Source organism: Phoenix dactylifera, chromosome 5 (genome assembly GCF_051530095.1).
Source record: "Phoenix dactylifera cultivar Ajwa chromosome 5, Ajwa_hap1_PhDact_Kaust_v1.1, whole genome shotgun sequence".
NCBI classification, from domain to species: Eukaryota; Viridiplantae; Streptophyta; class Magnoliopsida; order Arecales; family Arecaceae; genus Phoenix; species Phoenix dactylifera.
This window is the reverse complement of record NC_143194.1, coordinates 30,940,964-31,062,859: the sequence shown is the minus strand read 5'-3', so window position 1 is coordinate 31,062,859 and position 121,896 is coordinate 30,940,964. Positions and strand designations below refer to the sequence as shown.

The following is a 121,896-nucleotide window of genomic DNA, read 5'->3' as shown; positions in this document are numbered from 1 at the left end:
GCCAATTGACCAAAAGCTAATCCACCAAGACCTAGAAAGGCCAATCTACCACTAAAAGCTAATCTACCAAGATCTATAAAGGCCAATCAACCAATAAAAGCTATAGATCAAGGTCTAGAAAAGTAATTCAACCAATAATGACTGATTAACCAGGGTCCATAAAAGCTGATCAACTAAGAGTGATTAATCATACAACGGCAAAGAAGGCCAACCAATCAAAATAATCAACTGATATAGGAATACTAATCGGCCAAAACAATTTTTTCATGATGACCCAAAAACGTAATAGCACGCATTGCGGCGATCAACCATATACAATCAATATTCATGCCATTTTTCATCTTCCTTGGTTATTAGGTGTTTATTCATTAAGAATTAAAGTATATGGTCAGTAACCATCATGTAAGCATTTGTTCACTAAATAAAAATATTGTTCTCTAATCTACCAGCACTATTGTCGATAAACATGGTTGATAGATATAAATGTAATCGATTGATCCTAGATATAGCTTATTGCTATGCTTGGCTTATTATACGTGATAGTTGATTGATCATATATAGATTTAGGTATATCCAACTCAATAAAAATATTATCTTCAGTCATCTTTACTGAGCCATGGGGCAATGTTTACATCCAAAAAGTAATTGATCATTGATCAACTATAGAAAATGGTTAAATATATTAGACCGATCAAGGTTTATTTAATTAATTTATGCATGACACTTGAGAAGACCATGTTTAACCACTTATATATCACTCATATAAAAGGTTATTTGCATAAAGAAAAAGTTAATTATACAAGGAGCCAACAACAATCACAATGGGAGTTACTAGCATAAGAAGCATCCACCCAATATAAGTTATTGTTATAAATAACTTTCTCTTCACGATAAAAGTTACCAAGAAAATATTATAGATTTCGTCTCTCACATCCTTATACAAGACTACAATGAATTTACCTTGATGTCTACACCTAATAGGCTATATCAATCTTATACCTTAGAAATATGATTCTTTTTTACAATACAGGGTTAATCTTTACTGGACTGCCTTTAGTTTTGGTGGATCAAGGATGCTGAAAATCAGAGTAAATGATGGTCAAGTGTTCTCCATCTTTCTAATCTCATTTCCCTCATTGGTATCCACTTTATTTTATCTTGTCTTTCTCCATTATACATATATATTAGATATATTAGTATTACATGAATTTAGATAATTAAAGGTTGATTCAATTCCTTTTGTTTTATCTTGTTCATGTTTTGGTGTAATTTTTTACTTTTAATTAATCCATAACGCCAAGTTCTCTTACTTGAGGCATGAAAAGAACTTGGGTATTGCCTTGATCAACCCAAATCAAGACCAATAAAGAGAGGAATATCAAAAATATGAAAATAATGTTTAAGTTATGCTCTCTTCACCTCCCCTCTTCCCCAACACAAATGGAACAGACATATGTACTCATTTGTAGATGCCTTATATTTTTCAAGTATGTTAGAGTCTCAAACTACATTGCATTTCATGGTTTGATAGTGCAATATACGACCATGCATCTTCTCCTGCTATGTGTTATTGGGCATTGATCCATATTAGTATTTATTCTAAGTAGTTTTGTGAGGATCCGTGCGAGCGTGTATTTATTTCCATACCGATTATTCGCTGAGAAGATTTTGTGTACTTATACAGAACTAAGAAACTCAAAAAATACCTTTGGCTAGAATTTTTTAGGTAAAGTTCCGGATTGTTACAAATGGTATCAGAACGAACTCGGCCCATAGCTTATGTGAACTAGGAGACACTGTAACACGAGTTCATAGAAGACGACCACAGGCTGATCGTGGTACTTGTGATTAGATTTGAACTCTTAATCTGACGAGGATGTCAAGGGTTGAAAGAAGAGAGTATTTAAGGATCCATATGGGCGTGTATTTAGTCTCATATCGGTTATTTGCCGAGAAGATTTTGAGTACTTATACATGACTAAGAAACCTAAAAAATATCTTCTTGCTAGCATTTTTTGGATAAAGTTCTGGATTGTTACAGTATTATCATGATAAAACACTATAACAATCTTCACCTTACATTGAGTGTGAGAATTGTTTATCGATTCATTCTTGATGCACAGTACATGCCTAGCTTGACCTGCAAGCTATTACTAAAAGATCATCTTCACTCTCGACTTAGATTGGAGAGGGTTTGTCTTCCGATCACAATGTTTATGATTTGGGCACAACAATCATGATTGAATAGAACCCACCGACCTACTTCTCTCATGCATTGCCATGGATCCTATGCCCCCAAATCAAAAATGGCTGCGATTGGGAGCCAAACTCTCTCTAACCCAAGTCAAGTTTGGAGACGTCCCCAATTCAAGAAAATGCATGTCTATCAACTTACACATTAAAAGCACATGACATCTCTTAGCAATGCCACTGTACCTTTTTTTGGCACTAATGCACATCAAAAGTAGATATTGTACCATACAAATGTGACATGCCAACTACCCTTTTAAGCCTTGCACCGATCCCAGTTAAGCGTTCATTGTCCTAAACACAAGCCAGGTGATGCCAAGATAATGACATCCATAGGCTAAAGTAGAAGTGTTTTTCTCCAATTCATTTCCATTCTCTGTCATTAATTCATAGAGGGTGTTATAAGAAACCGACAAGTAACCGGTTCACATTCATTCACATCCAAGGCCTCTCTTCGGCACCCCCATTGCAAAGAGCTACGTCTCCAAGCCTCTGACCGTGATGTGGACAAGGAATTGCTCTTGGTACCGGTGGCAATATCAAGGGAGATTGGGTGGAGGGGAAACATAGCGATTGCTGTGAAATAGATTGAAGGATTATGGCACTTTGATGTATAATTTATCTACCGAAAGACTCCATTCATAAATCCCAGGCTCCATCCGTGTCATAACTCCAGCGTTACATAATTATACATGCATCCGCAATGAAAACGTTCCTAAGTAATTTGGAAAGCACAAGCTTCACCAACGCTCGTACCCAAAATTGTTTTCAACGTGAAATGAGTAAGTACGTAAGAAAATTCGCATATAGTTAGTCAGCAGTTTAGGCCTGCCACAAACCATAAATTGGATTTTGTTTCTTTAATTTCAAAACTATCTATAATTTTTTTGATTTGTTATGCGCCTAGTTATAATCATGAAGGATCCCATGAAATTATATCTATCAAAGCAGAAATTTGCATGCCTAGATGAGCATCACCCCTTAATCCGGAATATTTAAGTTATGGTGAGAAGTGATGTTGAGTTTCAGGCTAGGCATGTTTATAGAGAGGCTAATGGAGCTGTAGACTAACTACTCTGAAGATATTTTGTGGGTAAAAAAAAGTTATCTAGCATACTTCATGGTATACTATTTTTTAATATTTTTGGAGGTATCTATCTGGTGCAGAAAAGAGAAAAAAAAGAGAGAGAAAAGAAGAAAAAGAAAAAAAGAGGGCCACCTGCAGAGATTTACACGGTTTCTTAAACAGTTCTCCGAATTTGGTGAAAAAGCATGTCGCCGATTTTTTATTTTTAATATAAAAGTTTGTCCTTTTTTTAAGTCGTCATTCTCACTAAACACGACGGTGCTCCTTAAACGGTGCAACCCCATGTGAATTACACCAACCATGTCGAATCTGACCAATCATCTCCTGCCACGTCCGATGGGTGGGTCGCGAAGGCGGTCTGTTTTCTTTTTAGAAAGAAAACCATCGACACTGTTCCTAGTCCTTTTGGAAACGGCTCCGCGGTCGCATCTGGAAAAGCTGAAAGCTTCGCTGGCGGCTAGGCGGCCGTGGACGCCGGTCACACGTTGAGATGTGAGGACACGTGCACCCATCTAAGATCAGCCAATCTACCAACCGCTCAGATTTGTCACCGTCGATTAATTGCTCCATAATAAATCCCACTTTGGTTTTTTTTTTGGTCTAACGAATGGGCTTAGACTTAATTGATACAAAATTAACTCCATGAGTTCGCTCCCAAGGAGTAAACAAGGATAATTAAGGACATATTTATCATGGGTGCATGAAAACCCCCCGCCAGACGGTGATCGAGGAGTACCAATCAGACGGTCCTGATTGAAGGGCGTGTGCTGGACTCATCTTTTTAAATGCCACGCGGCTGGCGGAGAGTCTCCGCTTCCGGGCTCGCTCTCGTCTCCACCTCGACGTCAGGTCCCAGGATCGCTTCTAGATCTCCCGCCGCTCACCGGTCGGGCGCGCGTTATATCGCTCTTCGCGGCTTAAACGCTGCGTGTGAACCCGGTGTGCATGTAAGAGGAGAGAGCCTCAGGCTCCCAGGACTCCTCTCGGACGCTCCGTGCGCTAGCGCCGGCCATCGATCCCGGGCGCACGTTTGCACTGGGCGGTAGAAGTGGAAAGAAGAGTCCAGATTCGAGACTGCGAGATCTCTCATGTTCATCTTGAGGTACCTGAAATCTTCTTTTATTTTAATTTTTCAATTATTTTTTGAAGTTCATTTATGAGAAGAGATCCAAGTAGAGAGATCTCTGATTTTTCTGCTTTTTTTTTTGGATCTTTTTGGGGGTGGGGTCGGGTGGGGTGGGGGTGGTTTGGACTGATTTCTCTGGAAGTGATTAGATCTCTGAAAGGAGTGGTGGCAGCGAATCGGGATGAGGTGGAAGTTTAACTCTTCGGTCCACAAGCGGATGCAATCTAGGGAGCTTGCTGGCGCCATGGATCGAGATGACGAGAGTCCAGGTGGCTCCTTTTCTTGTGTTTCTGGCTGTTTGCAGGCATATTTCGTGTGTATTTGGTTAAGATTAGGTTTCCGTTACATTGGTTTTGGAATGGTATATGGATCGATTGCTTCGATTTGTATATTAGTGATTTTAGATTCTGAAGTGCGTTTCTGGTGCCAGTTCGATTGTCGAATTCTACTGGGCAAGAGATTGGCGGTCCCTCGTGGAAACACTCTTTGCCGCATGTGTGCGTGGCGACCATCTCGTCTTTCTTGTTTGGCTACCACCTCGGGTGTGTTTAGTTTACATTCTTCACTGCAATCTCTTTTATAATGTTTGGAAGTGGGATGACAAGTATAAAGTTGCGAACTTTGTTTGGAATTCATGGCAGTGTTGTTAATGAACCTCTTGAAAGCATTTCTATGGATCTTGGTTTTGCTGGGAATGCTTTGGCAGAAGGTATTGACTGTTGGAATAGAGCTTTTGATTTTAAGTTACTTTGATTTGCTTGTGATTTCTGAGTACAATGCGTATCTGATTTGGTGTTCGATGCAGGGCTCGTGGTGAGCATGTGTTTGGGTGGTGCACTTATTGGGAGTTTATTTAGTGGGTCGATTGCAGATGGGATTGGGCGGTGCAGGGCTTTCCAGTTGGCTGCGTTGCCTATGATCGCTGGAGCTTGTATAAGGTAATGTATCCAGATTGCGAAATTTACTGGGCTTTCATCTTTGTTTAACTCATTTGGTTTTTGCAGCATGTCAAATGTCAGAATTGTTTAGTTCTTAGAGTTTTCCTTTTTAAAAAAATCATTCTTCCTTTCAGATAGCCTTCTTTGTTGGAGGTGATGTATTTTCATTTTTGTTTAAGTGAACCTTATTCTATAAATTTGCATTTGCAGTGCTTCGGCGACCAGTTTGGAGGGTATGCTTCTTGGTAGGTTCTTGGTTGGAACAGGGATGGGTGTAGGTCCGCCTGTAGCTTCTCTCTATGTAACAGAGGTACATCAGAATTCTGCATCAAATATTTTGATTGCTCGACAGTATCCTTTAGTTCATATTATTATGTAGTCCTGACCTTTATTTGTTTCCTCATCTGCTATCCTGTTCAGGTTTCTCCTTCTTCTGTGAGGGGTACCTATGGTAGTTTCTTTCAGATCGCAACATGTCTTGGACTATTAGCAACTCTCTTTATTGGCATCCCAGTGAAAGAAATCGTGGGATGGTAAGAGACGTAATGAGATTTAAACAATTCCTTCAGTAGCTATTCTTTGCGCCTTTTGTCATCAAAATTCTCTGCTTTATGCTGAATATCTGCTTTGTGCTGGTAGGTGGCGAGTGTGCTTTTGGGTATCTGCTGCTCCTGCTGCTTTACTTGCTCTCTGCATGGAATTCTGTGCTGAAAGTCCACACTGGCTCTATAAGGTCTTCTCTTTCACAAATGATAGTTAATTTTATTGAGATTACTGTAGAGTTGGCATATGCACAACATTCACTAGTTATGTGTTAATATATGATGGTCGAATTAATGTACGGTGGATTTTCTTTGAGTTAAGATGAGGTAACTAAAGTAATCTGCTGTAGTTGTTTTGGAAAAAGATGGTGCTGGAAATTTCACATATATATTCATGTTTAAACTTAGCAATTCAAGCTGAAACATTATCGACTCAATTTGCAACATTTATTGGAAGTTCGGGTTTTCAATCAATTATTTTATTTTCTTATGGAGACTTATTTCCCTTATTTTGGAAATAAACTAAACTAGTTTTATTTACTTGTCAAATGAAAATTGTTGTGAGTGGTTATTCATGTATCACAGCGTGGAAGAATTGGTGAAGCAGAAGTTGAATTCGAGAGACTTTTAGGAGGACCTCATGTCAAATCAGCAATGGCAGAATTAGCACGTTCAGACAAAGGGGATGATGCAGAAGGTGTTAAGTATTCAGAATTGTTCTATGGTCGCCATTTTCGAGGCAAGCATCCCAATTAGCATTCCTTTTCTTGCATCATGGTTTTCTTGCATGCTGCCCTGTTGTCATAATTTTAAAAGTTCTACATGGAAGTTTTGTTCATTGCAAGTCCCTTTTCTTTTCCTACAGTTGTTTTTATTGGAACTACGCTGTTTGCTTTACAACAGTTATCAGGCATAAATTCTGTATTCTATTTCTCTTCGACCGTTTTTAAAAGCGCGGGGGTGCCCTCAGACATTGCCAATATATGTGTGGGGTTTGCTAATTTATCAGGTGAGAGGGACTATCTCAAATGTTAGTACCATAATCTGGAATTAATAATAATTGTTTGTCATTTCATTGTTTTCAGGTTCAATTGTTGCAACACTTTTGATGGACAAACTAGGAAGGAAGGTTCTACTGTTAGGGAGCTTTCTAGGCATGGTAAACTGTTTGGCGAAAATTCTACTGTTGGCAAACTCTGTACATTTACACTGATAACATCTAATATCTCTGCTGATGCAGGCTGCAGCAATGGGTCTGCAGGCCGGTGCAGCAAATTTTCATCACCTAGGTTCTGGGACGTTGTATCTCTCTGTTGGTGGAATGTTGTTGTAAGTTCTAGGCACCTATCTTATTTGGATTCTTGTGTGCTACTTAGAAAATCGACATCTCAAATTTGGTGTCAGCATCTTGTTGCTCGATCTGAAGCCTATTTAGTTGGATTATTTGCATGACCAATTTAAGTATTGTAGAACTACACTTTTTTCTCTTCATCGGTAGAACCTTGTACGTTGTATTAGATTCACATTGTCATGAAAAATTATCGTAAGCGTACATCTTGGATATTTGTTGATGATTTAGTCAAATGATCTAAATATTCCATTGTATTGACTATGACTAAAAGCTTCAGCTTTATTGCATTGTGTCCTTTGGATATATCTTGCATTTAGTTGGATTATTTCTCTTTTGCAAGTTGAATTTGCTCCAACCCTTGGTAGGGTTTAGCGATCTTATTTGGCTCCTGTTGCATCTTCTTGCTATTCTTAAAATCCTATTTGTCATCCCACCATACATGGTGTCTAGTCATTTTGCCTCTTCAGGCTGGTCCACTACCTATTAGCGTGCCTCTTCCATCCTTTGTTGGTCAAAGGGTACATTTCTTCTGCTTATCTCTCTGTAAAGCTCCCAAATCCCGATCCCCACCCCAAGTCACTCTATAGCCCCTTAACTTCTGACTTCTATTTTGAGTTTGGGATTTTCTTGTCTTCCATGCTGAGGACTAGTCTTTCCATGATCCATCTGTGGGACATCTTGATTTTGTCATTCCATGTGGCTCTCTAGTTTGACTCTAAGGTTTGATTTCCTTCTTGGCTTGTCGCTTCTTCGTGTTTCTTTGCTGCTATGCCATTTCTTAGAGTTGCTAATTATTCAAGGGCAAACTTCACCCTCGTGGTTGCACTGAGTGTATAGATATATGCATAGCAGCCTTCCTCACTTTTGGCTTGGGATCTTTGTAGCTTTGACCCTAGTTGCTCCATGCATGCTAGCATCTCATGCATCCGATTTCTTTAAGCATGCCTTGAGACCTACCGATCTTCCTTACCATGCCTGACGTACACTGGTTCACATAGACTATTTGCAAATTTCCAGCATAGTCCACATGCAACTTGGTGCTATTGTGTGATATAGATCTCCTAGTTTTCTATTTTGCTGGTTGACTTTGGTATCTAGCTTGTATTATTGACAGTCAGCTTCTTCAACTAGTTCATCATCAGCTTGGTGGGTCAGTCAGCCATGATAGTGTGTGATCATCACTTAAAAGATTCACTGAATCATTCACAATACTACCAGAGGCTTTCTTGCTCAGCTTGATCTTCTCTTATGTCTTCTATCTAGCCTTTATCATGGTGAGCCTCTTCTATGGCTATTAATCTGGTTTTTTTGTAGCTTCTAGTAGCATCTTAAATCTAGTACAAGGTTCTCACCACGATTATACTGTTTGAATTTCAACTTATCATCAAGATAAGTATTTCCCATGTTGTGATGTTACATTAATGGTTGGGTACGCGCAAGCATCTTGTCAAGAATGTGCCCTTAGTGCTTGTTTAGCCGCATTAATAATACCTCTAATAATGTTTATTGGAACTTCGGTACACCTATCATAAACTTTATGGTCATTTCTTTAGTGGCAAATTCACATTTGATCTGTGAACCAGCTTGATTAGAAAAGTAGAGGAATTTTATTTTTATTTTTTGTGTACATGTGTGTGTTTTTTCTTTTCTTTTTTTTTTTTGGGGGGGGGGGGGGTCATAGATGGTAACATAGTAATCTATTAAATTAGTAATACATCAAATATGATTGGTATGTTGTTGTGATTTCTATTCTTCAGTCCTCCTGTTAATTGTATGTTGCTAGTATCTATGGATTCTGTACATGCACCCGGTTATGCAGTATTGTTACTCAGAGCATGAATCCTTTGTAGATGTCTATATTCTGGCTTAGTGTCATATGGGTGCATTGTTCCTGGCACTTGCTTTGCAAGTTTTAACTCCACAATGGGTTCTCTGGTATTGCCAATAAACCCTTGCATCAATGATGTTGTGTCTGTCATTGATCCGAAAAGAAAACAGGAGTTGAATTATCATTAATTAGATATATGAAGCAACCCTGGGATTCCGGATTTCAGTTAGATTTTGCATGATTTTACTTGAAGAGTAGTTTCATAGAAATGAACAGAGGGATACTTATAGAAGCTTTGCATCAAGCTAACTACGTATTTTCTTGCAGATTTGTCTTGGCATTTTCGTTAGGAGCTGGCCCTGTTCCTGGTCTTCTTTTGCCTGAAATCTTTCCCAACAGGATTCGGGCAAAGGCTATGGCTTTATGCATGTCTGTGCATTGGGTAAGTACTCATTGTCGTATCTTACCTTTTCAAATGGTGTCACGAAGGGATAAGCAGAGAAACTTGTGCAAAATCTGTATATCTGCTCAATCAAGTCATTGAGAAATGTGGTAAAACATAAACTGCATAGAGTTGTCCCCAGTTAGTTTTATCGACTTTGCCCAGTTTCAGTGTGTTGAAGAATGTACTGCTATTGATAAGAAGTTGATGACGATGTTGTTAATGTAGAAGTTGCTTGTGCTGGGGATTGTTACCATTGTTATTTGTCATGTTTGCTTGTTGAACGCTATAGTCAAATTAAGGGATGTCATCACTCGATTTATTTTCATTCTTGCTGGGTTGATAGTACTGTGAAACTGAAGAATGTCTTCCTGACTTTGAATTTTCCAGGTGGTGAATTTTTTTGTTGGTCTTCTATTCTTGCAATTGTTGGAGCAACTGGGACCACAGGTTTTGTACTCAATATTTGCAACCTTTTGCTTGATAGCAGCAATATTTGTGCGGAGGAATGTTGTGGAAACAAAAGGCAAGTCACTTCAGGAAATCGAAATATCACTCCTACAACCTGAGGAAAGGTACCATCTTGAAGATCTACATATTTTCAGTGTTTTACCTATTTTCACAGTATTGGTGGTGCTGAAGTAATTTAAAAATGAAAAGAAAAGAAAAAAGAGGAACATTGAGAAAACTTGAAAAGAAACAGGGTAAAATGGTTGGACTTGCTTTTCTAATATATCATACCCATGCATGACATATTTAGAATCCAGTATTAAGAAATTCAGATGCATAATTATTTACTTCATTGCGTGGTTTTCGATTGCAACTTACTCTGCAGCTTTTGACTCAACTGGAGAGAGGAGTTACCATTACTTGTTTGCCACGGAAGCAGAAATTTTATTGTAGGCAGAGATCCTCTATGAACATCTTGTAGAAGGAGGCCAGACCTGTCCGTTATATCTAAAAACAATACCTAAAGGGATTGACACTATCCCTTGGATCGAATGTTGTTATGCACAATTTTGATGGTCATACAAGTGAATTTGGGGTCATACTACCAATAAATCATTCTGTCGGGTTAAAACACTGAAATGGAATTTGTCGAATTGCTTGAATGGTCTGATTGGTATTATGTACCAGAAGCAAACCATCTGGTTCTTGAAAATTGTGTAGTTTAAAAAATAATCTTTGCTACATTCTCGAAAGGATTGCATGCGCCTGTGAATTTTATTTCTTCCATATTTTGTATTTTGACAGCCTGATAACCTTTTTTTTCCCCCTCCTTTTTCCCAGGTGAAGACATGCAAAATGTTAAAATCCCATCCGTCCACTTGCATACTATTGCAGCTGTCATCTGGGAGCTTATTCAATTTGCTGGTGTTATAGAAAGTATGATAAATGCATAAGATACATGTAGCAAGAGTAATTAGTGTGAAGGAAACTAGTAGCTGTTAACATAAAAGAGATGAGTTCCGTTCAGGAAGCTTTATGTCGTTCTGGTGTAGTTCCTCCCAGTTTTTTCTTCTATATTATTGTTGGGTCGAGGTGCCATGATATTTGTATTAATTTCCGTGGAACGGTTCCTTTGTGTTCTGAATTAAGTGCTGCGGTTGGTGGTTGTGTTACTATAGCTTTATCTGTTTTCGGTTGCTCTTCGACTCTTGATCGAACTCTGTTATCAATTCACTTTCTGGTCAGTAGAATAAATAATGGAGCAGGGACAGAAATAGGAAATCTTGAGACTGCTCTGATGCTTTGTGACAAGTTGCCCTTTGTGGGTGAGGCTGTGTCTGTGATCTAGTGGTTTATATCCTTTAAAATCTGCATGCAATGACTTCATCGTAAATAATTTGACTTCATCGATTGATTGAGTTGGCTCAAAATAATTTGGTGGCTACATGGTTAATAACCTCTTATTATATTTGCATGATTTGGGCGGTCAATTCTGATTATGATACTCCAGTTTCAAAAAGTTGGTGATAGTGATTAATTAGCGGCGAGTCTAAGCTAATGCTTGCATTTGATCTTTGTAGGAAAGAAAATTGTTGAGTCGAGGATTATGGTGATCAAACAATGCTGCCCATCAAGTAGAAGATGGTTTTCTTTACTTTTAAGAAGAAAAAGAGGGCTGGTTACAGGGTAGGGGATATACCAGATATTGTATTGTTGTGGGTGACTCACAGAAAGTGTTCCTTCTTTCTTGTGGTGGTTGCCTATCCCAGTGTCTTGGCATTTGGGTGAGGCGCCCTAGACTCTGACCAACCATATAGCGTATCTAACTGAACCCAACGCTTTGTGCATCAATACAGTAAGCAGACTGCTTGCTAGTTTGGCATGTTATAAAAAAAATGGATGCAGCACACAAAGGTTAGGTAAAGCTTGTGGGATTTGGGCCATCAATGAGATGCTGCATTACGTGCCAGTCTCTGATTGCCAGGATTAGGAATCGTTTGGCAATTGCTTTGGACTATTTAGCAATAATCTTATGTACGGAGGTTAAGGCACTAAACTAAAGTCTTTGATAGTTAAAGAGTGCTAGCTTATAAAATTTTGAAAGTTGTATGAAGCATGGTTTGCTGTACCAGTCTGAATCGGACGATACGAGATGTATTGTACCATACCAATTCGGTACCGGCGCCCAGTATAGATGGCATACCAATACTCGGTATGCCAAAAAGATCCATGCCTTATCGTACCGATATAGAGCTAGTATGGAATTCGGTACCGAGACAGCAAATCTTGACATCAAGTGATGTGGAGTCGAATCCTCACTTGATTCAGAGAGTTTAGTGATATTGGAGAAAGGGCTGGTTCTATTAACCAAGCCCATGCCTTACCGTCTCTTTCTATCTCGCCTTCCATTGTATTCTATTGTCTAAGAGCTTCTAAAACTATCGGCGCAGTTTCTTCTGTGATGTTATTTATCATGTATGGTAGTGATATTACCGGATCCTACATATAAAATGGATTCTCAAAACCATGTCATGGTTGCAGAGAAAGCCTGGCAGGCCGTTGAATACTGAACCACTGAACCCCACTTCAGGAGACCGAGATGGAACCATTTTCACCTTTGGAAAACATACTGTATCCTAGATTCAAGTGGCAATAAATTGGCAATTGTAGATCAACGTATTCAAGTCAGCTTCTCATGGAGGCTTTCGTAACTTCAAACGATTCCAACTTCTCCCGGAATAAGATACATTCAGCTCAAGTTTTTCGATGACTGATACTTCATTGATAAATTTACAGCTTGGTCCATTTTCTCTCTCTTTTTTTTCTTCCAAAAAACCATTACTTAGGCAAATAAAGTACCTCCTAAGGCTTGTACTTACGGGTATTCATCATCAAAGTCTTCAAAAATCGAATATTAATAATTACAAGTTCATGTTCTGAAGAGAGTTTAGTTTTGGTGTTACATCAGCACCTCAATTCACGTACCATTTTGAATGGATATATAATACCTAAAATTCACTCTCAGGCAAAGTTATAATTGCTATTACGGAAGGACAACTTTATGAATGACCATCAGCATCATTATACAAGCAAGTTTTCTTGGAAATGGAGTTGCTGTGGAGCACAAACCTAAAAGCATCTAAAGATGGATTGGATTGAGTCGATTTATATATATAAAGAGTTATTTTGACCACTTTTTTTCCATGAACCCTCTACGAACTGGTGCCAGTGCCACACGCAAGCTACTTTCGGCATAAAAAAAAAAACAAAAGCAATGCCATTGGAGCCACGAGGCATTAAAATAAAAAGTGAATGATGACGCATTGACTTGAATAGACCCTTTATTTCCGTTCTTATCACCTTTTGGGGTTGATTGCACCTGCCTCAACAGCTAACCTGGGCTGTCTTTTGCGCCCAGATTTCTGGGGCACCTGAATTCCAAGTGCTCCTTGTCATCAGATTTGAGTCACAACCTATCACTCGGCATCAACAATTATCTGTCCATCTGATTTCTAGAAACTCAACCTCTAGTATTCCCAAATCATAGTACGCTCATCTTAGCCTTTTGCTTGGGTGTGGTATCATAAGCTGCTTTCTTACACTTATCAAAAATTGTGGAGCCACTCCCTTTTTCTCTACATTATCTCAAGTTTCTGTGTATTCGATGCGAGTCATAACTTGTGTTTGCTTCTTTTGTGCTCTCTCTTTAAATTATTTGGATACTTGATCGGACCCATTGTAGGAATTCCTAATGCATCAACAACAACTCCACCCTTTGCTTGATTTCCATCGTCCACGTGATATGATGATAAATATATAGCAAGGGACCTCCATGTTCATAGTAACTTTAAATATGGTACATGCTTGCGAAACAGTGAAACTAAACTCACTTTATTTAGTGGCTTGCTAATTATTAACTGCATAATATTGGTTGCAGAAATATTGATCGTATGTTCACAGCTAATCTATCTTGTATATTTTTTGAATATATATAAACACGGCGAATTATAATTGATTTCGACTTGTCTAGCTCTACTACTATCAAAGAATCATATTACATCAAATATCACCACAAAAATTTATACTTAATTTTCACCTGGGATGTCTCCTCATATCACTCTTTCCCCTACGTGCATGGAAGCCTCAATGTCAACCGGCCAGCCGATACGTACGTCATTCCATCAACGGTAACAGCTTATAATTTGCTGAGATTTTACAGCAAGTGTATTACAACACAAACACACACCAGAGAAAAAAAAAAAACAAGAAGAAAACCATGAACCCAGCTTACGTATATATTAATTCCAGAAGTCCTGTTCCAAGTCCGTTAGTGAGCTCATTCCACAAAGGGAGAATAGTTAGTCCACATGACGTTGGTCATAAACTTCTTTTGGTACGTAGGACGTATTACGTACGTTCCCGGTTCGAAGGTTTCAGCAATGGGAACAGTGAAACCTAGGAGCAGCTTCTCAAACAATTTGGCCACGAAAATCTTCACTCGGTCGTCTTTCATGTCCATCTTTTTAAATGTACCAGCTCTTCTCGGAACGTATCAGTTTTTTTGCAAACTTGTAAGCTGATGGAGTGGAGCAAACCTTCCATTAGATGGAGCCTGGAGGGCATTGTCATCACAAAGGTGATACAACGTGGACGTTGAATTAGCTAGTGAGCTTGCCGAACCTTTTAATCTGTTTCACGTACGTACATGCATGTATACATAAATATTTATGATATTCCTGTCAGAGGTGTTTCTTTCAATTCAGTCTTTTGAAAGGAAAATATCATTATCTCAGTAAAATTAGAAGATTTTCAGAAACATAATAATTTTCGGATTTCAGTATGGCATAACAGTGGTTATTTGCAGCTGCTGGTAACATTTGATAGGTACCAAAACAATATCAAAAATGCCTTTTTTTCTATTGTTTGCTCTTTGGTTGAAGCTTGTCACAGAACAACAAAAGTCAGTTAGCTTCTGAGTTGTGCCATAAAAAAACCCAGCTTTTCACAAGATGCCGATACTATTAAATCAACAATACAATTCATGTTACATGCATGATACAAAACCAAATAAATATTAAAGGTTTTTTTCCTCCTTTTTCTGCACTTTGAGATGTATCTTATTACTATGGGCGTAAGTAATTACAAGCCTTTGATTTTTATCAAATCCGCCTTCTAAATTAATATCAATTAACTGCATCACAAATCACCTTTTGTTCCATGCTGTGTTTTAATTGGAAGTATTCGATACAATTCCAACTTATGCATGTATAAAATTCTATCGGCGCTTTGCTTAAAGAATGATTCAGATTGTAGAACAAGCAAAAAATTTTCTTTTGCATCTTCCACATAAATATCATCAATAGTATTCTTTCACAAGATGTGGACACATGCAAACGAGCTGTGTATATCTAGGTGCTATATATCTTTAGGGCTAGGGCTAGGGTTAGGGTTAGGGTTAGGGTTAGGGTTTTGTGGGTGGTGGTGGGGTGGACCGAGACATGGGGTATTGGTGGAGGCATCCGATTCGGCCATGTCCCCTTCGCTTTCAATAAATTTATTTAACACTGAGGCCGTGTGGGGGGGTGACATGTCACCCCGGCGGGGGCTTTCCAGAGCCACACATCCATGTCACCTATGTATGTATATATATATATACACAAACAGAGGCCATAAATCTCGTTTCCATTCATCCCCCCTTCACTTTCTTTCTTTCTTTCTTTCTCCTCTAAACCCTAGATTGAAACCCATGGTCTCTCTCGCGTTCAGCTCTGCAATTCTGACTAATCCGCCGCAGGATTCCTCGCGGAGCTCGGCTCGCGGGATCCATCGATGAGGAATCTCGCTCCCCGCGGATTTATCGCGATAGGCCGGGCCGGAGATGGCGATGAGCAGTCGGAGAGAAAAGTGACTCCTTTTTTATCTGCATCTGGCTCGATTAGAGGTATTAATTCTTGGATTTCTCGATGATCTTTGCTCGGAGCTACTTTGGTACCGTTTGATTCTATTGGGTGTGTTTTCTGCCGTTTCTGTTGTCCAGCTCGAGATTTGACGTGGTTTCCCCCCATTTTCCGACTGGTTTTCGCATCGAGTTTCCTCCGGAGTCGGCTTTCGCTGCTGTTCTTGGTTGTTTTGTGGTCCGGTTTTAGAATCGGAGAGTTGGACGCTCGAAAGAATGGTTTTTTTCGGTTTTTTTTGTGGGCGAATCTCTATTTGTTTGTTGAGGGGTTTGGGATGCATGATTTTATGGGGTGAAACTTTGCTTCACACATCGCGGTTGCAGCAGAAGTTGGCTTGGATCGGTTATAGCGAGGGGACGAAATGTTTTTCCTCTCGTCTTCCGGATTTCATAAAGCAAGAAGATCGCTCGATAAGCATCGATCGCTGACATGAATTTTTGGGTTTCGGCTTCGCAAGCGTGATCTCACGATTTATAATAATCCTCGAGTGGTGGTTGATGGTTGGCATGATCTTCTTTTACAAAGTGTAATCATCTCTACATAAACCCTAGATTGACGTGATTTTATGCTTCAGTTTGAACGCATAGAGATTGGTTTGGAACACAAGTTATTAAATGTTTCGTATTTCCTTATATTTCATGTCGTAAATGTGATCATTCGCCAGCAAAATCTTCTATTATTCCTTTCTTTATTTGTTTCTCATCACAGTGCTGTGTGAGTTCGTTATTCTAGCAGTTTCTTGGGTTCTTCTACTACTTCACCATGATGTGTGGGCTTGTCGTCGTTTTGTATATCTATAGGCTGTATGTAAGCTAGATCTTTTGTTTTCCGCTGCCAATAGGCTAAGAAAGCGAACTTTTTATCCCTCTTGGTATCTTGTTAGATCTTTGTTCTTCCGCGAGACATGCACGGAATTTGTTTTGTTCTCGACTTTGATGCATCCAATTAGAAGATTACAAGTACTAACTTTAGTTTGGTTGCATCATCGAATCATCATCGCATAGAACATCTTTTCTGTTTTCTTCCTCGTGTGAATATGATATCACGATGCTTTAGCTGGCTATAACTTTTTCGCGTTTTCAGAAGACAAATACTTGCTGATGATAACCTTTAATTTCTTTTCCATGTAGGACATGCTTCATAGTGTTAGTATTTTGCTGCTTTTGTGGGATGGAAGCAAGTTCCGTGAAGGAGAGCAATTATAGAGGGGAAAATATTCTTATTCCCCAGTCTAGCCTTTCACAAATAGAACCAAGACTCATTGAGGCAGCTGCAGCTGATGGTGTTCAAGGAACAGAAACTTGTGACCATTTTTCCATTCGGTAAGTCTGTCAATCTCCTATTAATTTCTGTTAGCCCGTGAAGTAATGTGAGCTTTAATTGAGCATCCCTATAGGGTTCATCGAATCTAGGTTGGTCGTACAATGCTTTACAAATACAATATAAATTTTTCGTTGTTAGGATCTGCAGCTGTGATTTGTCCATCCCTATCTTTATGTGCACATATCCACGGGTGTGCATGCATGCACTTGTCTTCCAAATTATGTATCCTACCTATACGCAATATGCATATTTATAGATACATATATCTGTTATGTACCAAAAATATATACACATCTATCCCTATCCTTATATATTCACATTATGTATTTTTTTTATCTTTATGTATCTATTCCTATGTTTATCTTTATCTATGCTTATTTATTCCTATCTTTATCCATACATATCCATGCAGGTATGCGTTGATGCACTAGTTTACCACGTTATATATTTCTATGTGTCTACGCACCATAATATATAAACGTGTGTCTATGTTTATGCACGTTCGCTTTTCTGTGTTTAGGCATATATGTTCTTGAGTTCGTGTGCTTAATATTACACATTCACATATACATGTAGATATACGCAGATGCTCATTCATATGTACAGACATATCTATGTGCTTGTGTGTATATATGTATGTGCTTTTTTTTTGTGGGGTTGGGGAGGTGGGGGGCGGGGTGGGGTTGGGGGTGGGGGTGGGAGTATGAGTATTGGTGGATGGATGCATTTTTTTTTTTTTGTGCGGTGTGTGCTTGCCAGCATGAGTGGTGGACTGGGAGCATGAGGATTGGTGGATGGATGCATTTTTCTTTTTTCTTTTTGTGCGGCGTGTGCTTGCCATGCATGAGTGGTGGACTAATCAGCCATGTTATATATAGAGGTATGTATGTACGAATATATGTTGGGTGCATTTAATTACATACCTACATATGAATGTAGGTCTTTGATCAAAGGACATGCAAGTCCTATGAAAGAGATTTTTGCAAACCACATAATTTACCTAAATGCCCTTCCTTTTACTCCTATGCACTTTACAGAGACGAGGGCATGTTTGTTGTAAATTTTCCCAGCACATGTATTATGTGTGTATGCGCGCACATGCGGTGCGTACATGTATATGTGGCTCATAAGTTATCAGTTAGCGCTCCATAACTTTGTATCTCTTAAGTCTTTTATCAAGGAAAATATCCTGAAATATCATATGAGAGGATCTTGTTGATTATTTACACAACATTTTACAGTTTTTTGAGTAGTTACTGTTTGAAGGATAGTTGATCGGAGTACTTCAAGAGGCTTTAATATGTTTAAACATTTAATTTTCAAAGTAGCAGCTAAGAAGTCAAATTGTATTTCATTATTTTTCTAATATGCTCTGTCCTGACCACAGAGGATATGTTGCTGAGATTCGTAAGAAAGACCCAAAGATATGTTGTCCATTCCCTATGTTTCATGGTCAAACATCTGATAAACATATCGGCCTCCTTCCTCCTCTTCCTATGACTAAATTTAGACGGTGGAATTGCCAAAACTGTCGGCACAAAGCTATTAATTGTGCCGTAACAAGAGCAAATGAAGCTCCTTCTGATATTCAGAATGCTGAAGTAAAAAGTGGCACTATTTTTCTTGGAAACACCTTCATTACTCATGCCAATGATAAAGAGATGCTTCCAGGCTTTCATCAACTACCTGAAGAGAAAATTGTAGATGGAGGGCTAACTGAAGCTGGTAGTTCTGTTAATGCGCCTAATCGTGAATGTTGCCCAGCAGCAAATTGTGACAAGAGTACAAAGAACTATCTAACAGGCGCAGCCACAGAAGGTTGTCTGCTAGCAACTTGAATTTACATTTCCCCATTTAACTTAATGATTTCATTTTCATGACTTACCTGTTGCTTTTCACAGGTTTGCAGGTAGCCAAAGCTAGCCAAGGTAGCTATGAAGGGATTCAAAATCCATCAAGTGACAAGCTTGCTTATGTTGAGACAAAAGATGAAGCATGCCACATGGGAGGAAGAGGAGAAAGAAATGCCACATCAACAGCAAACACTTTGGAAGCTTTGTATTTTGAGGACATGGTAAATGCTAAATCAAAGGAAACTGAAATACTCAATAAAAGAACCGATTTCAGGATGGTTGCTAGTCCTGCTTGTATTGATAGTATGGTACATGGGGAGAAAGATGAACAATTGGTTAGGGAAATGGGCAAGATGAAACAACAATTTAATAAAGCAACCAGAGAAACTGAAGCACCACTAGAAAAAAATATTGCTATGCCACAAGTTGATTCTCAAACTGCTGTTGCAGCTCATCTTTCTGAACTGGACTCCAAGGGATTGGATGAAAATGATGATGAAACATCTGACATTAATGTAACTTTGCCTCAAGATACTGTCCAAAGTCGAAATGGTGCCATGGAAGTGGGCTTCTCTGATGGAAATCTGCAACATAAAAAGGCTAGGAAGATTCGTCTGTTAGATGAGATCATGAGAACTAAGGTGTTGGACTCATCTGGTGAGGTTCATATTTCTGATGGTAGTGAAGATGGCAATCAAATTGAGGACAGAATTGTCAGAAGGCCACCTACATCGAGAAGGAAAGATCCAGAACTTGGTCCTGAAATTCATCATGCTTCCCACAAAAAAACCAAAGTAAAGTCATTCAAGGGTAAGAGGAGATTTATAGATTTTGAAAATTTAGATGATGGGTCATCTCTAATGTACTGGATAAAGAAAGCACGTAATGAAGCCAAGACAAAGAGGAGATATAAGCACATTGATGCTGCAGCAGATGCCTCAGCTGAAAATAGGTTAGTCAATAGCCTCAAAGTCTGTGGGGCCAAAGAACACAAGCAAAATGCTATTGGGATGCAAAGGGCAATGCATCAGAGCTGCCTCATGCCCGAACAAGAAAATTTGACTAACAAGGACATTTTTATTGCTGATGGTAAAGCAACCAAACAAGTGCATGCCAAGACAATCCATTCTAAATCGAAAAGAACCATAAAAACTGGGAGGAGCTTGCTTCATTGTCCAAGTACTCGTAGCAACACCAGTGAAAAGGTTACCTTGAGAAAGAAGAGAAAGGAGTATCATATTGACAATGAAGAATCAGGAAAGATGCACTTGCCGAAGGTAAGGATTCCTTTTTCATGTTGTTAATACTCATAGAGTTTACGTTCCTTTATGATGTTTAGTTTTGGACTGATGTTCGTATGCTGTCATCTTTTCTTTTTTCACTTCTATAGTACTCTGTGAGTTTGAACATGGTGATAAGTTCTAGTTTGATGAGGTGTTAAATGTACTGGCTCAAAGACATAGAAGAGTTAACTAGTGGTTAAAAGAGTGAAAAAGGATAACGAGTAGCAACTACTTCATGTTGCTCTGTGTTTTTGTGCTTTGTATGCCTGTGCATCTGTGTTTATCTTGCGTGTGTCATGTGGTTGCTTGTCTCTTTTACTTGTGTTGTTTTTAATGTCTTTCTAAAACAATGATGAGTCCTGAACTTCATTAGGATTTTAAATTACTAAATGTTCTACTAGATCCATTTCTCAAAGAAGATCCATAAGAGAACAATGAACACCATGTCTGAGGTGGTGAACTTTGATGGTCAAATAAACTTTAGGTCACAGCTATATGAGAAAAAGATTAACTGGTTGAATTAAGGTATAGTCCTTGTTGGTTAAGGGAAAAGCGATCATATCAAAGTACTTTTCAGGTGGGTCTGTAAAAGGAAAGGATCTTCACAAGGAGCCTTCTGATGAAGGTTTTGACGGATGTAGAAATATTAAAATCAAAAAGCACCATCTAGAGTCCTGAAAATCCCTATATTTACTTTGTCCATATTCACAGCATTAGACGTACGAATTTAAGTTCTTTCTTATGATATAACATAATTCTAGTTCAATGGCTTAAATATTAATAGTAAGTTCTGCACCAACTGAAACTGCAACTGGAGTTGAGATTTTTTTTTTTTTTTTTTTTGAATTTTGAGGTAGCTCCTTCTGAGCTTGGTTGGTTCTTGACTGATGATTACCATAATTGTCATGAAACTCAGCGGTATATGGTTTGCAATTATAATATGCATGCACGATGATGTTCATATCTTGACAATTCTATAATCTATAAAGCATGTTCTGTCTTTCTTATGATTAGACAAAATTTGCACATATATATGGCATATTATCTATGGCAGTAGTTGCTGATGTATTTGATCTAGATTTCATTAGACACATGAGATTTAGAATGCCATTGGATTTCAGGGGCAGAAAAAAGTTACAGAAGAGCAAGAAACCGCACGGACATGTGAGCAGGAAGCTTTAGATGACATCCCAATGGACATAGTTGAACTCTTGGCCAAAAATAAACATGACAGACGGCTGATGAATGCTAAGGCTGCTATGGCTGACACACATGATGTATTGGAAAGGACTGAAATCATGGAGGATAATCATGTTCTGGATGTCAATGAAGGCCATGGAGACAAGGTACTTGGTGCACTACATGAGAACCTTTCCCAGCGAAAAACTGTGTGGAATAATACAGGAAATAGTGTTTGGACTGCTGTCAGAAGTGACAAGAATGCTGATGAAAGCATGAAATTATCGGACTATGCTACCAGCCATGGCAGAAAAAATGATTACATAAATCTAAATCAAGAAGAACTTGTTAGTGCCAGTACGGGATCCCTAACACCTTTGCAATGCAGAGGTCATCCTAGTCTTCCTATGACTGATTCAAAGAAAAATTGCCATTTGCAACATCACAGCTGGAACAAAGTGGGGATGCAGACATCAGCATCATGCCATAAAGGTCAGGACATGTTAGGTCAGGATACATTCAGAAATGCCCTGGGTGAGCCATCAATGCTACTAAGCAGAACACCCTTTGGAATAAATACTGAAAAGGTTAGTGCTGATTACAGTCATATGAATATGTTTGGCTATAACACCTTACTTCAAGAAAAACCAATGACAGTTGCACTCAATATTGATCATTCGAAAACAACGGACCAAGCTAAAATTCACATCCAGAATAGGAAAGAGGGTGCTGAATTCTCAGTTCACAACAGAAGCTTCGCAGCAGTGACATCTTTTGCAGAGCTAGGAAATACATCTAATTCAGAAACGGTGAGACCACAAGATCTATATACAAATGAAAGCATACCAGCAATGCATTTGCTCAGGCTGATGGATTCAGCAAAATGGTCAGGCATGTCTCTTCAAGATTTGCCAAATAGAAACCATAAAGGAACCCTTTGGGAGCCTGATCTTTCTTCTACTGGTCAATATGAAAAGGAAATGATTGGCTTAGGACCTATAGGTAAAAGTAATCAGGCCGCACACCCTCCATTGGTAGTTCAACATCCTAATCAAGTTCAGCATCAAGAAATTTCTTGCAAACCTTACCGTCCGCTTCCAAGAGTTGGTGTATATGGGTCTTTGTTGCAGAAGGAAATAACAAGTCCTCCGGACAATTCGGGAACTTTCAGAATCGGATGTTCCAGCAAAATGACATCTCTTGAAGCTAGTAGAAAGGGTAATTCTGATCTTTCATACTCTGCAAATAAGGCTGGAGTACTGAATGCCCTGATTTCTATTTCTAGAAATGAGAATTCCGAAAGCCCTTTTTCTGTGGTAAATTCTAATGTGCATCGTGGATGGTATTCTGCAAGGAATGATATAACTGGTGTAGGGATCAGCAGTAAGGGAGCAGCAGTTCAGCCCCTGAATAACCGTTGTGAAAAGGGAATATGTCTTATTAACAGAAATCCTGCTGACTTTACCGTAGTAGATGAGAACAATGAATATATGATAGAGAGTGATAATATATGGCCTAGACCTACAACCCCTACCGTGAACCCACAAAGTATAGTTCATCCTAATGGACAAAGAAGGCAGAAAGTGAGGAGAGTTACTGCTTTAAATGGGAAAATGAGAAGCTGATTTCTTTTCTGTGAGGCAGATCTCAGTGTCAAGCATTCTCCTATCTCCAGGAACTTCTTAAAAGATATTCTGAAGTTCTACAGGTAAAATTCCTGTTTCTGTAAACTTTCACCCTCAAAGTTGTAAGTTGGTTTTAAACTAGAGATTGTCATAAATGGGGTAATTTGATCATCAGGACACTTTGCTGATTCTGGTACGCATGCTGCAGGCTTGACGCTGGAAGGTGCAAGAAGGGACATGGGCGTGGGTGATAATTTGTTGTGTGCTCTGACCTTAAATAAAGTTTTCCAACTTTCAGTGGTTTCTGGCAGCCCAATGACCTTTCTGTCTTGGTTAATGTGCAAAAAATAATAAAACTGGGTGCCATCAGTCAATTTCAAACAGGAAACAATCAACTCTTGTGATCATAAATTGGTTAAGGTAGGGATTGTAAACATGGATCTGTCTGTGTGCTGCTGTTGTACCTAATATATTGGCTCAAAGGTTTTCAAATGTGATCATGACTTCTTTCTTGGGTATATGTATATAAAACAATGCAAGATATGAGAGCAGTCTTCCAGTTCGATTGTCTGCTCAAAGTGTTGGTGAATTTATTGACCTGATTGTTCTGCTTTTTTTATGAGATAATAAGGGAGGAATTTGAGCATTGAGTTGTACTTTAAAAGCAAATGCCATCAGCAACATTTGATCTCTCTCTCTGTCTCCCTCTCTTTAGCACGCACGCACATACATTGAGCATTGGATCTTGACATGTTTTCTGTCCATGGTTTTTAGCATGCTTCAGTTCACCAGTTTATCTGTCCTATAGCTCAGCTTAATGTGTTCGGTTGTCTTGGAGTCACCAAGTTGTCTTCGGTTTCGGAAGTTCATGTCTTATATATCTTTAAAATAGCTTTGGCTGTATACATCCCCTTCAAAATATCCGTGCTGGATGTCAAGTTACAATGCTTGGGTCCGGTTGCATTTGACGATGAGAAATGCTGTAAAGGTGACTCGATTCCAGGTTTTAGCACGGCAGAAGCCGCAGAACCGGACTCGTTTTTTTTTTTTTTTTTTGCACGGGCAACTTTAGTCAACCATGCGTGTCCTTTTCCATCCTCTCTGTCTTCCGTCTTGTCGCCCCTCTCTATCCCTCTAGATACGAGCCTCGAAGGACCGGCGCCAAACCCTGTTCGCTCCTTAGGATCCTATCTTTGCTCCAAAAAACGCCTACAAAAATGTAGGAATTTGAGGCAAAAGAGGGAGCGGCTACGAGAGATTATCCATTCAAGCTTTATGAAAGTGTTTGTTTTTCATTCAGATTTTCAATCTGGTATGTTGGCAGATGTTGATAGGTTATCCAGAATTCAAGCAGAAGTCATGGAGGGAAAATAGCTGATTTTTATGGACTTTCCTGATGGAAACAAACAATGGTGAAACAACACCACCTCCTCTAGGATTCGCGATAGCTTGATAGAGACAATGAAGACCCAAAATCACAAAAAGCTGAAGCAACCATTTACAACATTTGTTTTTATTGTTGTGAACTCCCCTCATTTTTTTAATCATCACTGACGGAAATTGCTATTATTTTTCTCAGAATCGGTAGCTCATCATCCTTCTCATATACATATTTGGGATCAAGTTTATGAAATTTTTCGCATGCCTATCCTGTCAGCACAATGCGAAAACACAAAAATAACCAACACACATTATCTTCATCATGAGAAACGTATAGAGAAACCTTTTTCAGTGGTTGTCACATCCATGCTGCCGAACTCATCAATATCGGAATCTGAACCCAAATCCCTGTAATCAGCCCATTCTTCTGGAGAGCTGTCGTCATGCCCATCCTCTGTGGAAGGAACTCTCAACTCGTTTATAGGAACAGGCAGAGGCTCTTCGGCAAAGTATCTGTCTTGGAGCAGCTCCATTGCAGAAGCTCTACCAGATGGGTTGTAGCAAAGAAGCCTCCTCACAAGATTAACTTCGGCGGCTGATCGATTTTGAAGGCATGCTTCCAGACCAATTGGGTTTTCAACTTTATTAAAGAAGATCTTATTGTAATCAGGTAACTTAGAGCAACCTGGCCATGTTTCTTCAGTCAAATCTCCCAAAATGCTAATAATTTTACCAAGCTGATTGATATCTGATGTCCCTGGAAAGAGTGGTGCTAAACTAAGAAGTTCAGCAAAAATGCAGCCTAGCGACCAGAGGTCAATCTCGAGTCCATAACTTGTGGATCCATAGAGTAGTTCTGGGGCTCTGAACCACCGTGTCCCGACACATGAGGTGAGGGCGCCGGATTCATCGTCTTCTTTAACCTCTTCTACCTCATAAGTGTAGGAGCTTTTGAAGGGATCATCTTCCACATCACCTGTACTACATGTGGCAAGACAAGATGCATCACAATCTTGCTGGCTCATCTCCTTATCGGTGTCCTCCATTGCATATTCTGCCTTGAGGCCCTCCAACTCCCGCAGATACTCATCTTCGTTGATAGGTCCGGGCTGTAAAGAAGCTGGATTTTCAGGTCCATCCAGCCACGGCCGGTTTCCCTCCTCCAGTATTGCAGGCTGCTGTGGTATCCATGCCTCATTCTCGGAACCCGGTTCATGTGGACTGTTGTCTCTGGAGATAAATCTTGTTTCGTGAAGTATCCTTGACTGACAAGCCAAAAATAAAGAAAATTTTCAAAAATTACAAACTAGAAATTCAATCACAAAACCACTTAAAGTACATCCTCTCGTGGTCTAAATGTAGAGCACCTATCCCTAACCCCCCCACCCCAACAGATAGGAAAAATTAAAAAGGAAAAACAATAGAAACTATACTAGTGGGATGGGATGCTGAACCACAAATGCATTTACTCTTGGGAGCAGATAGGCATAATGAAATGCAAGTGGCTACATACACTATTATTGTGTGCATCTAAAATCATTACTATATTTCAAGCAAAGTGAGTATTGGATCGCCAAACAACAAAAAGAAAAAAAGGGGGGAATTTATTTGCAACCAATTAAGTTCTTAGTAAATTCAAGTACTATGTCTAGGTCAGTATGATTATCGAAATCATCATTTGCAATCCCTGCTAGGACTCAAGAAAGACAACAATTTTCTAGTTCCATAGGGAACTCAAGAAAAAAGCCCTTCCAGCTAATAAGAAGATGAAGTACCAATGTTCAAAAATATTTTGACTTTGGAGTCTTTACCCTTTCAGAAGCTACCCATTTGAACCCCACTTAAGTCCTTTGTCAAACCGCCAATACCCTTAATCCTATACCCTCCCATCGCACACCCAACTTCTTATATTTATCAAGCATTTGCATCATTCCACAACTGTTTATGACAAACAAAAATCTACACAACAGTCCAAACATTATTTTTTCACTCATAGTATCAAAATTTGCCACCCTTTCCACTATCCCTAACTATAATATGCACAAAATATGAACTACATTACCCTTCAGGTATCCATTTTTAATATATTTGAAAGGTCGATGGAGAACCACTTCTCTCCTTTCAAAGCTCACAAATCCATATAGTCACAACTTTAGCTTCCTATCATCCATATAGCCTAGACCTTGGAATCACAACATCTTTTCTTTCTCTAGCTTTTGCTATTATACTTCAAAAGTCTAGCCAGATAAGCAGCTAATTGAATCCACCAAGAACTTTAAAAGTACAGAAAAGACAAAAAAAAATTGAAAATTACACTAGAAACTCTAAATCTCGCCTAAATGAAAATGAAGAAATGCTACACCTTCTTGATAGTGAACTAATACATCTCTGTTTTTACTCTAACCATGGCGATTGCTTTGCGCCTGATGTGGGTTGTTCATTGTCAACAAACACCATGTCCATGCATTTTTAACTTGGGCCTTAGGACCCTTAACATGCCCACCCCAAGCCCTTGTTTTTCCAAGTGGCTGACGACATAAGAAATGAATAGCTAAAATAAGATTTTGCTTTTAAAGATAACTCTAGCTCCAAGAGCCATCAAGTCAGAACATTCCAAGGCCATATAGCATCGTCACAATCACGAGCAGGAATTAGACTGGCTCAGAGCAGATAAGATAATATCAAGAAAAAAAATGATCTGGTTCCAGAAGGAAAGGACTTCACCTGATCAACTATATTTTAACAATTTCAGTAGTCAGCAACATGTATGGCATGCATAGGTGCCATAAATGGTGACATGGACATGTGTCAGCACAATCATATATACCAATAGGATAAGAGGATATTCCAGAAACCTAGTTCCACAAGCTCAACACTTTACCCACTAGCTTCTCTGCAACTAGCAGAGCCGAAAAGAATGGTCTTATTGTTCTCCATATAACAGCAAAAACCTCTGATTTGTTGTGCATCAGGGTGGTATAGCTAAAATTTCACTAGTAAATTCAAGGTGAACATGAGAGACCAATCGTATTTCCCATTCCAAACCAAATCAAAGATTTTATCTCCTGTCAAAAGTAATAAAAAGAATAGTTGTAACAACCGCCAGCATCAATTTAATCCATAGTTGTTAGAATCGGGTGGGGTTGTGGGAATTATAAAAACACTTGAAGCAAAAGAAGCAAATAGGAACACGAGTACAGCTCCCAGGTTCTGGGAAGATTCTGAAACAGGGGCATTACCCTTCGATGGCTGAAGATTCCTGCTATTAAGGTTTAGTCATCCATGTCTAACATCACTTATTTTTTCGGAATAATCATGCCGAGTTGAAAACAGTGTATGACAAATGGAACTTGGAACAACCTGATAAAGCATTTGCAACTATTTTCTTTTCTAGTAATAATTTCTCATGTGCTGACTGTTTAAAAGTAATTCTCTGTTTTGGTGGTAAAGAAACACGCTCTTCGCAAGCATGAAATTGTGAAAACCGGCAATTTGAGATAAAGCAAGGAGAACAAAACTCATAAATAGAAATGAGCAGAAAGCTTTTATTTTTATCAACCAAGACAAGCACCACATTAATGCATGAAATGGACTGCAAAATTCGTAGAAACAAATTATAACTTCGAGGAACCAAAAGATACCAACTTGGGAGGGAATTCCAGTAGATACCTGGCCGAAATCCGCCACCTTGAGAACCCCATCGGCGGAGATGAGCAGATTGGACGGTTTGAGATCACGGTGGACCACCGAGTTCCGGTGGCACGCGTCGACCCCCCTTAGGATCTGGAGCATCCACTGCTTGACCTCGCCGACCGCGAGGCCGCTGCCCCTCTTGGCGTCGCGGATGACGGAGGCGAGGTCGGTGGGGAGGAACTCCAGGACGAGCACGGCGTCCTCGTCCTCCTGCCAGAAGTACTCGAGGAGGTTGACGACGTTGGCAGAGTCCCGAAGGGTCCGGAGGGCATCGATCTCCCGGAACGAGCTCTGGTAGTCGTGGATCTCCTTGAGGGCCACCACGACGCCGTCTGACCGCCGGAGGCCGCGGTAGACGTCGGCGTACGCGCCGGAGCCGATGCGTTCGAGGATCTCGTACCGCTGGATGATCTCCGACCGGCCGTGGATGCTCCAGCTCCGGGAGGAAGGGGCAGGCGGATCCATAGCGTCGGCGATCGAGAGGCGGCGGCGGCGGAGGAGGAGGAGCAAGGGTTTCGGCGAGGCTTTCTTGGGTTCGAGGTGGCCGGCGTTCTCTACTATTACGAGGGTAGTTCTATATACACCCCCCCTATTGCTCAGGACACCCCCCAAAAACCAAAAAAAAAATACCCAAACTAACCTTTAGTGTAATTACCATATTGCCCTTGAAATTTTCTCATACACCCCCTTCCTCCTCCTCCGTTTCGTTTTGAAAAGAAAAAAAAACACCCCTCAAACCCCCCTTAAACCCCTCCTCCCCCGTTCCCCCTTCTCCCTCTCGTCGTCGGTATTCTCCCGATCTCCGACCACCTCGCCGGCTTCTCCCGGAACCACCTCGCCGGCTTCTCCCGAATTTTTTTTTTCACGGTTCGTGCTCCGTTCGGCACTGGATCGCCGAACAAAAGGCTTCTGTTCGGCTGAACAGTGCCGAACAGAAGCCTTCTGTTCGGCAACCCTCAACCGAACAGATCTGTTCGGCTGCACAGTGCCGAACAGAAGGCTTCTGTCCGGCACTGTTCAGCCGAACAGAAGCCTTTTGTTCGGCGATCCAGTGCCGAACGGAGCACGAACCGTGAAAAAAAAAAATTTCGGGAGAAGCCGGCGAGGTGGTTCCGGGAGAAGCCGGCGAGGTGGTCGGAGATCGGGAGAATGCCGGCGACGAGAGGGAGAATGGGGAACGGGGGGGTTTTGGGCGTTGGCGAGGTGTTTTGGAGGGGAAGAGCGGGGTGGGGGGGGGGGTTTGGGGGGTGTAGAGAGCAATTTAGGTGAGGGGGTGGGGAGGGTGGGGGGTAATTTAGAAATTTTTAATTTTTTAGGGGTGTCCTTAGCAAATGGGGGGGTGTAGAGAGTATTTAATTTTTTTTTAATTTTTGGGGGGTGTCCTGAGCAATAGGGGGGGTGTATATAGAACCACCCCTATTACGAGCGAGCGGAAGAGGTATGACTTTACGTAAAAGCCCTCAAATTTTAAATTACCATATTGCCCTCCAACGTTTGGTGGCCAGGAGTTTCCCAATTACGGTCTAGAAAGAGAGAGGGTATTGATGTAAATAACACTGTAATCGATGTGTTTTTATAGTTCTAGTTCCTGTGACGTTACTTTGGATATGGTTTCAAGTTTATGCTGGTGTGGGACCTTTCAGGCTAGGATTTTCCCTACCTTGGTTGAACTTGGGAATTCTAGAAAAGAACATAAACTCACACTCTAATAATGAGATAATTTCTTTTGCTATTTTAGTATTTGCTTCCTAAGAATTTCTGGTTTCCCAAATTTATTTATTTATTTTTTTTTGCAAAATTTTTGTTTGAATTCTTGGATAGCATGCGAATAGAGATGCTTGTGTGGGCTTTAGTTAAGGGGTTGTGATTTTGCAGGCTACCTGTTTGATAAAATGGTTAAAAAAAATTGAAGTTTGTTTAAATTGAATGCTAAACTGCGGATGCATGAGTTAAGATTCAAAAGAGCACTAGAAATATTTGATGAAATGGCTTTCTTGAAAATGTGATCATATCTAATAGAGCTAGTTCAAAGGAACTGTAGTTGTAGTTTGTGAACTTCTTTGTGGCTTGGAACTTCCAACCAAGCACCTTTTGGTTGTGGTTTTATAGCTTGAAGATTCTCCATAAACTCTCTTTATAGTTCCTTTGTATGAGATAATAGAATGAAGCTAGTGGATAACTGATATTCTTTTACTAACTTGTTCCATATGGTCTAATGCCATGAAAAGCCCAGACTATATGGTTTTTATGGTTTTCGACCTACCATAGTGGTCTTTGAGGCAGGCTTTTTTGCAATGGAAAGTGAAGAAGAAGTGAAGAAGGCTGAGACTATGGAGGATCAGGCAAGGAACATTAGTCATAAGGTTCGGTGCACCAAATGTGGGAGCCAGTCCCTTGCAGACACAGGCAGATATTGCTATTCTTCTCAGAAAGGTATTGCATCTCGTACGTTCTTTTGCTTTCTCTGTTTTTAAGTTGTCCTTGGCATTGAACTTCTGTGTTACTTTTGTATCTTAATGTCGGTAGCATACTTAAAGAGAATGGGGAGATCTTAATAATCTTACTTTGTCTATACTATGATATTACAGAATGAATTTTGTGACCAGATGCACAAACATGGATTTTTTTTTCCAAAAAAATGATTTGGTACGAATTCAATGATTGTGCTCTACAAACCCTTAAAGTAAAATTAAAAGAGAGAGATTTCTGCTCAAATGGTAAATGACTTCCAAAGAGGATTGGGTTCTCATAGAAACTTAAATATATGGAAATGCAGAGCAGGGGCCTCAGGCATGTGTTGTGAGTAGTTTCTTGAGGCAGTGGAGTTTACATTTAAGAAGACTTGTTTCTTTTAGTGAAACACCCATACGAACTCTCTCATATACAGGGAAGAGGAAACATTCATCAAAGTGGGAGTATGTTTCTCAACTTACATCACTAGTGATTGCAATAATTCTATCTAAAGTAATGATGTGGTCATCCATCAAACACTTTAAGTCATAGCCTTCCATCAGATGCTCCTTCCCTCTTGAATCAAAGTTATTCATCAAGTATTCCTTACACTCGAACCCATCATACATGTCCCGTTTGCAGAGTATAATTTCATCGTTGAATGTCATTATAGACATTAATCAAATACTTCTCTCAAATTAGAGGTGTGCTGGATGTGTCATGCGGAAGTTCCTCATTGATGGGATCACATCTGTCCACCACATTGTTTTCTTTCCAATTGATCACATGCATCACACAAGCTGTGTATTTTTTCAGGGTTGTTTGCATTGTCACTTTCCATCAGAACTTCAAATTGATCCCTCTTGTCTCAAACTGTCAATCAGATGCAAAGCACCTGCCTAGTGTTATTTCATTTGTCAATGGGTGTTTTCTGGAAACTTGGGCTACAGTTGTGACTTGGTACAGATTCTTAATTACTGTCATAGTTTAAGACGTTTAATCCTTTCTGAAGGTAGACCCTACTATTTCACCTCTGCACAATATCTTAAACTTTATGTATTTGAATCCAGAGCCTATCTTGCTTCATGGAACCCCTGAGGTAACCCCTCTCTCTCACACACACACATTGTTGTCCATGACTTTTGCATCTTTCTCCTTTAGTTTTGTGGTTCTTTTTTCAAAGAACCCCTAGTTGATTATGCTTGCTTTCAGTCTGTCACAAATTGAGACATCTCGAGTCATCCTTTAGCCTTGACGGTCATTTCAAGAGCATCTTTTTCTTTCATGCTACTCTGATGCATCCCTATCATGGAGTGCCCTGCATGACCTGGGCGATGGTGCTGCTGCTCCTGCACATTCCTTTCTCCATTATGAGCACAAATCAAGTTTAAATTTCTGTTACCTTGTCCAGAAACTCATTTTCTTGTTTAAGGTAACCTGGTCTGTTAAAATGCATGTGGTTGTATTTGTTGCAGCCTTAAGGACTAGTAAATTTTAAGGGTTTGTTGATTCTCGTCCGGCAATTTTGGTGCTTTAACATATTTTTAAAACTTAAAATGCTAGAATAAATAGAAATTTTGACATGTTTTCTTCAGATTGTTTTGCACTCCCTCTAGTGAAAGTTTTCTTACATCATGCAGTTGATACAGGATGAGATCGGAACTGGTAAAACTGATAAGGAGATCTATAAAAAGCTAGAGGAGGACTTTGGGGAGACAGGACTGTATGCCCCAAAATTTGCTCTGCAAACTGCTGCATTGTGATTATCACCCATCAGTTCTTCCGAGAAACTGCATCCCTAATTTAAACTTCTGCTTCTAGTAGTCATTCCACTTGAAAAGATACAACTTTTTAGTGATATATGGCTGAAACATACCAAGTGGTTCTAATAGTTTATCAGAGGCATGTTAACAGCGTGGCAATATATTAGGTTTATGCGCTTTCACCAGCCTCATGCATTACCGTACCATCGAGACTTTGGACAATGCTCGATGTTCATGGTTATGATTTTTACTCTTGCTCTCTATAATTTCATGTCAGTTCAGCAGTGTAGTAAGATTAGAGCATGTCTACCAACATGCAGATGTTTTGCTGTCATGAATTTTTAACTAATACTATAGGCTGCGTTTACTATCTGCAAAATCTGTGGACACCAGCTGATTGAGAACTGAGAATAAGAAGATACTAATCTACGTTTCAAATTGGAAATTTTGTCTGATGCATATCTATGATTGTTGATGTTAGATTCTCCCCTGAAAGAAAAATAATGATGATAGAAGTTCGAAGTTACATGTTATGCAGGCTTTGGTGGCATTCAATACCAGGAGAGTTGTTGATATTTAATTGGTCTCCAGACTTGCATCATATATTTTTTGATCAAAGAGGGGTCAAAAAAAAAGAAATACGCTGACACCCCTTGTGTGGATGAATCATGGACAGCTCCTTGGTGCCGGGGCAGCAGCCGGCGGATGGGCTTAGCAGAGGCACGGCGCTGAACCTTGTGAGAGGCGTTTCCCCCAGGAGAAGCAAAAGAAGCTCAACCTTCTTACAGAAGGTGGTGGGGTTGACGAAACACAGCTGGATTTGTATATTTATTTTAAAATTCAGACAGCCTAGATTTCAATTGATTGTTTTGCTTTCTAAGCGTAGTATCTACCAGCTACTATTTCCTACTGCGATTTTGGGTGACACCCAAAAAGAGTCAACCGATGGCATATGGATTCTAATACCCCGAACAAGGTAATGGGGAATGAATGGAGAGAAAGAGAAGCTTTTCTTAGAGAATTAGCTCTTGAAAGTCAGCAGTCAAAGTAAACTAATGTTGTTGTGTTGTGAAGTGATCTTTTCCCAGCATTTAAAGTCAAAGATGCCAACCAGCTCCAATGTATTGCGGCGGGACGCGGCTAGATTGGTCAAACTAGAATGCGAAGGCTTGCAGAATCTCAGACGTATCCATCCAATCTGCAGTTCCATCAAAGCTCCAAGCTCGTTGATCGAATCACCCAACTTGCCGACATGCTCGCAAGCCTGCATTTCGTAGAAAACTACAACCAGGCCCTCCAAGTCCAACGCAATCCACATATTGGAGGGAATGGTGGTTGACTTCGAAGTATATAAATCATACACAATGAGCTGATTGAGGTCAGTGAAAGAAATCATCTTGCGAGCTGCAATGGGTAGACCTCAGCCTAGTAATGCCCAGCCTGCAGCCATGGAGCCTGGCTATGGCGGCGAGGCTCGGCATGCTATGGGCTCTCCGGTGCCCTTCCCTCCGACTCCGATGCCAAACAATGATGCTCCGCAGCACCCGCCGATGGCCATGGGTAACACTCCAGCACCATATCCTCCACCAGCTACCATGCCACAGCATCCTCCAGTTGCCACCGGTACCCCGGTGTCATTCCCTCCGGCAGGGCGATGGCCCGCCGCCGCACCCCAACAGATGAATGGTGGTGGCTCCCCGTATCCTATGAAGGTCGGGAAACCATGGACGTCAGGTCTTTTCGACTGCGACCAGAATTCAACTAATGGTAAGATTGCCCATGAATTGCTGAATTCTGTTTTAACTTTGCATTACAATGTCCACATCTTGATGCATAAAGCATCGCAGATGATTCGCTATTTAGTTTGAGTAATTGTTCAAAGCGTAGTCGTCCACACACCACCACAGCAGCAAAGGTAGAAAACAAGTCGTAGGAATGGATAGGATGGATTGACCAACACTCTCTGCTTATATAAATTCACAGTAAAGCATGCCTGAGAACTTGCCTAACCTTTTTGGCCTATGAAACAAGTTGGTCATTTTGTATATAGATTTCTTGTAAGTTTTGTTTATCCCATCTATTGCTGGCGTTTTTTTATTTCAGCTGTGCTGACCGCCTTCTTCCCTTGTGTCACGTTCGGGCAGATTGCTGAGATTTTGGACGAGGGACAAACCAGTAAGTAAAAGGCAAATAGTTTTCAATTTTCAAGCAAATTAAGCTAAATCTCGGCTCTATTTATCCATTAATTGTTGGTGCTAGGCAGTGAGATTTATATATATATATATATATATATTGGGGATTTTTTAAACTATAAGTGGAATACGGATCCGTATAGCTAAAGTTTAGTTGAGTTTTTTTTCCAAAATTTATGGACAAATCTCAGCAGTTCTTGGATGGGTTTTATTTAAAAATGTCAGAATGAAAAAAACAACTCTCTCCTACTGCTAGAAGTGTGAAAAAAAAAAACAAATGAAAATAGTTTACAAACAATTTAAATATCTGACATATTAATTACTTTTAGATTTGAACATATTACCAATATAATACTCAAAATATAGAATAATTGTACCTAAATTCATAAGTTTACAGTTAAAACAAAAAAAAAAAACATTTCGTATATGCACAAAAACTATAGATTGTATCAGTTTTAAGCAACTCACATGGAACTACGACGAAGTATTCAAAGAAGTTCAAGAGTTATCAGAAATTGCTATTTTTGTATTAATCGCCACGTAGAAGGGATAAACGGGTAGAAAAGACATCGGTAATTTGAGAGCGAGGCATGGGGAATGATCTTAGAAATACTAAAATGACCAAGTTATCACGCGTTCATGGATTTATTACCAAAGGAAAACATGCAGCTACACTCTCACTGAAATATTGGGATGATCTATTAAACTATTGGGAAAAAGAAGAGGTAAACTTCAACTTCAGAGATTTGATCAATGGATCGGAAGACATTCATACCTACAGGAACTTTTTTAGCTAAATTCTCTTATTGCCCTTCGATATCTCGCATTCTTGTAAGACAAAATGATTCATCTTATTAAATCTTTATATGCAAATACAAAATGAAAAACAATTAGAGCATACAAGGAAGAAGGAATCATCTCAACTAAAGTGCACCTAAAATGTAAAAGATTTGCCAACCAACAGGTATGCAAACACACCAGCTAGAATGCAGAGATTGTGCGTTGATGCATCTGCACATAACTTATCAACTTCACCACCTGCCTTGTATACTAGGACTGTTCAGTCTACTGATTTTTATTATATCATCATATATAAAACCTATTACAACAGTGTTGCTTCAAGAACTATCATTGTGATTTCCATGTGTATCTACATGAGCCAAAACTTAGCAACCGCAAGTAAAAAAGCCTTATCCCATCTACTTGGGGTCAAATTTGTTACTCTTTTTGCGCCATTTATGGATCCTGCTTCTCCATTAACTTAAAGTAAAATCTATGTTGCCAGCAAGATTAAAAATTCCTTAGTAGGCATGGATATTATTAAAATATTCGACAACATAATCAGATCATATAGCTACTTATGCTTTCTTTTTCTTTGTTATTCTTCATGACACAATAAATGTTTCGTAGGTTGCACTCTGGGCAGTTTCATGCATGGTTTGCTGTTACCAGTTCTCGCCTGCTCCATCTTGGGCACCAGTTACAGGCAAAAGCTAAGACTCAAATACAACCTGGTCCAGGCTCCAGCAGAGGATTGGAGCGTCCATCTCTTTTGCCCATGCTGTGCCCTTTGCCAGGAATACAGGGAGCTCCAAAACAGAGGAATTGACCCTTCAATAGGTGATCATAACCTTTTTCTTGTGTGAACCATGCATTCACTGGTGATGGCCCAGAAATCTTAATGATCATATTATCTAAGGTATCCGGATAAAGGATGGGACCTAGGGCTAACTTCCCCAACTGCCCAGATAAATGTTTCAAGTAATTTTTTATGCAACATGGTTGCTAAATGTGCTAATGGTTCTTGTTGGCAGGTTGGATGGGTTACCTTGCTCAGCAACAAGAAGCAAGCATGGTCCCTCCCGCGGTGCACTCCATGAATCAGTGAATCCCAAGAAACATATTCACGAGTTGTTGTTTTTTTAACTTTTCTTGTAATGTGGTTTTTTTTCCCCTTTTCTCAACTTTTATTCTACTCCGCAAGTACTTGTCCATCAGTTGCATTGAGTTGATTTTGTATGTACATTCAAATTCTGTGATAGAAACGACTTTAATTGGTCATTTGCTGTTTAGTATTTTAGTTCTCGATATGTTGCCCTACTACAGATTCTAAATATTCTGAGTTGGAATTTGCCTACTTTGACTGAGTTCATTCTTGTTTCCTGCACCTGTTCTAGTTTAAGTTGTCATCAGAAGTTTAAATACTAGCAATTTTACAAATTTTGTCTAATGTTGAACTCCTGTAACACAGATTACAGTTTATTTGTCTCATTATATCAGTAACTCATCCTTAATTATATATTGCCTCCAAGTTGATCGCATCTCATTCAATCCCATCTCCCACATCTCAGTGTTTTCTAGCCTGTACCTATAATTTTAACTTCCCCTCTCCCACTTGTTTTCATGGAAAGGTTGTAGCTTCTGGTGCATGTTCTCTGTCTGAGGGAATTTTCCAGTTATTTTACCTCGAACCTTCAGAAATTATGAGTAGGCACTTTTGGTTTGTGCATCATATGCTCTCGTCCTGTTTTTCTTAGTAAGGACCCACCTTTTGCTTTCTGATCTGAGTCCAGCTTTACCAAAATAAATTTCATTTAACATTCATATACCATCCCGACATGCACATCATGTCATCTATGTGCCTATAACAATGTCGAACTATTGACCATTGTATTGCATCTCTAATAAAATAACCAGAAAGAACAGGAATCATATAACATATGAAAGTAAAAGATGTTCAGTTCTTACAACAACAACAACAACAACAACAACAAAAGAAGGATTCCTTCCATATAAGCATGGGAGAACAAAAAGTTCCCTCGAGCCACAGATAAAACAAATCACTTGCCTGCTGTCTCACTAGAACTAAAAGACTGATGGCAATATGTTTCAGCTAACATGGACATTAGCACATGTACTTACAAACAAGACAAAATAAGTAGCTTTCTTGTACTACGCAACACATGCACTGCCACACATGAATCTCCTGCAGAAAAGATGTTAACGCACGCGTCATGATAGCAGTGAAAATTTCTACAAGGTTCCTTTAAATTAATGATGTCATTAGGCTGATCATCTTCTGTGCATCTTTCTGTTTTATGGTCATTTAGAAAATTTCAAATTTAGAAATCGTCAGTCCCAGGATGAAAGAGGATGGCGGTATAGTACTCTGAACATATTATTTCTATGTATCAGAAAAATTTACATCCTTCCAACTTCAGGAATCAAGGAGATGTGAATAACTGTTTAGTTGAGAGAAAAGCAATGGTTGCTCGATAAAATTTTTCTATTTTCCAATAAAGTCCATCTCAGGATGAAATAGAAAACTGTGAATATTTGTAGTCCTGACTATAGAAACTGATCATAAGCAAATCAAAGATAACCACAATCAGCTACTTACCTCATTGAGTAACCAGAGTTTCTTCTGGTTTTCTTCTTCGCCATGTCCTTCCTTCGTGGCGGTTGAAGAACCACCTTGATTGCAGTGTCAAAAATAGCCTTGATGTTCTATCCAAACCAAAAATATTTGTCTTTTTTAAAAAAGCATCAATACTGAAATGAGAGGAAAAAATAACGGAAAAATAAAATCTCTCAGACAATGACATTTAGGATACTCAGTTTTTATTACAAAGCAGTGAGGATGGAGATATATATAATTAAATTAATAAAAAGAAGCCTAACTACTATTTATATTTAAAACACTCATCTCTGGAAGAACATACCTGTTGCGTCTTTGAGCTGCATTCAACGTATGCTGCTGCACCTATCTGTTTTCTAAGTTCTTCCCCCTACGCAACAATGGTTAGTTGAAATGCTCCATGAATGTTGGTGATTATATGACTAGAACTCTTCCAAGATGATAAACACATGCCACTTACTTGTGCATATGTAATCAAAGATGCACCTGGATGATCAGCAAGATATCCTTTATCTTCACGTAGATCTGAGAATATTTAATAACAGGACACCTATGTTGTTAAAGAATGTTGCCTTCTTAAAATGTGAGCTCATCACTACATCATATAAGCCAAGAATTGTTCAATGCGAAGTGATTACGAACCTAACTTGGTTCCAACTAGAATAGTTGGAACATTGGGTGCAAAGCGACGAAGTTCAGGCATCCACTGATCCACAAAAATAATAAAAAAAGAACATCTATTAGGTGTTGTTTATTTAGTGCATAAGCCAAGAAGCTAAAATTTTTGATAATACAGCATCCTTCATTAGTATGATGATTCTTCATTGCCTTAAAGAAATAATATGAAGGGAAAAAAAAAGGAGAGCTCGATCCTCAATCAACGCTGCATAATTCTGTTAATATAGCATGTCACTTCAAAGCAAACTCACAAGCATCTTCATAGATTACAAGAGCATTGTGGTGACTGATGAAATGAAATGAAAAGAATACATTAATCCATATAATAAAGTATAAACGTGAGAACCCATGCGGATGTGTGTTTAGTCCTACATTAGCTAGCCCTTTTTGGGTATGGTCCTGAATTTACAAATGATATCAAAAGACACTCTGCAACACGGGCCCATTTTGTTTGACCACGAGCTGATCGTGGTGTTTGTAATTAGATTTAAATATTTTTGAAATCTTAACCTTGTGAAGAAGCCAGAATTTAAACGGGGGAGTATGTGAGAACCTATGTAGCATGTGTTTTAGTCCCATATTGGTTATTCACTATTATTTATACAAAATTTAGGAATCCAAATAATACCTTTCGGCTAATTTTTTTGGGTGCGGTCCTAGTTTGTTACAATAAACATCTGACAGTTCATGATTAGGCATTAAACTGAAATTATAACAACACTCTTGTTCAACCAAAATCAGAAACACAGTCAAATCAAAGTTACAGGAAAGGCAGTTTCGAGGATAACTGAGTCAAAGAAAGCACAGGATACACTTAATCAGTCAGCCTTCCCGTTTGACCAGGGAAAGCACTAAAGATCAAAGATCGAGTTGGAGATCCATCACTTTTACACTTTATTTCGAAAAGACGACAAGCCCATTTGCCCAAACACCAGAAATCCAATTCCACAGTAGAAAAAGGTGAAAAAGAGAAACGGCGTCAAAGTGACACTTGGATTAATACCTTCTTAAGAACATTCTCATAGCTTGCCCTGCTGATTAAAGAGAAAGCCAGAATAAATATGTCTGCTCCTCTGTAACTCAGCGGCCTCAATCTGCTGTAATCTTCTTGGCCTGCCAACCAAGACACACCAGAGTGAAGGCATCACAAACTATAAACAAGAAAACAAGGAGGATTAATCCCTTCTTCAAAGAGACTGAATCAATAATCTGAGCACCTGCAGTGTCCCACAGTCCCAAGTTGACAGTCCTCCCATCCACAGCAACGTTAGCACTGAAGTTGTCAAACACAGTGGGAATATAATCCTGCCCACAAGAAAGAAGTGTAAGAGAGTATCTCTTGTAGTAAGAATGATTCATCAGCTATAGTTTTTAAGATGACACCTAAGAAAATAAGAATCTTTAAGATACCATAAATTGGTAGAAAAAGGGGCGATAAAAGAGCAATATACTCTGATGATGATGAAAAAAGATTTTTCTAAGAAAAAATGAAAAACAAGTAACCAAATATTCACTCATCTCAGAAGCCAAACCCAAAGTGGAAGGCAAAATAATAATTACAGAAAAGGAAGTAAGCATGGGATGAACTAAATTTAGAAAATCAAACGCCACTTTTTCAAGGAACAGGATGGGAAGAATTAGTCTAAATTGAAAGGCTAAGGGGAAAAAAAAAGGAGTATATAATGTGCGATATCGATATACATACAGAATACCAAACAAAGAAGAGAAAAATGGTTACCTATATTCATAGTAAAAAAGGAAAAAAAAGAAAGAAGATGAATTCATTATTCGGTATGAATGGGATTGGGAAGTTAAACATACAGTTGGGAACTTGTTGCTGGTGTAGCAGATGAGCATGCAGGTCTTCCCAACAGCTCCATCTCCAACAGTCACACATTTTATAAACTTTGGGGCACTCATTTCCTTCACCACCCTCGCTAGCTAGCAGAGAAGCAGAGCACAACCATGTTAGAAAAAAATTACAGTCATGAAGCAGCTGTGACAGTGAAGTAGAGAGAGAGAGAAGCAAACTAACCAGGAATTCCCAGAGAGGAGGAAGAAGAAGAAGTCTGGGCGGTTGGACAAGCAGTGAGAGGTGCTGATGTAAATGCTATTTTTGTGGGGTTCAGACAAATATATAACAAGGGAAGGAATCTTCCACACTTTTCTCGCCTCCCATGACTCGTTTCAAAATCCAGCCCTTTTTCTTTTTTACTTTAGTTTGAAAAAACCACTGTAGAGAGAGACGTTGGAGAAGGAGACCCGCTCGCTATAAATGCGGACAGATAAATGCGGCTCTCCCGGCCGCTGAAGGTCACGTGCGCCCGTGGAACGTCATTAGTGCAATATTCACGTGAACTGCACGTGAGTAGTTTGGCCGTGAAACCCGTGGCCGCCCATAAAGAGAGGGAGTAGCGCAACCCAGCATGACGCGTAGCAATCGGGCTCTTCTTCTTCTTCTTCTTCTTCTTCTTTTCTTTTCTTTTCTTTTTTTTTTTTTTTTGAAAAAGAGAAAGGAAGAGAAAGAGACGAGCCCACCCCATATAGTAGCCCCCACTGGGCAGAAATGACCGTATATTGGACATCCTGGCTGGTTTTACTCATACCCTCCCCACCCGTGGGTCCGGCTCGTTATCCCTCTAGGCTCTGGCACGGTTACCCTCCGTGTGAGTATATCGCATCTGGCACCACCGAGGCTACCAGCGGACCAATAAGCCCTCTCAGACCCCGTGTCCGAGCAGGGAGCATCCGGTCTCCATAATTTAATCGACATCTACGCGTTTCGAACTTGACACCACTTGGTTAGAAGTAAGGCCCAATTCCATTAAGCTACCACCTCAGTGGCAGCTCTTCCTCATTTGATACCAGATATCATAAGAATTTTTGCAGCTCCTTAAAATAATAAATGGTATCCCCTACGCCAGGCGGAGGATAATATTTATATTAAAAAAAAATTGACTGCAGTGATCGAATAAATTTGAGGCCAACCTATATGTGGCAATCGATACTAATTTTTCCGGAACATACTCGAGCTCGCAAGAAAATTTATCTTTTACCAGGCCTTTCACGTCTATTAAAAGATAGACAATGAGCGAATTGAGTCATCTTTTATACTGCACATTATTCAGAAAAAAAAATTTGAAAAAAAATCATGAGTTTGCTTCTTTTCCACTCCGCCGTATATTTTTTTTCTGACATTATTAGATGCACTCGTGCGCGTCTAGTGTTAGTCGCTACTGTATAAAATAAATAAACACATAAATCATATCTTTTTCTGGCTCTTTTAAACGAAAACCAGAAAGAAAGTATAAATTTCTCGACGAAGACACGTCAATCTTCCAACTTGCTGATATGTCCGGATCACAGCCTTGGATTTAGGTAATGTGACCATTGGAACGGTCTGTTTAGCTGCCGGAAGATGCGAGAAATGACCTGAGTAGGAATTTATGACACGGTCTGAGGCAGACTTCGTAAATTAAATGGGAGTTCCAGGTAGGTGCTTCGGAAAGAAGACACTGTGGGATGCCTACCTCCCAGGTTCCTTTCCGTGCTCTTGGGGCATTTATTAGAATGTGGGGATATTGCAGTACTCTGCCCTCTGTGAAAGCCAGGAAAACTGCAGTGAGCTCTTCAGCAGGGGTTGTTAATATGTGTGATCAATCGCTCCAAATAGCTGATATGAGCCTTGTATGTCGCTTGGATATGTTTGTGCTCTCTGACTCAAAATAATTTTTTTCAGAAACTGAAAAGAGACTCATATAGCTCATCTTATTTATTAATTAACTGAAAGTTTGAGCTAAATCCCAAACTAAACACAAGCTACTAACAAAACAAGACATTTGGCCATATGTTCCGGGCGGGGTGGTTTAAAAGACAGGTCAGAGGTGTATCTTTTGGATCATCCACTCGTCGCTTCCAGATCCATGTAGGTGGATGAATGACCAGTTCGTATTGCTTTGAGAGCTGTGCATCTGATGATCCAATGGTGGATTCGTACGAAGGAAGGTAGATCCGATACAGCCCCGATCCTTAAAGGACCACTTCTGCAGCTATTCAGAGCGAACCTCGCTCGTTTGTACATCTCCAACCACATGCTTCACACATATCTAATCTAGTGCTTCACACTTAGACCAAACCTGAATCCCAATGCACCATGAAAGTTTCTTGTGACCAAGACTGATCCAATTTAATGAAATAGGTAAAGTTGGATTTTGAACAAACTTAGATAGATTGTTGCTTTTTAAAATCTTTTTCCCCCTGCTCTATTTTGAAGTGAAACACTAAAAAGCAACTCCCTGTTGCTATTTTTAATCTTATATTGTAACTGCACTGCTAATTAATGAGAAATCTAGTGACATGAGAGTACTAGCTTAGCTAACCCTTTTTTCTTTCAGCTTCACACGAACTCCAATGCCATGCATCTTTTCTTTCTTTGTGCAAACCTATCATTAGGTGTCTTCAGAAACAACAATTTATGAGTTGAGTCCAGGAAATAGCTGAAAATATGAAAGGGAAAAAGAAGAGGAGGAAAAGCTCCCACTGCCTACTTTCTGGCAATCCTGAGACAGCGAGAAATCCAGAGAAATGCCAGTATAGGGAATTCACTACTATTATTTACCTTCATGGGAAGAAAATAGTTATCCATCCAGTCACCTACCAAGTTGCAGTGCATCTACAGAGGAGCTACAATTGCTTGGATAAATTGCAAAAGATGACATTATGTGGTAATCTAGCATTGCTATCTTACAAAATCAACTGAAAGCATAATTTGAAGATTTTAACAACATTAAGTCTGAGTTTACTTATATACGTTCACAAATGGCTGAAAGAATGATCATTACAACATAATAGATATGTACAATTTTCCAATCATTATCACCAGAAGGAAAAAAGCTTATGGAGAAAAAATATCAAAGAAACAAAAAAGCAATTCAATTTTTCTTTATTTTCTATGTAAAAATACCTATTTATTTATATTCATTCATCCTTCTTCAGGTCAATCCCCAGGCCTGCAAAAAACGTATCCTCATGATGAAGAAGGAGAAAACCAACTTGAATGGTGACAATAATAACACAAATACGATGCATATACCTCAGTAGAGGAATCATATATTAAAATATTAGCCTGGAAAGATATTTTAAAACATAGATTCTTAAAAGTCATTGATGCAAAACTGAAGCACCATATTTAACATAGTATATACCCACAGCATATAATTTACAAAACAGTAATCACTATCGTGCTTGCAATTTTGGCTCATTGAATTAGCTATTGACTGCCTTCTACCAAAAAAAGAGAAAGAAAGAACTAGTAATTTACTGTCACCGGACTCTTCTTTTTCTGAAAAAAATGAAATGTAGTTCATCTATTTACAAATTCTATTGCTGATTTTCTTTATCTTATCATCTGTTGACATTGCCATTCCTTGGTTACGGGAAAACTTCTTGAATGACCACAACACTTGCAAGGTTGTATGGCTCAGAATGTTGAGCATTGAAGAGGGCCCAAGTAGCTACATAATTATTACAATCACATAAAGGATAATATTGAGAGGACGAGGGACTGAGTCTATAATAGGGGGTCTAGAATTTACATCAACTGATGTACTAGTATAAAACTAATCACAATGTTTAATGAATATGTGAGAAGGGAAAACCTAAGATTAGTAGGACAGTTGAGACTTTGGAACCTTACACAAGAGGTAGTTCCTATAGAAAAGATTGGTGATAAAGAATTCATAAATTCAACTATAAAGACTCGAGGCAAGTTTGTTGACTAATGTAAGATCATGAACTCGGTTAAGTGTTTTTAAGTGTTGAATCAGCTACCTGAATGTTGCCATCAGATGTTCCTACGACCAAAAGTTCTGCATCAGCATCAACGGCCATGCATTGGACCTTCGAATTGGTGGCTGTCTGAAGAGTTCCTACCCTGGTAAGCTTGTTCTTGGACCAAATCTCAACAACTCCAGTCTTAGAACCCAAATATAACAATTCTGTGCTGATAGCCATCGATCGCACTTCAACAGTAGGTGATATAGATCCAACAAGGCTGTAATCTGAAGCACTCCATATCTGCAACATTGCCGAAGTTATAAAAAACAATCACAAATAAATATAAAGTTTAAGGTTCCAGCTAGTACAACAAACTCCACAAAGTTAAAGGAAAAAATGTTAATATGGGATTTTTAGGTTGTTCTGCTAACCAGCTTTATCTCTCAGCTGGTTGGCACCGGTCACTCCTTGGGAGAGGTCTGGGGTTCATCCTAGAGGTGGTCTCACAACTATATTTCTCGAAAATAAAAAGAAAGGATTTTTATTTTGTTATAAAGGAATCAGAAGAACATTGACAAAGACAGACAAACATAGTGACCGAGTAGAAAGTTTATGACCAAGACAAAAGCCATAGTAGATTCTGATTATCTGAGATTGTGTCTGAACAACAGGGCTAGTACTCAAATCTAATTGCTTTTAGGAAAATCATAAATTAAATAAACTTTGTTAGTCTCTTTTTTCATAATCTAGTCTGGTTAGACCATCCACTGTATCGCTGCATAAAAAGATATCAGATAACCAACAAACAAACACAGATTAAGGGGTTCTTTCAGAACCACCAAAGACAATAAAACAGATACAAAACATATGGTGAATCGACCGTCTCTCAACCATTGTTTGCTCAAAAGAAATCACCTTAACTGCTGCTCCATCTAAAGAAGTGCAGGCTGCATAGAGCAGTCCATCATGAACTTGCACTGCATGGACTGGATTTGCTTTTCCCAGCAACTTTCTGTTACCTGATTGAATTGTACCAAATGTTCCAGTAGCCAAATCAACTTCCTGAAAATTTAAGAGTGGTTAATAAATGAAACATTTGGCACATCTAAAAACCGAGAATTTAGTTGATGATAGGACCATTAACCAAATTGCCAGGATATACTATTTATGTGAAAGCTAATGGGAAAAATGGAAGTGTAAGAAAAACCAAAAATAGAAGAATTCTTAAAATTTCGAAGAATAAAAAAAAATCGGTTATTAAAATGAAGGGTACATGAAATGGGGAGAAAAGGTTGCAAGCTTAACTTGATTCTGGTATTTATTTTCCCTGTGATTAATAAATAAAGAATACTTTGAGAGTGAACTGCATTCAAAGTAGAATTTCTCATGCATCATATCCTGCATATGGATGCATATGCAGGCTGATGCACATGCATATGTTTGTTCATGCAAGTAAATTTATGCAACATGTATACTAACATACTGTGCCAACAGAGCAACTTGATCACCAAGTCATACATGACTTTCATACATTCTACCAATATTGACGAACTAAATCATTCAGATAAAGGATCAGTTGGTTTGGGTGGACCTGGATACTACCATCATGACATCCACAGTAGAGCTTCCCTTGTACAAGAGCCAGACACCTCACATATTTGCTTGGATTTAGAAGTTTGCAGCCTCCATTCCAAGATAGCACCTAAGCAATGAAAAAAAAAGTGAATGGAGATTTCATTTAATATCTGAAAGAAAGATTGCATTCTCAGAATCAATGAAAGGCTTGGACAAGACTTATATTTCTTAATTCACAATATTACAATTCTGAAAATGATTTAAAAAGCATAAGCATAACTAGCCTTCATTCAGCGCCCAAATTCAAATAAAGTTCGATCTCAAGCAGGCAAAGTTTCATTTTATTATGATTGACCAAAGAAGCTTGAGGAGCTTTTTCAAATGTTCGGTAGAGTAATTGTGGTTATCTTGGCAGTAAGTGATTATGTCAGCAAGTCATTATAAATTCCTAATGAGAATTACAACAATAATGGTTGGGAGAGCAACCCCGGAAGAATGCATTTCACAATACCTTGACACCAGCTCCATGTGGAATAAAACAAGCGATGGTATTTGCAACGGTGAGATTATGAACTGGATCTTTCATGTCATGAATTTCTACACAATGAATCTGCCTATCTCGAACATACCAAACCTATCATAAAAATCATGGCTTTAGGTATCTATGTAAATGTAGCTTTGTATAAAAATTATAATTACATACTCTCACAGTCTTGTCGAGCGAACCACTGTATAGTTTCTCTCCAGAATTTGATAATGCCAAGCTGGTGACTGCCTTTGAATGTTCACGTGTTGCATGGACAGGATGAAGAAGGTTCTCATTCCCTTCCCAGACCTGTAATGCTACAGATTAGCAACACAAACTAGGCCCACAGAAATCAAAATGATTAAAGTTGATAACAATTTCTCAGAAAAAGAAAATAAAAAATCACAAATAAAGATGAATATAGCATATACTTTTCTGTATCTTTTCCATGAAGATACAGGCCCTTGGTGTCCATGAATTAGTAAGTTCAACATTTAGGATGGCATCAAACCGGAGTTTAATTAATAAAGGCTTGACGACAAGAGGGATTTGCAGGTACTGCAACTCCAGTGCATGGTGATACCAAAGGTGAAGTGATATCACGGATTCAAATTTTGTCATGATTGAAGTGTAGCAGCAGCAGATGCTATCTGATGTCAATCCAAGTCCAAGCACATATTTTTAAATTCTTGAAGAAGATTAAGAAGTTATATCATTTAATGTTTCATTTCTTCAGGTTTAGTTATCGGATTTTGAAACTTCAAATTAAATTATAATTTTAATACTTGTCAATTCCTGATCTCATCATAAGGGCATGTACAGAGAAGACTTAAACTAAATAATCATTTTACTAAGAGATTGTTTATTTTCTAGGTTAAACCTATCTACTTGGCTTCTATTCCTGACCTCACCATAAGAGCAAGGAGATAAGGCATTCATTTTTTTTCCCATTTACTTAGAAGCATGTCTGGAACATGATGAAGGGTTGGTTCAAGAAGAATTGGTCTTTGACCACTACAAAAATATAAAACTCAAGTAAAAGACAGTTTGTTTTCCTTAATTAATCTTTGCAGATTTTCCCATCCTTTCAAAAGATTTTACAGGATATCCATTTTTTCCCTTTTCTGGAGTTAACAAAAAATATCTTATATAAGAATGGGAAATCTATTAATCTTCACACATCCTTCTATCCTGGTAGTTAATATTAGAATGACAATTGTACTATGTTTGTGCAGATTATGGAGCAACAATATAAGAAAGGTAACTCTTCAAGCTTGCTCATGCATGCAAAGTGTAAAGTCACGGTATTGGACCAATTTGGAAGAAGCAAGACCTAAAGGCTTTTTAAAAACATGTTGATTAGTATGTTGTATATTCTTCTAATCAATGCATACAAATATATGGATTGCATCCATAGCTTCTATACAAACAGATTTGGATGTAACTCATGCAGAGATACTGCCCAAGTGTCTTAACCAAAGCATAGTCCATAATATTTTACGTGTTTCCTGTTCTCTTGTTATAGTAGAAGGGTTCAATATCTGTCACGTTGTGCTATGTGTTTTTTCTTTTTTAAAAACAAAACCTTGTACCAGTTTCTTTAAAAGCATCGGCCACACAAAATTTAAATTCGATAAAGCAACCAGCATATATGAGGAAAACAAGCGGTTGCAGCAACAAATAACTGAGGTTGTTTGGTTAATTGGTTATGTGCCATATGGTCTTTAGGACCCAGTACAGAGAACAGCTGTGATTTATGCAAAGTTCAAAATGTTTGGAAAAAGGAGAGTGAATTCGAGAAAATCAGAAACAGAGATGTAAAATAATTTGAAGAAGTTCACATCACCCCTTTATAGGAATATGAAAAGCTAGAACTCAAAAATCTGTCTTGGTTCAAATATATGAAGCAAGGCCAATTGGTTGTTATTGTGATACTACAAACTACATAAAGCAAATTCTTTCATCTAATTACACGAACAATGAGATGGGATGTCAGCAAAGACAAAACATTCACCTTTATCATTCCATCTGAGTGTCCAGAGAATATCCTATTCTTGAAGCAAATTATTGCCAACACTTCTCCATGTGCGCTGCAATCAACTTGAACCAACTCCTTATGATTCCAGATATCCTGCTACCATGAAAATTTAGTACTCCACAGGAAATCTTAAAAGGCTTCTTAAACAAGGATCAATAGAATGGTGAAACTTACAACGCTGGAATCTTGTCCATCTGAGAGAAGTTTTAGCATTTCATATGCTAAAACAGTAGACTTCTTAAGCTCTCTTAATGCTTTCAATATGTCCTTAATGTGGAGATTGAGGTCGTGCAATCCCTCTGAAAATTCAGAACAACATGATATGCAGCCTTAGACAAGGAAAACTTTCTGGCCTTTGCTCAAAGACATCACCAATCTCTACATTTTTGTATAAACCTTAATTCATACAGCAATATAATTTTTTAATAATAATGAAAAAAACTAACAAAAATGATTGCATTACACTTACAACATGTAAAATATTGAAAGCAGTAAATTCAATCACAGGTCCTTAGAATCATTCTGAAGCATATGCTCATGGATGAACAACATTCATCCTATTAACACTTTGTTTCTTTGCATTTAGCTAATGCTTGTAACCTTGTAGTCTGAAGAACAATCCGGGTCCTTACAATAACTTACCAGGGTCATGCATAAAGCTTCTCAGAGCGAGCATGGCAAGTGCTTTGTCATCAGTATGCCTTGCAGACTTGAGAATTGAAACAAATTGTTTTAGCAAGCAAACCCTTGCGGCTCCTCGTATCCCAGTATCAGGAAGAAGAGAGAGCATGTGAGTGAGCCAAGTGGCAGATACAAGACATGCAGAGAATATCTCTATATTTCTACTCTTCAGACCGCCAGCTAAAGCTTCAAAAAGTAACCCAAATTCATGGCTGGCTAAAGCATATGCCATTTTTCTCTCCCAGTCATTAGCAGCCTTCTCTTCCTCCTTTAATAATAGAAGAAGGGCAATGGAAACAAGAAAGAAAAAATGTCAGAAATGAAATAGATAAGTGGCATAGGAAACTGATCAAATTTAGGCAGCATAAAAACTGTTACAAGTTATGTACACCCACATTTGGAGATGCAGTCTGACAATCATAAATTTAATCCAACCATCTAACTGAAGATCTATTGAAGTTACTTGTTAGGATAGTTAGTGGCATATAGCTATCATGATTTTCTTTTTCTAGACAAATGGATATCATGATTTTCAGTTCTATGGGGGGTCAAAATGGATGTGCTTTATGTTGTTGAGGTCAGTGACCACATACTGCACTGGATTTTGGTAAGTGGATAACAAACCTAGTCTCCTCTCTCCCTCTCTCTCTCTCTCTCTCACACACACACACACACAGAGACGTGTGTGTGTGTGTGAAAGGTTATATGATTTTCTCCTTCCTCTTCACAATATAGTAACTTCACAGTATAGTACTTTTCAAACTCGGATTCAGAATAAAATAATAATTATAACTAACCAAATTATCTTCAGAATCCTCAGGAACATAGGTGCTCTGTTCTGCTCGCATTAATGCTCTGTAGCTTTTTTTCATTCCTGCATGCTTTAAAACAATAGCTCGAGCAAGTGGTTTCCCAGAGGATGAAAAACTGCCTTGGAGAGACAAGATCGTTTCAGCAGCCAACAGTTGAGCACTTGGAAAATCTGGATTTCTCAGGCATGAAATAAGAGCATCTATGGCCTCTTCACGATACACACTAATCTTTCTTGGTTCCACCTGATGAACCACATAAGTTCATTGATAATAAATATTTTTAAAATTTTCAAAGTTTGAACTTACTATGCATTATCTAGGATGCAAGGTTGTGTCCATATCCAATACATATTGGATACCGATACTTGTCAAGTATGGTCAGGACATATGATTTAAGTATCCTATTTTTAAAATTTCTGGGGATGAGATAGATGGAGGGATTTTTTTCTTTCTTACTACTTTTTTCCCTCCTTCCCACTTTTGATTATTGTTGACTATTAGCGAACATATCAATTTAATGTTGTATCCCAGCCATACCATATCCTATTTTTCAAGATATGTGATATCAGTTTATTTGTATTGTATGGTATCAGTATGATGTATCTATGTCTGTGCTTCATAGTTTACTATCTATGCAAATAATAATTATCAATCTACTATAACTTTATTATAAATAATTATTAAACTGATATTGGTGGGTTCAACCCATAATTGATTAACAACTGTTTGCAACCATGAGGACTTGAGACTCTGTTTGGAACATGCTGGAATATTGTGTCTGATACAAGACTCCTGCTACATCTGTTTGCAATAAAAAGAAACAGTGGGGAGAAGGTATATAGAAGTCAAACCAAAAGATCAAGCTGGAGAAGAAGACCAGCAACAACAGGGGACTGATCCTGCAGAGGTGACTGTAGATAGACAAGGAGCGTATGCATTGTGCTGAAAACACCTTCATCCTTTATGATATGAAGAAGCTGCTCGTTGAGCTTCCTCCTAGAGAAAAATAGTTCACTTCAGTAATTAGATTATTAACATTAAAAAACAGCAAGGAATTGTTGAAGTGTGTGGCATGCAAGATTGCACAATAAGTCTATTTGAACATCATACCTGGCTAATCAAGCCACAATAAACATATTACAAGCAGATAGAAGGCAATAAAGGTTCATAAATTGTTCCACAGTGTAGCTTTGTCCATGGAAAAAATAGAAGCAGAATTTCTCATACAAAGAAACAGTATTCAGTTTTAACCACCATCCCACTCCTCCATCCCCAAGAAAAAAAAAAGAAAACGGGAAAAAGGAATTCAGAAAAGAAGATAAAATAGCTATACCTGTTTAGCTTCACTAGCTCAGAAAGGAATTGAATAATCTCGAACTGGTCCACATCACTCACCATAGCAAAGCTTTCTAAAACAGGTCCTAACTCAGCTTTATCAGCAATAATGTTCCTGCAATACCCATCCTCCTTCATGCATCTCAGCAAGATCCCAACTGCAGTGATCTGCTCCCCCACCAAGTCTGCTTCCAAGCTTGGAATCACACTCTCAACTACTCTTTCAGAAATTAGCACGCCAACAATTGTGGGTGCACTTTTATGATCTTCTCGTCTCAGAATATGCCCCAAAATAAAAATTGAAGCAGTCTTGGGCTTAACACACATTCCCAACAAATCTTCTTCCTCTCTTTTAATAGTCATCATTAGGGCCTCTAGCATATCCATTTCAATGAGATTCTCCCATGAAGGAGTTAACAAATAAATCAACACCACAACCTCAACCAATCCCTTCTTGAAGAGAGCAACCATGCACTCTACATCTGAATCAACCCGGGTGAGTGTCTGAACAACAGATTTGTCCTTGGATGCCAGCTCAGATAGCAGGAATACTGTCACTCTCAGCACATGGGGGTTGACAGAGTTGAACAAGATTTCTACAAAACCATTGACAACTGCAGGTTTTGAAAGTGCTGCTAGGATCTCAGGTTCCATCCTGCTTTCCCTCCAGAACCGTTCAATCTGGAGAACAGCCATTTCAGACTCGCCCAGAATCTCAGATGTACATAGGTGTGATATTGCAATACGTAGATCACCAGTTATTCCATCAGTGGAAGCTTGAGTTATGACACTAGTTGGAGAAGGTAAATGCCTCGGCGTATTCAGATCTTGGACATTCTTTGAGGGAGGATTTTCCATTCTGATTGGAGTTGAATAGGGGTTCCTTTCCTGCCAGCCGGCTATAAGCCGTTTGAGCACATAGTTAGTTTTGGGCAACTGGGTGCTATGAAGCTTTTGACGAGTGATTGGGCATGTTGATTTCCCCCGGTCCAGCCATTCTTGGATAGCTCTACGTTCATAGGTCTGGCCAGTCTCGAGTGTCACAGGGTCATCAAATATGTTGCTAGTTATGGGGCAGATAAAGTCCTTAGGAGGAGTTTGTTTGCCAAGGGCAAGGATGCTATCAGAATCATCCATTGGAGGACTTGAAGAACTGAAAAGAAACAGTAGAAAAAGAAACAAGAAAAAATGAAAATTTTAGCCTTTTAGCTTTGATATTCTGTGTCACTAGCTGAAGGAGGAAGAATAGAAAAGGATTTCAATTAAATGCAGGTGCTCATCTCTGTATTGAAAAAACTCAAAATGGTCACAACATACCATGTGTCTTGGGCAGACGCTTCCTCATGCCTGTGGTGTTGGATTTCATTGGGCTGCAACAAGGCCTGATCTATGTTCTTTTCCTACAGGACAAACAACATAAGTGATATCAAAATTCCAAAACTATAAAATAAGGTACATAGATATATCAGACAAGTAGGACTACAAAGAAATCGTTCTCGTTAGCATCAAAGCTTTTTAACCTTTATATCAGGGTCAATTTCAGAAGAGGAATCCACTGAGTTGTCATTACAAGAGAAGGCAGGGCCACTATCAGAAATCAGGTTTGCTGCACAATCTCTGCCATCACTAGAAGGTTGCCTGATGAGCAGATGTATAGGGACTCTTTGAGGATATAAAGATGGAAGATTTGCAAGTTTTTTTGGACTTTTGCTACTGTGCTGCCTGCTAGACAAATCAATAGACTGATCTGCATCAGCCCATAATGGCTGCCAAGGTTCAAATAACTAAGTTATAAATTGGAAAAATTGAGGAAAAGAAATAAGCAGAGAAAAAAAGCAGCCAGTTAACGGTAGATGTTGCTAGTAAAGAAAAAGAAAGAAAAAAATAAATAAACACAACAACTGAACACTGATAGAACATTAGTATTAGGAAACATAGATACAAAAATTTCTTTATAAAATGAAAAATTCTTAAATATTTCAAAATTATCGAGCCTAATAATTTTAAGGAACATGAGAGATATAACCAAATTCCTTTAGTGGGACCTTCACAAATCAAATATATAATATTGACAAACAGATTGGTCATCCAAACATTCATTTGATGCAGTAACTACACCCAATGGCTAAAGATGGAGTAGTTGTTACACATCTATAGTAGTTTTCAGAATCATTTAGAATTTTTCAATAATTTTTCCTTGAACATTCTGTGTACTTTGCACAGAGTGTTATATTCTAGCTAGTGGTTGCGTCCCTCTTCCACCAGCAGAGGTTCTGGGTTCAAAGCTTTAGAGATACTTTTCCGACCGCTTGAAATGATATCTGTTGAAAAATGTCAAAAATAAATGGTTCCCTATATTTAGAAAACAAAATGATACTAGTAAGCAAAAAAGGATGAAGAACACAACTGAAGGGAAAAAAGTAACCAGCATAGTGAAAAATGATATCATAGGGATTCTATGTGTTAAATTATCCAGCAAGTGGATGAACATCAGAGAAAGAAGTCGTAATTAAGTAAAAATGGAGATCGCATGAATTATGGGCAGAACTGTTCTCAACTCGCACTATAACGGGAAGATCACTGACAAAGTTTGAAACAAAACCGAACATACATAATAAAACTAACCAAATCAAACAAAACAACTTGATTAGAAACTAAATTTGAATGAAAAGTGTTAAGATGCAAAACTTCAATCAGCAGTTGAATCCAAAGGCAAATCCGTGGCATGATCCCAAGACAAATCACGGTATACCAGTCAAGGAATTCATCAAGCATCAAAACCAACAGAAAAACAAACTAAACTTTTTCTTAGAAAAAAGAGAAAAAATCGAATCTTTGTGCAAGAAAACGAGGAAAAAGAAAGAGTGCATTACATTATACCGTCCCTGCCCACTTCTTAATCCAATTGCCTCCTGACTCCCCTCTTCCTCCTCCACTCCCTCCTCATTTTCCCCTCCCTCACCATCGAACATCCTAAGAATTAGCTGCGGTGGGCCCCGAGCTTGCCGGCTTCCATCGGCCGATTCTAAAACCTCCTTAAGGTACTCTGCATAAACCCTAGCGTTGGCATCAAGAACGTCCTCGTACTCTCTCTCCAACTTCTTCAGCTCCGCCGCCTGCCCCCCGCTCATCCTCGAGAGCAGGCTCACGGCGGCAGCCGCCTCCGAGCACCCATTATCCTCCACCGCCGACGCGGCCGCCAGAGCCGGTGAGGACGAGTCGGAGGACAGGATCCGGGCTCGCTGGTCGGCGAACCAATGGAGGAGGGGGAGGAGGTGGGGCAAGAAGAGGTCCTCGAAGACGGAGGGCGCGACATCGTCGCGGGCAAGAGCAGGGTCAAGGGCGAAGAGATCGAGGAGGGCGAGGGCGGCCGCGGCAGGACGGCGGCGGAGGGCGTGGATGAGGGAAAGGAGGAGCACCGAGAGGGGAGACCGTCTGGGGAGAGAAAGGAGGAGCTTCTCGGCGGCGCGGAGGGCGGAGGGGGAGGGCCGGGCCGGAGAGGTGGCGGCGGAGGAGTCGACGTCTTGGGAGAGGAAGGAGAGGGCTTGGAGGGAGGCGGGGTCGGGGGAGGGCGGGCGGCGGCGGGCGGCGGAAAGGATGCGGTGGCGGAGGTCGGGCTGGGAGAGGGCTTCGTCGAAGAAGGCGGTGATGGCGCGGAGGACGGCGCCCGGGGTGACCGCGGTCATCGTACCGGCGAGGCGACCGGGTTTCTGCCCGTTGGGACGGAGCGTCAGCATTCGCGCCACAACGCTGCCGAGCATTGATGAAGCAGACAGTGATTCGAAAATGACCTTTATATTGAAACCTAATTACTGAAATGCCATCAGACTGGAAGCCGGCTCATAGCTGGACGCAGACGAACGAATAATGGCATGAGAGTAGATAGGGGAGATGTAGGGGTATGGTGGTAATTTGAGGAGTCGTTAAACTGGCAACGGCCGGCTTCCTTTTTGGAAAGTCCACGTGGCAGCACAAAATAGGCCTTCTAGTTTGGATATCTAGTACTTATTTCCAATTGGGTGGGATGCGGTGCACGCCATACTTCAAGATTACTTACATACGCCATCTACTATGCACGAATGGAAAAGTCCGTGCTGGATCGCGTCCAGCCCCAGTCGAACAACATGTTTCAAGTCGGCAGCGGAGCTGATCTCGCCTCGGGAAAACGTTAAGGTTCGTCGGCACGTACGATTCCGCGGCAATAACGACAGGACGCGCTTTACCGTTGGACAAATAGCTGTTTGGACTCCAAAAGCGAAGTGGTGAGGAGATCCCGCCATTTGAACTGGCCTCAGCCAAAAATTTCAATAAGAATTGAAGTTTGGGTCTCTAGTTTCCTATTCTTAATTCTTAAAGAACCAAGTTGGTGAGCTGAATTCTGGAAGATCCAAATGTCCCTACATCCGCAAGGAAAGATTCAATGTTTACAGATTTATTTCTTGTTTAAAATGACTCTGAAACTGTGCATCTCTTTGAAAAACAGGGTGCCAGACCTTTGAAGGTTGTAAGTTTTGTTTTTATGTTACTTTCTTTCGAGATAGTTCAAGACAGACATAAAATTATTTCTTGTCATCTAAACCAACCTCCACAGTTTCCTTCTCTTCATCTTCAATACCGTTTTTTTTGACCTCTCTTCATTTTCAATCATCAATTTTTTTTTAGGCTGTACAAGGAACAAATTTGACAAATAACTTATCTAATAGTAAGAGCCGGCAACATTTCTCACATCAAATGAAGAAGAGACAGAGAGAGCTATTAAACAAATGCGAGCATTCTACTAAAAAAAACAAATAAGAACATCAAGTAGATTCATCTTGCTGAGACATGAAATACCAATAGAACAAATCAAATTATATTTTAGAGACTTTGCTAGACATTAACTATCAGGTGAAAAGACAACAATTTCATTCTAAATCTGTCCCACCTTTTCTTTTTTTTACGAATAACATGAACTAAAGTTCCCTCTACACAATTGTTTCTTGTATATTTCTGAAGTAATCAATGAAGCAAACTTGTCGCAAGAGCAACAGAGTACATATTTTGACTAGTTCTTCCGATTGAAGATCGTTATACACCATCTCGTTGGCCTTATCATTGGGTCTCTTTTGAACAGGCAGCATGACTTGCATGCTTGCTATTACTGTTTTGCCACTCTGGACCTTGCGGATGCGTTTGACTGTTGAGCTTAGATCATGCTCTCCCTTGTGAACAAGGCCAAGTCTCACCATACCTTCCAGTGTGCACTAACTTTCACCCAAGTTTTCCTAAAGTCCTGCCTGCATTAGTAAAGTCTCTCATAATGAGGCCATTCACAGCCCCGTCCCTTTAAATATGTGCTTTAATATATACTTAAGTCGCTTCTATCGACGAATGAAGTTGTAATAGAAAAGGAGCGGAAAAAATGTAGGAGAGTTGTTAACTTGGAATAGAGCTTGGATGGTCTACAAAAGTCTATAGTCGACTTTAATGCTGACTTGTGAAGGAAACTGGACTCATAAATGTTATATCAAAATAAAGTGCTTCTCCATATAAAATTGATAATATCAGAGGCCTTTAAATGACACTACCCGTTACTTACTGCAACATTTCCATGAAAATGATCCATAAGTAGTCACTGGATCAAATGTCACTAATAGCAAGCAATCACCATTGATGTACCATATATTTATCAATAATATGTTGAGACTCAACGGAAGCCATTATTCGAATCTTAAAAACATTGGGTTTTGAAAATCTTCTCACCGTGCAGGGAGAATGATACTTTCCCTTCAAAACACTGAATTGAAAGAAGCGGCTATGACAGGAATATGATAAGTTAATCGACTTAAAAGGTTATGTACACACATATATACGTATATACATATACATACATACATACCCATGCATATTTGTATGTACATATGATTCAAGTACTTTGAATTCTTCAAACGTTTTCACCGTATTTGCCTTATTGGTATCCAAAATTTTGATAATGTGAAAACTAAAGCCCGTGCCGTTTAACTTGAATGTGAGATCAGAGGAATGTAACAAATATGTTACAACTAATGGCCACTAACAGCATGCTCCCAAATACAAGGGAAAAGGATGTTAATGGAAATAAAAAGCAATAGGAGAATCAGGCACAAGGATAGCTCGTGCTAATCATTAAAGCACACACCAAAATGAATTTCTGTGGATTTCAAGCATAGCAGCAGCAGGGAGGATGGCAACAGGTAGTCTAGGGTCCTAGGGATACCTGCGATAGAGTAGATGATAATAGTTAAAAAGTTTTGGAGATTGATACCAATGATCTGGATTAGATTTCCGGCTTGACCTGACTTTGGTTGAATTTCCACCAGTCCTAGTTCTAAAAAACAGAATGCGAAAGTTTTGTTTAAGACAGTATCTTGTTAGCCAATGGTTTCTTCATTCCTAACAAAGATATATTGGAATAGATTTGTTGACTAAGGCCATTAGAAAGATTTGGCAGGCACATCCTTGAATCCTTTCTGGAAATCAAATTGGTTCTTATCATGACATCTTCTGTCAAAGGAGGCAAAAAGAAACAAATCACAATAATCAGCAAAATCCTTTACTTTTCACAGTTCCAAAATTCTAATATTGTACATCTTTTTTTTCTGTTCTTCTAAGTCTTGGGTGCTTGTTTAAGGAGCCAGAACTTGAATTCTTCTTACTACTCTTCTCCCTCTTTACACAGCACTCCTGAACTTTAAATCATCTCACACATTGGATTATCAGGCAGACAATCATTTGAAGGAATGAGGCATCCAATAATGCTATAATGTTCATATTAATATTTATCCTATACAAACATTTGTATTTCAACGGATGCCAAAGACTTGCCAACTTGTCCAAAATGAACCTCACCTGCTCACTTCCTTCCATAACAGAGATCAACCCGCTGCTTGTCTCTTTAGATCTCTTCCATCAATTGACTACGCCTACGAGGGTCTGCCACTTGTCCAAGCTTTCGAAGGTTTAACTTAAGCCAATTTGTCAAGGGCAGCCGATAGCATTTGGAGCTCCTCACAGATTCTTCCCTTAAAAAAAATAATAAAAAGAAGAAACCAGAAAAACTGACACATGTAGATATTTGGCTTTATTCGACTAAACATCACATTTGAGATGTGGATCTACAAAGAAAACTTCCTTACCACCAGGAACACGATTAAGCATCCAGGCTGCACCATTCCTGCAAAGTTGGTATTGCCACTCCAATGTTTTTCATGTCTCTGATGTTGCCTGGTTCAAGAAAGTAAACTTCAATTATACTTAAGTTTCTTCAAGCTATTCAAGTAACAAGATATCAAAAACAAAGTGCATCTACTTGTAAATGAATGAGATAAAGAACTAGTCATGGGTGCATGAGAGAGAGATGGGATATATGGTTATTGACTGCACCATCCTCAAGGGGATATCATGTTTACTAAACTAATTCACTCACCTACCCTAAATCAACGACGACAATCTGAAAATCCTAAAAGCCATCTGAGCCAACTGGAATAGATGATAAGGAATGTGTTTCCATTTTTATATTTTTGGTACTATATCTTGTCATGCCAAAACATCAATATATCTTCTAGGAAAAAGCTGAACAAAAAGAGGCACTCACAGCATTCATGTCATCATGTGAAAGGCCAAGAATGTCAAGCTAAACATTTTGGTTTTGGTTGTAATGGTCTTTCCTTCAATCTGCTCCATATTCTTGTCATGCTTGTGGTTAGTTTAATGTTGGATTTCCTGATTTCGAGAACTTTGATAGTGCAAAAACCAAACCTTATTCACATTATCATGAGTTCCAATAACCTAGCTTTTAGCTGTCAATCAGATTTTATATTGTTGAAAGGTGGTGTATATAATATCCATCAACTAAACAGAAAGAAGCTTCCAATCACCAAAATATATACAACCATCAACAGAAAATACAGGCAAATAGGACATAGAGGAAAGGATTATTAGCGTATACTATCCAATGAAAGTACCTACCAAGATGAATTTCAGGAGTAGCAGCAGCTGTTGCATCGACAATGACAGTAACAGACTGGTAATCCAAGGATACTGCATCAAAGACAGTCTGCCTAATACAATTTGGTGTTTGAACTCCTGAACATTGAAAAGTTGGATGAGTTAGTTTCCAAAGAGTATTTCTAGGATGGAACAAAATGTAACGGTCCAAAAACACTAAAATGTTATGGCACCTCATTTGCATTGTCAGAGTAATTGCATCGATCAGCCAGTATAAAAACCAACAAGAGGATATTCTCACCACAAGCAGTGAGCTGACCCCAACTATCTGAGGGGGCTTTATAAATCCTCCATACTGCCTAGTATGCTTTGGACTGGCAACAGAAAGGATATAAACATAAAAGAAGATTTCTTTGCTGGTAGTGGTGGTTTGGGAAGGGTGAGGGACGGTGTGATGTTGTTCAAGATTTCAGGATAGAATGCCCAAAACACAGCCAAGTGATGGAGAAGGAAGCTCCAACACGATCACAAACAGTTTAAAATGTCAAAGTCCATGAACTGAGGCAAAACACTTGAGAATGCTCCAAAGAATAGCAAGAGCAATTAAATGAAAAAGTACAACAAAGATGGGAAATACCAGCTGTTATTTTCAACACTATACGAATCCTCTGACCCAAACTTTCTACAAAACCAACATGTGAGCATGTGCATGCCCACATAAACAGAAAGAGGGGGAGAGAGACAGAGAACAGGGAAGGGGATGTGGTTAAACAAACGATTATTCTTGATTATAAGTACAAATAAACTAATAACCCTATTTAGATACATTTTTCCGAACGACAAATCAACTTCAGAACTTGATACAAGACTCTACAATTGTACAGAATGGTTCTTGTAATCCTCAGAACATGTACAATATCGCATTGCACATTTTTTAAATTTGTTCCAAGCAACTTTGAAACTGAGTAGAAATTAATGAACTATGTTAAACCAGCACATGAGATCTTATGCTTGATGGAGAAAGCTGACTATTGCAGATACCAAAAAAAACAAAAAGTATACAATTTACTCCGTTGCTGCTTACCAACAACAACCAAGCTCTTGACTCCAGAGGTCTGAAGAAGAGAATGAAGTTGTGTGGCACAGAATGCACTGAAGCGTGTCTTCACCAACTTGTAGTCTCCTTCCTTTATCAAGAGTCCATCAACTAGATCTGCACCTTTCGAACCATTCGTAGCAGGTCCTTTACCATCGGTATACAAGTGCCTGCGGAAGAGTTCTACATCTCTTCCTAAAGGATCATGTTCTCGAACAACCTACATTCTCTATTCTTTTACTGTCATTGGTGTCGGATAAATAAAGTAACACAAATGACTTCAAACGTAAGGACCATCTGAAACTTTCTACAAGCTTTCTATGAAAAGGTGTATTAATCCTTCCAGAATTTCATTAAAACATGAAAAGTGCCTTAGGTTACCATAATGTGCACACAACCTCTTTTATTTTCCTATTTATGTTGAAAAATGTTCTTCAATTCGATCCTCTGCCAAGTATCCATTGGGTATATGAAAGTAAAAAATAAAAGATGATTGAAAAAGCAAAAGAAGTTCACAAGCATAATGTGAAAAATATTTTAGGCGGTTACAAGTTATTAAAAGATTCCGCCCAAATAATTTAAAATAAAATAGTTAATATTTAATTATGATCCAAGTTATCTTTGTGTTCATACATACGCATTCAAAATGCTTTGTGTTTGTGTGTGTGTGTTCACAAGTGTCTGCAGTTGAATGTAACTGTACAGTGTACATGTCTAGGTATGCGTCCACAAATCTGCAGACATGTTTCTGAAATTAATTTAATTAGATTAGAACTTGAAACTTATAGGGGAACAAGAATAGTGACAGGTCATCTTGATAGTCCATATATGTAAGTTCTATTTTCAAAAACAGTATATCAAACAGGTAGAGAGTAAAGGGAAAAAAAAGGGGGCCCTTAAAACTGACCCATATCACAAAAATTCCACGCTCCCTTGCAACAGAAATGGCCTGGATGACAGATGGGACAATAGCTTGGCCTCCAGCCACACACATCGGGCTTTCCGGCAAAATAAAATCATTCTGGAAATGAAATAAATAGGGTGTTAATCAAAACTTTATATACCTAGGGTAAGTTGGAAATTAACAAAGAAATGTAGGATCATTTAACAAGAAACAAATTCCCAATTAATTTGGTAGGGAACTCTCTCAGATGGTGGGCAAAGAGTGGCTACAAGGAAAAAAGGCAAAAGGAGTAAAGAAATTGGGGCACAAGCAGAAATCTCTCTCACCTGCATATCAATGACCAGCATCGCTGTTTTGCTCCACTTCTCTGCATTAGATTGGACAGTTTCTCCAGAAATCTACAACATATGCAAAAATAACATTACAACCTACCACAAATATAGAAATGATGACATAGGTACAATCTCAAAAATATGGGATATCTTTTCCAACAAAATCCAAAGAAATAGTAGCAGAACTATCATCTTAATAGCATAAGTAAAATTGCATTAAATAAGATATCTTCTCCGCATAAATCTACAAACTAAGTCACCAAGATTCAATATTTTTGAATCCAAAAGATGATTTAAGGAAAAAGAATCATAGTTAGACTGCAGTAAAGACAAAAATTTATGATCTGAGACAGGATGCCTGATCGTACCAAGACCGAAGGTCTCTTCCATGTGCGCTTTATGTCTAAGTTAATGGCAAAGACGATATCTAGAAAAAGATTCTTTTTTCTTTTTGATAGGATCTAGAAAAAGATTCTTGATATAAGCTAGGGAAAACAGATAACGAATAGATACATAAAGATTCAAATGACACAATCAGGAGGAGGAGAAGAAACGCTAGAAATGAGATACCTGAGCCGCTGGGATTGCAGCGGTTGGCCTTCCGGAACGTCCGCTGCTCAACAAAGTGGCTGTCGCCGGTTCCGTGGGCGTTCGACGAGGAACGAGCGATATCGCTTTCGACGGAGCTCGATCTCTGTAGCGAGCTCCTTTCCATGTTCGAATAAGGGGTTTAGGGTTAGGGTTTAGGGGGAGGAAAGATCGGGTGGAGGGGAAGGGAGAGAGTGGGGCGAGAGCCATGCTTGAGGGATTTGACTCCGGCGTCCTGTTGCCCGTCGCCTTCCGTTAAACCCCAGCATCGGGGGACTGTCCTACCATGAGCACATGCCAGTCAACAGCTTGATTTGCCTTTCAAAGAATATGCGAGGATGTGGCACTTCCATAGCATCCGATATGATAGAACCAGCCTGCAAAACATATGTCGCATAAGACAGCCTTTCTCAGGCTGCCCCGAGCTTCACCACAAAAACCGAGGCCTCGAAGGAGCGGCACCCTTCTGTTGCAATAAGCCTGGCGCCATGATCTCTAATGACAAAAGTCGCTCCTGTCCGATCGGCATCATCGGGCAGACTCCCATCAAAATTCACCTTTAGACGTTATCAAGAAGCCCGATTCACTCGAACTTTACATGAGTTCTACAATCATTGTTATATCCCACATCGATTGATTAAAGCGACGTGATATAATTTGATAAGCTTGGACCGTTTTGTTTGTTTTTCTTGCTTATTTTTTTAATGTATACGAATGCATCCAATAAAGCTAGGAAACAATAGATTACGGAGTGTCCAAGATAACTCTTCTTCTTCAGCCCACATAGTACTTCCGACATGACTGGCTACATAGGCAACTATCCAATCTGCAACCTCGTTGGTCTCTCTAAATATATGCTTGGTTTAAAAGGCTCTTCCATCCCTCATTATCATCCAGATATCTCGAAGAAGTGTGGACCGTTCTTTACTGCTTTGTTTAGGCTTGTACGCTCTATTTAGGCTCTACGAGCTACTACGTCATGCCTTAACTCTAGCTAGCCTACATTCTTTGTACTCTTCCGCATCTCAATTAATCTGGGGGAAGTGATTCACTTCCTCCATTACCCTTTAAAAAAAGTCAGACGGATCCAAAAGAAATACGATAGAAAGTTAAACCAAATAGACAGAAATTTAGTCTCAGTCTTTGTGCTCACTACCGGTTAATTGAAGCATCTTTGTAGGGGTTGCAAACAAAAAGGTGTCTGCTCCATTTACATAATAGTAGCATACTTATAATAAGCATAAAAACAGTTAAACGCAATTGAATAGCAAAAATACAATGAAAAGAGTGCTCGAAAACCTCAATATATGCATGTTGATGATCGATAGAAGCATAGGAACAAGAGCCCTGCAACTCAACTAACGCCAACTCTGCAACAGTTAATATTCAAAACAAGCTAGTTGGTAGGGTTAATCACAACATATTCTTTTCAATAATGAAAGATCCTAAGTGACTCTATCATGACTGTGTTACAGGAAATACTTCTTCCCGGCGTTATTAAATAGTCAGATAACCACCAGAGCACATACTTTGACACTCTATCTCGATTATAGGGAAACTGAAAATCAAGATAGTGTCGAAGTCATTTTCATATCAAGAAACCAGAAGGTGAAAAAATAAAGCTACAAAAGTTCCATGATAAAACAAAGCTAGCGACTGAAAGCGGGGCCTCAAAACAAACTAATAAGAAGTCGGGTGGTCTCCCTTGCTGATTTCGGCATCTAATTGTAGGGTATTCTCCAGACTACCCAAAGAAAGCACAAAGTTGATCAGCTACTGGAATACAGGGGGGAAATGTCGAATAACTTTAACACCTTTTTGATAACCTCAAATGGGCATTCTATGCTGTCAAAAACTATGATCTTTCTAACCACAAATTACGACAAAGAAGGATACCCCATCTATAACAGTTGGAATATATGAAACATAATGTAATCATTCCATAATTTACATTCATAAGCTATTTATAAGGAGGCAACTTCATTGCATGTATTCTCTAAAGCCATGAACAAAAGCATGAAGTTGACACTTTCCATGCATGTTATCTTGGGAGTTTCATTTCTGCATTGTTATGTTCCTGCACACATACAAACCAATATCTATCAATATTTTCTCATGAAAAGGGCAAGTCAGAACTTGCTTCATGGTGTGCAAAAATCTGAAATGGCGTACTACGAGGAAAAAAGATTCTGTTTCAGACTTGTTGAACGGAAAAAAAAAAAGGCTGAATATACCAAAAATTCTAGATGTTACATATATGTGTTAAAACCATATGAGGCAACGGTGAATTTACGTGCTAAAGTATATTAAACAAGGTTTTGTAATCCAGATACTGACCCCATGAACCACTGCTCTGACAACCGCAATTACCTAATCAAGCATCAAAGCTGCACCACTCCTGCAAGGTTGGTGTTAACACTCCTATATTTTTCATGTCTCTAATGTTGGCTGGTTCAAGAAAATAAATTTAAAATTAGTGTTTTCTGATGAACTACATGTGGCAAAGCATCAGAATAAAGCATATCTATATGTAATATTAGTGGCAGCATCAATCAAACGAGACAAATTAGTAATAAAGTTGACTTTCACAACATCCCTATTAAAGTTCTCCACAGACAATCATGGGGTTCCACGTCAGTTTCACTTCTTACCGATAACCTATGATCAACTGCCTCAACATTGAAGAACCTTTTTTCACAAAATACGGGAGAAGTGTCTAATATGCTCCTACATTAAATAACAGAAAAATGTAATATATAAAAAGAAGGGGGGAGGGGAAAAAAGACAAAAAGCCAAACAGAAGGGAAAAAAAAAACAGCAGCAGCAGCAAGAAGGAGAAGGGAATACAATCCAAGCCAACTAGGATTGAGAGAAGAGAGAGGAGATCTTTTCTGTCACCCTAGAGTGAAAGGCCGCTGACTTGGCAGGGCACAGTCTACCCAATTCTCTGGAATCATGAAGAGCCTTTGTCAAGACCTGGTTCAACAAAATCCAGGCATTGCATTCTTGCCATAATCTCAGCTAACACTAAGTGATCCCAGCCTTCTTTCAGCTGCTTCTTCACTTGTCTCAACTGCCATATAGTCCAAAGAGATAACAGGTTCGGTGGGTGTTCTTTGCTGCCCGAACACATACCTTAATAACAAACCCTAGCTCTTACTGAAAGAACAATGCAGGAAGAGGTAATATCCTGTTTTGTTGCAGCACCACACAGTGAACAAGAAGAGGATACTGTCCATCCCTATTTACTTAGGACCTCAGCAATATGAAGGCAATTCTTAACCGCCAACCACATAAAAAATCAAGTTCATCAGATCCTGAAGTCTTCGCAATGCATGATAAAAAGGACAGAGGACCCGCACCACTGTTTAGAAATTGATATAGGGAGAGACCTTCTGTAAGCTTCCAAAGGGGCTTATCATCAAATTTCGTAGGCCAGACCCAGACCGACTGCAGTAATAGGTATTCCTCATTCAATTCCTCAAATTCTTTGCATGGTAGTCATATTGAAGAACTTCAAATTCATGGAAAGACTGGAGTGGAGAACAAGAAAAATAGAGATCACAATTCCGGTAAAAGGAAACTACATGTGCAGAAACACCAATATATTACCTCAAAAATGAATTGAATCAAGAACCACTAGTAGCAGTCATGCAACATGGCAAGAGATCAGGAGGCAATATCCAGTAAAAAAATATTAAGTTTTCCAGCTAATATTTTGATAAATCTGTTAGGTTCAAATTCTCTGTCATTTTGGTATTTTATCTTTCTTTCCGTGCATCTATTTTCCAGCAGTATCATGCATCTATTAGCTCATGAAGCCAAGCTTATGGTTCTCATGTCTCAATTAGATGTGAAAGCAACAAGCTGTTAGTGGCAAGCTTCCAGTCGCCAATATGAATACAACTACCATTTTAAACAAGCAAGTAGGAAAGAAGTACGAGAATAAAAATCATAAACCCGCTCACCAGAATGAATTTCAGGTGTAGCTGCAGCTGTTGCATCAACAATGACAGTAACGGTTTGGTAATCCAATGCTACTGCATCAAACACAGTTTGTCTGATACAGTTTGGTGTTTGGACTCCTAAACAAAGAAAAGGTCGATGAGTCAAATTCCCTGAAAACACATCTGTTTTGATGGGATCAAATATAACTGGGGCGAATGAGGAATCGAAGATTAAAGCATGAGCACTGAGTTGTTGAAGAGCATGAAAATGGAAAAACTAAACATTCCGATCCAGAGTTTGCACCTTGAAGGTGGCATTCCCACTGTATTTCTGAAGTAAACAAATAGAAATAAATAGTGCGACCATAAGCAGCATTCCGATCTCAACGCTATTGCCGGGCATGAATTAATATAGCAAAATGAAGAACTGCTGCATCAAAGTCTTATATCTTTTCTGTATGACTTATAAATTTGCAGCTTATGAAGCAAAAGTTCCTCTCTAATAAACAGACAAGCCATACAATCCACAGTAGATTAGTGCTTACCGACAACAACTAAGCTCTTGATTCCAGAGCTCTGGAGAAGTGAATGAAGGTGTGTCGCGAAGAACGCGCTGAAGCGAGTCTTCACCAACTTATATTCTCCTTCCTTGATTGCAAGTCCATCAACCAGTGCTGCACCTTTGGCACCCTTCATGGTAGGACCTTCACCATTGGAATACAAGTGCCTGCGGAAGAGCTCAACATCTCTACCCAAGAGATCATGTTCTCGAACCACCTACAATCTTTCAAATTTAACCGACTGCAAAAATACACAAACTAATGCAAAAAAAGTCCAGAAACCGGCATCATAAATTCTATAAAATCCCTTGGGAGAGTTGCAAATAATCCATTCAATTGTTGTCAATATCAACATTATGGGCATTTAAATTATGAGAATTCAATCATCATCCCTTGATTATTTTGCACTGTGTAATAAAAGAAAAAAGCTGGTTAATATTTTGCCAAGTATATCTGGCATTCTCGAAGTCGAAGAGGGGATAATTCCTATAAATTAGTATTTTTTTCGATGAATTAGAGAAAAAGAGGGTGTTGTCTAAAACAATCCACGTAAATTTCTCCGAAAAGATTTCGTGGTCGCTGGTGAAGAATCGACGATTACAATACCAAAGGCAGGTATCATTTGGGAAGAAATGAGAAGGAACAATAAAAAGGGACCTGCAACTGACCCAAATCACGAACATGCCACGCTCTCGGGCCACCGAAACGGCCTTGATGACGGATGAGACGATAGCTTCGCCGCCGGCCACCATCACCGGACTTTCCAACTCCGGCAATATAAAATCGTTCTGGAAATTAGCCAAAAACGAACGAGAAGATGATGTTAACTACAAATAAATTGATTTTTTTTCATAAAAAGGAGGATATAAATAAATTAATCTGGAAGGCCAAAGGAATCCCAAATTCTGAGCGGAAGGGAACTCTCCGAAAACCGGCGACGAGTCCCATGGTAGATAATCACAAGCACGGGGGCAAAAGTGGAAGATTATATCTCGTGCCTGCATATCGATGACAAGCATCGCTGTTTCGCTCCCCTTGGCTGCCGCCATGGCTGCGAGTCGGTCCTGCTCTCACTTCCCAGCCCCCTTCCCTTCGCCAAGCTCTCTCCTTTATCTTTACCCCTTCAATAATAACTAGAGTTCGCACGTGGCACATTTTATATACACGGATGGCGAAAGTTTTTTCATAAAATTAAAAATAAAAATGTTTTATATTTTAGAAATATATTTATGATATTATGTTATTCATACTTTTCTTATTAATATTAGTTTAAATTTTTTTAAAAAAATAGAATTCTAATTAAAAAAATATATTTTTATGAATAGTAGGCAAATTATATCTTATATTATATGCACCATGAACACCATCACTCATCTAAGTATATTTATATAGACCAATCACTAAAATAAATACACGATCAATAGAACCTACAATAATATATCTCAGTGTTTGCTGATGTGCACGGCTATATGGTGCATCTCTCTTCATTCCCACAGCAAACTTGCCTCCCCGACCATGCCTTGTTCTACCATATGATTATGGTGACGGTAATGTCAAATATGGAGAATGGTAATTATCTGAAGGAGCAAGAATTGGAGAGTTTGATGCTGGCATGAAGGAGCAAGAGCATTTATATGATCTTAGGTTTTGTTTTGCCTTTTTCTCTTCTTCTTTTTTTTTTCTTCATTATATCAAAATTGGTAAATTGTAGGGTGGTTGTGCTCAGAATTCCTCTTCTATTAGGGGTTTGTAAGGATATACTTACCAGTTATCAAAAAAGGGGGGGAAATTTGTTTTACTGATAGTGGTTCAGGGTCCAAGAGTTTTGTTTTGGAGTCGCAGGCAATCCAAGGTTTGCAGATTATATTTACTAATAATTTTACTACAAACAAAAAATTGTATCCAAAATCAAGTCACAAAAAGGCACTTGGAGGATCTAGTTGTCATGAGATCAACAATAAATAGTCTTGCAACCATCATGTCAACAACCTTCTACCGTGAATAAAAAAAAAAAAATCAATGCGATAGTATTTCACCGGCCGAGCAATCAATTACCACTGTTAATTGATAATATCATCTTGAAATGACTTAGAACATGAATGGCATTTTCACGAATTGATTTTTGCCATCACTTATTATGATGTGGCTGACATAAACTGGGGCCATAATATCGCCTCTACTCCAATTCCGGCTGGGAAAGGGTGCAATACACAGAAGTTGTTGGATGAGATCCAGCACGGGCCAATCAACCGTCCATCTATGCTTTATGATCATCATATATGGTGGCGTAAACTATTTCCTATTTTACAATAACAATAATATTTTTTTGATAACACTATCAAATCAGTATTTGCTTGCCTTACTTTCTCAGACTCCAGCCTCCATGCATATGATCATGGTAAGCATCAAAAAAATATTCTCTACATTATTGAAAATTTCTTGAATTATTATTGATTTTATACTTAGTCTTGCATATTTCATGAATAGTCAATCAATTCAAACTTAATCAGTCATTCATAAAATATATACAAGTTTTACAATTTATTCATCACCTTTTTTATAAATATTCACGTACTACTGGCCCATGATACTGTAGATTCGTTGCCGGCAGCGTTATTTCTGCTATCATTCTTTATTTTTACATCTTCCATATATCTGCATTAAATAAATAAATAAATTTTAATATATATATATATATATAATTCATATAATTATAGTATGAATACATTCAGAAAAGTCAAAAAACAGTAAGCCTCGGAGCACTCTAAGCAACTCCCTCTCCCCAACCCAAAGAGCCATCCAAAATAATCGACCACATACAACACCTCCTAATCCTCCGCAGCTCCGTTAGCCTTTCTATAAATATGCTTGGTCTGAAAGACCACATCGCTACTAACCATGGCCTGAACGAAGCAAGAGGAGGCACTTACCTACGCCACTGGTGCCTCCTGAATCTAGCCGATCACCGTAGTCGAATCACCCTCAAGCATGATCATTTTTTATCATCTTAGTTCTTAGTGAACTTGCTAATTTTTCCCGTTCTCCTAATCTTCACGTGTCACCTGTAACACTATGAGAGAATAAGGAAGAACATAATAAATTATTAAAACACAGCACGCTGAATCAGCATCTCTCTATTTCCCATACTAATTCATTGGTTTCACGTTTTAACCATCAATTCATTTCTCCGATTATGTCATTCGGGCTCTCTCAACCCATCACCCCTGATAAAATATATCTTGGGAATCCCAAGCTGCGGCCTACCTTCATAGAGTATTATTTATACTTTTCTTAGATACGCATAGTTGACCTGCATTCCATATTGGAGAAAATCCTTTATGCAACAAGGTTCAAATAAAAGCATGCCAGCGTCGCATGCTCATGCAAGATGCTGCCCTCCACTGTATAAATCCCAATTGACCGGATCATATCCCTAATTCGAGAAGAGTTCATGTACAATTAGGACACTGGTCTGAGGACCTGCGAGATTGGCAATTGGTTGAGCCAAATGGCTCGTTACAAGTCCTCCCTGGTCGTCCATAACCGTAGACAAAGGCAAAGATCGAAGGATATGCAAAGAAGATTACGCTCTGTTGTGCCTCATTTGAATCATGAACCTCCTACTGATGGTGGGTGAATTTTGAAGAAGTGGTGCATCATCGAACATCATGCAAGAAAGAAATTTTCTACAATCCTTGTTTAATGAAAATGGACCTGCGACTCCGGCCATGCATCCCAAACAAATTAGTAATCCCAGAGATGTGCTCCCAACAATGTGGATTGTGCATAGCTTCCCTCCCAACTAATTATAACTGAGTTATGCAAAAAGAAATTTAGACTAATAAAGAATCAACAACATACAGAGTCAAGGTTTAATAACTTTGTGCATGAAGATCATAGCTGAGTGTCTTAAATACTTGAAAATAGCATGATATCAAGCAAACAGGACTATTTACATGTACATTATGAAAAGACCAGGTACGATTGTTTCACATATGTATGACAGAAGATATACCTGCTGAAGTTTTAAACATATTTCTTCAACGATGAGTCAACCGACAGGAAGATCATCGAAGCCAGCTGGTTGAAAATAATTGTCAAAGGATGAAGCCCTCGATCGCCAATCATGACCGGCGAACATGATTACCAGTGTAAGACAACTCAACCCTGAAAACTAAAGACAAGTTCATGCACAAATTAATTGCTATCGAGTTTGGACTTTGGATGGGTTTCAGTGGCTGGCAAGGATACTCGCACATCTAAAATCAGGGATCCAACTATGATGATGAATTAAACAAGAAACACTGTCCAAGAGGTGTTGTTCAACATAATCGGAACATAAATCCTAATTTCAAAAAAAAAATTATAAAGTAACTAATATCTTTCATGAAAGCAACATAAACTCCAATAGTCAATTTTTGAAAGTCAGCAAGGGGAAGCAGAAGGAAAGATGTGGGCGTGAGAGAAAGAGAGCTAATCATGACACCAAAATGGAACCAAAGAAGTTCCAATCAGACATGATAGACTGAAACCCATCTGAAGCAGTAATTCAAAGCAGACCCCTCCGTCTCTTGTAGTCACTAACTGTCAAAGCCAAAGCATGCCGCCGCCCATCATTGTCTGGAACTTTGCATCCAGTCGTTGCTTCTATCTTCTGCTTCCTTGACATAAAATTAAAATGCCCAGCTTGAGGGCCCCCGAACTTCTGTAGAGCAGCCAAAGAGATTGGCAACTCAAAATCATGCAGTGTGTTTGATTCCGTCCCATGATCAACTGGTGCACTCGTGTCTACCAACTTCCCTGCACCTGCTGCCGCCTCCTGAGCTGCAGCAGTGGCTGCAACACCAGCTTCGACCCCATTCAGCAGCCCCACTGCAACTGCATCTCCATCACCCATTGTTGCTCTCCCATTATCCCCATTTGCAGCTACTGCATTCCCATCTCCCCCAGGCTTTGACACATAATAATTCCTTGACCTAGTCCATCTCCTAGAAAAAGGATCATAACCTGTCTCCCCAGCCTTTAATCTTGTGTTGACTGCCTTCAACTCCGAGGCATTCTTAAAGTTCTCGGCCCGGTTCTTCCTATTCATCTCAGCCAATCTTACAGCTTTTAAATCCTTCTGTTCTGCTTGCCTCGACATTTCCTCTAACTCCTTCAGCCTTGCCCGAATCCTTTCCACTTCTGCCTCATCCCGCCGACACTCCGCCACCTCCATCTCCTTCCTCAACCGATCCTTCTCAGCTGCTACATTGACTGGCCTTGCCAAGGCCGACTTCTTCTCTTGCAGCATCTGCTTCACAGTGGCTGCTGAATAGACGAAGCTGTTGATCTTCTGAATAGCCTCCTTCTTATCATGCACATCCTGACGAGTTGGCATCTGACCACCACTCTTCTCAACCTCATGTTGCCATTCCTTAAACTCCTTCTCAAGAGCTGGAGAGTCTGAAATGTAAGCCATCTCGTACCTCTCTGACATATTACCCCATGTCAAGTGCAGCAACTTACAAGTTGTATAATGCTCCAGCCTGTACTGTCTGCTAGAGTCGCTTGCATCAACATTTCGAACTAAGCACAACTTATATCTGGCACCAGATCGAGACCCAACCTGGACTCTTACAAAGCACCCAACAATGAGCTCTTCAAAGAAAGGTTCTCTGAACCACTTAGTCAGCTTTGACCTCCGAATCGTTATATCTTTGATATCCTCAAACTTCAGTGGATCCAATCTAGATGGCGAATCATCTAATAAATCATCCTCAATTTTGTTGTTCCCTGGGAACCTCTCATCCTCACTATCCGTTCTGCCTCCATTTTCACGTTCATTGCTCAAGTCACTAGGAGGACTGGCTGCTAACCTATGTTTGGAAGGAGATGAATCCTGATTACCAGCACCAGCACCTCCTCCCTCTCCAGCTGCATCCTTGAATCTGCTACGATAACCCTCTGGATCTTGCTGTCTCATCCGTTTGGCCCTCAGCTCATTCAAGGCACTTTTGGCAGCTGTCCTACCAGTGCGGACTGATGAGCGGCTGCGGTATGGCAGAGGGGGAGGGCTCTCTTTTCGGGACTTATCAATCTTCGATGATGCTCTCGCCATTTTCTTCAATTTGTAATCATCTATCTTCGTGCTCCGCTCTGCTAGTATCAACTCCCGGTCCAACTCAGACATCTTCCCCAGTTCCTCCTTATCTGCCTCATCCCTGTAAAGATCACTGCCAACCGATGGAGCGCTGTCAGACTCATCACTGCTGTGCCTGTCATCATCATCATCATCCCCCCAGCCACTCCTCTTGTCTTTCTCAAGAGGGTCGAGCCTCTTCTTAAGAGGGACCTGAGAGCCTGCCGATTTTCTTTTATTATACCTAGGGCTATCAGAATCGTCGTCCTTGGAATCACTTCCATCAGAAAACGAGCCTTCCCTTCGCCATCTTGACTGAGGACGAGAGTGGCTGTTCTTCCTCCCGGATGCGCCCGTTCTTCCTGCTGCCTCCAACAGCAGGTTCTCCAAGTCTGCCATGATCAACGATCTTTCCAAACAATCTGCAAGTGTTTATAACAATTCAATACATAGAAAAGTATGCCAAGATAACCCTTCTATTAGAAACCCAACCAAAACTTACAACAAGAAACAAGTCGAGGCAAGCCCTCTCTTCACCTGCAAGAAATCTTCCAAAATGGCATCACAGAGCACCTGATTGCAAGATTGAGAATTCTCTCAAACAAACTAAAATTTACATTATAGATACTAATACTGAAAATTATAAGATAGTAAACACGTAAAAAAAAAAATAATAGTAAAGAAGAATCAGATGACACAATTCTGTTATAGCAGAAATGATTAGCTTTGAAAGAAAAGAATCCACTCTCGTTGGATTCACCCTAAGAAAGGAAGAATTTTGAGCATATCTCCTGATGAGATTTTACAAGTAACAGGCATTACCCCTAGACTTCCTCAAAGAGGGGATTGACGTCAAGTGTGGCACTGCTGCTAGGTCTTCTATTTAACTGCAGTTGCCTAGAAGTCACTTTATAAAGAAAAGGATCACAGAAATCCACAGAACCCGGAAGGAATTTCGGTCGAAAGAAGCATCTGCTAACAAATAGACAGAGGGAAAGGAAGATCTATTTGATCAAAGGACAAAAAAGAAAGCATCAGAAGTACCGAGAATCTTGAACCCTAATGGAAAAACCGACAGCTACTTGCTCTACAAATCGAAGAACACAGGGAAAACAAATCTATTGTGGATCAGAAGACGGCCGCCATACCTGGGGCTCTCGATTCGTTCTCCGATGCCCCTTTCTTCGAATCTCCCGAGGAGGAACAAGAAGGAATAGCTAGGGTTTCTAACACGGCTGAGGGAAAAAGGGCAGGAAATGGAAAGAGGAATTGGGAAGAGCAAAGACAAATTATTTGGTGGCAGGGAAAATGAAGTATTCAAACGGTCGATATGTCGGCTACTCCGGTGGCCGTCCGGTACGAAATATAATCGGAATAACGGTTTTATTTGGGATTAAAGGCTTCAGAAATCTATATGTACCATATCGGCACCGATATTTGCATACAATGGACTAATATTTCAAAATATTGGCCAAAAATGTAAAAAAGAAAGTACATGTTATTTTTTTGGCAAAAATTTAATATTTACTATAACTACAAAGCTTATTATAAAAGTAGAAGACACTAATCATGGTCTCACAGTCATCATCCATCTCATCTTCAAAAGAGGTTAGTAAGTTGAAGTTTCTGATAGCAAGATGTGGCCATAGTGCAAATGCATGAAAAAATCTTCAGTGTTTAATGTGAAATGGCGCGAAAATTGTTACCTGTCATATTAATAGGACTTTAAATTTGGTTGTTGGTACAATTTTTCTTGGCGCCAGAGTTCGAGGTTCGAATTTTCATAGTAATATAAAATGGTACGGAAGCTGTTAAGTGTTATACTAACAAGATTTTAAATTTGGTGGTTGGTACTACTTTTTTCGCCAAGTACACCAGAGGGAGGTTCAAGGTTTAAATTCTCAAGGATTAGGATAGGTTATTTGAAGTATAAGACCAGAAATATGTGTAGATGTAGTGTGTGTGTGTGTGTGTGTGTGTGTGTGTATATAGAAGTAGACAAAAATGGTTTAGCACAAAATGGCGCGAAAAATATCAACCATCATGCTAACGGAAGTTTAAGTTTCACATTTGGCACTACTCTCCTTTTGGTGCTTACCTTGAGGAGAGACTTTAGGTTTGAATTCTCATTGATTTGGATTAGGTCATTTGCAGTTCATAAATGGAAACACGTGTAGACATAATGTAAATACATCAAAAAGGTAGATGAGAATGTTGATAATGGCAGAATGTTGTTGATTGCTGCATTAATTGGACCTTACTTGTGGGGAGAGATTTTAAGTTTCAACCCTCACAAATTCTGAAAAATGACTTGAAGTTTGAGAATACCTAGATATGGCTCATATACAAGAGAAAAATATAGAAGGTAATCCCAATATGAATTTTGAAAAATCATCAATTGCTACAGGCTCATTAGATGGTTTGTTTTACTAATAGTGGTTCAGGGTCCAAGAGTTTTGTTTTGGAGTCACAGGCAATCCAAGGTTGGCAGATTATATTTACTAATAATTTTACTGCAAACAAAAAATTTGTAGCAAAAAACAAATCACAAAAAGGCACTTGAAGGTCTAGTTGTCATGAGATCAACAATAAATAGTCTTGCAACTATCATGTCAACAACCTTCTACCGTGAAAAAAAAAAAATCAATGCGATAGTATTTCACTGACCGAGCAATCAATTACCACTCTTAATTGATAATATCATCTTGAAATGACTTAGAACATGAATGACATTTTCATGAAATGATTTTTGCCATCACTTATTATGGTCCCTAGATGTGGCTGACATAAACTGGGGGCATAAGTTGTTGGATGAGATCCGGGACAGGCCGATCAACCGTCCAGTCTATGCATTATGATTGTCATACATGGTGGCATAAAATATTTCCTATTTTTCAATAACAATAATATTTTTTTGATAACTCGATATTTTTAACGCTATCAAATCAGTATTTGCTCAGACTCCAACCTCCATGCATATGATAATGGTAAGCATCAGAAAAATATTCTCTTGATTATTGAAAATTTCTTGAATTATTATTGCTTTTATACTCAGTCTTGCATATTTCATGAATAGTCGATCAATTCAAACTTAATCAATTATTCATCAAATATATACAAGTTTTACAATTTATTCATGACTTTTTTTATAAATATTCATGTACTACTAGCTGATGATATTGTACATTTGTTGCCAGCAGTGTTGTTTCTGCAATCATTCTTTATTTTTACATCTCCCATGCATCTGTGTTAAATAAATAAATAAATTTTGAAAAGCTTATATCTCCTGACGAGATTTTACAAGTAACAGGCATTCCCCCTAGACTTCCTCAAAGAGGCGATTGACGTCAAGTGGGGCACTGCTGCTAGGTCTAGTTGCATAGAAGTCGCTTTACGAAGAAAAAAGATCACAGAAATCCACAGAACCCGGAAGAAATTTCGGTGGAAAAGCGTCTACTACCAAATAGACGGAGGGAAAGGAAGATCTATTCGATCAAGAGACAGAAAAGAAAGCATCAGAAGGACCGAGAATCTTGAACCCTAACGGAAAAACCAACAGCTAATCGCTCTACAAATCGAAGAACACAGGGAAAAGGAATCAAATATGGATCAGAAGACGACCACCATACCTGGGGCTCTCAATTCGTTCCTCGACGCCCCTTTCTTCGAATCTCCCGGGGACGAGCAAGAAGGAATGGCTAGGGTTTCTAACACGGCTGAGGGAAAAAGGGAAGCAAATGGCAAGAGGAATAGGGAAGAGTGAAGGCAAATTATTTGGTGGCAGGGACAGCAAGGTATTTAAACGGTCGATATCTCGGCTACTACGGCAGCCGTCCGGTACGAAATATAATCGGAATAGCGGTTTTATTTGGGATTAAAGGCTTCAGAAATCTATATGTACCATATCGGCACCGATATTTGCATACAACGGGCTAATATTTCAAAATATTGGCCAAAAATGTAGAAAACAAAAGTATATATTGTTTTGTTTGGCAAAAATTTAATATTTACTATAATTAGAAAGCTTATTATAAAAGTAGAAGACACCGGTCTCGCAGTTATCTGCCTTCTCATCTTCGAAAGAGGTTAGTAGGTTGAAGTTTCTAGTAGCAAGATGTGGACATAGTGCAATTGCATGAAAAAATCTTCATAATCGGTGTTTAATATGAAATGGCACGAAAATTGTTAACTGTCATACTAATATGATTTTAAATTTGGTTGTTGGTATAATTTTTCTTGGCGCCAGAGTTTGAGGTTTGAATTTTCATAGTAATATAAAATGGTACGAAAGTTGTTAAGTGTTATACTAATAAGATTTTAAATTTTGTAGTTGGTACTACTTTTTTCAGCAAGTGCACTAGAGAGAGGTTCAAGGTTTGAATTCTCAAGGATTAGGATAGATTATTTGAAGTTTGAGATCAAAAATATGTGTCGATGTAGTGCGTTTATATATATATATATATATATAGAGAGAGAGAGAGAGAGAGAGAGAGAGAGAGAGAGAGAGAGAGAGAAGTTGGCAAAAATAGCTTAGCACAAAATGGCGCGAAAAATATCAACCATCATACTAATGAAATTTTAAGTTTCACATTTAGCACTACTCTCCTTTTGGCGCTTACCTTGAGGAGAAGATTTAGGTTTGAATTCTCATTGATTTGGATTAGGTCATTCGAAGTTCATAAATGGAAACATGTGCAGACATAATGCAAACACATCAACAAAGTAGATGAGAATGTTGATAATGGCAGAATGCTGTCGATTGCTGCATTAATTGGACCTTAGTTGTTGGGAGAGATTTCAAGTTTCAACCCTCACAAATTCTGAAAAATGACTTAAAGTTTGAGAATACCTATATATGGCTCATATACAAGAGAAAAATATAGATGGTAATCCGAATATCAATTTTAAAAAATCGTCAATTGCTACAGGGTCATTATATGGTTTATCCAGTGGCCTTATTCACCTGCCAAGTTACGCTCGGCGGGAAAAAAAGGAAAATGTTGATGATAAAGAAGAAAAGATCAAAATAATCTTAATCTAAGGAAAAACCATGTGTTGGACTTAGTTTAGATGGCTGGACTAAACCTATAGATATACCTAAATGTTGAAATGGGATTGGTAATGGTACCCAATCTTGATCCAACCAAATACGCTTAAGCTTGAAGTTATTTTTGGACAGGTACAATGCTAATACATAAAAGCCTTTACATGGGCATTTAGTCCATTCTATTCTTTAATCTATTTCATTTTTTTGATTTTGAAATCTTATCCCCCTTGCATGAAATTATTGATCCTTTCGAATTTTGAAGTCCTATATTTGTTCTTCCTAATATTTTTTTCAAACTAATCCAAGCATCCTGAAATATATTTTATTCATTCTCTGAGTTTTTCTGAGCAGATATTCATTCTGAATTTTTATTCTCTATCCATTGACTAATACTCTGGTCCATGTAATATTACAATTGGCTAGACTACTTGATATAGCAATAGATAAATTTGACTCAAAATGCCTCATGTTGCATAACCACATTACGCAAAAATAGGATCCAAGCAGATGGTCTTTGAGGGATAATAACAGAGACATTTTATGAGGACTTTGTGCACATCTAAACACCCATAGATTTTCCTTGCAATTAATTAGTTTCTAGTAAAATGAGATGAATTCAGTTCTTGCTATCATACATCAAAAATTTCTCGACATGCTACTTACACAACGGGATCGGAACTTAGTTCTTTCTTAATGCATGCTGCACTTCATTATTTTTATGGAAGAAAACTGTTAATAAAATTAACTAGTTTTATTTCAACAGGGCAAGCTAAAGAAGCTAAGCCATTCATCAGCTTATGAGCATATCATGAAAATTCACTGGATCAATTCTACCAATTGTAATATATATCTTGAAATACAACTTTAGGCCAGCAGGGATATGAATTGTGTGACAGCATCAACAGCATTTTGTGCAGCCAAGGAACCGAAAACAGAGGCTTCATTGGACTTGGAAGAGCCGCCACCGGCCAAATCAGAGAGAGCTCTAACAGCTATGAAAGGAACTTGTTGTTGGAGACAAATGAGTGCAACTGCGGCACTCTCCATGTCAATAGGAGACACATTAAATTTGGATCTCAGAAACTGGCTATACTCTGCATTATCAACAAAGACATTAGCACTGCAACCCCCTTCGACTCTTTTCACAACAGGGATCCTTTTTAGGCAAGTTGTGGAGTTTATGCACCTTGTGAGCTTCATGCCCTAACATAGGCGTTCCAAAAAGGAGAGTAATATTAGAACTTAATAAGTATTAGATTCTAGGAAAAAAAAATTCAGTAGTTCCTTGGAAATGTTTTTTTTAATTTATTTTTCCGTTATAGAAGTAAACAAGTATATGCATAAAGAAAGTTTTGATATAGTTAATATGAAAACTGACTCCTCCTGGATACGTTACTATGTTCATGCACAATTTCTAGATCTCCAAGATTCTAAAAATATTCATCATGACACATTTCTGCTGCATATGGTAAGGAGGCTTTGTTGCTAATAAACCATGAAGCTGTGCATGACTTGGAACCTTAAACATGAATCAAAGAAGCTGTATCCAAGACGAAAACTTAGAGATATTCAAAAATTAAATTTCATTCTTATCATTGTATTTTTTTTAATGCATCAAAAAGCCTCAGCACTTCAAAATCAGACAAAAAAAATTGTGCAAGTTTACGTAATATTACTTTAAGATGGAATAATGAAAAGGAGATCTAATTAATTCATAAATATAGGTACACAATCATCATCTCTTGCTATTTGTTCTTTCTAAGAGGTTAAACATATTATTGTTTTCATAACAATTAATCATGAAACTTCTATGCAGAGAAGGTGGAGTGCTTGTTTTATGAAATATATGCAAATAAAAGACTGAAAGGTCAGATCTTCTATAATCTAGCATCAAACCATAAATATTACCTCTAATTTCTCTGAGAGTGCAAAGTAATGATGGTCAACAGAAACCCAAAAGGCACGCTCTCTAACTTCAGGCACTCCACTTACTGGAAAGACCTCCTCTGGCTGGTACCACACACTGTTCAAAGAATTCCCAAAATTTTTATCATTTTTATTTATGTCGAAATCTGAAAAGTTCAGATGTCCAATTGTCCTTGTATAGTCACCACTGGATTCGAAGGATAGCTCAGCATTAGGCCCATCTCCAAACCTCTGATCGAGGAAGTAATACAAAAATTAATATCTTTAAATTTGAAAAAAAAAATAAGAAGATGAACTGAAAGAAAAATCACAGCTGCATATAAAACCTAATCAAATAAAAAGAACATCAACATTATGAAGTTGAAAGAAAGTTGCAGAAACAAATTCAGTGAACTTCATATATTTTTTTGCCACTAATCAAGCAGGAAAACTAGCATTTTAGATCCTAACACAACCATATCAGGCAAATTAAACCAACACTTGGATGCATGTCAGACCTGATTTCTATCTGCCAACAATATCAGAACTTAATTTCAAAGCAGGCTTTATTTAGTCCGACTTCATGCCTAGAGTTAGAAATCCAACCCGAACAAAGCCCCTGACCAGATAGGTTCCCGGCGTCCTTCTACCAACAAATATGACCACTAATAAAAGAATACATCTGTAGAACCACTAAGGATTTTTTCCGTTCTGGTCGGTTGCCGATCCACGAGCACCTTGCACACTAGATCATAGGCAGCAGTGGCCGACCAGTAGGTCTTTTGGGCATTCGGATTCGGAAGTTAGAGACTCAAGAGGTTGCTTGCCTATTATCATAGAAAATGTGAAATATTTGATATGATCTGTTTTGGTAACATAGAATGTCAGAGACTCATAAATGGATGCACCTCTGAAAGAATCTCATAGTTTCATAGAGAAATGAGATCATGGATAAAAAATCATTTATTCAAGGATCAGTGTTTGATGCTGTATTTCTAGGCAACCATTTTGCGCGCTTCGATCCATTTTCGAATCTGTGGCATGAATAAACCTGATTGGTATGTGATTTAAGTTCAATTTGACATTTGAGTCTAACTCAACCCTAGTTGGTATTATAACGATTGAATGCTTGATATTTTTTGATGAAAGAAAATGCTTGATATTCTTGCAGTAGAAAAGCAACACTATGCTATCAAAGAACAATATGAGAATAAATTGGGTTGTTTTTGCATATACACCTTTGTGAAAATAGCCCAATGCATATTTACCCTTCGAAAATCAATATTTTGATATATACTTTACCTTGTTTTTGCATGAATATACCTCCCACTAGATTTTTGGCTAGCGGTGTTGAAAATAATTATTTAAATATGAATTGAATTTATTATCCTTTGCATTAATACCGCTGAAAAAATTATACAAAAAGATAGCTATTATCACTATTAAATTTTCTAGGGCATCAATGTAAAGGGTAATAAAGTTAAATCCAATGAGAGGGGCATCCATGCAAAACAAAATGATTTGAGGCATGCAAATATATAGTAATTTTTTGGAGGGTAAATATGTACTAAGCCATATTTGTAAGGGTATTGCACAAAAAAAAAAAACCAAAAATGGGATTATATTTTATAGGGTGACACAACTTGGGTCCATCATTCCACGTGTTGTAGAGAATATAGATGGTGGCAATCCTACCATAATTCTCAACAAAAAAGAAAAGGGAAAGAAAAGAAAGAAAGAGCGGATAGAGTGCATTTTATATGTTGCTTCTTCGATGTTAGAAGTCAACAAAATGAGCCAAATGAATATTTTCTGCGGTGCTTGTGCTTAGCATCCCTAATAATATTCAATAAATCAAATCGCATTTGACCTCTGAGGTGAGAGCATGCTATATACATGTAAAGCAGGAAAATAGCTAGCAAGGTCATTACAAATTTGGGGCATGAGTCCTATCTGAGGCACAAGGGGCTAGGTTGCCATTTCACAATAGCAGGTAGGAAATTATTTGAATAATCTCAATCATACATCCTTTATGCAGGTGATGACTATTTGATATTAAGTTTCAAATAAGAAACTCATGCACATTAATTTGAAATTTCAAACCTAATAACAGCTGCCATAACAACAAATTTATATTCCATCACAAAGGAGCAATTCTAAAGTTATACCAGAAGATCTTAATATCATTTCTAGATTTGGTTTGCAATTTAGGAAGCAAAGTCTAGATGCAATGCCATCATTAGAACTCCAAACAAATAAAAGTGAATGGTCGGGCTCTACCTAGTAAAGGCTAATTTGGAAAATCCAAAAGGATTGAGCTGGATTTCCCACAGCATCATGGACTAGATAGTTTATTTAGGTAAGATCTATATCAACCCAAATCTTGTAGGAGGGGGAAAAAAAACAGAAGAGAGACCTTCATAGGTCTTTTTTTTTTCTTTTTTTTATCCCTACAGTGCAACACGCCTAAATGGGATTCAGACCAAGACTAGAATAACCTTTTAGCAAAAAAAAAGGGCAGAGAGCAGGTTAATAGATTAGATTCCTATAGGAAATCCAACCTAATTCTGCGAGAATTTCAAACAGCCCCAAAAGGAGAGAAAAAAAAAAGAAGAAGCCAGGCTCTTCTATTCACCAAAATGATCCATTTGTTTTGTAACATATATTACTTCAGTTTTAATCCAACCTTCTTCTTCCTTTTTGCTCTTTTCTTGATTAGAACATTTCATTTTGTTCCATGTTTTTATTCAGTGGAAATACCATGCACCTGCCAATTCCAGATGCCGGTGTGAGCCCAATACTTGGGAATAGTTACGTCTCCGATCTGGAGGTCAGGATTAGCATTTCCGGCGACACCGAAGTGCACCACTCCCTTCACATCAAATAGAGTCAGCAGCAGCTGAGTGCTTATGCCGGCATTAAGCTGCAGCCATAATTTCAAACAACGACTCCAAGTCAGAATACTATTCTCTTCTTTGAGCAATGCATGCATAATTAGAGAGAACGAGAGATACCGATGAGCCACATACCATGCTCAATCCCGTCATTACAATAATCACCTTCTCCTTCTCTACCCTTCCAAATCGGAACCTCCTCCCTTCAAATCATAACAAAAAAGCCATATATACATGGTCAATTTATTTATTAAAACGATATGTTTATTGACTCCAAAGTGAGTCAGAGATAGTGTAGAACCATATGCAGAGGTCTGGGGAAAAATATTTATGAGACTGTCTTTAGAACTACAGCTTAAAGGACTCCAAAAGAAGCAGAAGAGAACAGAACAGGGATGCTATATTTCCTGTTAATACATATTAACTAATACAGTAATACAGAAAAAAAACGCACAAAGAAAGTCTTTTCTCTCGAACAAGAGAGAATTTAAAAATTACACCATAAAGGCTAGTAAACCGATCAGGACGCTTACCAACTTCATTATAATTCAATTTCGGTGCTCCCAAGCCGATGATTATTACATCATAAAAATGGAATCCCAAAAAAAGAAAAAAGGGAGAGATATCATGCACCAAAGAGACACCCTTATCATTAGAAGGGATATATAATGACATCCTTACCTCCAAAATCCAAGCATGGCAGCCTCTTGCTCCGGACAAATTTGGAAGACTGTAGGAGAGGGCTCATCTCAAAGGAATTTGGCACCACAAGGCCCAAAAAAGGGCCCTTCTTGTTTACCATCAGAACTTTTTCCAAGATGTTCGTCGGCAAAGCACCCTCTGATCTGGTTGTGAATGTTGTTATCACGACCACAACAGTCAGAAGGACAGCAAGCTGCCTCATAACTCCCATGATATCTTCTTCCTTCTCTTCAAGACACAGAGAGGATCAAAAGCCTATGAGAGGGAGAGCTTGCTTTGTGTGCGAGCCGAGGTAAGTTCTTGTTTTAAATGAGATCGGAACGAGAATTCCGTGTGGGATTGGAATTTGTGGACTGTTGAATCCTTGATAAGCCTTCTTGCGATATATTTACGATTTATGGAAGGAACTGCTTTGTTGGAATGATCAAGCTAGATTCCTTTTATTTTTTTTCTGGTAGACAAAAATCTGAAAAGCCGGACCTTTTTTATTTCCATTTACCTTATAATATGATTGTTTTGTATGAAAGTGGCACGTTTCCTTGTTAAGATGCATATGATGTTATTTTTTTGTTTTTTATTTTTTTGAGAAAAGTGAAGGGTGTAAGATACTCCCATCACCCTTAGATTTCAAGCTACGTATGAGATTATTATTGGTCATGGCATGTGGGGATACTGCCCAGGAATTTTCCGTAGCTCTGAATCTGATTTGACTTTCATTGGTAAACGAGATCAATTTCCTTGCACAACATAGACTTGTTTAGTTTGGAAAGAGGAGGGAGAAATATATGATCAGCAAAAAAATAAAAAAGATATATATTCTATTTGATTGGAGATTTCAAAAAAAAAAAAAAGCTTTTTTATAGAAATAAATTTTTCATATTTCGAACTAGTATAATTTGTGGAAAAAAAAACAAAAAAAATAAAGAGATGCTCAAAAGTTCAGGTCATGGTGGTCGCACAACTTGAGTCTAGCTTACTTGATCCAGCGCTCTTGCAGTCTGGAATCCTAGATTCCTCCGACTCCATTTAGGTTCAACTGCACCAGATGAATGCTACCGTGGTTACCCAAAAATCTCTTCCGGACGGGTGTAAACCTGTTTGTTTAGTACCAACATAAGAAATGAGATGATGAAGGATGGAGACGTATCATGGGGACCTAAAAGGAGATGTCCATACAAGAGATACTATCATCATTATCTTAAGTTTCACATTTTTTGCCCCTGCCGACATCAAATCTTTGCGAGGATTTGAACGTTCCAGGACAGCATTGCTCGATTTGCAATTGTCTCGAGGAACACGCGACGATGGGAGACTTTGGCTGTGCTCGGCGTGTTCACACCATACCAACCGCTCTCGAACGGACAATTCAAATGACGACATTTTCCAGCTAACACTTATGGACAGCCCGGCCAGCGAAGCAAGAAATTAGATTCTTAGAGAACCACGTGCACATTTCCAACAACGAATGGCCTTGCATAATACTAATTTGACGCGCTGAAATTTGATCTCTGAGATTTCTTAAGAAAAGAATTTTGATCCATTGAGGCACTGTTCCTTTTCTTTAGCCTTTGCATTTAAGAATAAAGTTGCTTCCTCTGCAAGGTTTGAACCAAAATCTCTCCTGCAATACACAATTGGGTCATTAGATCTGATCCACATCCAATGAATTATACACGGAACACTTCTTTAGGTATTTGCAAACTAAACATCCATACTTCAAAAACCCCTCAACCTTGATGATTCGAAGCTGCACAGGTCGAGTTAAAGAGAGAAGAAACTACAAAGGTTTCTTCTTCTTCTTCTTCTTCTTCTCCTTGTTTCTTAGGATTTTATTGGGAAAGGAACTTTGGCTGCCAGTTCCAAAGCCCTGTATGAGACCGGTACTCAGGAATAATCACATTCCAATCTGAAGGTCAGGGTTTGCATTCCCAGCAACTCCAGAGCGCACCACCCCTTTCACCTCAAATAGACTCGGGTGGCAGCTGAGTGCTTAGGCCGGCGCCAAGCTGTAAGGATAATTAAACACCTTTAATGAAGTAAATTTTAGGTTGCAAACACTCATGAAGAAAGAAAGCAACCACCACTCATGATATGGTGGATCTACAACGCTATTTGGCTTCCCACCACTCCCTGTTGCGCCAGCAGGAGATATTTTGGAGACAAAAATTGAGAATTCAGTGGGTCCAGGAGGGCGACCGGAACACTAGGTTCTTCCACCGATCGACAGTTATCAGAAAGCAAAGGAATATGATTCGATCACTGAGAGTTGGGGTGGACCAGCGGGTGGAGGAGGATTCTGTAGTGAGACAGGTGTTGTTTGACTTCTTCAGTTCTAGGTGGACGGAGGATGGGGGGCCTTACGTCACCGATCAGCTCCCTAGCCCGGTAGTCAAAGTGGAGGAGGCAGATAATGCAGCGTTGATTAGGCCAGTGTTGGACAGAGAGGTGCAGGAGGCGGTATGGGCCCTAGCTGAGGATAAGGCCCCTGAACCGGATGGATTTCCCCCTTCTTCTTTCAGAGGTATTGGAGTATTATTGGGAGGGCAGTTGTGGAGGCAGTTCAACTATTCTTCAGTCGGGTTGTGATGACGAATGACTGGAAGGCTACCTACATTACATTGATACCGAAGCGTCAGGATGCTTCGGAGCCGAGCCACTACAGGCCTATTAGTTTATGCACTACCTTGTATAAGGTAGTGGCGAGGCTCATGGTGGGGAGAATGAAGGATTTGTTGCCTAGTATTATTAGCCAGGAGCAGGGAGTTTTTGTGGGAGGGAGGAGTATATCAGATAACATCCTGCTGGCCCAGGAGATGATGAGAGATTTACAGCGAGCTCCGAGGAGGTGATGTTTGATGGCAGTGAAACTGGACATGGAGTAGGCTTATGACCGGATTCGGTGGGATTTCCTCAGGCGGGCTCTGGAGAGTTTTAGCTTCCATCAGGTCTAGATTGATTGGGTTCTAGGCTGTGTGCAGGGGCCAAGTTTCTCCATCTTGGTCAACGGCACGCCCTTGTCTTTTTTTTCGTGCTACTATGGGGCTTCGTTAGGGATGTCTTCTGTCCCTGTATTTATTTATCATTTGTTCTGATGTACTTTCTCGTGCTCTGCATGTAGCCTGCGAGGACCGGAAGTTGGCGATCTACAGCCCAGCCCCTAGTGCCCCCCTATTTCTCACTTACTTTTTGCAGATGATTGCTTGTTGCTTGCTAGGGCGAGGGACGCAAGGGCCCTTCAGAGGGTGTTGTTAGAGTATTGTGCGGCTTCCGGGCAGCGAGTTAATCTCCATAAGTCGTCCATATTTTTTAGTCCGAGCACGGAGCGGAGGGTGTGGCGTGAGATCAGGGCGATCTTGGGGATGCAGGAGCAGGAGGGGGTGCTGGATTATCTTGGGGTTCCACTCACAGGGAGAAGGCTGCGGGTGGCAGAGTGTTTCGCATTGGTGCAAGGGTGCGGAGCAGACTTGAGGGATAGAGGGCATCATCATTGTCTATGATGGGCAAATTGACGCTGGTCAGGTCAGTCCTCTGTTCGATACCCATTTATCTTATAGCCCATATTGTTGTGCCGAGGATGGTGCTGGTGGCGATTGAGCGGCTCATGCAGAGCTTCTTGTGGGGCTCCCTTGGAGGGGGCCATGGGGTACATCTCATGGCCTGGTAGAGAGTCTATCTGCCACTGAGCGAGGCGCGAGGCACTACTAGCGCGGCGAGCGGTGCAGGTAATTCTGGAGCTGCAGGGATTCTGGAGTCGGGTCATAATAGCTAGAAATGGCCGGGCAGGCTTAGTCGGACCGGTAGTGGGCAGACGGAGGGTTTCCTTTATGTGGCAGGCGATTCGGAGGCACCTGCCCATGGCCTTGGAGCACTCCAGATGGTTGATTGGCAACGGACGGAGCATTGACGTGATGGAGGACCCATGGGTAGATGCACTTCCTTTGAGCACGTGGCCGATGATGATCAATGATGAGGGGGCTGCGGGGCTATGGGTGTGCGACCTCTTGAGGCCGGGGGAGGTAGTGTGGGATGATGACAGATTGAGGCAGTTATTTAGGGAGCATCTAGCAGAGCGAGTACTGGCCCTTGCCGTCCCGGGTTCAGCAGGTCCAGATGTTAGGGTTTGGAGCACCACTTGCAGAGCCAGACTCAGGACTGACGACGTTTCTTGGGTTCTTCAGCGGGAGTCAGAGCTGGGTTTGGATTGTGGCTGGGTATGGAGGGTTGAGCTACACCAGAGGGTTGCACTATTCCTCTGGAAGGTGGCTTGGGAGTGTTTGCCGACGAGCTCCGTGTTGAGCAGGCGTGGAGTGGCCATCCCTCCACTATGCCTGGATTGTAAGGTAGACGAGTCGGTTGACCGTGCACTATTTCAGTGTGTATAGGCGAGGGAGACATGGAGAATATCTGCGATCCCGGAGGATACTTGGAGCCAGAGGGACCGATTTCTTAAGGTAGTTTGGCACTAGTTTGCTGCCCCCCAGTTGCGCCAGGTGGCTATTGTGGTGTCCTGCATAGTTTATCAGATATGGATGGCCAGGAACGCTAGGGTATTTAGCGAGCGCAGTCCATCCCCACGATTCGTGATGGAGCGCGCTCGGGCACAAGCAGCAGAGACTATCCATGCAGGTTTAGATCATCGACCTTTAACAGCTCGGGACATCTGGAGACCCCACATTACTTCGGCAACTCCTCACACGATTTTTTTCACCTGGGAGCCCCCACCCCCGAATTTCCTCAAGATCAATTTTGACGGCTCTGTCCTGGATGATGGTAGGAGGGGAGGGGCCGATTTTGTCATCAGAGGCCTGACTTCGAGTGTGGTGGTAGCAGAGGGGTGTCAGCTCTTCCACACCTCGATTCCAGGCGTAGAGTTACGGGCAGCTTGGATGGGTTTGCGTTATGCGCAACATGTGCTGCAGGCGACTTCCATCCTCTTGAAGGGGGATTCGGCCACGGTGATTAGATGGGTCCGAATGGGCCCATAAGATGATAGAGAAGTTCACCCCTTTCTCCGTGATATTTAGTTGATGGTGAGAGAGGCTGTCACATTTCAAGTTGTGCATGTATATCGTGAGGCTAATGGGGCCGCGGACTGGGCGGCGGCATTTGTAGCGCGCCACTCAAGAGGCGCCCTATGAGTTGGAGAGGATGAGATGCCTGACATATTTCGAAACCTTTTGTATGCCGATTCTACTGGATGTATTCGTACCTGCATTATATGATACGCTTGTTTCAGCAAAAAAAAAAAGAAAAAGAAAAAGGAAAGCAACCGAAAAGAAATTACCATGCTCTATCCTTTCATCACAAACTGCAACTTTCTCGTCTCCTGGACTTCCAAAACGGAACCTTCTCCCTTCAAATTAAAAATCTGTACAATTCAAGCTTTATTGCAATGTTCATGGACTACTCATGAGTGTGTTTTATTGGTCTTTCTGGCCCTCTTTAGTCTGCCTTATCTTCTAGGCCCTAGCCTATGTACAAAACAAAATAAAGACTAATAAGCATTTTACAAGGACCCATCTGACTCATAAGCGTGAAGATTATGATGTAAATGAAACACGAACAGAATCATTCTTGAACAACTGCCGAACCAAGGACTAAACAGTGGTTTTCCGTTAATTCTTTCAAAATTTGTACAACAACCTAAAATTATCAACTATTAACAGACTGCACCTGGTTAGTTACTAGCAGTTCTTATTATCTTGGTTGCTTCTGCTGTTCAATATAAACAAAGAGAAGTTCCCCTTTTGTTTGGTTATTCAGATTCTTTCTAGTTTTTTGGGGAATATACCTTTTCCACATTCTAAACCATTCCATGGAGCCTGATTTTTCTCAGGCCGCTGAATCTGTAATCAAGAGCTCAAAATGGAATAATTAAGTTTGAACATACCACTGCTATACAACAAATTCTCTTTTTTTCTTCTTTTTTCTTCTTTTCCTTTTTCTTTTTTCAGAAAAGAGGAGGATATGAGGCAGCAAAATTTGTGTGTGAAAAATTCTCAAAACTGTCACTGGAGGCATTTTCTGAATGATGACTGATGTAAGTAAAATTTCAAGGAATATTGCCAAATCCCTAGAGACCAGGAGGCCTTAAAAATGGGAGAGGAACTAAGCTTTCAACATCAACAGGGACTCGAAGAGCACGGCTAACAAGCTCTGATGAGGAGGATGTGCCTTTCCACTCCGAAAACCAGGGTCCACCTCCTACTTCTAATGCTGCCATGTTGCTAGTTACATCGAGAATCATCTGCAAACAAGTGAAACAAATCAATAAACTTAAATTCAAATGTAGGAGGAAGGCTTGTAGAACTGTAGTAAATTGGCCATGTACCACTGCAATCACCATAGTATCTATCTGGCCTTCCATGCAACTCAAATTACAGGACAGTCCTTTAGTTTTCAACTAACAAGAACCATCTTAGCGGTGGGGAAGCAGATACATACCTTGCCCTTACTGCCATCATATCTTCTTTCCCATAATTGCAGCCTGAGATCACCCAAACAAGTATCTTTGCAGGCTGTTACAAGCCCGGCTTCCATTGTTGGAGCCCGCAAGGGAGTACCAGGTTCTCTTGTAGTGGCCTCTAATTCAACCTGCTCCAAAAAATTTACGATAAACATTGATCACATCATTAGAACAGCATCCTTTATAAGAACAAGGGCAGAAAATTACCAGCTTATGAGAAGTGTCCAAAAAAATTCAGGGCCACTAAGCTGGGTTTTCAGAATACTAGGTTCTGAGTGAAGTCAGCTTTCTACAGTTGAGATAAAATATGTAGCAGAGCACGTCATGGACCTTATCAAGGGCCAATTCACAAACATATTTTCCACAAGAATACTAGGAAGTAGGAACTTGAGAATTGTCCAAAACCAAGACATGTATGGTAGATAAGCAAAGAAAGCCAACCCAAACTGTATACAGAAGCAGTGATTCTGTATAATGCCCCATAAGAGGATGGTTTAACTGCTAAATAACCAACCCAAAGAATCAATTGACAGATCAAAAAAATTGTCTCCTCAGAACAGCCAAAATAAGCATTATGCTAAGTCCCTATAAATAAAAAAGGTATATGGTGATGCATGTATTTATTTTCTATCAGCAACTGCTAAAAATCTAAGATCAGATCTTCATTTTCAAGGCTCGGGAAAGCTAACTTACCATATGTTTGTCATTTTCTGCAGACATATGCCAGTAACCCCATGTAGCAATCTCCCAGCTCACAGTCCCGGTCCAGGGCACAAATTCATAGAAAATCCCCTCACAGTGAACTCCAATCTATGTCAATGATCAAGGATATTTAAAGTGTTGGATGCTATAATGCCTTGTGATGAAACCTCGTTTATAAAAAAACTGAAAATAGAAACTGGAATAGAGGAAAGAATAGAGGAGCAGAATATATTAGCAGCATACTAGCAAACACAATAATAACCTGACACTCCTAAAAAATATGAAGTTGAGATGCAGTCTGATTGATTTTTGACCATGACTCAAAAGAACCTATGCAGTGTCTTTTCTATCGCAAAATAAATAAAAATCATGTTCCACTGGATGCTTGGCATGAAAAATGATTAGAACATGTGACCAAAAATTGTTCCCCTTAAGAATGATCAAGTGAACCGACCAAGTTAATGTACTAGCTGTAAACTGTAATGTCTGAATATATGAATTAGCTTTTTAAAATTATTCTACTTCTAGTTCTGGTATAGTTTTCTGTGACAAATAAGGGCAAAAGCAATACAGATCATGTCAACTGATGATGTCTAAAATCAAGCATGAACAACCATCATAAAGTTCCAAATTAAGCCATCGAAAATGTAACTCTAAAGATGCAATTTGGTCATAAAATGTTAATGGAAGCCCATCCAGATCTACATTGAGATATAGGAATACATTAAGAAAGTGGAGCCTGTTTTTATTTTTTGAGATTGAGAAAGGAGGGAACTCCTCCATTAACTTACATTCTATGACCAGCAGTGGCCATGCAATCAAGTCAGCAGGGAACTCAGCGTCCCAAAAACCTTTAACTATCCTTGCAGGTGACCGACCACATAAGCAACCCAACCAGCAGGCCTATAAATAGCACAGAAAGATGGTGAACCAAGGAAAGAAAAAAGTGATAGGCTAGAAAGAGATCGAGCAATGAAGGGAGGGAGGGAGGGAGGCGAGGAGGTTCAAACAAGAATTCTGTGAACTTCGTCAGCATAGCACTGCAAGTAACTTTTCCATGTCTTTGAATTTAAGATTTGATTTCCCATTGGCATGGCACTGTAATTTTTCTGTTTATTTGAATTAAAGATTTGCTCTGTGTTTTAGAGCCTTGCAGTCACTTTCAAACCGATGATGTTTTTAAAAATTCTAACCCCATCTTCAGTGTGAGATATATTTAGTACTTATTACGTATTTTCGAATATGTAGCCAACTTCTAGCTTATATGCTGTTCTAAAGGTCTAAACTTCAGGTTCATTCCCGTGGTGAAAGGTTTCTTCTGAAATTCTGCCAATTGTTGACTTCAGTTCCATGGTTGTGCTGCATTTTAAAAGTTATGATTAATTGCAAAGGTCTTCACTTATTATTCCTTGGATATGTGAAACTATATGAGTTTGAATTTATGCATTAATTTTTATTTGGAAATTCTTCTTGAATTAATATTTCAAACTGTACACGTGTTCTGACTTAAAACTCAGATCTTATCAGAACCTCTCCTAAATTTGTTTATTTTAATTGGAGCTTTCTAATAAATGTTCCTTATAGCGCTTGCGAATTTGCCCTAAATTTTGAAAAATAATATTGTTCTCATAAAATATTTCTGGACCTTTGGCTATGTGTTATAGTTGACCTCATTTTAACTATCGATGGGGATATATAGGTTGATCTCATCCAGGTAGGCATGTCAAGCAAACTAAGCCGTGCAAGATTGGCTTAGAAAGAGCTTGAATCATGCTCGATTCGGAGTTATACAAATTAGGATGAAGCAAAACAAGCTCAAAATCAATTTCAAGCCAAGCCAAAAAGTAACCTAGGTCGATCACTCTTGGCTCAATAAAGCTCGAATATATTTATATATTTATACATTATATTAAGCTTCTAGTCACTGTATTTATTTATTCTTTGAATCAGCTAATTATTAATTTGCACTGAACCAAGTCGGCCCGTCGTCTCGCTCGGACGTGCCGCACGCAGTTGGTCCCCGACGGAGCCGGCACGCTCTTCCTCTGGTGCGGCGTGCGGTCGCAGCCTCCGGCCGGCCCATGCGGCGTCCGTGCGCGGCGCTTCGGATCGGTCGGCCCGTCGTCTGGGTCCCTTACGAAGTTTTGCGCGACCGCTCCTTTGTCGCCGGTCCCCTGTTAGGGCTGACCGAGCCCTCCGTTCGCCCCCTGGCCCGTCGCATGGGCCCCCGGCGCCTCCGCGGCGCCCCACCGAAAACTGTCACGACGCGCATCCAGCGCCGACGAGGTCGCAGGTTACGTGCGGCAGCCGGGGGGCTAGGCCGAGCGGCGGCGGGCCCGCCCACGGACGGGCGCGGGGAGGAGCGCAGCCGGCACGCGGCGCGGAGCGGCGGCGGCATGCCGCCGGGCGGCCGACGGCTCAACCGTGCCCGAGTCCCGCGGGCACCGCGTCGCCCGGCTGGCGCGAGCGGCGGCGGGCCCGCCCGCGGACGGGCGCAGGGAGGAGCGCAGCCGGCACGCGGCGCGGAGCGGCGGCGGCATGCCGCCGGGCGGCCGACGGCTCAACCATGCCCGAGTCCCGCGGGCACCGCGTCGCCCGGCCGGCGCGAGCGCACGAGGGCGGGAGGCAACCGGGCGGCGCCTGCGGAACCGGATGCGACGGCCGGCGCCGCACGGCCCCGACGGGTCCGCACCGAAGACCAGCGCGGTGCGGATCGACCGCTGATGAGGTCAGAGGTTACGTGCGGCAGCCGGCCGGCTGGCCCGAGCGGCGGCCGGCACGCGACGCGGATCGAGCGGCCCCGACGGCTTGCAGCCGGGCGGCCGACGGCTAGGCCGTACCGGAGTCCCGCGGTCGTTCGGGCGAAGGGGCGCATGCTGCGGGAAAGGCCTGCGGCGGCGAACCGTCCGCCCGGCCGGCCAAGCCTTCCGCGGCGGCGCGCACGTGGCGGCGCGGCCGAGATGACCGAGCGAAGCCCCGGCGATGGGCGGCGCGCACGTGTCCGTGCGGCCGAGATGACCGAGCGAAGCCCGGGCGGCGCCCGCCGTGCGCCCTGCCGGATCGCGCCTTCCGCCGGCGCGCAACGCCGGTCCCGCGTTCCGGCCGCGGGAGAGGCCTGCGTCGGCGAACCGTCCGCCCCGCCGGCCGAAGCTTCCGCGGCTGCGCGCACGTGTCCGTGCGGCCGAGATGACCGAGCGAAGCCCCGGCGACGGGCGGCGCCCGCCGTGCGCCCCGGCGGATTGCGCGGCCCGCCGGCGCGCAACGCCGGGCCCACGTTCCGGCTGCGGGAAAGGCCTGCGGCGGCGAACCGTCCGCCCCGCCGGCCGAACCTTGCGCGGCGGCGCTTACGTGTCCGTGCGGCAGAGATGACCGAGCAAGCTCCGGCGATGGGCGGCGCCCTCCGTGCGCCCCGCCGGATCGCGCTGGCCGCGGCGCGCAACGCCGGACCCCCGATCCGCGTGCGAGCGGCGAGCGTCCGGGCGGGCCCCTTTCGCAACTTCCCTCGGTACTCTAAACACCCCTTGCCTCTCGGTCTTCCCCCCGACCCTCTCGGTATTTGCTCGGATATGTGCATGCATCGTCCCTCGTTGCCTTCGGTTATCCTCCCCGGGGTGGGCTTTGCGCCGACGCGCCAACGGGGTGGTAGGGGGGCTGCAGCCGCGGCCGCCGCGTTTCGCCATCCGCGCGTGCGCCGCCGGATCCGAGTGGAGGTCGCGGGCGACTCGTCGATGCTTGTACTAGGGGCGCATGCCGGCAGCCCCCCGCGGGGTGCGGGACCCCCGATCGGCGTGCGAGGGACGGGCGTCCGGGCGGGCCCCGTTTCCAACTTTCCTCGGAACATTAAAACCCCCCGACCCCCTCGGTCTTCGCTCCGGCCCTATCGCTATTGCTCGGATATGTGCATCCACCGTCCCTCGTTGCCTTCGGTTATCTACCCCAGGGTGGGCCTTGCGCCGATGCCCCGATGGGGTGGCAGGGGTGGGGCTGCCGCGGCCGGCGCGTTTCGGCATCCGCGCTTGGGGGCTCGGACCCGAGTGGAGGTCGCGGGCGGCTCGTCGATGCCTGCACCGGGAGCGCATGCCGGCAGCCCCCCGCGGGGCGCCGGACCCCCGATCGGCGTGCGATGGACGGGGGGAGGGGCGGGCCCGGTTTGCAAATTCCCTCGGTACTTTAAAATCTCACGGCCCTGTCGGTGCTCCCTCCGGCCCTATCGCCACTGCTCGGATATGTGCATCCACCGTCCCTCGTTGCCTTCGGTTATCTACCCCGCGGTGGGCCTTGCGCCGATGCCCCGATGGGGTGGCAGGGGGGCACGCTCTAGGCCGTGCCACGGGGCGCGGGCGCCGGCGCCGTACGGCCCTCGCGGCGGACACCTCGGCTTGCTCGGTCTGTCCTCCCGGGACGCGCGACCCGTGCGACCGGGACGCGCATCCCGTGCGACCGGGACGCGTGTCCGGGCCGTTCCTGTTTGCAACGCTCCTCGGTACTTTGGAACGCTTGGGGTGGGCTTTGGGCGGATGCCCCGCCGGGGTGGTAGGGAGGGGGGGCGGCTGCTGCCGCGGCGGGACTTCCGCTCCACTCCGCACAAGTCCGTCGCCTCGCGGCCGGCGCGCCCGGCACCGTTCATCCCCGAGGGAGCCGGCACGCGCCCGCCGAGGCCCCGGCGCATGGGCGCCCCCGCCGGCCGTCCGCGCGGCGGCCGTGCGCCGGCTTCCTCCGTCGGCCCTCCCGGGATGCGCGACCCGTGCGACCGGGACGCGCATCCCGTGAGACCGGGACGCGTGTCCGGGCCGTTCCCGTTTGCAACGCTCCTCGGTACTTTGGAACGCTTGGGGTGGGCCTTGGGCGGATGCCCCGCCGGGGTGGTAGGGAGGGGGGGCTGCTGCTGCCGCGGCGGGACTTCCGCTCCACTCCGCACAAGTCCGTCGCCTCGCGGCGGGCGTGCCCGGCACCGTTCGTCCCCGAGGGAGCCGGCCCGCGCCCGCCGAGGCCCCGGCGCATGGGCGCCGCCGCCGGCCGTCCGCGCGGCGGCCGTGCGCCGGCTTCCTCCGTCGGCCCTCCCGGGACGCGCGACCCGTGCGACCGGGACGCGCATCCCGTGCGACCGGGACGCGTGTCCGGGCGGTTCCCGTTTGCATTCAAGCTTGAGCTTGATTCAATCTTGAATTGTTCTCAACTCGATTTAGAATTGCTAATTAATAGAACTCATGTCTGGCTCAGTTCAAAATTAAACTCGAAATCAAACTTGATCCCATAGCTCTAACTCGACACTAAATTTAAACCAAGCTTGATCACGTGATTGCACCCGAACATACAGGTGGTGCTTTCGGCCTTATTTGAAATATTGATGGAACACAAATAAGCCTCTTGCCGGGTCATTTTTGCAGACTTCAAGAATAAGTTACCTCATCTAAGTCATTCATGAGAATATATGTTCCCTTTCATGCATGACCTATGAGTATATGTAGTTTTGAGGACCTATGTGACCTCAAGGATATATGCGGCCTCATCTTAAGGTTTTCTAGATGAAGAGGTTGATGCCAAAGTTGTGGATGGCAAGGGCCTAGGCATGGACTAGGGGCCCATGAGGAGGGAGCAGGCAGCGGTGCAAACTTTAAGGCAAAAAAAAAAAAGATAAAAGAGAGGGGTAGAGGGGGCGGCATTTAGGGCCAAGGTTTATCGTACCGACCAGTACCGACACGTACCAACCGTATCATATTATATTGATACCGAACCAGTACATGGCACAAGAAACATACCGACACTCGATATGCCAAACCGGATACCGTACCGAACGTACCGATATTGTAATAGGATGGTACCGGTATGGGTTTCAATACCAAGATGGCGAACCTTATTTAGAACACGAGTTTGGCGAGAGAGAAGAGGGGAAGAGAAGAAGGGGGAGGGGAGGCCTGTTGTAGTGAAGTTCAAGGCGAAGGAGGAAGTTGTGGGCCTCTCGGAGGAGGCGAGGGCTTATGGAAGCATCGAGGGTAGCAACAAAAGTGGGACTCGAAAGCAGGGCAGGGAAGGAGAGGGAAAGGGAAGGAGGGGATGGAGAGAAATTTTTTTTTTAATTAAAATACCTACTCGAGTGGCTGCAACTCATCCTACAGCCATTTTGACTATAAGTCTACTTACAACAAGATAGTCCTGAGTTGCAGCCTAGTGAGCAACTTGAGTTGCATGCATCCAAACAAGTGAGTTAGCTTGCATTTGCAACTTGAGTTGCATGCGACTCTACTTACAAAACTCTAAATAGCCCTTTAGTTACTGGCAAGAATTTTGTCTCTTCATTTATAGCAAGGAGGATACATATAGCCTCATGAGCCTTTTTAACAATGCAATTTTATATGAATTTTCTGAACCCTTCTTTGAATTTATGTCCCGATCATCTCACAATATCTCAATTTTCCTTAGAAATTTTGACTTCAATATCTCATTTTATGATTTTTCCATTAGACCTTTACTCTGACTTTCCAATAACAATTTCAGCATTGTAATAATCTATATTTTATGATGCGTTTCGTTTTTAGGAAGTTTACTCTGTTGAACATGGTAAAAAAAAAATATTTCATTATGTAGCTCACTCCAACTATCACAAACCTTGTAAAAATGACTAGCAATAGACAGTGAACTTTTCAAATGGAAAAGAAATTGGTGTTTTAAATTGCATGTCAAATCTAGTTGTTGAAGCAACACTAACACACTAACAAAATAGTACTTAGTCAAATTATGTATTCTTTTCTGAATTTTTGAAGGTATAGCATTATAGTTTTATAAATGCATGTTATCTACGATTTATGCATTATAACTTTAAAAAATGCATGTTATCTAAATTTTACAGTTTGTAATGCACCATTAATCATGCTATGTTTGATCATATAGTTGGTGAAATTTTAATGTTAATTTTGCACTCATACATAATCATTTGTGATAATCACACTTGAGATTTAAATAACTTCAGTCCCAAGGCATGACAACCTGCTTGCGAGACTCCATTATGTGGTATTGTGCCTTATTTTTAACTAAAATGATGGAATTTACTCTTAACCTGGCATGATACCTGCTGGAATCCAAGTAATAAAATTAAAGTCTTCATAATAAAAGAGAAACACAAGGCAATAGTATGATACTAATAATTCATAATGGACAATAAAATACTAATAAGTGACACCACAAAACAGTCATTCTAAATTTGGGAAAATATCAATGTAAGATGATTTTTTCCCAAGACAAATACTTGCAGTGTCAAAATGAATTTTTACATTTCACCTGTCACTTGTCCTCTTGTTGTATTCTTATTGTGGACAGTTCATGTATCCAAGAAAAACTACCATTTGAGCTGCTAACTTTGAGGATTCTCAGAGAAATCTTGTTTCATTTTTTTATCATTTAAATGCAAATTCTTGTAAAGTAACCTTTTTATTTTATTCTATCTATGAAAACACCTGATATAAATCTTCTTCTGAGTCTGAGATTGGATAATCAACAAGAACCAGATAATAAATTTTCTCATTGATCTTTTATACCTCACCATGTTTTCAACCTCAAAACATCAATAAATTCTGAAATCCCAATTTATTGTAATATGATTCTTTGCATTATTGCATGCCCAACTTCCATAGGCCTAAATATTTATATAAGCCTAAGGGCTTATAACTTGGTAAGAAAAAAAATAATAAAATGCCAACAAACTGCATACAAGAATGTGTCTCATACAGAACCTTAAAGTAACATACCAAGGCAACATTTTCAAAGTTATCAGCTAATCCAGATAGCTTCCTCATGCCACCTGCTGCAGTTAAAGCAACTGCCCCTGATGCACCTTCAAAAACATTACACTGAACCTGCAAAAGGCCAAGGGGTCATTCAGCCACATAAAATAAGGATGACATTGGATATTTAAACAGCATTCAAAAATACCACCTCATCAATCAGTGAATAATCATAATTACTATTAGCCACAGGTAATGGAAGTGACCATTACGTTAAATAGAAAAAGAACAGGTAAAATGTGAGTTTACTGATACATTAGAAAATAGAAACCAATATAACTCATTGGTAATTATCTCATGGGTCATGTTACTACTATAGGACCATTCCCCTGAAAAACCTTAGATATATACTAACATTTCTGGATGACCTGTACATGTTTCAATCTGGAAAACATCCTTAATTCTAAGCATCTGTTCGTTGTTTTGTTACAACACAGTCAACATTTTGGAGTAAACAAATAACTTATTTCTTTCCTATTCTTCTAACCATAATTTAGTGATCAGCGGCTATCCTCTTCTAACATGATCAAGCGGACCAAAGGATGTCTTTTGGTATCCCTATGTTCTGGGGACCTTCGTTAGCCTTCATGACCTGAGTTCTTGGTACGTTATCGAAGCTTAGTGATTACAGTAAAGCTCTAATGTCTGAAGTAGTTTTCTTTTTGATGGCATACAATCCTTTCTAGCATAGAAGAAAGCAATCCAAAGACTTGTACTCTCTCACAGTCATGATCACTTAGATCGTGGCTTTCTATATCATTTTATAAGTGCCATGTAGATGAAACTTCCAGGAGGCAGATGGGTGTTCAGGTAACTCCACTCCTGACTTGGTTCATATATCCAATGCACTGCCTAGCAGAGGTTTGGTTATCTGAAGTGGATTCTCTCTTTTGCATTCATGAAAACATGTTTTTGTGCATGCCCAAATGAGGAGTAAGTAAAGAACTAGCTATTATCCCCATTCATCTCCAACTCATTGTCTTTTGTCGATTTAGAGAAAGCATTCAAAAAGTACCATGAGAGGTAATTTGGTGGACATCAATGAAGTTAAGTGAGTATTAATGGTGCAAGTAAGCACCATTTATAGGGACATGTCAAACGTTGCAGTCACTAGTGATAAAATATTTCTAGTGAAATAACTCAAATACCAGTCGCTCACAAAGTGTTTAGGCCAATTGTGTTAGTATTCAAGATATACAATAGTGTATGTTAAGTGTATAGTCAAGGTCTGGAATACTGGAAAGCTCTCTCTCCCCCTCCCTCGGCCCTATTCCGGCAGCCGCCGCTTATCGCTGCCCTCTCCCTCCCTTCCTCCTCCTCTCTTCTTTCCTCTCTTTTCTTCTCTCTTGCCGCTTGCTAGTTTCTCAATTTTATTGCCGGAACTATCCCGGTCCACCGCCGGTACGGCTCGATACGCTCCGAATCAAGCAGTTCGGGATGGTTCTGCCTTCCTTGTATTGTCTATTGTTGAATGACAGGATAAAGACAAGACTAAATGCTAGATTAGTTCCATGTAGGAAAGCCATAAAGGGCTAATAGAATATAAGATATATATCAAAGTAAAGACAAAAATGAGATCTTAAGGACCCTGAATAGTTGGGATAGGACCTGATGGTCACAGTTAGGAGAGTCATAAAACATAACGACCTAAAATCTTTAAAAGGAATAATAGAATGTCAGCTCCCCCCCCCCCCCCAACCAAAAAAAAAGAAAGAAAAGAAAAGAAAAAACCTGTAGATACATGTCTATGAATTCCATAATTCTATTTAATCCATCGCACTTGATTCCATGTGCAAACATATATGCTTATCAGTGAATTTAATTCACTGTATAATTTCCACCAAATGTTTGCAAGAAATCAGTCATTATTTTAAAACATGAAAAAAAAAACATCATCAATCCCATGGATGTGTGTTAACTTGATTGATTATGCCTTATAACTCTATTATGTCATTAAGTCGTAATGAGTGGGTTCTATGTTGAATGTAAATCAATAAACTTGATATACATTAGCATTTTCTAGCCTCAAATATAAGGTTAGCAAAGAATTTGTGGCAAGGTTTTAAACACCAGTACCAAACCCCTTACCATTTTAATTACCATTGGAATGGTGCTGTACCAGTAACGATGACGGTATCAAGAATACATACAGAAATTGACAGCTCAAAAATAATTAAAATCATTGGTTGCAACCAGAACATCAGCATGATACCATCAATACACACAGCTATGGCCAGTATATATAGGTACAGATAGTTTCAGCATCCTGGCACCGGTACCAGCAATTTTTAATCCATGATATTGTCCTTGTTACTTAGCACCCAAATTAATGTCTTCCTAGCAATCTGTGAATATTATTTCCAAAGAATGAAAACTTAGTTCATGCAAATTATTGGTGAATATTTTTTGTAAGTCTTAAACAGCAAAATAAAATTGGCATAGCCACAAAGTACAAGCCTTTCCCATCTATTTGGGGTGAGAGGTTGTATTTTTGAATCCACCTTTACTATTTGTTCCTATCAAGGGCTATATCCCTGTTGTCTAAAACAGTTTGTTTACAACTATATGTTTTCATTTGAAGATCTGGATTACATAAAATATAAATACAAAAAAAAACAAGATTTATTCATGTTTGAATGCTCTGAGCATATATTACAATAAATATAACACAAAAACTGGGTAAAGGCAAACACCAAACCCTCTAGGGCAATGAATAATTCTAATTCCTTGACATGGTGAGTTGTTTGAGAGAGAGAGAGAGAGAGAGAGAGAGAGAGAGAGAATTACCCAAAACCATTTCCTTGGAAAACCACCACCCCAATTCTTTTCTGAATAAGATGGAGCATTTTCAAATTCAAACCGTTCACCATCCCACTCTATCCAACCTGCATGCCACATAGACAGCAAGAAAAGGTATGCACATCAGAATCATAAAGACATGAAAATCTTAAATACTTCAGATTCAAAAAATTAGTGCTATCAATGGAGCCAGAATACATATTTTTTTAAAATCAAATTTCTTTAAAAATATAAACTCCATGAGCACTACCATATATAGTATACTATTACTGCTTGAAAAGATCTTCCCATACTACTTAAAGAGCAAACTTTTCTTCAGAATCTGAACAAAGATGGTTGGAGAAAAAGAAACAAAATGGATTTAGTTTCAAGGAGGTACTTCATGGAAAACAACATATCAAATTCCGGCATTTTAAGTTACCCTTTAAGGTTTTTGCCCAAAAAATGAAAGTAAAGTCATCTTTTTGCAATTCTGAATTGGAACAAGGTGAATTTGATGGAGAAAAGGGAACACATGTTTCAAGTACAAAACACAAGAGACTAAAAGCTATGTAATGGTCGGTAAATGCATAATGTAAAATTTCACTGCATGCCTCCTTGGATTGGATTGATCAAGTTCAATTTCAAAACACTCTGGAGACACTATTTCAGCAGTACAAAGACAACCAAAGCATAAATATAATGTCGCCGGGGAGCAGACAAAAATAAAAAACTTTCGGTGCATTAAGGACATCAAGACACTCTATAAGTGCTCAGCACACTGAAGACAGGTCAAAGGTTGGTGAAGATGATTGACATCAGAATAGGCTAAAAGTAGTAAGAAGGGTTAAGAAACTCAAAGTACCTGATACACTATTTTTTTTCAGAAAAATGATTATTTTGCGAAGCACCATGTGGCATGAAGTTTGTTTTAAAGTGTGCAATGGTCACTGTAATACATTGGTTTACATACTTCATAATTTTCAACCATGACTAAATCATCATTCAATCCCTCTCTTCCACTTTGAGCTTCCACTAGCACCAAGTCGTTTGTCTTCACATCCTTCTGTCATCATGGTATTCTACCTCTTATGAAAATCAAAAGCTTCCTTAGAAGCTAAAAGAAATAGGCAATACCATATTTGTCATAGTTTTTTAATCTGTCAGCATCAAACAAAGTCCTAACAAAATTGCATTTATTTGGGAAGTAGGAGGAGAGGCATAAAATCATTTAGAAATTATAGAAGTAACCACGAGGACAATGATGACAAGAAATTTAAAAGAAGAGAATAACAGCTAACAATGTTAGCATTAAAATTTAGTCTTAGACCTGATGTCTTTTGGAAATGAAGCTAAATATTAAAAGCTCCTCATCCCTGAAACACAGGTATGGGCATGCACACATTACAAAAACATGATGTATATTTGCATTACGTGTCCTGTTAGATATATAAGGATACATGAGCAGATGCGAAATGCAAAGCAAATTGTACAGTAAGCAGCCGAAATGATCTATCTTGCATCCACTATAGAATACCTGTTGACAAGCCCGCTGCCATGCATACTTGCCAATGAGGTTCAAATACAGGAAAAGCTGCAAGCCAGCCTGCTGTTGATTTTTGCTTGGACTTAACATCCCCCCAGCCATATACTGGACGAGTGCTGTATTCCCAACTTGCTGTTTTTACAGTTTGAACATACTTCGACCTATCAAATGGAAGACACTAAATTACTAATATCAACAAGATCTAAGCTGCAAAATATAAATAATATTGACATAAAATAATCATATTCTATTAAATGAAATGATGCCAAACTACTTCCTTGCAAAATAAAACATTCAAATAGATGCCGTCAAACTAGGAGTCTACGTCTAACAATTATATGTAAACACAATAGATTTTATTTGGCCTCTCCAGCAAACCACCCGCTCCCTCCAAAAAATAGAGAGGGGGATATCATATTCGACATCCAACCAAAAAATAACTGTGTGCAACATACTGAGCATTTATGTTCGTCAATTTTCACGTCTACTATTAGAAGGCCCTGTCCAATCCCTCCTCAAGCATATATGCAAGGTTGTTGCTTGGTCAATCTTCATTTGTTCTACCTGTGAACTGGAGCATAAGGTGCAGTTGGATGCATCAATGAATCATCATATTTCGATGTTGAAATTATTAATCGTGATTTTGTAAGGTGTATGGGATGAAAAGGTCCTAAGAAAATAATGAAATTGAAAATTTTCACTTTGAGAAGAATTTTTCAAATTCACATTCTTCTCTCCTTATCTTCAAAATTTTACATTTCTGAACTTTCTCTGTTTAACAACCAAAGACCTCCTAAAGAAACCCAACTTGTAAAATTCAAAAATTTCAAATTCATGAAAAAAATCATGACTTCGAAATTTAAAACCTCCAAACACAGCCTTTCATATTTCATCAATTCCAATTCCATCAATGCTTCTACTCACTGAGAAACTCCATAACTTTCTAAAGGATTATCTCAGACGTAAAACAAGCAAGAAGTAGCACTTCATCTCACACCGCAGCACCAAGAGACCATGTGCAATGTCTCACATGGCGGAAAGTATAGTTTGGTTTATCCTCGTTGGCAACATTGGTCTCACATCCACTACTACAATTACCAACTAGCCTAACGGAATGCTATTTAGGTTGGCAATAACCAAGGTTCCTCAAAACTACAAGAGGTACACTGAGATTCATTATACATCTAGTACTGTCTACTGAGCAACTTTGTAGACTTCTTCATGAAAGCTGAGAACTACCTAGGACATAACTGGACATTGCATTCTTGCACATGCATACTATTCATAGAATACATGAGAGGGAAAAGACCCACTGCAATTTATATATGAATCAAGTGCCCCCTACAGTGGATTCTTTAGTGCATATTTGCAATCCATCCAACAAATGCTCATCAAGTTTCACCAAATGAATACTGTTAGGTTGACCTATCAGCCAATTCCCCACTGAGCCCCACATGCAAAGTTGTCTACTTCCCTCTCATGTTACACTTCTCTGGCAGAAGCAAAATCGAAATAAACTCTTAAGAGTCCAACAAATTGATAGCAAGATAAGTCAGTGCAGTAATCACTATATTAGAGTATAGTTTGTAGCAAGAAGTCAATTTTGTCTAAAGATGAACATACATAATAACATCCATTTGGAAAATTGTAAAGGGAATAATCCCTCTCCTGAAATTCCTGGGGCTGCAGTCGTGGACAATTGGGAGACCTGAACCAGCACGTACACCAAGTGTCCATGCAATAACGAAGTACAAAAGTGTAAATATGTATGAAGCAAGCAAAACATAGGAATTGCAGAGTTCAATAAAATGGAGATTCTTAGCCATAAATATATACTTATATAAAGATCCAACATGACTAATCTTGATTTTTTTTTCAACATGTTAAACATGAGTTAACTGAACAGTTTTTAACTTTATTGTATCTGAAAAAAAGGTCAAAATGATAAATGAAATCCTTTTGTAAGACTTTTGTAACTTAATGAATTGTTATAGCAAAACTATTTATATCCACTACCAAAACTTTATGATACAAAACCAAAATCTATCATGAAATGTAGCCATGCCTTCCATCATCACGTATAAAACCTTGATGCCAAATTGGGCTGACTTGGAATCCTTCTACAACACGTTTACGAAATTCCTACATAAATAGATCCAAACCAAGAAATATCAAAATAGCATTTATGGAGAAAGAAAGTGAAAGTATATACTGGTGTTTACATGAAATTATATGCATATACATGCAGATACGCAAGGACACATACATAAGTACATATATATAAACATATATTTTCTCAAAGAAACGTAATAAATATATGAATGGATGCATGCATCCATACATACATATAAGTATCAAGCCTTATGCATGTGAACAGCAATCAGTATGTAAGCATTACTCTGAAATCAAAAGGCATGACATGCATAAGATAAAACCTGGAGCTCTTAACTCATCAAAATTATTACACAATAGAATAAACAGACTGCAGAAATTGTTCCTCGCCTATTTACATCCACATATGAACAAGTTAAGGCTAGCACTCAATAATATGCAAAACTAATGTAATTATTGCTGCAACAAGCATAAAATTACAAGAATTAAAAAAAAATTAACAACAAACAGTCAAGAGAAGAAAGAAAAACAATTTTGCCAATCAGATGTGTCAGCCCACTTCTCTGGCAATAAATGGAACGAAACATAGAGGAGAAGCAAAAGAGCCCAACAAGGATGTATTGAGGCCAATCATGAAATGAAGTATTGCAAGTGGTCATTCCCATAAAACGAGCAACATTAACATTTTTTTATAATTTTGCCTAAATATGATGAAAATTTTAAAAATAATTATAATCCATAAAATGAAACATATCAAATAAGATGTAATAAGTAATCGGAAATTTTAACTTGGCAACATTCCATAAGCAAAGTGACCAGATCCTCCATACTCAAACTTGATGTAGAGCATTAGCATGAGCACCTAGTCAAAGGCTAAGCAGCCCAACCTAAGCAAGAACCTAGGCAACCAAGGTGACACTTTTTAGAACAATATTTTCTTCCTCCCATGAGCCATAAAACTCTCTCTTGCATCACATGATATTGAGAACCCCAAAGGAGTTGATATTCTATGCCTTTCCCACTATTTATCAACATGGAGCTGACAAAAGGCCTAAGCAAGGTTCGTAGCACCAGAACCAGCACCCATGCCAATAGGCCGATGGCACGGTACAGTACAATATTGTGCCATGCCGTTTTGGTGTGTACCAACAAAGGGAAACTAGAGAGGGAAAAGGAGAGAGAGGAAGGGAAGGGGGAGAAAGGGAGAGGGAGGGGGGAGAGAGGGCTCGGAAGCCCTCCTCTCCTCCATTCGGGCCTCTGGGTGGAGCCCCTATTTCGAACAAAATTGGGGCTCGATGAAGAGGGAGAGAAAGAGGGAGGGAGGAAGGGAGGGAGAGAGGAGAGGGAGGGAGAACAAGAGAGATGCCGACAGAGGAGAGGGAGGGAGAGGGGGCTTAAAAGCCCTTCTCTCATCCTCCGCTCGTCTGCATGGGGTGTTGGGCCCCCGAATTTTAAATTCTTTTCACTTTTTTAAGTGAAGTCGGCAAAGAGTTAAGACTAGATATGAAAGAGGGGGAAAGGGAGGGAGGGGGACAGAGACAAGTGTGAGAGAGAGCATCTTTGAAAAAGAAGACTTAGATTCTTATTTAATCCAACTACATATAATTGAGGTATAGATATATATATTTTTTATGAGAAGAGATAGATAACTTAATTTACTAATAGAACATGGTACATTTGAACATCATCGCCAAAAGGTTACTAAACAATGGTTTTCTCAAAGTTTTTGGAAAATAACAAAGATATTTTTTAAATACAGTAAACAAATTGGAGGTCATCATTCTAACCATAAAATGTCATTTTCAATTTAGATGTGAATCTAGAGATCCACTAAGTCAAATCCTCCTATTTGGAAGTAAGATGCACAAAATTCTCATTTAAATCTATAACAATAGATTTTTCTCAATTTTTTAATCAAAACTTGTTAAGAAGCTTTTTTGAAATATATATGATATGTTCAAGTTGATCATCTTAATCAATTAATTTACATTGTTAGCTTTAATAAAAAGTTGCGAAAAAAATTTGTTAAACAAGTCAACTAGATGTGTATAAGAAAGGAATTGCAATTATATAAATGCAAACCAAGCCCATGCACAAGTTACCTTTTATGAACAGCTTTCATGGAAACAATTCTATTTTTAATCGTACTGCCCAATAGCAAGAAAATCAATTTACCAAAGGGTGTGGCAATTATGTGTATCTAAAATTAATTCACCAAAAGGACACACTGTTTTTTTGTTTCTATACAGTCAATTACATTCCGGCAGAATAGGATGATGACTCCAGTATCTTAGCAAATGTTTGGTACACTTTGCATACCATAGTTGATGCTATTTAAGAATTTTATTTTAGTGTGTATCGTGATGCTGTCATTCTTTTCATGTCTATGTGTTAGATTGTGAGCCAAATTTAATATTATGTATTGGGTTGTTTCAAGTACAGTCATTAACAAAAGCATGTCTATCCTAGATGACATACAGATCTAAGATTTGCTAACGATTGGTTAGAAGATGGTTTGCTAATCTCACATCATGTCAATTTTATATTTTGAAACCATCAAAAGTTGTCTCATTTAAAGATTAATGGACCACCAATTGCAAAAGTTTTGTCATCTTCTCTAGAAGGTTCAAGTATTTTTCCAAGAGTAGTGTGACATACAGTACAGTTGAGTACCCAATAGCTCTGAATTAACAAATATTCACACAAGAAGCAATACATTCAACCATGGATCTATATCAGATGGTTAACTTTTTAATTAAGTTATTGCAAGTGAGCAAGTTAATACAGTTTAAGTGACAAAACTTACTGTCATCAAACATGTAACACTTAGTGTAGATACTGATCACAGCTTTAGCATTTTAAGCATGAACTGGCAAAGTAAATCCTTCTCGTACAACAGAAGTTCGTCAATAAACAGCTTTAACATTCAAGAATGTATTAAATAAATAGTTTCCTATCTTATTCTGTCCATATTCACACACTTGTTAGATGTGCTAATCACGTTGACAAGATCATGAGAGCATATTGAATTAAAATCCTCAAATCCAGCTGGCAGAGTAGCATATTTATCTTGATATGCAAGCATGACGAGTCAATTCTAGTGATTAAAATAGAAATAGGCACATCAATATATCCAAATTTAGGGCAACCGATGTTTTGTATACATTAGTTAAATCAAAACAATATATGCATTGAGAAAGAAAGAAAGCAAAATGGACATAACCTGAGGAGGAACCTCTCCATCTGGAGGAGCTGAATCTTTCCCAGCTATAAAGGTGTTCCCCAATGTTAGCTCATGCCTACCTATGAAACACCAGATAATTCATCAGTGTACTAACAAATATATAAAAATATCAAAAATACAACCGCTAAAAATCAATATATACATATATATATTGAACATAAAACTATGTATTTCAACTAAAAAGTATAATGTCAATTATAAGAACATTTAGCATGATCTAAAATAAAAATAGAATCGCAAAGAGATCATACTTTGAGTCTCCAACATCATGTAACACCATATTAGACAGTAATACACCAGAACTTAATTTGTTAAGTCTCTTTTCAACATCAATAACATAAGCATGTTGAGCTTCTTTTCTACTCAATAACTGAAGGATTAACAAAAGTGAGAATTTCTCTTTTTTATATATAAGCAGGATGAGTTGGCTTATGGCTGGGACCAGTTGACAACTTTTTCTTTCATTGCTCAGCCAAGAAATCTTAAATCTGCTGGTATATGTAAAGGTCAACAAGTAGTGTGAGAGGGGTATAAAGCAGCAGCATACATTGATCCTTATCATATAAAGCATAAACTTAAAAAAACACTCTTTATTATCTATCTAAACATGAGCTGATATCAAATTCTAGAAAGCACACAAGGACTGCTCCCCCAGCCTAACTCTACTCTCATCTTCTGCTAACTTGGCTGTGCTTCAAGATGGATATTTTTTTCCATTTATATTTTTTAGGCCCCAGAATGTTTATCCCTATAAATGGAGGATCTTCTAAAAGATTATATATTGGATATAGGCCCTGTTTGGGGGAGCTTTTGGAGGGCCAAAAAGCACTTTCTGGTCCTCCAAAAGTATTTTTAGATAAAAAATGATGTTTAGTAAAATTTTCGGAAAGCTATTTCAGCTTTTGCGGGAAGCTGAAAACAACTTTTGGAGAGAAACTCCAATTTGGAGCTTTCGAAAAACATTGTTTTCAGCTTTGTCGGAAAGCTATTTTTTGGACCAAAATACCCCCATTTAAATCACACTTTTCCCCCAAAAATCCTCATCCCGCCTCTTCCTCTCTCACCCATCCTCTCCCTCTCCCTCTCTACCTTCTTCTTCTTCTCAACGCCGCCGCCTCTATTCCTTCTTCTTCTTCTTCTTCTTCTTCTTTTCTTTTTTTTGTGTTTTGGGAGCTCGTGGCTGCCCACGGTGGCAACCACCACCCATGGCCGGCGATCCCTCTATATTTCAATGAAATAAAATAATAAATAAATGAATAAATAAAATAAAAAGAAAAAATAATGAGTGAGTGGCAAATAATCTGATATAAATAAATAAATAAATAAATAAATAAAAATAAATATTAGTAATTATTTAACCAATTTTATCACCTAGCTAGAAAATTTGTTAGAGAGATAAATGGTCATTAGAAGGATGAAAAATTAATTTACACTAATAATTATAATATTTTATATATTTATTATTGTATTATACTTTAAATATAATATTATATTACATTATATCATAATACATTGATATGTTATGTTAAATAATTTAATATTATATTAAAATTATTATTCTATAATACATAATGTTATAGTACTATATTATAATAATATTATATTACATTACATTAATATTATACTATATCATATATTTATGTATTAATACATATTATATTTTATTATGCTCTGTTTTATAATATTGGTAATGTCCTTTATGATCATTTTGTTACACAAAAGTACTTTCTCAGTTCGTTTACCAAACACATGTTAAAGTGCCACAGCACTTTAGAAATATAGTTACCAAACAGCTTTTTAAAATTGCTCTGCTTCGGACAGCTCTACTTCCAACAACTCTACTTTCAAAAGCTCTACTACTAACAGCTCCCCTAAACAGGGCCATAGTTGTCAAAATGCTTTAAGATTATGCCACAAAAATTTAGTATTTACTTGCAAATTACCTAGATATCATGCAATAATCAATATGGATACTTTAAAATTATGTCCACAACAACTAGAAGCTGGCACGGCAAATAAAGTTTAGCTTTAATTTAAAATAAAGACCATCCTTAAAAATCAATAAATCATTTATATGTTAGGAAAGGACACGAGACAAAGCAAGAAAAGACCTACTTCCCCAAAAGTTTTTAGATGTCTCTGTGAATTGGCATATATATTTATCATCCGCGCCCAGAATTTGAGCTCCAACCCCAGTAAATCGAGGCCCATGCAATGCCTTGTCCAGCATGCTCATTCCATTAAGAAAGGCAGGATTCTCCACAGAGTACATGAAACAGAAGCTTTGCTTACATTCAGGGATCGAGACCTTGAAGTACCAACCTTCAAAAAATGGACGAGGAGTGCCGTCAAAGTGGTATCTGCCAAGACCAAATCAGCACATATCAAGTATAGTACTCTAACTAACATAATAGTCATCAAGCATAATGCATTACCACTTTAGCATCAAATTGCACGAGTATTAAGTCAAATCTTTCATTTTCACCATAAGAGTATGATCATGTGGCATCTGTACCGCCTGACATAAATACCACTCATATTGTATTTCTGTAAACAAGAGCAGAACCAGAATACACCAGTTTGAAACGTGAAGCAAAGAAAGAAATTGGAGGCAAGAAGAACTCCCGATAACACTTGGAAATCAAATCACAAGGCATTACAAAAAGACCAATTATTGCCTAAAGATCCGAATACCGCCCACATAAGAAAAAAAAATAGAGACCGGAAGCTATTACTGCCCAGATTTCAAGAAAATCCGCGAATAAAGATCATCAATCCCTGGCAAAGCCGCAAAACGGTAGCTAATTCAAGAAACAGAGGAATTCTTGGATAAAGACCCGAGTGCCATACAAGAAAACAGCATTACATCGATAGCGGAAACTATAAACGCCGTAAATAAAGATCAAACCCTTCTCAAGGGGTGGAATTTCAAGAAACAGAGGACTTCTTGGGCCAAGACTAGACTACTATTCAAAAAGCACCAAAGCTAATGTATACCAAGTTTTCAAGAAAATCGGTAAACAACGATCAAACCTTCAAGAAACAGAGCAGGCAATAAAGATTCCTAAATTTATCTGAACCGACGTAAATATAAAGCCTCTCAGAAGTTTTTTTTTTTTAAAAAAAAAAAGGCGAGAAAAAACTACCCGCTGTGAGGAGTCCGAAGCTCTCTGTCCGGAGGAGTGGGCTTGTAGACAGGCGCGACCGATGCCGCGGTCTCCTCTCCGCCAGATACCGCGACCGACGCCACAACTCGAGATCTTGCCCGCAGACCCTGTTCGCCGGCGGGGAAAGGCCGCCGGAGAGAGAAGGGCGCGGCGGATTTGCGGCCGGCAGCGGGCGGCGGAGGAGATGGGAGGGCGGCGGAGAAGGGGCTGTGGCGGAGGAGAGCGAAGGCGGCATCCATGTCAATTAATGGCGTCGAAAACCGAGAAAGGATCGATTAAAAGAAAAAAGAAGTGGGGGTAGGAGTCACGACGGCCAAAGGTTTCAGGCGGTTCGGGTGACTGTTGGGAGCGCGGAGAGTAGAGAAGCGCTCGGAACGAGAATAAGGTAAGCTGAGGTGGGAAAAAGTACGTGTGGGCAGGCAACTAAACACACGATAAGAAGCCACGTGCGAGGCGCTCTTGTTGGCTTCCTCTTAGCAGCCTGGTCAAGGCTCAAGGGTCAAACTTTAAATATGGGCCATGCGATGTGGATGCTAGATCAGGTATAGCGGCCTCGTTGCTGTTTGGTACTGAAAAAGAAATCGTAGCTGTTCCTTTCCATTCGTGTCCACACACAAGCGAGAGGTACACAGGTTGTGATTAGCTCACAATTTATGGGCCACAATTCATGATCTGAATCGTCAATTAATCATATCCATAAGTTTGAATTTGATATAAATAAATTTAAAAAGCAAACAAGTTGATCCACCTAAATTTATTTATTAAATGAGTTAGGTTCGGATTTAGATCTTTACCTATTTAATAATTAAATTGAATGATGACTCCACTAAAACTAATCCGTTTAAAATCTGTTTAACATATTTCTGATATCTACTTAACTCGTTTAACCTATTTAAATTCATTTCATCTGTTAAATTTTTTTAATTTATTTAATGTGATTTGAATTGTTTAATAAATGAGTTATACGGGTCGGATCAGATTACTTATTTAAGAAACATGTCAGATTCGGATATGAAGTTTTGACCTGTTTAATAAACATGTCAGATTTGGATTAACGAATTTTTGAATTGATCTGCATCCGATCCAACTTGTATCTGACCCAACCTGATTCGACTGTCATCCTTATTTGTGATTGAACACAAAATTTTTGTTTGTGCCAAAAAGATATAACTTCGATAAAAAAGAAGCTGGTGTGGTAGTATTTGTATTGTAGCCAGCAATGGGTCTGTCGGCGGCGAAGAGGTCTTAAATAGAGGAATTGGCATGGACACAACTCTCTTATCGAGAGAGACTGTGCTTAATGCTCTAACCGACATTTGGCGGACCCGTCAGAAGACGAAGACCGGATAACGTTATATTTTTGTTTAAAAAAAAAACTTAAAATGGGTCCGCATGACTACTTTGTATTAACAAAATAAAATTTACTGTCAAGCAACTAGCATCCGTGATGATGGAATTATATAAGCACAAGCAACACATACTTTTATTTTATAAAATAAATACTAAAAATCCCAATTTTAATTTTTAAAATAAAAATTATATAAATAAATGCTAGGCGAAGCTACTATTTAAAGTAATAATGAAATTTATATAAATAAATAATAAATAAACACTAAAAGAAATTTAAAAAACTTATGGGGGACTCACGGGCCACGGCTCCCGAAAACCAACTTTAAAAACAATGAGTGTGAGAAGCAATAACTTTGTCTTGATTTATGCCGTATATTATGTTTTTCTAATTACCATTCCACCGTAACCAATTTAATATGGCATTTAAGAGTGCTTGTTAGAAAAGGAATCAAAGGGCCTCGCATACGACGAGGCCAATGTTTTGGAGCGTTTATCTTATCATGGTAGAGGTATTGAGAAATTGAGACATGCATAAGTCCACTTTGCTCATTTGCTCAAAAACTATATTGGCAGAGACAAATTTGACCCACGACGTCTTGAATTATTATGTGGGCCATTCATAGCTGGACTAAATTTTTTTTATTAAAACTATAGTTCGTCGTACTAGCCCAAATCAAATAGTACGAGGCGTACCGTGCCAGTTCGGTATCAGTACTTGGTACGGAAGGCGTATCGACAATCGATATGCTGAAAAAACTCCGTACCGTACCGTACCATATCGATACAATATTAATATGTTGCTAGTATAGGGTTCGGTACTAAACCGGCGAAATAGTTGTAGTTTCTTTTTTTTAATTATGTAGTTCTTGTCTGGTTAAGTATCAGGAACATTCAGGGTTCATTTGTTCTACTGTCTCCCTTGGAACTTATTGGGGAGTTCTTGGGCAGGCTTTGCATGAACGATAGACACAGGCCATATTGGCCCACAGCCTACCATATATATATATATATATACATGGGCTTGAAATGCTAGAAGATATTATTACCTCTTCTGCCTTGATTATAAAAGCAAATTAATCAAGATGTATGTGAGATGTAGTGGTTGTGAGACCTTATTTTTGGTTGGAAATTAAGGCCTATAAGTAATTTTATCATCTTCCAGAATAGATACAACTAACATATTGCAGTAACAAGATCTCAAGATCATGAAGAATATTAGCCACCTAAAATCTTGACATAAAAAATCCCTATGATATGACAAAAATATTGCCTTGTTTATAATGCATCCATTTCCTTTTTGGGTACTGAAAAAAAAAGAGAGAACTTTTTGTTAGTTTCCCCATAGGTACAACTAATTTTTACCTCATTGAATACTTTTGGAAATATGCTCCAATGACTTGATGGCGAGCTATCTGGCCAATCATACTGGAAAGATACGGGATTCTTCAACAAGTTTTCCTGCTTAAGTTTTGGATATTTTGCTTTCTGATTCCAATAGGTGTATCTATACTCGTATTTGATACCAAATATGGTGACGTCATCAATTTTTCTTTCTTTTTTATTTTTTAATGTAGATCATCAATTTTCATTGGTAAATTTGTAGCAAGCAACTTAGAGGTGTATTCAAAAGCTTAATTGAAGCTCAAGGTTGGGTCATTTGCATGTTGAATGTAGAGTTGATAACTTCACATCAAATGTCATGGAGTATATTACTCCTAACAAGGCTTACATAGCATCATACTCTCATCATTAAGTCCTTTAGTATCTGACTTTGAGTTATTTCCCCTTTCCCTGTATCTACTTGTTGCATGGGATGCTCATGGGACTTCAATCCACCTGTTGCCACCTCTTTTCTCAGTGCTAGTGTTATGTTCTGAGTTCGGTTAATTCTTCGGTGCTAGCGAGAGTTTCTAAGTTTGAACTTGGAAATGCTAACCCCAATCAATTTCAACTTTGTCGCTCGAGACATCGATGCTCATGTTGTTTTGTTTAAAAAGTATATATCGGTTAATCTTGAAACATACTTCGAATAATCTTGGATTGATGTGTAGTCAGCAGAAGATATTCTGGTTTTTACATGTCAGCAGTTTTGTTCTTCTTAGTCCATTCCTTGAAACTAATCTCAAGACATGTTCAGGAATAAGAGGACTACAAAATATCAATCTCATAAAAATAATATGTTTTTTTTTTCTTGAAAGAAAGATGGAATGATCCATCCGTTCGCTTCATGAGCAAATGAAATGAGTAGACTAAACAATCACGTATCTAATAGTCTCTTTACATTACATACTACAAAGAAGATTTTGAAGCAGCCAAGCTACTCCAATTCCCCCAATACCATTAACATCCCTAGTTATGTCCTTGGCAGCACCAAACTTTTGTCTAAAAATTCTCCAATTCCCTTCACCCATATTAATCACCATGCAGTCATTACAATCAGACCCTATCCAACTTTGATCGATGTTGCATTTAACATTACTCTTCCTCCAACTTTGATTAGGGTGAAAATTCATTCTGCCGATTTCCCTTGACTTCTGAGGCACCTGTACCTAGAGCTTTTAGGGATATTTTGTATAACAACCCAAGATCTCATCCACAATGGCTAGTTGAAAAGTATTATTTGAATTTCTTGATCCTGTATAAGTACCCAAGATCTACCCAGCAAATAACCGATGTGGGACTAAACACACGTCCGTACGGATCCTTACATTTTGTTTTATGATTTTCTTAAATGTACTCATAATAGAGTAGTGTCAAACACCTGTCTTAGCAAAAAAGAAAAAAAAAATGGAGAAAAAAATTAAGCTAGCATGCATTGATCAATGAAATCACATCTTGCCATGTCTTATAGAAGTAAGTAGGCATCTTTCTGCCTGGATTACATATGGAGTGTGTAAAAGATGATTCTGGAAAGAATAGCCTTTCTTTTTATTAAATGTATATGATTTATTAAATGGGTAAGGAGAGGCAGTTCATGGGCATGAGAACGTGTCATGGGATATTCATATGTGGTTAAGACATCTCATACGCATGCCATATCGAGGACACATACAACATGATTGCTTCTTCATTATTTTAGTCGCATCACAGTTTCTAGTTGATCCATGCATGTGATGAGCTTGTGGTAGGATGGCCATCCATGATTACCACAAAAATTTCTATCCAAGTATGCTTGCTAAAATTGCAATTCATCCTGCCCCCCCAAACCATATTCCATCGACTCTTTTGACATGATAATTTTACAAATTAATAGTTTATCAACTGATGTATTATATATGCTCTGCCAATCAAGTCAGTCCTATATATGGTTGATACATCATAATCATAGCCTCCCAAATGTACAAATTAACTAATAACCCTTGCCGACACAGAAAAATATTAGACACTAATTATGATGCTTTTTTTTGTACATCTGTTTTTGAGAGTTCTACATATGTATGTGGGGAGTCTTACAACTAAACTAAGTCAATTTCACTAGTTTACAGCAGACTATCACTTTCATACATCCACTGCATGCTCAAGAATATCACTGTTAGGGGAAGCATATTCCTATTGGAATTTATTGATATGGAATCCAATTCGTAAGGAATATAATGCCATTTTAATGGATGTTCCAACTAAAGCAGAAATTTGAGAGCACATTTATTGGTTTGCAATTTCAGGTTAATTCTTTATCTGATTTGCTCAAAAAAAAAAGAACTTCTCTGATGATCTTCTTATAAAAGACTTCATCTCATGATTTTTCTTCTCTTTGGAACAAAATCTCCCTGCTGGCTGCTAATGGAAATCCTAGAGGCCATAAATCCACTGGGCTCAGTGTATCAAGTCGAATTGTCATATTAGTGATAAATGACATTAATATTGAGCACCACAGGGACGTTTATATCAAGTCCTAGGTGTTGAGTTATGGTTTTGGTATATCTAATGTCGTGTTTCAACCATTTGTGATAAGCTTCTTTAGCGCCTTTGCGCCAAATATTGCATCAAAATGTATGGTCTGAAACAACTTGCTGAAAAGTGCAGTGGGCGCCCAAGCTTGTAGTCACTCAGCATGTAGTCTTTTGGTTATTAGCAAACTCATGCTTGTACAAGAAGTTGAAGCTTGTTCCATGTTGTATATATGTCCTATCTCCTCATTTTGTTAGTGCGAGACTATATTGCATGCCATATTTCACTTGTTTAAGAGTAATTCATATTTTTGCTAGTGGTGCACATGACTTCAACACCAATTCAAAAATCGTTAGTAGCTCTCCCACTGTCCTCTCTCTCCAAACATCTAAGAAGGCATGGTCCCTCTAGAAACTATTTTCATATTGTTTGCGTAGCATTCCCTCGATCCACGGTAATAATCGCTCATGAAATTTCAAACCTAGTACCCCAAAGAACCTAAGTAAATATAATAGATCCGGTTTTCTGATTAATCTGAAGTTAGTTGCATGCATGGATAAACAGCACTAGAATTTACTACCATTGTTATTGATTCTGATGAGTACACGAGCACTATATACTCATGGAAAGTAGGATGACTTCAACTACTAATTACTTGACCCAGAAAATGCCAAAAACTAAGTCCTAATATATATGGCAACATGTTGATAGCGTTTAAGTGGACTGCTAATAACACTGGAATTGAATATACATCAGCGTTCGGGGTAGAGTTCTGAAGAAGCATGTCTCTTTGAATCATGAAGATATAAAGGCCTGACCATCCTGATTTCTTAGCACAAACACTTGCTTTCCCACAATACAATAGTGCATAGCATCATGAGCAATCAGCCTTCAGTTTTAGCAGAGTGACTGCTCATGATATTATGTCCATGGATAAAAGCCTCATGCGTGCCGAGAACTTGTTGTTCCTATTGAAAACCCCCACCAAGACATGGAGCCCAGTAATCAGCTCCGTTGTCACTCCCGACATGCATGGTGCAGGACACTGGAACGAGGCATAGCCCTCTACTCTTCAAATCCTTCTTTGGTTCATCACTGGCATCCTAAAGTTAGGCAACAATGCAGGAAAGTAATTCCTCTTTTGAAGTGAATCGATTCAAAATGCTACATATGATTCACTTGTAATTATTACTGAATCGAATGAATTAGCTGCTTTAAAGTTACGCAAAGTACCTGATCAGGTGGTCCTCTTTTCTTGGTGCAATTGTCATTTAACAACTGTCAAGGAATCATAATATCGAGATATTAGTAACGTCCTGAATATTTAAGTGAGACTAAAAGCTGTAAAGCAGAAAGCTTTGCTCCTCGATGCCTTCTTGATGGAAAGAGAGAGTAAACTAATGATCTTCTCTTTAATTACATGGATTTGCTTGCTTTTTTGAGGTGGGCATTGATCAAGTTAAGAATACCTGGCCAGGGTCTTCTGGAAATATACAATTCCTTTCTCCTTGTGCCTGAAAGAAATAACAATATCCACTAATCAGTGTCAAACTTAGAGAGTATGATAAGTTCAGATCTTGCAAGATATGGTGCTTTACATAAACATCAAAAAAAAAATATATAAATGTTAATGGTGACTAAACCCGAGCATGGTAATATGATGTGGCATTGGATGTTCGGTCAAATAATTCAAGGTAGCTGGAAGGTCATATAACGTTTCCATAATCTATATATTTCTCTATTATAAGAAGATTTAATGCATTAGTATTAAAGCTTACCAATGCAAGCAAAGTTTACTATAAGTTCTTATGAAGAATATTCTCATAACCTTGCGACCAGGTCATTGCAGGTCAAGAAGAATTGCAGTTTTGAGTCAAGCATTTACGTTTGTCTGAAATTGCGTGATAGTTTCCTCTAATTCTCCAAAACAGAATATTAGAATATGATAGCTTCCTTAAGCAAACATCTAGAGACTACCCCTTTCTCTCAATAAAATAATCTTATATTGACTAAGTAAGTGGTAAAGAAGATATCATTTGCCTATTTTTTCTTTTTCTTTTGAATGGAAATGCTCAACACCAAAGATTGAACAATCTCAAAAGCTACGAATATACAAGCTCATATTCATCTATGAATTTATATTAGCACATGGAATTACCTAGATTTTTTAATTACTGAATTATGGAGACCACATTTTTCTCAAAACAAAAGGACATCATATTCTAAAGTTTCTGACTTTGTATAAGTGATAAATTAAAACCTTTCCATCCCTAGCCATGCAAATAAACTTAGGATTTTAGGTAGGTAGTGAAGCTTCCTCGAATCACAGATGGAGTCCAAATCTTAAGCCCTTCACCCCCACCAGTCTCTAATATGTTGGACCTTAATAGAAAATCCACATACATACACAAATGCTCGACAAATGGGTGCATCTCATGCGTACTCAAGCGCATGTGCAACCGACCGAGTCTGTGATCGTGTGAGTGCGCGTACGTCTGTGTGCATGCGTGCAAGCGTGCCTTTTGTGTGTGTATGTGTGTATCTGCGTGCGCGCGCGCGCCACACACACACACACACACACAGAGATCAAAGAGAGAGAGAGAGAGAGATGTGTTATAGTACTAGGAGCCTTGGGAGGTGGGAAGGGGAGGGGTGGTGTTTTAGTTACTTACAGGCTGCCTCACGTTCCCTGATCCACTGCCCAAGTACGGGGAACTAAGAGCCTGCATGAAAGAAAGGGATGGGTGAGTCCCTGTAAGACAGTATAATCTCCTAAACACATGACAAAACTAGACAGCAATAACTAAAAGATACTACATAAAACAACAGAGTTGGTCTGCACCAACTTTAACTGCGTGGTCTCAAAGCACTTCTCCTTTGGCTTTGTTCCACCTGCTGGCTACCCACACAGAGAGAGAGGGAGAGAGAGGGAGAGAGAGGGGTTAGACCTCAATCTGACTTTGAAGGAATCTGATGTAGCCAATGGCTTCCAGCAATACAGACGCAGTGTCAGTCTGCAAAAGGAACCCCATGTCAGATCTCCTTTATTTGAACACTACCAAAGCAAAAGAGATGGGAGAAAATATAGATTTGTAGTTTTTTTTTTTTTTTTGAGGTAATAGGTTTATGGTATTATACATCAAAAGAACTGTAAGAGTTTTCAACAGGAAAAAGAACTGATAGATACTGTAGAAAATGCTGCTGCACTGGATTTTACCTCAAATACATCTAGAAAGGCTACATTGGTAGTGGTAATAGTAATACCTTTCCAAATGGAGAAACTAGCTGGTGAAGGGCTGTTATTCTATCCCCTAACTTCTCCTTCCTCACCTGAAAGTATACAAGAGAAGACAAACACCTCTAAACTATCATCAGCTGGATTACCAAACTTTTGATCTTTGTTCCGATAGAAAACACCGATTTTTTTTTTTAGGTCATATATAAGCATGTTTGCATGTTATTCAAAAAACAAAAGGTGAGCCCGCACTCGTATTGAAGAAGTGGGGCGGGAGGGGAGGGAGAGAGAGAGAGAGAGAGAGAGAGAGAGAGAGAGAGAGAGTTATGCGTACATGGATCCGCTAAATTTAATATGAAAAAGAAGATATAAACCTTGAAAGTAGATTGTCCTGAGGAGGGGCCTTGAACCCTAGCCTTCTTGAAAGCTGCACCAGTTGCTGTGCTGTTGCACTTGAGAACCAAAAAGAAGAAAGGAGAATAATAAGGGCCCATGTCTAGGTCTCACTAAAAACAAACTTAAGAAACTATCCAAGATCCATGAGAGTAAATGATTGCACTACATCTTAACAAGAGAACATATATGAACAATTCAACAGAAAGAATTCAAACACTCTAAAAAAAAGACCCAACCAAAAGATACATGATTTTTTTTTTTTTTGAGAGGAAGAGAGAGAGAGAGAGAGAGAGAGAGAGAGAGAGAGAGAGAGAGAGAGGGAGAGATTTTCCTCAAAAAAAAGAGAGCGAGAGAGATCATGGAAGTCTTCCCATATTAGAAATATATGTTACAATTATGCAGCCAACCTTTGATTGTCCTTGTTAGATCCCTCTAGAAAAGAAACAAGTTCGTGCTAGAATATAACAAACAAAAATAGCAGATATATTTATCCTACCTCAGATGACTGATCTGGTTGGTGATGCCTGCTTTCTCCCTTGTTGTTTGAGAAGTCCAACATGTTGCTGCTGAAACTAGTTGTAAGGCAAGATCTCTGAGAGGAAACTGGTAGGATTTGACTCCATGGAGACCTAGAAGACTGGATCTCTCCATTTCCATGGCTATACACATATCCGCCTTCCGAACCCTCTTGCTTTACATCAACCATATGGGCACTTGCTGATGGGTACACCACCTGATCATCCCAATTATCTATTTTTTTAGCTTGTAAAGGAGTGAAGCTACATCTTTCCTCTTCCCCCACCAGCCCTCCCCTGGAACCAAATCCACCAAAAAATTCAAAACAGAAATTATTCCTATATTAGTAGCCAGAGCGAGAGATATGGATAATATACGGCAAGAATTAATCGATTAGAGATAAAGAGAAGATAGAGAAAGAGGATAAGAATTAAGATAATTTAACATACAAAAGCCACTTATCATATAATTCAGAAGCTTTTCATCATAAAGAAACCGAGAGAATAAGTTCATTACTTTCCTTTTTATTTTCATTCCATTTTCCACAAGAAAGAATAAAGAATAAGAAAGACTTGGGTGAGAAAGTGATGCATCCATGTGTAGGTTCATCTTTAAAAATGAACATGAAAACAATTGGAAATTGAGGAAAGAGATGCACCAGCAGACACCATGCACGCATAGATCGTGAGGGAGGAGCGAAAGAAGGGAGGGAGGGATGGGGCGAGAGAGAGAGAGAGAGAGAGAGAGAGAGAGAATCATTACAGTAATAGTTGGCTCCATGACTCTGGTAGGTATTGGTTGTCATGCCAAGAGGTCATGGGAAGGAAATTTGAAGGCTGCGGGTACTGAGGAAAGACCGAAGAAGAAGAGGAGGAGGAGGAGGAAGCAGAGGGTAGGACAGGAGAAGTCTGTTCCGGGGTTGGCCTCATATTGTTCATGCCGCACCAGCTAGGGCTCTCCCCCATCATCTGCTGCACCAGAGAGCTCTGAAACACACCTCTATTCATTCCTCAACCCTTTGGCCTCTCCTACTCTATCAACTCTTCTTCTTCCAACCCTTTTCAGCGACGTTCAAGTCGATCTTTAGAAGCCTTGCTTAATTTGTC

At 39.6% G+C, this 121,896-nt stretch overlaps 11 protein-coding genes and 1 pseudogene across 46 annotated transcripts in view; 3 read left to right on the top strand and 9 right to left on the bottom strand.

Moving 5' to 3' along the window:
* Positions 1 to 4,145: 4,145 nt before the first annotated feature.
* LOC103702561 (putative plastidic glucose transporter 2) lies at positions 4,146 to 11,191 on the top strand. 4 transcript variants are annotated; one of them, XR_015987352.2, is made up of 16 exons: positions 4,146 to 4,439; positions 4,613 to 4,732; positions 4,894 to 5,005; positions 5,105 to 5,172; positions 5,269 to 5,401; positions 5,612 to 5,711; positions 5,822 to 5,934; positions 6,041 to 6,134; positions 6,529 to 6,682; positions 6,809 to 6,952; positions 7,029 to 7,102; positions 7,184 to 7,272; positions 8,409 to 8,568; positions 9,450 to 9,564; positions 9,955 to 10,139; positions 10,855 to 11,191. XR_015987352.2 is itself a non-coding variant. In XM_008785044.6 (15 exons), the coding sequence occupies exons 2-15, from the start codon at positions 4,645 to 4,647 to the stop codon at positions 10,856 to 10,858; spliced, it is 1,473 nt and encodes a 490-aa protein (XP_008783266.1). In that variant the 5' UTR covers positions 4,147 to 4,439; positions 4,613 to 4,644; the 3' UTR covers positions 10,859 to 11,191. The 4 variants fall into 4 exon arrangements, 3 of the variants coding, with proteins under 3 accessions (XP_008783266.1, XP_008783267.1, XP_088578453.1); XM_008785044.6 differs by lacking the exon at positions 8,409 to 8,568 and having other exon boundaries at positions 4,147 to 4,439; XM_008785045.6 differs by lacking the exon at positions 8,409 to 8,568 and having other exon boundaries at positions 4,147 to 4,439; positions 4,606 to 4,732.
* A 4,501-nt stretch (positions 11,192 to 15,692) lies between these two features.
* Positions 15,693 to 23,924, top strand: LOC103702559 (protein EMBRYONIC FLOWER 1-like). Of its 7 annotated transcripts, none has more exons than XM_088722308.2 (6): positions 15,693 to 15,955; positions 17,102 to 17,293; positions 18,966 to 19,112; positions 19,196 to 20,424; positions 21,552 to 23,317; positions 23,443 to 23,924. In XM_088722308.2, the coding sequence occupies exons 2-5, from the start codon at positions 17,251 to 17,253 to the stop codon at positions 23,232 to 23,234; spliced, it is 3,102 nt and encodes a 1,033-aa protein (XP_088578434.2). In that variant the 5' UTR covers positions 15,693 to 15,955; positions 17,102 to 17,250; the 3' UTR covers positions 23,235 to 23,317; positions 23,443 to 23,924. The 7 variants fall into 7 exon arrangements, with proteins under 7 accessions (XP_088578434.2, XP_008783264.2, XP_038985013.2 ...); XM_008785042.6 differs by having other exon boundaries at positions 18,682 to 19,112; XM_039129085.3 differs by having other exon boundaries at positions 18,682 to 19,112; positions 23,410 to 23,590.
* Positions 23,925 to 24,731: 807 nt separating this feature from the next.
* LOC103702556 (cyclin-dependent kinase F-1-like) lies at positions 24,732 to 28,871 on the bottom strand. Its single transcript, XM_008785038.6, has 2 exons — positions 28,284 to 28,871; positions 24,732 to 25,879 (listed from the first exon to the last, which is right to left on the bottom strand). The coding sequence occupies exons 1-2, from the start codon at positions 28,770 to 28,772 to the stop codon at positions 24,935 to 24,937; spliced, it is 1,434 nt and encodes a 477-aa protein (XP_008783260.4). The 5' UTR covers positions 28,773 to 28,871; the 3' UTR covers positions 24,732 to 24,934.
* Positions 28,872 to 29,789: 918 nt separating this feature from the next.
* Positions 29,790 to 36,785, top strand: LOC103702558 (protein PLANT CADMIUM RESISTANCE 7-like). Of its 7 annotated transcripts, none has more exons than XM_089930873.1 (7): positions 29,883 to 30,740; positions 33,198 to 33,312; positions 33,408 to 33,497; positions 33,596 to 34,288; positions 34,625 to 34,696; positions 36,124 to 36,333; positions 36,528 to 36,785. In XM_089930873.1, exons 4-7 carry the CDS (start codon positions 33,931 to 33,933, stop codon positions 36,599 to 36,601), a joined length of 714 nt encoding a protein of 237 aa, XP_089786999.1. In that variant the 5' UTR covers positions 29,883 to 30,740; positions 33,198 to 33,312; positions 33,408 to 33,497; positions 33,596 to 33,930; the 3' UTR covers positions 36,602 to 36,785. The 7 variants fall into 7 exon arrangements, 5 of the variants coding, with proteins under 5 accessions (XP_089786997.1, XP_089786999.1, XP_089787001.1 ...); XR_016413297.1 differs by having other exon boundaries at positions 29,911 to 30,740; positions 36,124 to 36,412; XM_089930874.1 differs by having other exon boundaries at positions 29,931 to 30,740; positions 33,060 to 33,312.
* Positions 36,786 to 37,395: 610 nt separating this feature from the next.
* On the bottom strand, positions 37,396 to 41,373 carry LOC103702555 (rac-like GTP-binding protein 2). 3 transcript variants are annotated; one of them, XM_026802811.4, is made up of 9 exons: positions 40,845 to 41,373; positions 40,631 to 40,746; positions 40,027 to 40,114; positions 39,813 to 39,922; positions 38,774 to 38,837; positions 38,592 to 38,656; positions 38,436 to 38,501; positions 38,114 to 38,220; positions 37,396 to 37,699 (listed from the first exon to the last, which is right to left on the bottom strand). In XM_026802811.4, exons 2-9 carry the CDS (start codon positions 40,727 to 40,729, stop codon positions 37,666 to 37,668), a joined length of 633 nt encoding a protein of 210 aa, XP_026658612.1. In that variant the 5' UTR covers positions 40,730 to 40,746; positions 40,845 to 41,373; the 3' UTR covers positions 37,396 to 37,665. The 3 variants fall into 3 exon arrangements, with proteins under 3 accessions (XP_026658612.1, XP_008783259.1, XP_088578452.1); XM_008785037.5 differs by having other exon boundaries at positions 40,631 to 40,750; positions 40,845 to 40,977; XM_088722326.2 differs by having other exon boundaries at positions 38,592 to 38,617; positions 40,631 to 40,750; positions 40,845 to 40,977.
* A 2,211-nt stretch (positions 41,374 to 43,584) lies between these two features.
* On the bottom strand, positions 43,585 to 55,316 carry LOC103702597 (putative E3 ubiquitin-protein ligase LIN-1). Of its 2 annotated transcripts, XM_008785087.6 has the most exons (15): positions 54,425 to 55,316; positions 53,072 to 53,317; positions 52,869 to 52,951; positions 51,550 to 52,704; positions 51,068 to 51,212; positions 50,202 to 50,459; positions 49,366 to 49,672; positions 48,898 to 49,022; positions 48,700 to 48,816; positions 46,863 to 46,994; positions 46,671 to 46,793; positions 46,176 to 46,286; positions 45,500 to 45,646; positions 44,639 to 44,884; positions 43,585 to 43,818 (listed from the first exon to the last, which is right to left on the bottom strand). In XM_008785087.6, exons 1-15 carry the CDS (start codon positions 55,310 to 55,312, stop codon positions 43,801 to 43,803), a joined length of 4,101 nt encoding a protein of 1,366 aa, XP_008783309.4. In that variant the 5' UTR covers positions 55,313 to 55,316; the 3' UTR covers positions 43,585 to 43,800. The 2 variants fall into 2 exon arrangements, with proteins under 2 accessions (XP_008783309.4, XP_088578430.2); XM_088722304.2 differs by lacking the exons at positions 43,585 to 43,818; positions 44,639 to 44,884 and having other exon boundaries at positions 45,514 to 45,646; positions 46,187 to 46,286.
* Positions 55,317 to 58,300: 2,984 nt separating this feature from the next.
* On the bottom strand, positions 58,301 to 62,909 carry LOC149753546 (putative inactive nicotinamidase At3g16190). Of its 4 annotated transcripts, XR_016413294.1 has the most exons (8): positions 62,419 to 62,909; positions 61,843 to 61,914; positions 61,520 to 61,633; positions 60,601 to 60,832; positions 59,538 to 59,654; positions 58,706 to 58,793; positions 58,590 to 58,627; positions 58,430 to 58,536 (listed from the first exon to the last, which is right to left on the bottom strand). XR_016413294.1 is itself a non-coding variant. In XM_089930870.1 (7 exons), the coding sequence occupies exons 1-6, from the start codon at positions 62,644 to 62,646 to the stop codon at positions 58,720 to 58,722; spliced, it is 837 nt and encodes a 278-aa protein (XP_089786996.1). In that variant the 5' UTR covers positions 62,647 to 62,909; the 3' UTR covers positions 58,301 to 58,533; positions 58,706 to 58,719. The 4 variants fall into 4 exon arrangements, 2 of the variants coding, with proteins under 2 accessions (XP_089786996.1, XP_089786994.1); XM_089930870.1 differs by lacking the exon at positions 58,590 to 58,627 and having other exon boundaries at positions 58,301 to 58,533; XR_016413295.1 differs by lacking the exon at positions 61,520 to 61,633.
* A 1,322-nt stretch (positions 62,910 to 64,231) lies between these two features.
* LOC103702553 (putative inactive nicotinamidase At3g16190) lies at positions 64,232 to 69,992 on the bottom strand. Of its 8 annotated transcripts, XR_015987349.2 has the most exons (7): positions 67,942 to 68,074; positions 67,612 to 67,731; positions 66,929 to 67,160; positions 66,405 to 66,521; positions 65,088 to 65,969; positions 64,774 to 64,884; positions 64,232 to 64,513 (listed from the first exon to the last, which is right to left on the bottom strand). XR_015987349.2 is itself a non-coding variant. In XM_089930878.1 (6 exons), exons 2-5 carry the CDS (start codon positions 67,693 to 67,695, stop codon positions 64,811 to 64,813), a joined length of 507 nt encoding a protein of 168 aa, XP_089787004.1. In that variant the 5' UTR covers positions 67,696 to 67,731; positions 69,874 to 69,992; the 3' UTR covers positions 64,232 to 64,513; positions 64,774 to 64,810. The 8 variants fall into 8 exon arrangements, 6 of the variants coding, with proteins under 6 accessions (XP_089787004.1, XP_008783254.4, XP_088578443.2 ...); XR_015987348.2 differs by having other exon boundaries at positions 64,774 to 65,969; XM_089930878.1 differs by lacking the exons at positions 65,088 to 65,969; positions 67,942 to 68,074 and adding an exon at positions 69,874 to 69,992.
* A 1,211-nt stretch (positions 69,993 to 71,203) lies between these two features.
* Positions 71,204 to 76,880, bottom strand: LOC103702552 (protein RTF1 homolog pseudogene; annotated as a pseudogene). 4 transcript variants are annotated; one of them, XR_015987337.2, is made up of 3 exons: positions 76,694 to 76,880; positions 73,567 to 73,637; positions 71,204 to 73,486 (listed from the first exon to the last, which is right to left on the bottom strand). The product of XR_015987337.2 is annotated as a protein RTF1 homolog pseudogene, transcript variant X1 (transcript). The 4 variants fall into 4 exon arrangements; XR_015987339.2 differs by lacking the exon at positions 76,694 to 76,880 and adding an exon at positions 74,213 to 74,338; XR_015987338.2 differs by lacking the exon at positions 76,694 to 76,880 and adding an exon at positions 73,887 to 73,999.
* Positions 76,881 to 78,843: 1,963 nt separating this feature from the next.
* LOC103702551 (Phosphorylase superfamily protein) lies at positions 78,844 to 84,696 on the bottom strand. The gene is made up of 5 exons (XM_008785024.6): positions 83,592 to 84,696; positions 83,046 to 83,113; positions 82,784 to 82,939; positions 80,020 to 80,268; positions 78,844 to 79,314 (listed from the first exon to the last, which is right to left on the bottom strand). The coding sequence occupies exons 1-5, from the start codon at positions 83,821 to 83,823 to the stop codon at positions 78,976 to 78,978; spliced, it is 1,044 nt and encodes a 347-aa protein (XP_008783246.2). The 5' UTR covers positions 83,824 to 84,696; the 3' UTR covers positions 78,844 to 78,975.
* A 4,763-nt stretch (positions 84,697 to 89,459) lies between these two features.
* Positions 89,460 to 111,888, bottom strand: VTE1 (tocopherol cyclase, chloroplast / vitamin E deficient 1 (VTE1) / sucrose export defective 1 (SXD1)). Of its 4 annotated transcripts, none has more exons than XR_015987341.2 (11): positions 111,385 to 111,836; positions 110,354 to 110,598; positions 108,218 to 108,297; positions 104,948 to 105,024; positions 102,874 to 103,043; positions 101,346 to 101,443; positions 98,523 to 98,630; positions 91,572 to 91,683; positions 90,772 to 90,888; positions 90,057 to 90,206; positions 89,460 to 89,859 (listed from the first exon to the last, which is right to left on the bottom strand). XR_015987341.2 is itself a non-coding variant. In XM_088722312.2 (11 exons), the coding sequence occupies exons 1-11, from the start codon at positions 111,638 to 111,640 to the stop codon at positions 89,686 to 89,688; spliced, it is 1,371 nt and encodes a 456-aa protein (XP_088578438.2). In that variant the 5' UTR covers positions 111,641 to 111,776; the 3' UTR covers positions 89,460 to 89,685. The 4 variants fall into 4 exon arrangements, 3 of the variants coding, with proteins under 3 accessions (XP_088578438.2, XP_038985009.2, XP_088578437.2); XM_088722312.2 differs by lacking the exon at positions 91,572 to 91,683 and having other exon boundaries at positions 110,354 to 110,456; positions 110,561 to 110,598; positions 111,385 to 111,776; XM_039129081.3 differs by lacking the exon at positions 91,572 to 91,683 and having other exon boundaries at positions 111,385 to 111,888.
* Positions 111,889 to 117,210: 5,322 nt separating this feature from the next.
* Positions 117,211 to 121,896, bottom strand: part of LOC103702549 (transcription factor bHLH68-like) — a 5,007-nt gene continuing 321 nt past the window's right edge. The window contains exons 1-9 of the mRNA XM_008785022.6: positions 121,553 to 121,896; positions 120,771 to 121,086; positions 120,253 to 120,330; positions 119,908 to 119,973; positions 119,592 to 119,657; positions 119,316 to 119,366; positions 118,113 to 118,157; positions 117,877 to 117,921; positions 117,211 to 117,746 (exon numbers count right to left, since the gene is read on the bottom strand). The exon at positions 121,553 to 121,896 is cut by the window's right edge and continues 321 nt beyond it. Of these exons, the coding sequence (XP_008783244.4) occupies positions 117,612 to 117,746; positions 117,877 to 117,921; positions 118,113 to 118,157; positions 119,316 to 119,366; positions 119,592 to 119,657; positions 119,908 to 119,973; positions 120,253 to 120,330; positions 120,771 to 121,086; positions 121,553 to 121,797 (1,047 nt within the window). The 5' untranslated portion in view covers positions 121,798 to 121,896 and the 3' untranslated portion in view covers positions 117,211 to 117,611. The remainder of the gene's footprint in view (positions 117,747 to 117,876; positions 117,922 to 118,112; positions 118,158 to 119,315; positions 119,367 to 119,591; positions 119,658 to 119,907; positions 119,974 to 120,252; positions 120,331 to 120,770; positions 121,087 to 121,552) is intronic.

Excerpts from the sequence above, each read along its gene's own strand:
- LOC103702561 (XM_008785044.6), top strand. The coding sequence starts at position 4,645 with ATGAGGTGGAAGTTTAACTCTTCGGTCCACAAGCGGATGCAATCTAGG. Across the intron at positions 6,683-6,808 it reads CTATGGTCGCCATTTTCGAG|TTGTTTTTATTGGAACTACG; the intron begins GCAAGCATCCCA and ends CTTTTCCTACAG. Across the intron at positions 7,103-7,183 it reads TAGGGAGCTTTCTAGGCATG|GCTGCAGCAATGGGTCTGCA; the intron begins GTAAACTGTTTG and ends CTGCTGATGCAG.
- LOC103702559 (XM_088722305.2), top strand. The coding sequence starts at position 17,142 with ATGGAAGCAAGTTCCGTGAAGGAGAGCAATTATAGAGGGGAAAATATT. Across the intron at positions 19,113-19,195 it reads AACAGGCGCAGCCACAGAAG|GTTTGCAGGTAGCCAAAGCT; the intron begins GTTGTCTGCTAG and ends TGCTTTTCACAG. Across the intron at positions 20,425-21,533 it reads GAAAGATGCACTTGCCGAAG|AATGCCATTGGATTTCAGGG; the intron begins GTAAGGATTCCT and ends CATGAGATTTAG.
- LOC103702556 (XM_008785038.6), bottom strand. The coding sequence starts at position 28,772 with ATGGATCCGCCTGCCCCTTCCTCCCGGAGCTGGAGCATCCACGGCCGG. Across the intron at positions 25,880-28,283 it reads AGGTGGCGGATTTCGGCCAG|TCAAGGATACTTCACGAAAC; the intron begins GTATCTACTGGA and ends TTGGCTTGTCAG.
- LOC103702558 (XM_089930871.1), top strand. The coding sequence starts at position 33,931 with ATGGGTAGACCTCAGCCTAGTAATGCCCAGCCTGCAGCCATGGAGCCT. Across the intron at positions 34,289-34,624 it reads CGACCAGAATTCAACTAATG|CTGTGCTGACCGCCTTCTTC; the intron begins GTAAGATTGCCC and ends TTTTTATTTCAG. Across the intron at positions 34,697-36,123 it reads TTTGGACGAGGGACAAACCA|GTTGCACTCTGGGCAGTTTC; the intron begins GTAAGTAAAAGG and ends AATGTTTCGTAG.
- LOC103702555 (XM_026802811.4), bottom strand. The coding sequence starts at position 40,729 with ATGAGTGCCCCAAAGTTTATAAAATGTGTGACTGTTGGAGATGGAGCT. Across the intron at positions 40,115-40,630 it reads CCAGCAACAAGTTCCCAACT|GATTATATTCCCACTGTGTT; the intron begins GTATGTTTAACT and ends TCTTGTGGGCAG. Across the intron at positions 38,838-39,812 it reads ATGAGAATGTTCTTAAGAAG|TGGATGCCTGAACTTCGTCG; the intron begins GTATTAATCCAA and ends TTTGTGGATCAG.
- LOC103702597 (XM_008785087.6), bottom strand. The coding sequence starts at position 55,312 with ATGCTCGGCAGCGTTGTGGCGCGAATGCTGACGCTCCGTCCCAACGGG. Across the intron at positions 51,213-51,549 it reads GAGCTAGTGAAGCTAAACAG|GAGGAAGCTCAACGAGCAGC; the intron begins GTATAGCTATTT and ends ATTTTTCTCTAG. Across the intron at positions 49,673-50,201 it reads AGGATTCTGAAGATAATTTG|GAGGAAGAGAAGGCTGCTAA; the intron begins GTTAGTTATAAT and ends CTATTATTAAAG.
- LOC149753546 (XM_089930870.1), bottom strand. The coding sequence starts at position 62,646 with ATGGCTCTCGCCCCACTCTCTCCCTTCCCCTCCACCCGATCTTTCCTC. Across the intron at positions 61,915-62,418 it reads CTGCAATCCCAGCGGCTCAG|ATTTCTGGAGAAACTGTCCA; the intron begins GTATCTCATTTC and ends CATATGTTGTAG. Across the intron at positions 59,655-60,600 it reads CAAGAGCTTGGTTGTTGTTG|GAGTTCAAACACCAAATTGT; the intron begins GTAAGCAGCAAC and ends TTCAATGTTCAG.
- LOC103702553 (XM_008785032.6), bottom strand. The coding sequence starts at position 67,992 with ATGGCGGCAGCCAAGGGGAGCGAAACAGCGATGCTTGTCATCGATATG. Across the intron at positions 67,732-67,941 it reads TGCTTGTCATCGATATGCAG|AACGATTTTATATTGCCGGA; the intron begins GCACGAGATATA and ends GCTAATTTCCAG. Across the intron at positions 66,522-66,928 it reads CAAGAGCTTAGTTGTTGTCG|GAGTCCAAACACCAAACTGT; the intron begins GTAAGCACTAAT and ends TTCTTTGTTTAG.
- LOC103702551 (XM_008785024.6), bottom strand. The coding sequence starts at position 83,823 with ATGGGAGTTATGAGGCAGCTTGCTGTCCTTCTGACTGTTGTGGTCGTG. Across the intron at positions 83,114-83,591 it reads GCCATGCTTGGATTTTGGAG|GGAGGAGGTTCCGATTTGGA; the intron begins GTAAGGATGTCA and ends TATGATTTGAAG. Across the intron at positions 82,940-83,045 it reads TAATGACGGGATTGAGCATG|CTTAATGCCGGCATAAGCAC; the intron begins GTATGTGGCTCA and ends TTATGGCTGCAG.
- VTE1 (XM_039129081.3), bottom strand. The coding sequence starts at position 111,644 with ATGGATGCCGCCTTCGCTCTCCTCCGCCACAGCCCCTTCTCCGCCGCC. Across the intron at positions 108,298-110,353 it reads ATCTAAAAACTTTTGGGGAA|GTAGGCATGAGCTAACATTG; the intron begins GTAGGTCTTTTC and ends GGTGTTTCATAG. Across the intron at positions 89,860-90,056 it reads ATGATGGCAGTAAGGGCAAG|ATGATTCTCGATGTAACTAG; the intron begins GTATGTATCTGC and ends ACTTGTTTGCAG.